Source organism: Euleptes europaea, chromosome 1, assembly GCF_029931775.1.
Source record: "Euleptes europaea isolate rEulEur1 chromosome 1, rEulEur1.hap1, whole genome shotgun sequence".
Taxonomy (NCBI): domain Eukaryota; kingdom Metazoa; phylum Chordata; class Lepidosauria; order Squamata; family Sphaerodactylidae; genus Euleptes; species Euleptes europaea.
Genome location: NC_079312.1, coordinates 170049078 through 170193256, shown reverse-complemented (window position 1 = coordinate 170193256; position 144179 = coordinate 170049078). Strand labels below are relative to the sequence as shown.

General features: G+C 46.5%; 2 protein-coding genes across 3 annotated transcripts; both read left to right on the top strand.

Annotated features, from left to right (window-relative positions):
• Positions 1–32966: 32966 nt before the first annotated feature.
• KRT18 (keratin 18) lies at positions 32967–47010 on the top strand. Its single transcript, XM_056859770.1, has 7 exons — positions 32967–33447; positions 42236–42318; positions 42489–42645; positions 42846–43010; positions 43974–44099; positions 44767–44990; positions 46893–47010. Exons 1-7 carry the CDS (start codon positions 32989–32991, stop codon positions 47008–47010), a joined length of 1332 nt encoding a protein of 443 aa, XP_056715748.1. The 5' UTR covers positions 32967–32988.
• A 21440-nt stretch (positions 47011–68450) lies between these two features.
• EIF4B (eukaryotic translation initiation factor 4B) lies at positions 68451–141399 on the top strand. 2 transcript variants are annotated; one of them, XM_056858475.1, is made up of 15 exons: positions 68451–68550; positions 88996–89130; positions 92895–93103; positions 99283–99399; positions 106200–106254; positions 108595–108735; positions 112639–112761; positions 114655–114834; positions 115969–116206; positions 119689–119798; positions 121266–121485; positions 130136–130203; positions 139033–139147; positions 140449–140521; positions 141027–141399. In XM_056858475.1, exons 1-15 carry the CDS (start codon positions 68538–68540, stop codon positions 141105–141107), a joined length of 1878 nt encoding a protein of 625 aa, XP_056714453.1. In that variant the 5' UTR covers positions 68451–68537; the 3' UTR covers positions 141108–141399. The 2 variants fall into 2 exon arrangements, with proteins under 2 accessions (XP_056714453.1, XP_056714461.1); XM_056858483.1 differs by having other exon boundaries at positions 139033–139153; positions 140458–140521.
• Positions 141400–144179: the final 2780 nt, after the last annotated feature.

Here is a 144179-nt window from a genome sequence, read left to right as displayed (position 1 = left end):
GGCAACAGGGTGATTGCAAGAGAGTAATTAAAGTTGAGCAAGGCAGCAGCCCGCACAAAAGTCTTCGTAACGAACTGGTGTCAGTTTAATGAACTACTCTCATGGTGGAAAAAACGATAAGGCATAGAAACCCAGCCAACAGATACTGCAACTGATCGAACAAGTCCTACCAGATGCTGTGAGGTACAGACTCCAACGAAACTGAACACCAAGGGTCTCGAACGTGGTACCTGTGGGCGACATGGGGCCTGCGGACACCTTTCCTGGCACCTGCAAAGTGTTCGCAGAAGATGGGAGGGGCTTCTACCTAGCAAGGCTTTTGATGGGCCATTGGCGATTGGATTGGCTGTGCAGGTTTTTAAAAGCATTGCTTTGGCGGCAGCTGCCACCGCAGCGCAAGGATCTTCGCTGTGTGGCTGAAAGTAAGCTGTGGCTTCGCCCACCATACCATGTCAGAATTCCTAAGGTGCCCAAAGGGTCAAAAAGGTTGGGGACCCCTACTGTACACAATAGGGTTGCCAACCTCCAGGTAGTAGCCAGAGATCTCCTGCTATTACAACTGATCTCCAGCCGATAAGAGATCAGTTCCCCTGGAGGAAAGGGCCGCTTTGCCAATGGGACTCTATGGCAATGAAGTCCCTCCCCTCCCCAAACCCCACCCTCCTCAGGCCCTGCCCCCAAAACCTCCCGCCGGTGGCGAAGAGGGACCTGGCAGCCCTAGTACAGACTCTTCTAGATGAAGTCCTAGAATTAACACCTACAACCAATAATGGCTGGATGAGGGCTTAATTAAATGCAGTTTAAACTAGACACAGATGAGTTTGTGTGTGTATGGATGGATAGGTAGGTAGGCAGGTAGGCAGCCCCCCCCCCAAGGCAGTTTACAGAATAAAACGACTACATAAAACAACCACGATAAAATCCTTCACATTAAAATCATAAGAACATAAGAAAGGTCCTGGTGGATCAGACCAAGGCCTATCAAGTCCAGCAGTCTGTTCACACAGTGGCCAACCAGGTGCCTCTAGGAAGCCCACAAGTAAGACGACTGCAGCAGCACCGTCCTGCCCGTGTTCCACCGCACCCAAAATAATAGGCATGCTCCTCTGATACTAGAGAGAACAGGTATGCAGCATGACCAGCATCCATTCCAACTAATAGCCATGAATACCCCTTTCCTCCATGAACATGTCCACTCCCCTCTTAAAGCCCTTCAAGCTGGCAGCCATCACCACATCCTGGGGCAGGGAGTTCCACAATTTAACTACGTGTTGTGTGAAAAAATACTTCCTTTTATCTGTTTTGAATCTCTCGCCCTCCAGCTTTAGCAGATGACCCCACGTTCTAGTATTATGGGAAAGGGAGAAAAACCTCTCCCTGTCCACTCTCTCCAAACCATGCATAATTTTATAGACCTCTATCATGTCTCCCCTTAGCCGCCTTCTTTCCAAGCTAAACAGCCCTAAGCGTCCTAACTGCTCCCCATGGGACAGTTGCTCTACCTGGAAGTTGGCAACCCTACACACAAAGCAGGCCTCACTTGCTGATCTCAGTGTCCAGGTGAGTTCATAGTGGTCTTTTAGGTACCTTTGACTCATGCAGGTTAGGGCTTTAAAGGTCAAGCTCAGCACTTTAACTTGTGCCCAGAAACAACTCTGCAGCTAGGCTTCCTAATTGCCAAGTAACACTCCAGGAATTTCCCCATGTCTCTATAGTCTTTAACATAGAGATCAGGGGAAATTCCTAGAGCGTCACCTGGAAGTGACATCACATTCTCCCCAAACTCCACCCTCCCCTGGCACTGCCCCCCAAACCTCCCAGCATTTGCCTAGGCACTGTTAGGAACCCTACTAGCAGTAAATGTAGATGGCTGTAAATATGGTCACAGCACTATGCTCGAAACAATAGAGTCAGCTGTGTGTTAAATGTTTTCAAATTCGAGATAAAACAGGTCTCTGAAAACGCAGGCAAAACAGAGGGAAAGGCAACACAGGGAGAGCGAGGTGACCTCTGAAGGTCAGAAACGGCATGCATAATCCAAACAAAGACCCAAAGTCATTGGAGGGGTGACGGCAAGTGAAACAGCCATGCATAAAAGATCTTGGAGATGGCGGGGGATCGAACCTGAGACCTTCTGCATGCCAAGCAGATCCTCTACGACTGAGCCATGGCCCCTCCCCAAACAAGGCCCAACACAGGGAAATGATTTCCCAGCAACATGATGTATGGCTGATGATCCAGAGACAGCTTGGGGAACCCAGATGCAACCCATGAATTAAAAAAAGCATCCGGCCCTCAACCATCCATCAAGCTGAGATTCTACAAATCCCATCCGGTGTTTATAGGATTGCAAGTCTGGTTGCTGAACTGATAACCTTCTAATCTGGAGCCTTTTGTGATGTCTGGTCCTGGAATGCTAGAGTGAGCTTTAGCTTCCAACCAGCCCATAAATCAGGCCCATGCATTTAAAAGCTAATCTGCAAAGGAGGGAGGAAGAAATGTCTGAGAACCAGCCCCCCTGGTGACTCTCTCCTGCTAGGAGATGTGTGAATGAGGTCCATTTCCTGCCCAGTTTTTTAAATGGGAACTTAAATTTTTTAACCACTAGGGTTGCCAACCTCCAGGTATTTAGAATTCAAAATATGGCACTTAAACAAAAATATCCAAATCAGGACAGTCACAATGCAAAACTTGCAGTTAAAGCAATGTATTAGAACATTAGAAACAAAGCCACTTCTAACGCAACAAATACAGTTAGAACAGAGTTCCAAAACAATTACTATATAATTTCTAAGGATATGCCGGCAACGCTTGGCTAGATTCAGTTCGTAATCTGTAGTGTGCTAAACTTGCCATATGGCCAATTATTGCGTCTTAAACGTAATGCTACCAATGAAAACGACTATCAGGATGCTGCCAAAGGTTTAAACAATATTTTGAATTCTAACCTCCTGTAAGCACTTATTAGCTGTTTTTGAATACAACCTCCAGGTATTAGCTGGAGATCTCCTGCTATTACAAATGCTATTACAAATGATCTCCAGTCGATAGAGATCAGTTCACCTGGAGAAAATGGCCATTTTGGCAATTGGACTCTATGGCATTGAAGTCCCTCCCCTCCCCAAACCCCGCCCTCTTCAGGCTCCACCCCAAAAACCTCCCACTGGTGGCAAAAAAGGACCTGGCAACCCTATTAACCACAAACTTCAAAATGTGTCAATGTCACAAAGGGATGTAAATCATGTGGGTTCATTTCATGCAAACCGTCAGTTCGTCCATCAGACGGACCTCATCCGGGAGTGTTTTGTTTTGTTTGCTGCAAATACAGCATCCTGGGTTGCTTTATCAAGGTGGAGATGGTGGAGATGCACCTTAACCCTTTCTTCCCCTGCTATTTTCTTGCTGGAAAACAACACCCCTGAGCAGCTTTTACTCCAACTGGAGAAAACGTATGCAATTTCCCCAGGGAGACAGACAGTTCCGGGGTGTGGGGGGGCTCCCCTGGATTTTCAGAAACATATCTTAGTCCTGGTTGCCCCCACTTACCTTTTTTATTCATTTGCAAGGTCAAGTCATTGATGCTAATGTTCCTATTGCTTGCTAAACAATTACCTAGGAGAACATGGTAAATTACCTCTTGGCAGATGATAATATGATAATCTATATGCACCTTGCCCTATGAGGAAAAGTGAAAGTATCTGGGGCATTTTGGTTCAGAAAACAGCTAGCGTGGTGGACGCTAATCTGGAGAACCGGGTTGGTTTCCCCACTCCTCCACATGAAGCCAGTTGGGGGATCTTGGGCTAGTCACAGCTCTCTTAGAGCTCTCTCAGCCCCACCTACCTCACAGGGTGTCTGTTGCGGGAAGGGGAAGGGAGGGTGATTGTACACATGAACACATGAAGCTGCCTTATACTGAATCAAACCCTTGGTCCATCAAAGACAGTATTGTCTACTCTGACCATCAGCAGCTCTCCAGGGTCTCAGGCAGAGGTCTTTCACGTCACCTATTTGCCTGGTCCCTTTAACTGGAGATGCCGGGGATTGAACCTGGGACCTTCTGTATGCCAAGCAGATGCTCTACCACTGAGCCGCAGCCCCTAAACCGGTTTGATTCTTCCTTAAGTAGTAGAGAAAGTCAGCATATGGAAACCAACTCTTCTTCTTCTTCTTCTTCTTCTTCTTCTTCTTCTTCTTCTTCTTCTTCTTCTTCTTCTTCTTCTTCTTCTTCTATGACTGAAATGTATAACGTTACAAACAGAGCAGAATGAAAGGGAGGTCTTCCACTCTTGTGCCACTACAACTTGGAATTGCCCAATGAACATGACTGGTGATGGGATCATGCTAGACAAAAGGAAATATCTGTTCACACAATTCATTTGCGGAACTCACTACCACAAGATTGAACAATGGCCACAATCTTGGATTTTTTAAAGATTAGAAACATTCATGGAGAATGGTTATCGATGACCTACGGGGAGGCCTCATTTAGCTGCCATGGCTAATAACTGGGACCTCCACATACAGAAATGGCGGACTCTAATCTGGAGAACCAGGTTCGATTCCCCGCTCCCCCGACAGAGATCAGTTCACCTGGAGAAAAAGGGCCGCTTTGGCCATTGGACTCTATGGCATTGAAGTCCCTCCACTCCCCAAACCCTGCCCTCCTCAGGCTCCGCCCCAGACCCTCCCGCTGGTGGCAAAGAGGGACCTGGCAACCCTATGTTTTAGTGAGGATCCAGAAAATGAGGGTAAAATGCGCGGAAATGTGCGGGGAGACCTCTGACGGTCGGAAAAGGCACTCATAATCGAAGCAAAGCGCCAGAGCCGTCGACGGGAGTGACCGCAGAGAAACAGCCCTGGGTAAAAAGGCCAAGCTGTGCTTTCTATGTGAAGTAGCAAGGCAATCCCGCAGTTCTCACGGTCTTATATGCAAAGAGCAAACATGATAAAACAGTATCGTTTTGGGCGCTTTCCAGTACTTGCATTGCCTAGCGGCGAGAGGTCAGTCCTATTTCTCACCCTGCCCCGAACACACCCTGGGATACTATGCATTATTCGGAGCAACTCAAGACACATGGAACCGGCAGGCTTGCCCCCTAAAAGAACGGATCCGCCGACGTTGCATTTTTAAACATTCAAGGCCCACGGGGCTGCAAAGAGACCTAGCGGGCTCAGCAAAGATGCTGACCAAGAGAAGATAGATGATACCGGCCTCCAAATATTTGGAGAGTAAACACCAAAGGAGGAGACAGAGGGGTGAGCCGTGATGGGCGAGGCAGGAGATAGAAGGAGGAGATCTGAGAGGAGGCTGTGAAATTCAGCAAGGAAGAGGGAAGTAAGCTTTCCCACAAAGAGGGAGAGAGGGGCCAGGGCGAGGCATCAAAGAGGCAGTATTGCCTGACGGTTGATAATCCAGAGGGCTGACAGTCTTATGCGTCTTATTAGTTTTCTTAGTTGTAGCCGTCGAACCTGGGTCTCCCAGATAGGGTTGCCAACCTCCAGGTAATAGCAGAAGAGCTACTGCTATTATAACTGATCTCCAGCCAATAAAGATCAGCTCACCTGGAGAAAATGGCCGCTTTGACAACTGGACTCTATGGCATTGAAGTCCCCCCCCTCCCAAAAACCCGTCCTCCTCGGGCTTCACCTCCAAAACCTCCCGCTAGTGGTGAAGAGGGACTTGGCAGCCCTACTCCCAGATACTAGTACATATGAAGCTGCCTTCTACTGAACCAAACCCTTGGTCTATCAAGGTCAGTATTGTCTACTGGGGAGGTGCTGTGGCTCAGTGGCAGAGCATCTGCTTGGCATGCAGAAGGTCCCAGGTTCAATCCCCATCATCTCCAGTTAAAAGGACTTGGCAAGTAGGTGATGTGAGAGACCTCCGCCTGAGAGCCTTAGGGTGACCGTGGGGAAACGTCCCTGCGTAAAAGGCCAGTTAACTTTTCCATTATATGACTGTCAAAGTAATTTAGCTGACATCGCTAATAAATATACAACCGTATGAACAGAACCGCCAATAAAAGCTTGGCAGAATAGGTACTGTACTTGCTAAACAGGAAGACCAGGTTTTTCCCCAGGGTATGCAATCAAGAAAGGATGGGTATCTTACATTCACATACAAGTTACAAGTTTGTATACTAATTTAAAAAAACTTTTTGTGCATAATCTATTTTTAGGTGGGTGCATCTTACATTCTGGCTCGTCTTCCTTTCAACTAAACATGGCACGTCTTTACTGATCACATTAAAAAAAGTGTAGAATTTGAAGAAGAAGAAGAAGAAGAGTTGGTTTTTATATGCCGACTTTCTCTACCACTTAAGGCAGACTCAAACTGGCTTACAATCACCTTCCCTTCCCCTCCCCACAACAGACACCCTGTGAGGTAGGGTGGGGCTGAGAGAACTCTAAGAGAGCTGTGACTGGCCCAGGGTCACCCAGCTGGCTTCCTGTGGAGGAGTGGGGAAACAAATCCAGTTCATCAGATTAGCCTCCACTGCTCATGCGGAGGAGTGGGGAATCAAACCCGGTCCTCCAGAGCAGACTCCACCGCTCCAAACCACCGCTCTTAACCACTACACCACGCTGGCTCTCGATAAGTGCCTCCCCACATTTGAAAAAAGCTACCTTTCGCTGCAGTCACTTCCCATGGCGTGGGGGAAGGCATGACTGACTGGCAGGTGGTGATTGGGTACACCTTCAAGGTGAATGCCCACATCTAGTAAGCCATAACTGATAAGATTATCGCCTCTCACATCCTCTGTTGATTCTCGCTGAGTGCTTGCCTCCTGTGATTCAGAGTAGTGATGTATGTCCATCTCATAAGAACAGGAAGGGGCTTCCCTGGAAGTCACACCTCTACCTAAACCATAATCTCAGATGTACAGGGGTTGCTGCTGGCTACTTAATAGTGAAGTGCCTGGTTGTCTTATAGAGTCCAATAAAGACAACTAGGAGGAGGTTAAAAGCAACTGTTCTTTATTCAGCTAAACACAGACCTGGGGCGAAATAACCCACAAATAAGATGCAGTTACTCACCAGAGAAACAAAGGAAGCTCAGAATTATTTATGCATTCGCATGGGGCAGGCCCATGGCTGCTGACAAGCAGATTGATACACAAAAGCACCAATGCACATTAGGTGTCTACTCCACTATAATTAACATAGCCTATAGATATTGCCCAAAGGCGTCTCTAAGCAAGTGCTAGGTCTTGTGATCTTATACCATTTATGCATGGGAGGTTTTTGCCTTGGATTTGCCCCTCTTTAGATGCACGTTTCCCCCATCCATATTCTCAAAACTCAACCATAAGTCCCCATGCAGAGCTTTGAGAATTCGGACGGGGAAAATGTGCATCTAAAGAGGGGGAAATCCAGGGCAAAACCTTCCATGAATAAATGGCCTTAGTAACTAGAAATCACATTCCTAAAGATGAAGGTAATTCAAAGACACTGTTTTCTCTACTGGTGAAAGGCCGTACCAGGCAAGCAACGTAATCTGTTGGCCTCTTATAGTTGTGGATGCCAATGTTCCCAAAGCTTCCATGTGTGTGCGTATGAATACATAGTGTTCTAAACCAGCCCTTATATCTGGGCATTACAATAGGAAAAGAACAGCAGTTCTGCTCAGGGCCGTCTTAACAGCATTATAGGCCCCCAGGCAAAGCAGTTCCCTGGGGCCCCTAACTACACAACCACTAGCAAGAATAAAACTGTAAATGGTCGATGAAATTAAAGATATATTTATTGGTGCTTTCATAACGAACCAGTCCTTTCTTACATTATACAGTATTTATTCTTTATCCAAACCCAAATTAACATTAATATTGTTCATTATCTTTAGCAAAACACATGCTAAATATGTAGGGTTGCCAACCTCCAGGTACTAGCTGGAAATCTCCTGCTATCACAACTGATCTCCAGCTGATAGAGATCAGTTCCCCTGGAGAAAATGGCTGCTTTGGCAATCGGACTCTATGGCACTGAAGTCCCTCCCCTCCCTAAAACACACCCTCCTCAGGCTCCGCCCCAAAAACCTCCCGCTGGTAGTGAAGAGGGACCTGGCAACCCTATAAATATGCAAGTCACAACATACCCAGATTAGCATGGAGCCCCTATGCTCGTGGGGGCCCTGGGGAACTGTCCAGAGTGCCCATGCGTTAAGGCCACCCAGAGTCTGCACATGCTCAAATGTAAACGTGTCCTCTTTATTGCTTCACATGCCCCAGTTTTCAGCCCCAAAGCTGGGAAAATAAGTTTTGTCCTGCCCCATCGTCCTGCACAGAGCTGCTCCAGTTGGTGAATTTCTTCCAGTACCAGCCGTTTGCATAACCCTGTCGCTCTAGTGTGATTCTGAAAAATCTGAAGAGGTGCCTTGCTATAAAAGCTCTTTATAAATCTACCTCTGGGTAGATGCGTACAACTAGGGTTGCCAACCTCCAGGTAGCCCCTGGAGATCTCCCTCTATTACAATTGATCTCCACACGACCAAGATCGGTTCCCCTGGAGAAAATGGCTGCTTTCAAGGGTGGATTCTATGGCATTATACCCTGCTGAGATTCCTCCCCTCCCCAAACCCCACCCTCCCCAGGCTCCACCCCCAAAATCTCCAGGTATTTCCCAACCTAGTGCATGCAACCCTACCTACAACCTGAGATGCAGGCTCTGATCTGGTCCCCATCGACAGGTGCAAGCAGGGGTCTGGCGAAGTTATTTCTAGTACCTGGCTTTTCTACACAAGTACAGTATTTTGTAAATGTTCCAATACAGGCCTGCAGTGTGCATGGCCGCCTGGTTCCCCCTCCCCCACAAGCCTTCTCACATGCCATTGCCTCACTTTGTTGGTGGGAGAATTCAGTTCTGTCTCTGCTTGAGGAGCTATTGCAAGCTGGAATGCTGTGTGGAATGTGGCTCTGCCAGTTTGATGAGTTGTATTGGCCAGTGCCCATGCAGTCGCTAGTAATTACGGTAAATACTGAACACTATACCTGGGTCATTTGGTGAGCTTCTAAAAAAATTCAGCTTTGAGGAGTTCTCTGGTTTGTTAGAGATTTGCAGATTGCAGCAAATCTGCTTTTGGTCTGATTTAACATAGCTACAAGTGTTCCCCATTGGGTGGAATTTTGCGGCATGCCTAGTTATTCCGCTTGGCTCAGGTATTCCTCAATTGTATGCATGATGTGCACTGTCGTTTTTTTTTAGGAATATAATTTTGATTAATACTGTTTTAGTTTGCTGCATGTTGCTTTATGCTGTTTTTATGCTCCTGACATCTTGTTACAACTTGTTGATTGTTGGTAAATTTTATACTACTGTTTTTTATTATTTTAGTGTGTTGCTTTTCCATTGTGAGGTACCCCGAGCAGGTCTTTAGAGAGGCGGGATATAAATTCTCTAAACAACAACAACAATAAATAAATATCACATTTGAAGCAAGTGCACATATTTATTTCACTGCGAGTAACACATGCCTGGAGGAGCCCCGTGGCGTAGAGTGGTAAGCAGTACTGCAGTCCAAGCTCTGCTCATGACCTGAGTTCGATCACGACGGAAGTTGGTTTTAGGTAGCCGGCTCAAGGTCGACTCAGCCTTCCATCCTTCCAAGATCAGTAAAATGAGTACCCGGCTTTAAGGGGGTAAAGGGAAAATGACTGGAGAAGGCACTGGCAAACCACCCTGTAAACAAAATCTGCCTAGTAGACGTCGGGATGTGACGTCACCCCATGGATCAGGAATGACCCTGTGCTTGCACAGGGGACCTTTACCTTAACACATGCCTGCTCTGACCTGGATGGTCCAGGTTAGCTCGATCTTATCTGATCTTGGAAGCTAAGCAGGGTTGGACCTGGTTAGTACTTGGATGGGAGACCACCAAGGAAGTCCAGGGTTGCTACCCAGAGGCAGGCAATGGCCAACCACCTCTGTTAGTCCCTTGTCTGGAAAATCCTATGGTCAACTGCAACTTGACAGCACTTTCCACCACTAACACGTGCTAAGGGATCCCCATCTTGTTAAGCGGTAGGGTTGTCAGCTCCGAGTTGGGAAATACCTGGAGATTTTGGGGGAGGAGCCTGAGAAGGGCGGGGTTTGGGGAGGGGAGGGCCTTCAATGCCATAGAGTCCAATGGCCAAAGCGGCCATTTTCTCCAGGGGAACTGATCTTTATCAGCTGGAGATCAGTTGTAATCCCAGGATATCTCCAGCTAGTACCTGGAGGTTGGCAACCCTATTAAGCGGTAATATAGATGCACTAACTTGTGTATATTTACTCACTTTAAGCCTGTCGCCAAATGCCACCTGTGACTTAATGGCACTTTCTACCTCCACTAGGGTTGCCAACCTCCAGGTAGTAAAACCAAACAAGCAAAAGAAACCAGTTCTGTAAATACAATAAGCCAGCTGGAAGGGCTGCATGGAATCTAATTTGCAAATCTCCCCCACATCCTCCAAAATCTCTCCCCGGTGGGATGGCTTTAGCAGGCTGATTTCTCCTTCCCGTCCTACTTGTTTTCTTTAACTGATGTCCAGCTCTCTGGACTATTTTCAGTCCTCTTCAGCCCAAGTTAATGCCTTTTATTTCTTTTTTTCTGTTGATTCGTTTACAAATTCCTATTTTTCTGCATGCCTGGGGAGTGTCCCACAAGTATGCAGAGGCTCCAGCATTGCCCGTGGGTGGCCCCGTTTTACTGCTTCCGTCATCTGTACAAGGGCCAGCCAGTTAGGTAGAACAATGCTTTGAAAGGGAACAGAAATATGTTTGACATTAGGGAGGGGCAAGGAGTCGTTGGATGATCCAACATTTATTCTGGCATCACACGGCCAGGCTTAGTGCTCCCAAGCAGCCGTGAACAAAGAGCAACTCTGCAGAGGTGTGCCTGACACAGACATTGTCCAAACAGAAGAGTAACCGATCTTCCCACCACATAGGAATCCCCACTCTGTGGACAAAGGCCCCATTTTCTGCCAATGGCTTCTCACCGGTTTGGGGAGGGTTTTATTATTTTACATAAACACAACTTGTATTTGCGTAAGCAAATTTGTTCTCGAGGGCTGCACCCATTGCCTCCTATCCAGGGGCAAAGGCTCTGTATAGGGTTGCCAACCTCCAGGTGGTGGCTGGAGATCTCCCACTATTACAACTGATCTCCAGGCGACAGAGATCAGTTCCCCTGGAGAAAATGGCCGCTTTGGCAATTGGACTCTATGGCATTGAAGTCCCTCCCCTCTCCAAACCCTGCCCTCCTCTGGCTCCACCCCCAAAATCGCCAAGTATTTCCTAACCTGGAAGTGGCAACCCAACCTGTTCAGCAGGGTGGAGTGTGGGGAGATAGAGGCAGATGCTTAGTCTCAGGTTGCATGTGCCCCCACTCCCTTGGTGAAAGAAAGCTCATGTTCAGAAGTGTGGGGAAAGCAATGTTAGCAGGTAGGCAGGGGAGGGTGGGTTAGGCAGAAGACTAGGTTTTGTTCCTTCTAGCAATAGAGGCTTAAGGTCCCCTCCCCTGTTATAATAAGAATGTACACACACAATTTGTGAGAGTGACTAGTGATGGCAAAGAATCAGATCATTTGATCATGAGAGGGAGGGCAGGAAGGGTTGCGTCAGTGTTTGGCTCTTGTGGCCCTTTCTTACATGCCCAGGGTAATGCTGATCACCACTTTGGGGTCAGGAAGCAATTTGGGGTCAGGAAGCTTGGCCAAGGATCCTGGAGGGTTCCCCCCCCCCCATCTTCTGGGCATGGAGTAGGGGGTCACTGGGGATGTGGGGGGGGAGGTAGTTGTGAATTTCCTGCATTGTGCAGGGGGTTGGACTAGATGACCCTAGTGGTCCCTCCCAACTAGTGGTCCCTCCCAACTCTCTGCTTGAGAGATGACTGCTGTCTAAGAATCTCAGATCTCTTGCGCGCCTTTACTGTATGGCAGCTGTGCACAAGTCTGAGAAGAGATTCTCTCTCATAGTTTTACAAATCCCTTTTACGCTTCCTCCACAGCCTTCCAGAAAGGGAGCATGTAGGGTGTATATTATGATAAATTGCTGATAAATATTGTACAAGAACCTGGAGTTTCCATTTCCACCTGTCATTGCTACTTAATAGATGTAACGCCTACATAGTAATTCCCTATTACTATGTATGGGTGTGAAAGCTGGACAGTGAAGAAAGCTGATAGGAAGAAAATAGATTCCTTTGAAATGTGGTGATGGAGGAGAGTGTCACGGATACCGTGGACTGCCTAAAAAACAAATCAGTGGGTTATAGATCAAATCAAGCCTGAACTGACCCTAGAAGCTAAAATGACTAAACTGAGGCTGTCGTGTTTTGGTCACATCATGAGACGACAAGAGTCACTGGAAAAGACAGTAATGCTAGGAAAAGTTGAGGGCAGCAGGAAAAGAGGAAGACCCAACAAGAGATGGATTGACTCAATAAAGGAAGCCACGGCCTTCAATTTGCAGGATCTGAGCAGGGCTGTCAAAGATAGGACATTTTGGAGGACTTTCATTCATAGGGTCGCCATGAGTCGGAAGCAACTTGACGGCACTTAACACACAACACACACAGATGTAACGCCTTCTCCATTAGAAACCAAGAAGTTATCAGGGAGGGATAACTAAGACAATTCCTAGGATCCACTGGATCAGGAATCAGCTTGGATGAAGAATGAGCTCAGAAGCACTTCGTAACTATGTGGTGCTTCCCTTGAAGGTTCTCCAGAAGACACAGTTGGTACAGAATACTACAGCCAGAACACTGAGTGGAGGGGGTCGTAGGGAACACACCACTCTAGCCTTGGCCCACCTATACTGCCTGCCAATTTGCTTCTGGGCTCAATTCAAGATGCTGGTATTGACCTTTGAAGCCCTACATGGCTTAGGGCCAGAATGCCTGAAGGACCGCCTACTCCCACAATGACCACTCCAGTCATATTGTGGGTAGGGTTGCCAGTTCCGGGTTGGGAAATACCTGGAGATTTTGGGGGCGGAGCCTGAGGAGGGAGAGGTTTGGGGAGGGGAGGGACCTCAATGCCATAGAGCCCAACTGCCAAAGCAGCCATTTTCTCCACGTGAACTGATCTCTATCGGCTGGAGATCAGTTACAATAGAGGAGATCTCCAGCTAGTACTTGGAGGTTGGCAACCCTACTCGCCACACATTCCACCCCAAAATCTCCAGGTATTTCCCAACCCAAAGCTGGCAGCCCCATGTCCAGGAGAACTGAGCTCTGTCATCTGGAGAACAGTGTAATTCCAGATCTCCACACCCCAACTGGAGGTTGACAACCCTAGACTGTGGAAAGCAGCTCAGGATTAGCTTGACCGTTTGCACCCTGTGGTCCAACTGGTCGGTATTGTCCCGCAGAAGACGTGCTCTCTGACAATCAAACCGACCGAGGTGTGACCGGCATGAAGCGGGTGCTGGGAAAAGAGGAGTGGGAAGTGTGCTTGCTGGACCCGCCACTCCCTTCCCTGCCGCGATAAACCAGGAATGCGGCGGGGCTCCCATCAGATAAAAACAGGGCTTTCCCGCCTTGTTAGCCCTTGCTTGCTTAACTGGTGAGCCAGCGGGATTGTACGTGTGGGCTGCAGGGCCCGTTGTGAGGGTCAGGGCTTAGCGCAGGTCAGACCGCTCAGTATTGCTGTTGCCAGAAGGGCTGCATTCCACAGGCCTGATGTGGCAACCGACAGTGGCCGAAAATATGCGTGGGTGGTGGTGGTGTTTTAATCCAAGAAAGGAAGGATCTCTCTCTCTCGCTGTCTGTCTCTCTGAAGGTGCTTGTACAACATGTGCCTATAGAGCAGTGGTTCCCAACCTTTTTTTGACCAGGGACCACTAGGACTTTTTTGTTCGGTGCAGGGACCCAAAGGTTCAAAATAAAAATTCTGAGAATTTGAAAATAAACTTTAATCATAACTGTTAGTTAAACATTAAACTTAGAATTATATTTGAATATATATATTTTATAATAGAGAACTTTTAATTGAAAATATTAATTTATTATGGGTTTATAACTTTGTTTCGCGGACCTTAATTTAGTTCTCGCGGACCCCTGGGGGTCCACGGACCCCTGGTTGGGAACCAGTACTATAGAGGGTATGATACTAATAACAATAATCAGGAGCAGTAGTAATAGAACAGGATTTGAGCTTAACAGCAGCTTGGTTCACATGGAACTAGGGTGGCCATTAGGGTGGCCAGCTCCGGGTTGGGAAATACCTGGAGATTTTGGGGGTGGAGCCTGTGGAGTGCGGGGTTTGCAGAGGGGAGGGACTTGGATGCCATAGAGTCCAATTGCCAAAGCAGCCATTTTCTCCAGGGGAACTGATCTCTGTCGTCTGGAGATCAGTTGTAATAGTGGGAGATCCCCAGGTACCACCTTGATGCTGGCAACCCTAGTGGCCGTAGGGTTGCCAACCTCTAGCCGTCTAAGCTCCTGTTTCTTCAACTGCAGCTCCATGGTATACCAAGGAGCTAAGCTGACATGGGGTCAAAGAGGACAGTGGGGAGTGATCTCGCCGATAGCTTCAGAAAGATGGCTATGCCACTCATCTATCAGTACTTCTAACGAGTTGCCGGGGGGGGGGGGCTTTGGATCCCGCAGAGCATTCTGGAAACCAATTGGATCCATGAGTCTCCAGGGCTCGCCACCATGGCTCAGTGGTAGAGCACCTGCTTGGCATACAGAAGGTCCTAGGTTCAATCCCTGGCATCTCCAGTTAAAGGGACTAGGGGAGTAGGTGATGTGAAAGACCTCTGTGCCTGAGACCCTGGAGAGCCGCTGCCAGTCTAAGTAGACAATATTGACTTTGATGGACCAAGGGTCTGATTCAGTATAAGGCAGCTTCATGTGTTCATGTGAGGAGGGACTGGGAAGCCCATCTGGGCTTTCAGGGCAAAGTGATCTGACCACGGCACTCTACCAACAGACCAATATCTACCACCATGCCAAAGATCAGATCCAGCATGTGGCGGGCTTGATGCACGGTACCCTATACAACCTGAGACAGTCCCAGAGCCGCCATGGAAGACACTAAGGCCCAAAGCCTGCGAAGGGGAGGCTGCATTGTCATAGTAATTTAAGTCCCCCAAACCATGAAGCTAACTCTGGCTAGGACGGCACTAGGGTTGTGCAAAAAATATTTTGGGTAAATTTCGGGTTCAGGTTTATTGGGCCTGGTTTTTTTCAAGTTAACACGAAATACGCCGAATATCCATACTGGTAAATTTGAGTATCCGGCTTATTTCTTCACCAAACTTCGGGGTTCATGCAAGGAGAGTCCCTTGATGCTACCCTGAAAATTTGGGAACTCTACCTCCAAAAACTCCTCTCCAGAGCTCATTTGAAAAAATTCCCATAGGGCAAAGCCTGGGGAAATTTGAAGTTGAAAAAAGCCAAATACCTATTTGGCTGATTCAGCAATTGGCTATCTGGCTTCAGCTTTATTCCTAGGTTTTGATATTCGGTCTACCCAAAACCTGAATATTGCCAAAACTGCTAATTTTGGGTTTATTTTCGATTCTGGTTTATCGATATGCACAACCCTAGACTGCACTATTAGTTACATAATTAGCATCCCTTTTAAAAATATTTTTTATTTTATAAAAAGAGGGATACAAAAGGAAAGAGGGGAAAAGGATATCCACCATACAATTAAAAGGACAAAAATATGGAAACAAATCAAACAGATTGCATTGCCATGTTTTTCAATGCCATTATACAGTCAAATAATTACTCAAGTTGTAGAAAAAATATTTGGACATTGCTAATCATATGATACGATCAGAAAATGATCGCCTTATCATGTCTATCAAGCATATATATATATATATATATATATATATATATATATATATATATATATATACACTCTTTATTTTGAGTTTAGTTTATGATGGCAACAACAACAAAAATAAAAATACAACAGCAATATGTGAAACATCATTGTACAGTCAAGATATGTTTCAACACTTGGTTCAAAAATATGTTCCATTATTATACTTTGTTCCAATATTATACGTCAGTGCTTTTAAAGGAAAAAATACCATTTAGCAGAACTTAATAAATCCAAATCATACAATAGTTTTGTGGACACCGTTTACGTCGTGATGCCCCCCTCTCCACATATTCTAGAAAAGGCAGCCATCTATTTAAAAAGTTTGTAGAATAAGATAAGTTATTCGCTACTTTGAGTTGAGAAGGTATCTTATCTGAAATTCAAAAGGTTCCACACCTTCTCATACCACTGCCCAGTAGAAGGCAATCTATCAAGCATATTTAATATCTCTGCAATCAAAGTAGTTCTCTAGATATGAAATCAGGTTAAATGTCGCTACGACTGGTTAGCATCTACTCTCTTATTTTTGTTTTTATTGACTTTAAACCTCAACATATTTATAAAATAATTTCCATAATGCTAGCATCCTTGTAAATCATTGTTGGGAGCCTCAGGATTTACTTGCTGGACATAATAAGCCCGAGAGTTTGATCCTGTCCTCAACTAAAATCTGGACAAACCCCCTGGAAATCAGCGATGTGTCTTCAGAGGTGGAAGACCACTTCCTGACAGATCAGGCCTGAAAGCATTAATCCGATCATCAGTGAGACGAATTCCTTGCTCAGCAATTAAAGGATGCCCGACAGGGCTTTGTTTATCCCCAGGGATGAAGGCCCACCTGGCTGATGGCATTACTGCAAACAGTATTAGCGGATCCCAGGGTTGATAAGAAGATTCCCCAAACAATACTGAATCAGTCTGCTTTTTTTAATCTAGGCGAACTCCTGCTGCAACTAAACAGCCTCAAAGTAGCACCTATCTACGGTTTATTGATTAATCAATCAATTTGTCGCAATGTCAGTTAACAGCGAGAAAAGTATTCAGAGGTCAGCAGTGTAAAAACTGCAGGCTGTGGCTGGTTTTTCTTAACTTCTGGTGCTTATCAGAAGGATTCCCAATGCTGGTCGAAAAGCCCTTAAGGACTGTGTCCGGCTCATAAACCGTTCCCTACATAGGAAACTGGGCGCCGAAGTTAGAATAATAGAAGGGACCACCAGGGTCATCTAGTCCGACCCCCTGCACAATGCAGGAAACTCACAACTACCTCCCCCCCACACCCCCAGTGACCCCTACTCCACGCCCAGAAGATGGCCAAGATACCCTCCTCCTTATGATCTGCCTAAGGTCACAGAATCAGCATTGCTGACAGATGGCCATCTAACCTCTTCTTAAAACCCTCCAGGGAAGGAGAGCTCACCACCTCCCGAGGAAGCCTGTTCCACTGAGGAACCGCTCTGTTAGAAAAATGTTTTTTCTTTTGCAGGAGCGGGAGCTACATGAAGAATTGTGGAAGCAGCCTCAATCTCATGGATCTCCATTGAGAAATCCTTATGCCTAGGATATAGTCCAAGATTTGTGGTTGTGGTTGTTTTGCTACCCTAGGCAAATTGCAGTTTTATACACGGGACTGTGTAATCTGCTGCACAGCATAACATTCGAAACGTTGCCGGGCATCCTATTTTCTCCTTTCCATTCTTAATTGTAACTTCTTCCCTTTCCTCCCTTGCACAAACGTGTCTGTCGCCCTCAGCATCTGATGATGGTTGGAAAGCTTCCAACTCCTGGGAGCGCAAGAGATAGCGTCGGGCCTGTGAACTGTGGAGCTGCCTCCCGGCTCCTCTTCCAAAATGTCTTTCTCCAAGGTGTACGCACAACGGAGGCAGTTGGAATTTTGGCCATCTGTAGGGTTTCCAGCTCTAAGTTGGGAAATACCTGGAGCTTTTGGGGGTGGAGCCTGAGGAGGGCGGGGTTTGGGGAGGGGAGGGACTTCAGCGCCATAGGGCCCACCTTCCAAAGCGGCGATTTTCTCCAGCCAAACTGATCTCTGTCGCCTGGGGATCAGTTGTAATAGCGGGAGATCTCCAGGCACCACCTGGAGGTTGGCAACTCTAGCCACCTGCAAGTTTGTCTCCATGGATCACCCAGTCCTGTTTCTTTCTGGATCAGAGTCAGCCGGTGACACCTGGCAGAGCAGGGGTGTGCTAACGAAGATATTTTTGGTGCCTTAAAAAGGTCCAAAGGATGGGGGAATGTCCCATGGTAAAAATGTCGTAAAAATCCATCCCACTCACACAACAGGCACCTTGTGAGGTAGGTGGGACTGAGAGTTCGGAGAGAACTGTGATTGGCCCAAGGCCACCCAGCGTGGTGGGGAACCTAATCTGGCTCTCCAGATTAGAGTTTGCCGCCCATGTGGAGGAGTGGAGAATCAAACCTGGCTCTCCAGATTAGAGTCCGCTGCTCCTCACCACTACACCGCGCTGCCTCTCGTCAATGGGTGACTTCAGTGGGGTATAATGCCATAGTCCACCTTCCAAAGCAGCATTTTCTCCAGGCGAACTGATCTCTGTCGCCTGGAGATCAGCTGAAATAGCGGGAGATCTCCAGCCACCACCTGGAGGATAGAAAATCTGCAACAGAGTCTCCAGTACAAAAGTAGCAAAAAATTCTTATTGGTGCTTACACATGTAACATCAACAATACAAGAGTGAAAGATACATATAAGAACAATCAAAGTTATATACAGTGTGTACAATCTAAGTAAGGTGCAGTCTCAATGCACCAATTGCCATGTTCTTTCAAGTAAATGTTGTATTTTCTTCAAAAAGTCCAATAGTAGGTACTATCCCAAAAGCACACTTTTTGGGAAAAGGTGGGGGATGGCCGTTTCAAATCTTTTCTTCAGCCCCAAACAGTAAACATATCCAAATAGTACCCAATAGTAAAACCTTCCACTCTGTTCTCAGTTCCCCGAGGGATACTCTAAAGTGAAGCTGACAACAGAAAGCGCTTCCTTCAATGGAACAGCGCTTTCCTGCCTCTCGCCCTCCAGCTGTAGCCCACTCCGGAAAAGCATTTGGGGCAAATCGTGGGTTTGCTGAAGGGAGGGTGAATTGTTGAAAATGGAAATTACACCTCTCCTTAAGTTAGGTTAGTCTGGATCCAACCCACTGGGTTTGCCGGCCTCTCAAGGGCCAGCGTGACGTGTTCACCGGCCCTCAGCCGGGGGCTGGTGAGCTGTGAACTCAACACATACATGCGATGTGGCAAAGGTATAGGCGCAAACAGTCACTGCTTCCCTAATTACCCCACAAAGTCTTCAGCAATCCAGCTGTTTAACTTTTGGGGAAAGGGGGCATGTTGAGCAATGGGGCATCCAATTCTATATGCCCCAACTGTCCCTATTTATTGGTTATTCTATATCAGTGATGGCGAACCTTTTAGAGACCGAGTGCCCAAACTGCAACCCAAAACCCACTTATTTATCGCAAAGTGCCAACAGGGCAATTTAACCTGAATATTGAGGTTTCCTCCCAGCTGGGGGGGGGGAGTTCAGGGAAGGGGGGGCTTTGCACGGCTCCATGCTGCCTGCGGGGAGTTCAGGAAAGGGGGGGGCTTTGTATGGCTCCACGCTGCCTGCAGGCAGCGCGGAGCCGTTCAAAGCCCCCGCTGCCCAGCTGGGCGGCGCAACTTACCCTGCGCTTGCCCACGCGTGCCATAGGTTCGCCAATACGGTTCTATATGCTCCAACTGTCCCTCTTTTCGGGTTCTTGTATCTGTTGTCCGTATGTGCCCCCCCTTTTTTTTATACCCATTAGGGATGAAGTCTTCACACTCTGTTAGCCTGGGTTTCCAGAGCTGTCATACTTCGGGGATCAGCTCTGTCCTCAAAATATTTGGAAGTTTAAATCCTTGAGAATGGATTCCGTGGTGTCCCTAGAACCCATGGGTATACGTGCATGCGCATGAATGCCACCTGCAGAGTATAGCTAGCCATTTCACACAGCAGCAGCTGCCAGCATGTAGTTTCCACGGTTGATAACATATTGTAAGACAACTGCTTCTACTTTTAACAAAAATCAATCAGCACTCTCCTATTGCAGATATATCCCACAGCAGGGATGTGATAGTTTTTGTCAAACACAATTCCACGCAGTGGGTAGAATCCAGCAATCTGCTTGTGGAAGGTGGATATTTTAAGCACGGATCGTGAGTCTTTTCTCTCCTCAGCAGTCTCTTCCAACCCCACAAAACCTGATTCTCGGGGGCTGCAAGACTTGTGGAGCTTGGGGGCTGAAGTGAGGTGAAATAAAGAGACAGTTCTTCCTCCACCGAGAGAAGAGGCAGGAAAGGTAATTTTGCCCCCTTTCCTCCCTCCTCATAGCTAGGGTTGCCAGGTCCCGCTTCGCAACCGGTAGGAGGTTTTTGGGGCAGAGCCTGAGGAGGGTGGGGTTTGGGGAGGGGAGGGACTTCAATGCCATAGAGTCCAATTGCCAAAGCGGCCATTTTCTCCAGGTGAACTGATCTCTATCGGCTGGAGATCAGTTGCAATAGCAGGAGATCTCCAGCTATTACTTGGAGGCTGGCAACCCTAATTGTAGCCCATCCATCTGCATGCCTGTTATTCCACACCGGCTCTGCAGGAATCGACTTTCCCAGGGTCAGAAATGGCTGGAGGGGGATGGGAAAACAGGGAAGATCTGCAACTGTCAACGCCTTCCTTTGCCTGATCACTGGATCCAACCCAGTGATCTCTGGTTTGAAAATGGAAGTGTTGCAAGCCTTTTTAACTGTGAAATGTTGGCGGGTAAGCAATTTGTGCTGAGTTCGAAGCTCAGAACATATGTAGGGTTGCCAATTTCCAGGTACTAGCTGGAGATCTCCCGATATTACAACTGATGTCCAGTCAATAGAGATCAGTTCACCTGGAGAAAATGGCCATTTTGGCAATTGGACGCCATGGCATTGAAGTCCCTCCCCTCCCCAAATCCCGCCCTCCTCAGGCTCCACCCCAAAAACCTCCCATTGATGTCACACAGGGACCTGGCAACCCTATTTCTGAGACCTGGGTTTACTCTGACCTCTCCAGGTTAAAAGATCCCAGATAGAAGCGATACTGATGTGTTAGATGTAGATGAAACAGGGATCTGAAACTATCAGGCAACTGTTAAAGTCTTGTGTGTATATGTGTGTGTGTGTTTGTGTTTGCTATCAAGTCACTGCCTACTTACGGCAACCCCATAGGGTTTTCAAGGCAAGAGACGTTCGGAGATAGTTTGCCGTTGCCTGCCTCTGGGTTGCTAGCCCGGTATTCCTTGATGGTCTCCCATCCAAATACTAACCAGGGCCAGCCCTGCTTAGCTTCTGAGATCTGACAAGATCGGGCTAACCTGGGGTCATCCAGGTCAGCATACAGGTAGCAGTTATGGATTCCCAGTTTTTGACAGTGTTCACCTGCAGCTGAACAGCCTGAGCATGTCCAATTGCAGAAAAAAAGACCACTGTGCATGTGCAGTTACATATTGCTTAGCCACCACTGTTATCCTCCTGTGTCTCCCGCCACCATTGTCACTTGAAAATGAAAGGCACACTGTTGAATTGGTGTCGGTCAATGAACACATGAAGCTGTCTTGTATTGAACTGGACTGCTGGTTCATCGAAGTCAGTATTGCTTATTCTGACTGGTAGTGGCTCTCCAGGGTCTTTAGGGGAGGTTTTTCCTCATCATCTACTGATCTTTTCAAGTGGAGATGCCGGGGATTGAACCTGGGACCTTCGGCATGCCAAGCAGATGCTCTTCCACTGAGCCATGGCCCCTCCCCAATAGCTGCTGTGGGCTCTGGATTTGGACCCATTCATGCATGCGCAGTAGGGTTGCCAACCTCCAGGTGATGGGATTCAAAATATACCTCGTGCCGTAACTCCAAAGGTACAAAGGACAGAGGGTCTGATTCAGTATAAGGCAGCTCCATGTGTTCAAAGGTCCCCTATTCTGCCAATCACCTCTCACTGGTTTGGAGAGGGCTTTCTTATTTTACATAAACACAATTTATATTTGCTTAAGCAAATTTGTTCTCTAGGCCTGCACCCCTCGCCTCCTCCTGTGCAGGGGCAAAGGCTCTGTAAGTAGGGTTGCCAACCTCCAGGTGGTCAGTATTCAAAATCAAACTTGAGCTGCTAAAGTCGTAATTGACAAGAAATACGCAGCCACTGTGGCATCAATTTAACCCTTGTAACATAAAAAACCAAAACACAGCTTCACAATATCAAACTATATTCACAAAGAAGTCTTCGTGTACAAGTAAGACAAAATTACAAGTGCGTCCTCATTCTTTCAAACGATGTGGCTTCAATATTGTTGTTCATTCACAATAATAATATATAATAATAGTAGCAGTCCAAACAAAGGGTCAAAAAGGTTGGGGAACCCTACTGTACACACTAGGTTTGCCTGCCTCCAGGTGACTTTTCAGTTGTGACCGGCAGGGGAAGGCTGTTGCCTCAATTTCATGTGTTCTGAAGAAGATTGTTTCAATCGAAACAGGAAGAATACCGGATCCCTGTATGAATGCAACGCCCTTGTCACAGATCAAGGGAACCAAAAACCAAGACTTAAAGCCAATTAACAATATATGGCTTAATATGAAGACCGACTTTACAAGAAATATATGGTCTCTAATCTTGGACTGTTTCACTTAGGACTCTTGTGATAGGGTCCTGGGCTGTTTATGCCAGTTGTCTATATGTAATGTGTGCATTTGTATTTTCAAACAACGATTACTATTGCATATATGTGATCTGGCTTTACTGCTGTTGATCTTCAGCTGTACTTTGTAGCAGCAGGCTAACTTGGATTTCGCTCTACCTCCAGGTGATGGCTGGAGATCTCCCAATATTACAACCGATCTCCAGCCGATAGCGATCAGATACCCTGGAGAAAACGGCCGTTTTGGCAATTGGACTCCATGGCACTGAAGTCCCGCCCCTCTCCAAACCAAGCCCTCCTCAGGCTCCACCCCCAAAATCTCCAGGTGTTTCCCAACCTGGAGCTGGCAACCCTAGTGCTCCGTCTCCCATACTCTCACAGAAATCGCAGTCTCCCTCCTTCCACAGCATGCACTAAAATTGTCAAAACTTTTACAATACTGAAAGAGATAAAGCAGGGCTTGCTCCACCTGCAGTCCAGGATTCTTGACGAGGCAAATGGCGCCCACACTGACGACTAAAATTAGGGCCAGTGCGGTGTAGTGGTTAGAGTGTCAAACTAGGATCTGAGAGACCCAGGTTCGAATCCCCACCCTGCCACAGAAGCTTGCTGGCTGACCTTAGGCCGGGCACATACTCTCAGCATAACCTACCACACAGGATTGTTGTGACGATAAAATGGAGAAGAAAATGACATGAGCCAGTTTCTGGTCCCCAGTGGGAGGAAAGGTGGGGTTTAACTTAAGTCAATCGATCAGTCAGTAAAAGGGAAAGACAAAATGTCCCAACTGGGGATAAATTTGTGGAGATGTAAACGAAGCCAGTCATTTAATGGCTGCATCCAACTGCACACCTGAGGGCAAACAGGAGGAGGAGGAGGAGGAGAGTTGGTTTTTATATTCTGATTTTCTCTACCTTTAAGGAGACCCAAACTGGCTTACAATCACCTTCCCTTCCTCTCCCCACAACAGACACTGTGTGAGGTAGATGTAGCTGAGAGAGCTCGGAGAGAATTGTGACTAGCCCAAGGTCACCCAGCAGGCTTCGTATGCAGGAGTGGGGAAACCAACCCGGTTCTCCAGATTAGAGTCCGCCGCTCGTGTGGAGGAGTGGGGGATCCAACTTGGTTCTCCAGATTAGAGTCCACCGCTCTTAACCACCGCTCTTAACCACTACACCCTGCTGGCTCTCTGATTCTGTGCTAGTAGTATATGTGCCTTCTACTTTGGTTATCATTTGTGGATGTGTTGGTCTGCATTAGAAAAGCAAGATTCATGTCCAGTAGCACGTTAGACCCCAACAAAATTTGGGGGGGGGGGGGTATAAGCTTTCAGATCTCATATAGTATATTGCATAAGACCATAGGCCTTTACAATCTAAAAACAATATAACAGCAATCAGATAATGATTGTAATGAAGACCGAATATTTCAAGGCTCCTTTGTATCCGACCAAGGGAGCTTTGACTCCCAAAAGCTTATACCCTGGAAATCGTGTACCTTTCAGGGAGGTTTAATATGCAGACAATGGAAAGCTGGAGTTTTTGGTGGCATGGAGGTAAATAGTTAGGCGTTACCAACCTCCAGGTGGTGGCTGGAGATCTCTGCTATGACAACTGATCTACAGGCGACAGAGATTGGTTCACCTGGAGAAAATGGATGCTTTGGCAAGTGGACTCTATGGCATTGAAGACCCCCCCTCCCCAAACCTCGCCCTCCTCAAATATCTCCAGGTATTTTCCAACCCAGAGCTGGCAACCCTTTAAATAGTACCACCTGATAAATAACATCCCATTAACCTTCTATTTACGGGACGGGGTGGGTTTTTTTCTTCAGGCCTGTTGGCAACACTGGCAGGGAATAGTAACAGGTTGGCAAACTTATTGTCAAGGTAGCCCCTGGCAGAACTAATGGTTGGCCAGATCACAAGGTGCACCAACAGATTAGCATCACATGAAGAACCTCGGGGGGGGGGGAGAGAGTAGTTTTAAATGCATAGCAGTGAAGCTCTGTGTACTGATACATCAAGCATGCAACATTATGCACAGGGTGACGTGGCTCAGTGGTAGAGCATCTGCGTTACATGCAAAAGCTCCCAGCTTCAGTGCCTGCCATCTCTACCTAAAAGGATCAGTAGGATTGCCAGGTCCCTCTTTGCCCCTGGCGGGAGGTTTTTGGGGCGGAGCCAGAGGAGGGCTGGGTTTGGGGAGGGGAAGGGCTTCGGTGCCATAGAGTCCAATTGCCAACACAGCCATTTTCTCCAGGTGAACTTATCTCTATCGGCTGAAGATCAGTTGTAATAGCGGGAGATCTGCCGATACCTGGGGGTTGGCAACCCTAAGGATCAGGGAACAGGCGATGCGAAAGCTGCTGCCAGCCAGAGTACACAAGACTGACCTTGATAGGTCAGTGGTATGATTCAGTATTCACAGGGGTGCCAGGTCTCCCTTAGGTAGGGTGGCCAACCTCCAGGGGGTGGCTGGAGATCTCCTGCTATTGCAGCTGATCTCCAGGCAACAGAGATTGGTTCCCCTGGAGAAAATGGCCGCTTTGGCAATTGAATTCTATGGCATTGATGTCCCTCCCCTCTCCATACCTCCTATAGGTCTCCTATGGGAAAGGTTGCCATCTCCGGGTTGGGAAATACCTGGAGATTTTGGGGATGGAGTCTGAGGAGGGCGGGGTTTGGAGAGGGGAGGGACTTCAGTGCCATAGACTCCAATTGCCAGTGCACCCATTTTCTCCAGGGGAACAGATCTTTGTCGCCTGGAGATCAGTTGTAATAGCAGGCGATCCGTAGCCACCACCTGGAGCCTGGCAACCTTAGCAGGCAACCTTGTGTATTCATGGCTGTATCAGAATTATAACTAGAGTTGCCAACCTCCAGGTACTAGCTGGAGATCTCCTGCTGTTACAATTGATCTCCAGCCGATAAGAGATCAGTTCACCTGGAGAAAATGGCCGCTTTGGCCATTGGACTCTACGGCATTGAAGTCCCTCCCCTCCCCAAACCCCGCCCTCCTCAGGCTCCGCCCCCAAAACTTCCCACCGGTAGCGAAGAGGGACCTGGCAACCCTAAGTATAAGGTTCCAACAAGTTGTCTGCGCCATAAAAGATTGGGCTCGTTCGCAAGCGGAGAATCAAGTAAATATGCAGAGTTGGCCAAGACAACTCCCTCACTGCAATCGCTGGAGCGACTCTCAACGTCTCCCCAGCCTGCAAATTCAACCTCCTTTTGGAATTTGCAGCCGGCGGGCAGGTGAAGTTTCTAGCCACAGAAACTGCCCATTCAGGTTATGCGCTGACGTGTCCTTGTGAAAGAGCCAGTGAGTCGATTCCACAAAGACAGGAAGAGTCAAAGGACCTTTTTTTTTTAAGTGAGGCCGGAAAATGCCAAACGGCTATCAAAAAGAAAACCAAGTTGTTGCCGTTGTTGTTATTTTAAAAGAATCTTTTTAAACAGGAAAAGTTTTTTTTTTGCTTCTGGCGACTCACAAGGGAAGGAATCAAAAACCCTTAGAGGGGCGGCAACTTCAGATACATTCTTAAAACCATTACAGGCGATTGGCATTCCTCAGAAGGATGGCTAGGGGTCACATCCCGGAGATCCTGTCTGTCTCTTTAACCAGTTCTGCAGGATGGAGAGAGGCTTGGGAACAGGCCCCGGGGAGAGAAGAATCCATGGCCTCACCCTTTATTGCTGTTGTTTAGGGACTAAGGAGATAGCCAGATTATCTGGGGGGCAAGTAGGCAACCCTAATGCTTTGAAAATATCCAAGGGGGGTGTTTTCGCCCTACCTCTCATTTAAAGTTGCTCTTGAGGATGAAGTGAGGCTTCTAGGGTTGCCAGCCCTGGGTTTGGAAATACCTGGAGATTTGAGGGGGGAGCCTGGGAGAGCTGGAATGAGGGAGGGGAGGGATAAGGTAAGGTATAATGCCAGGCAGTCCAGTTTCCAAAACAGCCATTTTCTCCACGAGAAGTGGAATAAATGCTTTAAATCAGTAAGTAATAGAAAAAAGCAAGAGCCCAGTAGCACCTTAAAGACTAACAAAATTTCTGGCAGGGTTATGAGCTTTCGTGAGCCCACAGCTCACTTCTTCAGATACAGCTAGAATATGAGTCCATCTATCCTTAAGTAGAGTCCAGTGAATTAGACACACAATGTCAAAAGCAAGTAAATGACATTAGCAGGCATGACTGGATTAGGGGTGATATGCAGACGGGTAGTAGGCGTGGATAAACCAGCATTGGTAATGAGACAGGAATCCCAGATCTCTGTTAAGTCCCGGAGAATGCATAGTCTTGAACTTCATTATTAGTTGTAATTCAGCAATCTCTCTTTCTAATCTCCCTTTGAAATCCCTTAGTAAGAGAACCACTACTCTTAAATCCGCTTCTGAATGTCCTGGAAGGCTAAAATGTTCCTCCACTGGTTTCTGATTGTTGCGGTTTCTGATGTCAGACTTATGTCCATTCAAACAATGCTGATTTCTCCAGGCCTACTACCCCTCTGCTCATCACGCCTAATCCAACCACGCCTGCTGATGTCATTTACTTGCTTTTGACATTGGACATTTTGACATTGTGTGTCTAATTCACTCGTCTTTACTTAAGGATAGATGGAATCACATTCTAGCTGTATCTAAAGAAGTGAGCTGTGGCTCATGAAAGCTCACCTCCTGCCAGAAATTAACAAAAGGTGCTACTGGACTCTTACTCTTTTCTACTGTTAGTGACAGACTAATGTCGCGATCTGTAAGTAAGTAAGTGATTTATGTACTCTGGAGATCAGCTGTAATTCCAGAAGATCTCCAGCTTCCACCTGGAGGTTGGCAACCCTACTAATATTCCATGTTAGTAACATGAAAATGGATGCAGTGGGTGGATTCTGCGTACAGCTGGAGTTGCTAGCATTGTGACATGCCTTCAACAATAGTTTGTTGTGCAGAGAATGCTTATGCTGATGCTGTGGAAAGCCTCACCTGCCTATTTGTACAAATCAAATGATAGTTAAAGGCACACCAGAAAACCTGTGCCTGATTTCTCCCTCGCCACTCAGTTGATAACAGCAAGCTTCCTCCCACCCCACTCCGGACAAGCCAGAAACTACCCATGTTTCACAAACAGAGGTCTACCAGGGGTTATCAGCTATGATCGCTGAATGGAACTTCCATGTACAGAGGCAGTATACCTCTGAATAAGGGAATAAACCACAAAGGAGGGCTGTTATCTTCATGCCCTGCTTGTAAGTGTCCCAAAAAAAAATCTGATTGGCCACTGTTGGATCAGAAACAAATAAGAGGAGGATATAGGGTTGCCAGCTTCAGGTTGGGAAATACCTGAAGATTTGTGGGATGGAGCCTGATGAGGGCGGGCTCTGGCGAGGGGAGAGACTTAAATGGGGTTTAATGTAAAAGAGTCCACCTCCCAAAGGAGCCATTTTCTCCAGGTGAATTGTTCTCTGTCTCCCGGAGATCAACTGAAATCCCAGGAGATCTCTAGCTACCACCTGGAGGTTGGCAACCCTAGGAGGACAAGATGAGGACTTGTCCTTCAATCACTTGAGCGAGAAGGGAAATCCTGTCCCCTCTACAGCCTCCCCACTTGAACACATGAACACATGAAGCTGCCTTATACTGAATCAGACCCTCGCTCCATCGACGTCAGTATTGTCTACTCAGACCGGCAGCGGTTCTCCAGGGTCTCAGCCAGGGGTCTTTCCCATCACCTACTTGCCCAGTCCCTTTAACTGGAGATGCCGGGGATTGAACCTGGGACCTTCTGCATGCCAAGCAGAGGCTCTACCACTGAGCCACAGCCCCTCCCCACTTCTTCCCTTCTTGCTCTGCTTAGTCCCCTGCTTCCCTGCTCCCATACCCTCCCAATCTCCCTTTTTCCTCTCATCCTTTCCAGTCTGTTGTTGCCTATTTTCCTTCCCCTTCCCCACATAATTGGCCAATTTCTCAACCCTATGGCTGATCTTTATCTTTTTTCTGTTTTACATTTTCACACAGTTGTTTTTTTAATGCAATGTTTTCAGATGTTGCTTGTTGCTTTTGGGGTGGGGTTTGAAAATATTTTTACAAACCCGGGAGTTACTCCAAGTTCACAGAATCTTATACCTACCCCCTGGTGATGGATTTTTTTTATCTGCACCGGAGAGTCACCCAGCGCTATTACATATATGATATCCATAGGTGCTATCGAAAACTGTTTTTAATATTGTTTTTAAATACGGCCTGAAGTGCTTTGGACTTTAGCGCTCTTTATCAATGCCCGTTTTGTTGGGCAATTGGCAAGATGCAACCTATAATCTTGTTCACACGGTTTCCTCATAGTCTTCTCTTATTTGCATGGTCTAGTTTAGGGCTGCCAACCGCCAGGTGGTGGCTGGAGATCTCCTGCTATTACAACTGATCTCCAGCCGATAGAGATCAGTTCCCCCGGAGAAAATCGCCGCTTTGGCCATTGGACTCTACGGCATTGAAGTCCCTCCCCTCCCCAAACCCCGCCCTCCTTAGGCTCCGCCCCCAAAACCTCCTGCTGGTGGCAAAGAGGGACCTGGCAGCCCTACACAACTCACATGTGACACAGGCTGAGCACCCTGACTCAGTCTGTGTACTTCATATTGTGTGAAGAGCATTCGACCAACACATGGCCTCAAGGGTCTTCCCATACAGTACAGCTGCCAACCTCCAGGTGGTGGCTGGAGATCTCCTGCTATTACAACTGATCTTCAGCCGATATCGATCAGTTACCCGGCTGCTTTGGCAATTGGACTCTATGGCATTGAAGTCCCAAATTCCACCCTCCTCAGGCTCCGCCCCCCAAAACCTCCTGCCGGTGGCGAAGGAGGACCTGGCAACCCTAGTCTAGTTGAATGTTTTTTTTTTAAAAAACAAGATTGCTCTGCTTTCTGTGCCTCAGCATTGCCCCACTCTGGGCAGAAATGTCCTTTGCAATGAGATAGTTAATAGCTGTCCTTTTGTCATCTGCACCTCACCATTTCTGGGAATTTCTTGACAGCTGAAATGGCAGAAAGCAGTGGCTGACCCTGTGCAAATCCTGGTTCTCATTTTCTTTCCTGTAATTTATAGAGAAAGCTTCACAATGGCACTGCAGTGTAAGTCCAGCGCATCACAGGCCAAGAGGCAAATGTGAAAAGTGTGTGGGGAGGAATACATTTGCCTTGCAAATTTAAAAAAGGGGGTTGTTCTCTCATTCTTGGTAGCCTGCTGGGCCCTGTACTACGAAATCTCTGTGGTGTCTTAACTCTGCACATTCTCAGAAGCCTCTGTGTGTGTGTGTGTGTGTGTGTGTGTGTGTGTGTGTAGTGCCGTCAAGTCGCTTCCGACTCATGGCGACCCTATGAATGAAAGTCCTCCAAAATGTCCTATCCTTGACAGCCTTGCTCAGATCTTGCAAATTGAGGGCTGTGGCTTCCTGTATTGAGTCCGTCCATCTCTTGTTGGGTCTTCCTCTTTTCCTGCTGCCCTCCGCTTTTCCTAGCATGACTTCGTCTCATGATGTGACCCAAATACGATAGCCTCCCTTTAGTCATTTCAGCTCCTCAGAAGCCTAGGCTGTGTTATTTCACTGAACCGTGGTTCTGAATACAGGATTCGTGACGGAAGTGTTTGAAGATGAAACCTAGAGACCCAGGTAGGCTGAATTTGCACATGCTAATTAAAGCCCTTTTCAGCCCTTCTCCTGCTGTTGGTGTTCATGTGTGAAAGCCCGAAAACACGGTCCTAAATGCTCTCGTACTGGGTTTCTGGATCAAGCGATGCTAGGGTTGCCAGCTCCAGGTTGGGAAATACCCAGCTATTTGGGGGGGGGGAGCCTGAGGAGGGCAGGGTTTGGAGAGGGGAGAGGACTTCAATGAGGTATAATACCATAGAGTCCACCTTCCAAAGCAGCCATTTTCTCCAGGGGAACTAATCTGTACCTGGAGATCAGTTGTAATAGAGGGAAATCTCCAGCCACCACCTGGGGGTTTGGAAATTAGCACAGGAACGATATAGTACAATGTAACAACAATTATATTGTGTTTAAACATGCAATGATAAACAAGCAAGTGGGAATACACACAAGTAGCACATTTACAAATATATACACAAATATATATTGTGCAATAATATATTGCACAAAGACTGCATCAAACGTGGACTGTATACACAAATATATACACAAATATATATTGTGCAATAATATATTGCACAAAGACTGCATCAAACGTGGACTGTATATTTTGTATATATTTGTAAATGTGCTACTTGTGTGTATTCCCACTTGCTTGTTTATCATTGCATGTTTAAACACAATATAATTGTTGTTACATTGTACCATATCGTTCCTGTGCTAATTTCCAAACCTTACGGTAGTGGCACAGAAGTGTTGTTTTTGGGTTACCGCCTGGGGGTTGGCAACCATAAGCGATGCCCACATAGGAAGCCGTTTTGCGCTTTACACCGCAAATGTGATTTTTCAGTATAAGTCTGAGAATGCGTTGGGAGCCAGACCAAAATAATGCAGCTCTGTTCTCAGTTGCAAACATTACAGTGTGTCTGCATCGAAGATGTAATGGGGGGGGGGGGGCTGGCCGTGCATCTGTGTATGAACCCGGATCTCCCGCAAACACGTCTTCTGCAATCACAGCCCCAAAAAAGCCTGCAGCTTTTTTCTAAGTGTAGTTCTGGAATTCTTAGTTGTTTGCTTAAGTAATTACTTAAAGAATGCAGGGTCCTGCAAAGTGGACACACATTACAAAGTCCAACAAGAACTCTTAGGTTATGAAATGAATGCTGACCACTGGCATTGTGATAAGACTAGGAAAGAGACAAGGAGTTCCCCCCCGGGGGGGGTTTGTTGTGACTCGGGATTAAAAATATCCATGGTGAAATGTTAAGTTTGCTAACTCCACCTTAGGAAATTTGGGGGCAGACCCTAGTGAGCTCAGTTCAGCAGGGATGTTACTCTTTATTGCTAGGGTTGCCAGCCTCCAGGTACTAGCTGGAGATCTCCTGCTATTACAACTGATCTCCAGCCGATAGAGATCAGTTCACCTGGAGAAAAATGGTTGTTTGGCCATTGGATTCTATGGCATTCAATTCCCTCCCCTCCCCAAACCCTGCCCTCCTCAGGCTCCGCCTCCAAAATATCCAGGCATTTCCCAACCCGGAGCTGACAACCCTATTCATAGCGACTTTCCAAAGATCCCATTGTCTCCAGGGGAACTGATCTCTGGAGATCAGTTGTAATTCCAAGCAAATGCCAACCTCCCACCTGGAGGTTGGCGACCCTATGAAATGAGCATCTGATACCATCAATCCGACATATGCACCCAAAATGTCTCAAAAAGACCACTTCCAGCAGTTTAATGTCTCTCTCCTTCCCTTTCTACTTGGTCTTATTGGGTGGGAGGAGGCACAGTTCCTGAGTCCAGACTTAAGTATGCCACCTTAAACCATTGAGAAAGGCGGGGTATAAGTATTTTAATAAATAAATAAAGTCATGCCAACATCAAATCAGGAGCCGGGTTTTTGGTGATGCAGTCTGAGAATCAAAGAATTGTTATCCAGGAGCTGTAAAACAAAGCTCTCCAGATGCTTCAGAGAATTCACTTTTTTAAAAAGAAGGGGGGAACACATCATAGAGTTGCCAACATAATTGCTTCTCCCCCCCCCCCCACCGATCTTTTATTAATCCTGGAGGGGTTTTTTGGCCATCTTCTGGGCATGGAGTAGGGGGTCACTGTGGGTGTGGGGGGAGATAGTAGTGAATTTCCTGCATCGTGCAGGGGGTTGGACTAGATAACCCTGGTGGTCCCTTCCAACCCTATGATTCAATTAATATTATTATACCCGACCCCGAAGAAGAATTCTGGAGAAGTCAGAAGTTTGCACTCTCTCCTGTGTCATTTTGGTTAGTCTTAATAAAAAGGCATTATACGTTTTTGTCTTTGGGATTATTCAACGGATGCATCCCCTTGCCTTTGTTTTTAGATTTCCCCCCCCCCCTCTTTCCACCAACCAGCACAGCTAACTGGAATCTTGACCCTTTGAATAAGCCATTCTTTCTTAACCTAACACAAAATCTTCCTGGCTTGCGAGAGCTAAACGCTTTTCGGTTGGCAAAACAAGAGGGGGTTGCAACAGATGCTGGCGAGCCAAAGATCTGGGCCTTGCCTTTCCTTTCCAGAGGCTCAAGCGACTGGCGTCCAGCCTGTGAAAAAAACAAAGCACCAGCCCAGGATTATCCACCAGCCCCACCTTCCCCTAAGCACACAGCGTGGAGGAGGTGGGGCAGGAGAGAAGGCTGGGCCCTTCCCTCCCGCTGTCTCTCTGCTCAGCTCCCGGCTATAAATTCCACTCTCGGCCAGGCTGAGCGTCCCCACACCTTGCAGCCTTGAGCAGACTCGGCATCCGCTCTCCAGCCTCACCTGTGCTGCCAAAATGAGCTACTCTCGCTCCTCCATCCACTCCAGCACCTTCAGGCCTGTGAGTACCACCACCACCCAGAGTGTCATCTCCTCCAAGAGGTATGCCCCTATGGCTAGTGCCGCCAGCGTCTACGCTGGAGCCGGAGGCTCGGGGTCTCGGATCTCAGTCTCCAGGTCTTCCACCCTGGGCTCCAGCTTCGGAGGTGGCGCAGGGGGCTACGGAGGTGGTGCAGGGGGCTACGGAGGGTTCGGCAGCAGCTTCTCCTTCTCGGGCTCCGGGGTGGTCCAGAATGAGAAGGAGACCATGCAGGACCTGAATGACCGCCTGGCCAGCTACCTGGACAAGGTGCGCAGCCTGGAGGCCGATAACCGGAAGCTGGAGATCCAGATCCGAGAGTACATGGAGAAGAAAGGGCCCAGCACCCGGGACTGGAGCCGCTACTTTGACATCATCGAGGAACTCAAGAATCAGGTGAGAAAAGCCCTTGGCTAGCTGCCCTGGCGCTTCACATCTATGGTGTGTGTGCAATGAAAATATGCATTTATGCCAAATAAACTCAGAATACACATATATTTATATGTTTTTTTAAAAAAGATATCCTACCTGCAAGCCACAGTTCTGATTTTTAAGCCCTTTTAATCTTTGGTGTATATATGTCCTGCCGGAGTCTATTCGCCGGTAGAGGAAAGGCGCTTCTCCATGATCGCTTCATATGTTTAACAGCGGAGATCTGACACTGGAAAAGTGGGGGTGAAAACAGTTTAACCTATAAGGATGTCCCAAGAATAATTGATAATCTGTTTGTTTATGATGCCTTTTAGAATTAGCACTCTGTGCATGCTAGGGAATCTCTCTCTGTGTGTGTGTCTCTCTCTGCCATAACTGACTTATGGCGACCCTATAGGGTTTTCAAGGCAAGAGATGTTCGGAGATAGTTTGCCATTGCCTGCCTCTGCGTAGCGACCCTGGACTTTCTTGGTGGTCTCCCATCCAAGTACTGACCAGGGCCAACCCTGCTTAGCTTCTCAGATCTGATGAGATCCGGCCAGCCTAGGCTCAGGGTGGGGCTCTCTCTAGTCTGTGCAAACCGGCATTTTAAAAAAGGGTTAAGGGGTGACCAATCCATGTTATGTCATCTTGAGATGGTATTCCGCAAGCCCCTGTATTTCAGCTTCAGCCCACTGCACGAAGTGCAAGGATGCTGACCTGCATTACAGGGCTGTTGTAAAAACACAGAAGGTATGTGAAGCACAATTTGAATCCTCACAGAGTTATAGTAATGCTGAGTATTGTACTGTTTCCCGGGGGCAGCCCGGACTTCAAGTGAACAAAGGAGGAACATGCAGAAAACTTCCAAGATAATTTACAATCTTATCAAAGTCCAATGATGTGGTATGACTGTATATGCAGAAGAAGGGAAGGCAGTGTGACTCAAGGGTAGAGCTGCCAACTCTTGTACCTTTTGACAGCACTTTGATCATTTCACAAAAATCTTCACCCGAAGGTTTCTGCACAGCAAACCTCTGTTAAAGCAATGGGGGTTCGGGGAGGGTCATTTGCCAACCTAATATGCAGAGGAGGAGCAAAAGGACAGTGGAGCTAGTAACTTTCTTTTTAAAAGGTGGGGGGAGGTTCAGCAATACATGAGGATTTATATAGCCCCCTCCCCAATATTTCCCTTGAAGTCACACTACTATAGCCAAGTAAATGGCCTTAGCACTGACCGGGATAGCCCCAGGCTAGCCTGATCTCATCAGATCTCATAAGCTAAGCAGGGTGGGCCCTGGCTAGTACTTGAACGGGAGACCCCCAAGGAATAGCAGGGTTCTGATTAAGAGGCAGGCACTGGCAAACCATTTCTGAACGCCTCTTGCCTTGAAAATCCCGTGGGGTCGGCAAAAGTCAGCTGTGACTTGATGGCTTAAAAAACCGGCCTTAACCGGCTGAGAGGTTGGCTGGTTTTTCAAAGTGCCCCTTTCACAGTGTGCAGGAATTAGAGAGGGAAACTTTTCTCAGTGGGTGGGGGGTAGGGTTGCCAACCTCCAGGTGACGGAGATCAGTTCACTTGGAGAAAACGGCCGCTTTGGAAGGTGGACTCTATGGCATTTAGGGTTGCCAGCTCTGGGTTGGAAAATACCTGGAGATTTTGGGGGTGGCACCTGAGGAGGGCGGGGTTTGGAGTGGGGGGGACTTCAATGCCATAAAGTCCAATTGCCAAAGCGGCCATTTTCTCCAGGGGAACTGATCTAGGTCGCCTGGAGATCAGTTGTAATAGCAGGAGATCTCCAGCCACCACTTGGAGGATGGCAATCCAAATGGCATTATACACCACTGAATTCCCTTCATAGTGGTTAGAGCGTCCAAGCAGAATTGGAGAGACACGATTTCACAATTGTACTCTGTGCCATGGAAGCTCGCTGGGTGATCTTGAGCCAGCGACTTTTTCTTGGCCTAACCTACCTCACAGGATTGGTGTGAAAATAAAATAGAGGCGGCGAGAACCATCTCTACTGCTCTTGCTTTGAAAAAGGGTGGGATGAAAATGAGTGAGATGTGTCTCTTCCTGGAGTCTCTCTCTAGCCGCCTTCCTTCATCCAAGGTTCAACAAGCAGCGCTTGCAAGTTAATTATCAACCAAATTGCAGTTGTGGCAATGCTCCAGTGCGTAATTTCTAAAACAAGAATTTCCAGAGCTTATACCAGTCTAGAATTTGTGGCAGGACACTCTAACCCCGGATAGATCAGGCTTGGATCACCAACTTTTCTTCCTGGTTGGGCTCTTTAATTACAGTACAGAAGACATATATATATATGGCAGCGCAAACATTACCGAACATGGAAATTCAATGGGGGGGTGAACTTTCCTCTGCAGAAATTCAACCAGTTGCACAACTGTTGAACCACAGGAGCCTTATGAGGAGAAGCACGCAGCCGTAGCGGTGCATGCTGCAGGGGCCCAGAGTAAGGTTGCCGACCTCCAGGTACTAGCTGGAGATCTCCTGCTATTACAACTGAGCTCCAGCCGACAGAAATCAGTTCACCTGGAGAAAATTGGCAATTGGGCTCTATGGCATTGACGTCCCTCCCCAAACCCCGTCCTCCTCAGGTTCCCCCCGCAAAATCTCCAGGTATTTCCCAACCCAGAGCTGGCAACCCTAGTCTAGAGTAGGATTGCCAACCTGTGGGTGGTGGCTGGAGATCTCCTGGGATTTCAACTGATCTCTAGGTGATCCGTAGAAGAAAATGGCTGCTTTGGAGGGCGGGCTCTATGGCATTGCATCCCGGTGAGGTCCCTCTCCTCCCCTAACCCCACCCTCCACCCCCCAAATATCTGAGTATTTTCCAACCCAGAGCTGGCAACCCTAGCCCAGAGGCACTCCAGTCTTTGTTATTTCCAATGGCAGCTGGGTTAGGGGCTAAGATCTGACAAGCTGTGCTTGAAAATGGAGCTTCTCCAACCAACCTGGGTTTGAGAAGCCTGCCAAGCAGAAGGGATATCACCTTCTTAATAGCTCCTGTGCTTTTGACAGTTATAATGGAGACAGAAAATCAACAGGCGAAGCTTTACCTGGTGTCCAGATTAGGGTTGCCAGGTGCCTCTTCACCACTGGCGGGAGGTTTCTGGGGCAGAGCCTGAAGAGGGCAGGGTTTGGGGAGGGGAGGGACTTCAATTCCATAGAATCCAACGGCCAAAGTGGCCATTTTCTCCAGGCGATCTGATCTCTATCGGCTGGAGATCAGTTGTAATAGCGGCAGATCTCCAGCTAGTACCTGGAGGTTGGCAACCCTAGTCCAGATGCAGCTGCTGAATTTCTACTCCCTTAGAAAAACAGGAAGCCTGCAGGGAAAATTCCCAAACCGTGGCTGGTCGCAGGGTGCAAAGGCCAGTCCTTCCCAAAAAGGGGGAGAGGGAAGGGGGCAAGTTTGTTCTGAGTCATATATAATGAATTAGCAAACAGAGCAAAAAAGAAAGTCAGGAGCACGGTTTGCACCTGGCAAGGACAGGTGTACAGGACAAAAGGCAAAGGAAGTGAGATGGAGGGTGTGGTTAGAGCAGCTAAAGAGAAAAGAAAGATTAAAAGATCTTACGGGGAAAGGACGTGGGAAGGGAGGGGTATAGTTTTCAGGAACCCTCCCCTGGAAATTTTCCTGAAATCATAACAGTCCTGTCTTCTAAGCCAGAGATGGCCAATTTCTATATTTGTCAGGACCCACTGTATTAGTTTTTAGATGCAGGCCGAGTACCAGAACACTGCAAGTTCCCTGTGGGTAACCAGGTTTGATAACAAAGCTGGATTTACCTAGCAGGGTGGGCTTCACAGGTTATGGCTCATCTGGTATTTTGAGGGGGGGGACAATATTCTTTGTGAGAAATTCTGTTCAGACAGGTGCAGGGAAGCGGCCATTGTCTCCAGGTGAACAGATCTCTATCGGCTGGAGATCAGTTGTAATAGCAGGAGATCTTCTGCTACTACCTGGAGGTTAGCAATCCTAGAACAGGCATTCCTGGTTCTTAATGATATTTGTCATAATTAAATACTGTTCTGCATAACACATTTATTATTTTTATATTCCATGCACTTACAAATGATGTGTTACCTAGTGTCTGCATGGGGGGTAGGGTTGCCAGGTCCCTCTTCACCACCAGCGGAAGGTTTTTGGGGTGGAGCCTGAGAAGGGCGGGGTTTAGGGAGGGGAGGGACTTCAATGCCATAGAGTCCAATGGCGTAGTGGCCATTTTCTCCAGGGGAACGGATCTCTATTGGCTGGAGATCAGTTGTAATAGCGGGAGATCTCCAGCTAGTACCTGGAGGTTGGCAACCCTAATGGAGGAAGGGTACAGGAGGAGGGCTCCAAAACGATATTATTTTTTTTAACCTCAGATTATCTTTCTGGCTTCAGAAATAGATTAGCGACGAATGCCATGTTCTTTCAAGTAAATGTTGTATTTTCTTCAAAAAGTCCAATAGTAGGTACGATCCCAAAAGCACACTTTTTGGGAAAAGGTGGGGGACGGCCGTTTCAAATCTTTTCTTCAGCCCCAAACAGTAAACATATCCAAATCGTACCCAATAGTCAAATCTTTCACTCTGTTCTCAGTTCCCCGAGGGATACTCTAAAGTGAAGCCAAGTAAAGAACATGGCAATTGGTGCACTGAGACTGCACCCTATTTAGATTGTACATACTGTATATAACTTTGACTGTTCTTATATGTATCTTTCACTCTTGTATTGTTGATGTCATATGTGTAAGCACCAATAAGATTTTTTGCTACTTTTGTACTGAAGACGCCGTTGCAGATTTTCTAACCATCGGTACTGGCACGGAGGTGCCTATTTTGTATTGTAACCTCCAGGTGGTGGCTGGAGATCTCCTGCTATTACAACTGACCTCCAGTCAATAGGAATCAGTTCCCCTGGAGAAAATGGCCGCTTTGGCCATTGGACTCTATGGCATTGGTCCCTCCCCTCCCCAAACCCCGCCCTCCTCAGGCTCCGCCCCCAAAATCTCCAGGTATTTCCCAACCCGCAGCTGGCAACCCTAAGTGGCACAGACATCGAGCCTTGACTCGTTTGCACTTCATGTTACGGTTGCCTGGCACACACCCAATGCTCCAGAGAGCCTCTCGCACATTTCCTGTTCTTGGTCCTGCGAGAAACAAAGGGCCTCTTTAGACATTACAAGGTTCCCGTGTTAAAAAAGGTTTTTCCCCTCACCCTCCTCGGGGCTCCTGAGCCTTTTCACTCTGACATGAGTGACAGATGTTTAAAAGAGGAGGTTTTTCCCATCCCGACACTTGTGCTGGGAAAGGTTGTACGTTTTGAACTGGAGAGACTGGGTGTTGCTGGATAGCAAAGAACATGCTTTGTATTCCAAGGTTCCACGTATCCTGCCTTCATGCTCACCACGTTGGAGTAGGTTTGCCAGGCTTGTAACTGGCTCTTCTTACCCATTTAATAGCCATTCAATCTGTAGCAATCATAGGGTTGCCAACCTCCAGGTAATGTGGAATTCAAAATGCAGCACAAGACTATTATTTCCAAATTAAAGGAATCAAACAAAAGCAACTCTTGCTATTAAAGATATATATTGGAAACATGCAACTCTAGAGCAAAGAAATGTATATCACACTTGGTCTGAGTCAGACCCCAACTCTTAGCATAAGGCTTTAAGGTACAAAGTATAAGCCAAAATGCTCAGTTCTTATTCAGTCCGTATGAATAATTGTACAAAGTGCATCAGTAACTTACTGATGCACTTTGTACAATTATACTTTGTACCTTATACTTTGTACCTTAAAGCCTTATGCTAAGAGTTGGGGTCTGACTCAGACCAATTTGCTCTAGAGTTGCATGTTTCCAATATATATCTTTAATAGCAAGAGTTGCTTTTGTTTGATTCCTTTAATTTGGAAATAATAGTCTTGTGCTGCATTTTGAATTCCACACTCCTGATTAGCACTTGCAAGCCGTTTTTTGATTACAACCTCCAGGTAATAGCTGGAGATCACCTGCTATTACAACTGATCTCCAGCCGATAGAGATGAGTTCACCAGGAGAAAATTGGACTCTATGGCATTGAAGTCCCTCCCCTCCCCAAACCCCACCCTCCTCAGGCTCCGCCCCAAAAGCCTCCCTCCAGTGGCGAAGAGGGACCTGGCAACCCTAAGCAATCATCCAGCGAGATTTTTCATGGCACTGGGATAAACATGACCCTCTCTTGCTGTCTACAGCTCAAGCTGCTGTTTAAGACACAGGAGTACCCCAATGGTAGGGTTGCCAACCTCCAGGTTGTAGCTGGAGATCTCCTGCTATTACAACTGATCTCCAGCCGATAGAGATCAGTTCACCTGGAGAAAATGGCCGCTTTGGCAATCAGACTTGATGGCCTTGAAGTCCCTCCCCAAACCGTGCCCTCCCCAGGCTCTGCCCCCAAAACCTCCCACTGGTGGCAAAGAGGGACCTGGCAACCCTACCCAATGGGGGGTTATGGTCAGCTTGCAACCCTGTTGAGACATCTCTCTTATTTGGTGGGTAAAATGAGGTTAGTTTTATGCTGCTAAGTGGGACTCTACATGTGTAACAGTGTTTTGAATGCTGAGGTATCCATGCAAAGATTTCACGTGCCAGAATTTTATATATCCTATTATTAGGATGGGTGTTTATTATTACTGACTTATTTTGTTACTTGCATCTCTCTACGTTGGTCTTGGACCGTATTAAACTAAATCTGAATCTGTATCTCTCTACAGAAAATCTATACCACCTGAGGCAAACTCCCAATCATAATATTATACAATAAAAGCAGCCACCTGAACACAAGATTTAAAAGCACAATATAAAAATGCAATGCCCGCTTAATATTTTTTTTTAATCTCACGCTTGCCTGGGGCAGAAAACACACACGTATCGCCCTCCCGATTGCTCTTTGCAACAACCCTGTGAGGTAGGACCGGCTGAAAGACAGGGGCTGGCCCAAGGTCCTCCGTGGATCACCGTGGCGGAGGAGGGATTAAAAATGCAAGCCTCCCGGAGCCAAAATCCAACGCCATTCAGCAAACTTGGCACTTTGCTTGCCGAATCATATAAATTAAGGGATTAGTGGCAGGGCTGCCAGTGACCAGAACCTGAAATTTCTGGATCCAGCCACTCCTCAGTTGGCAGTTACTGATGGGATACATAGCGAGAAGTGTGTTTTGGCACCATAGCAGGAAACAGCAGCTGCAGCCCCGCTTTCCTAAAGAGGTGTCTGTCCCTTTAAGGATCTTGGTTTCCCCGCTGTTACCTTGGGAACCTGGAAAGGTGAATTGCACCTGTGTTGGCTTAGACAAACAATGTGATACTGTGTAAACTGGCAGGAAACCAGAAAGTTCGGGTTGCACCACCCTCCACCGACTGAGCAAAAAAAGGGGAAATTAGGCAGTCCTTCTGGTTAAGGGACGCGGAGTTAGTTCTCGAATGTCGTCTTTGAGTTAAGGGCTGCTGGTCGAAGCTCAGTCCAGGGTTGCTCATGCTAAGGGAGGATTAGGGTTGCCAACCTCCAGGCACTAAAACTGCAACGGAGTCTCCAATACAAAAGTAGCAAACAAGTCTTATTAGTGCTTACACATAAATGACATCAACAGAACAGAGTGAAAAATACATATAGGAACAACCAAAGTTATATACAATATATACAGTTTGAATTAAGTGCAGTCTTTATGCACCAACTGCCATGTTCTTCCAAGTATGTATTAAGTTTTCTTCCAATGGGTACAGTCCCAAAAGAAACGCTTTTTCAAAAAGCATTTCCAAAAAGTGAAGCCAATGATCAGTTCTTTCACTCAGTTCTCAGTTCCTCGTGGAAATGTTTTGGAAATGCTTTTTTTGTTTGGGGCTGAAGAAAAGACTCGAAACGGCCGTCCCCCATCTTTTCCCAAAAAGCGTTTCTTTTGGGACTGTACCTATGATTGGACTCTTTGAAGAAAACTTAATACATACTTGGAAGAACATGGCAGTTGGTGCATAAAGACTGCTCTTAATTCAAACTGTATATATTGTATATAACTTTGGTTGTTCCTATATGTATTTTTCACTCTGTTCTGTTGATGTCATTTATGTGTAAGCACTAATAAGACTTGTTTGCTACTTTTGTATTGGAGACTTCGTTGCAGTTTTATTAACCATTTGGTATTGGCACCGAGGTGCCTATTTTGTATTGTAACCTCCAGGTACTAGCTGGAGATCTCCCGCTATTACAACTGATCTCCAGCCGATAGAGATCAGTTACCCTGGAGAAAAGGGCTGCTTTGGCAATAGGACTCTATGACATTGAAGTCCCTCCCCTCCCCAAACCCTGCCCTCCTCAAGCTCTGCCCCAAAAAACCTGCCACTGGTGGTGAAGAGGGACCTGGGAGCCCTAGTTGCCAACTTCCTTAGGGTCCCCTGCTCTTATGCCTTTAGCAGCAAAACACTCTTCGGTGTTTCTGCACCGTCTGGAAAACGTCACCTGTTGCTGTCTTGCAGACCAAGCTGCTGTTAAAGGCACAGGACTCAGGTAAACCGTTCCTTTCAGGTCAGTTGGCAACCGTACTAAGGACTAGAAAAGAGCAAGAGTCCAGTAGCACCTGAAAGACTTAACAAAATTTCTGGCAGGGTCTGAGCTTTCATGAGTCACAGCTCACTTCTTCAGATACCTGATTACTAAAGACTAGTGGAATTCCCCCCCCCCCTTGCGCTACACTCATGCCTATGCCTTGTGCTTCTCTCCCACGCTGCAGATCTTTGACAACACAGTGGACAACGCTCGCATTGTCCTGCAGATTGACAATGCCCGGTTGGCTGCCGATGACTTCCGTGTGAAGTGAGTGTGGTTTTCCTAAACCCCCCCCCCCATTTGACTTGGCTACTACAGTTCAGGGACCCATTCTCTGAGACTTTACATTAAGCTGCCAGGGACTGCAATTTGAACAAAATGCTCGGTCTGAAGCATTCCATATAAGAAGCTGGTGACTGTTCTCTCATCTCACCTAGGTACGAGGCTGAACTGGCTATCCGTCAGTCAGTGGAAAACGACATCAGTGGCCTCCGTAAGGTCATTGACGACACCAACATGAGCCGTCTGCAGCTGGAGAGCGAGATCGAATCCCTCAAGGAGGAGCTGGTCTTCATGAAGAAGAACCACCAGGATGTGAGTCTTGGAACTACCCGCACGGGGGCAATCAGGAGCCGGGAGGGTGGGAATAATGATTTGATGGGAAAGGAGCTGTTTCCTCTAACTGATGCGACGGAGGCCGCTTATGGACAGTGCCATTGGGTTGGCCAAACAGGGATGGGTGCTCGCCCTCCATAACCCACATTGGTTCATTCCATGCCTTTCGCCTCGCCTAGGAGGTCAACAACTTGCAGGGTCAGATCGCCAGCTCTGGGCTGACGGTGGAGGTGGACGCTCCCAAATCGCAGGACCTGTCCAAGATCATGACAGAAATCCGGGCGCAGTATGATGTTCTGGCTCAGAAGAACCTGGAGGATCTGGACAAATACTGGGGCCAGCAGGTAAGCGGACATACTTCTGGAACCCGCTGTGGATGAAACTCACAGACACAAAACGTAGTGATGGCCATTAACTTGGGGGTGGAAAGTGCCATTGCAGCTGACTTACGGCAAGCCCATAGGGTTTTCAAGGCAAGTGACGAATACAGGTGGTTTGCATTGCCTGCCTTTTGTGTGGTAACCCTGGTCTTCCTTGGTGGTCTCCCATCCAAGAACTAACCAGGGCCAACCCTGCTTAGCTTCTGAATGCTGATGAGATCAGTCTTGCTTGGGCTATCCAAATCAGAGCAACCATTCCTTTTCTGGCTTTGAAGAAGAAGAAGAGTTTGTTTTTATATACCGACTTTCTCTGCCACTTAAGGGAGAATCAAACCGGCTTACCTTCCCTCCCCCTCCCCACAACAGACATCCTGTGAGGGGGGTGGGGCTGAGAGAGTGTGACTAGCCCAAGCTCACCCAGCTGGCTTCATGTGCAGGAGTAGGGAAACCAACCCAGTTCACCAGATTAGCCTCTGACTCTTGTGTGGAGGAGTGGGGAATCGAACCCGGTTCTCCAGATCAGACTCCACCGCTCCAAACCACTGCTCTTAACCACTACACCACTACATTCATGGAGGAGAGGTCCATTGATGACTGTAATCCATGATGGATAAATGGAATCTCAGGCAATGTGCTTGAGTCCCAGGCGGGGGGAGATAGGTTTGGGCCCCTGGAGCCTTGCTTGTAGGTCTACCAGAGACATCTAGTTGGCCATAGGATGATGGACTTCATGGAATATTGGTCAGATCCATCGGGGCTACTATGCTCTTGAGGGCTTGTTTTCCTTGCTCCTGGAACGGAGATTGTCCTCTTTCAACCCAAATGTTCCCCAGGGTACTTCAGGGTTGTCCCGGAGACAGGAAGGCTGCGATCGCCCAAAGGGTAAGATCCCCTGGAAGTAATCCTAACGTTGTGGCTCTCCCTTAGATCACCGAGAGCACCGTCATGATCACCCAGAATACCAAAGAGATTGAAAGCGCCCGCAGTACTATCACCGACTTGCGTCGCACCGTCCAGACGTTGGAGATTGAACTGGAGTCTCTGCGCAACCTGGTACGGATTCACACATACGGGTAGCCTCTTCGGGTTCCAACGAGAACAAATCTTGAAATCCCATAGCAGTAACAGGGCTTATTCAATAGTATAGCTTCATCAGTGTCTATGATTTATGATGAAATGCTCCGTAAGGTGAAGGAAATGCACTCTGCACGTGTTAAAGGCATTCTCTTTAATATATATATATATATTAATCTACATTGGGGTGTCAAACACAAGGCCCGCGGGCCAGTTCCAGCCCCTTGAGAGCTCTTATCCAGCCTGCAAGCCAGCCTTGGCAACCCCCTCCCCCATTCTCGATCTGGGCTGGCGAGGCATAGCCCTCCCCGGCCAAGGGACCATTTATGTCATATCCGGCTCTCGTAACAATTGAAGAAGAAGAAGAAGAGTTGGCTTTTATATGCCGACTTTCTCTACCAAGGGAGACTCAAACCAGCTTACAATCACCTTCCCTTCCCCTCCCCACAACAGACACCCTGTGAGGGAGGCGGGGCTGAGAGAGCTGTGACTAACCCAAGATCACCCAGCTGGCTTCATGGGGCGGAGTGGGGAAACAGATCCTGTTCAGCAAATTAGCGTCCGCCTTCAACCACTACACCACGCTGGATCAGCCAGGCAAAGCCCCTGCTTTACAAATAATAATTTTGAATCCCCCCTTTGACAGAGAGCTGGTCTCGAGGCTAACCTGCACGAAGTGGAAGCCCGCTACGGGATGCAGATGGAGCAAATCAACGGGATACTGCTGCGGCTCGAAGCGGAGCTGGGGCAGGTGCGGAACGAAGTGCAGCGCCAGGCCGAGGACTATCAGGCCCTGCTGAACATCAAGGACAAACTGGAGGCTGAGATCGCTACCTACAGGCGCCTGCTGGAGGGCGGAGAGGAGCTGAGGTGAGCATCTTCTCCCCTTCTTTTTGATATACCTTTTCCAGAGCAGAGCTGGAGGAATGGTAGAGCACATCCTGACGCCATACAGTCTAGAGCAGGGGTCCTCAACCTTTTGGGGACCTGCGGGCATCTTCGGCATTCTGACACAGGGTGGTGGATGCAACAACAAAATGTTGGAGGTGGAGCCAAAAAACTGTTGGAGGTGGAGCCAAACACAAAATGGCTACCACAGGAGGCGGAGCCAACCACAAAATGTCAGGGAGCAAAAATTAAAGGTAAAGGTCCCCTGTGCAAGCACCGGGTCATTCCTGACCCATGGGGTGACATCACATCCCGATGTTTCCTAGGCAGACTTTTGTTTACGGGGAGGTTTGCCAGTGCCTTCCCCAGTCGTCTTCCCTTTACCCCCAGCAAGCTGGGTCCTCATTTTACTGACCTCGGAAGGATGGAAGGCTGAGTCCACCTTGAGCCGGCTACCCGAAACCGACTTCCGTCGGGATCGAACTAAGGTCATGAGCAGAGCTTGAACTTGTGCAGTTTACCACTCTGCGCAACAGGACAAGGTTATGCATAAATCTAATAGTAACTTGTCAACACCCTGACTTGGATAGCCCCAGGCTAGCCCGATCTGGTCAGATCTCAGAAGCTAAGCAGGGTTGGCCCTGGCTAGTATTTGGATGGGAGACTTGCAAAGAATACCAGGGTTGTGACGCGGAGGAAGGCAATGGCAAACCACCTCTGAACGTCTCTTGCCTTGAAAACCCTATGGGGTCGCCATAGGTCAGCTGTGACTTGATGGCAAAAAAAAACCCAACTCATCAACATGTCAGGCAGAAGCTCTGTGGCATTACTGAAATGAATTTATTTCTGATGGATCCTTGAAACTGCTTTAGGGTTGAGTTGGATACAAATGGAAGCCGCTGGGCAGTCTTAGCAGTTTCAGAATGACCCGGTACACTGTTGTATCTCGTTCTTTTTGGGTACCTCTTCTTCATAATGGATTTAGGATTATAGGATTCATAAATAGGGTGGACAGGTCCCTCTTCGCTACTGGCGGGAGGTTTTTAGGGCGGAGCCTGAGGAGGGCGGGGTTTCAAGAGGGGAGGGGACTTCAATGCCATAGAGTCCAATTGCCAAAGCGGCCATTTTCTCCAGGGGAACTGTTCTCTATCGGCTGGAGATCAGTTGTAATAGCGGGAGATCTCCAGCCACCACCTGACGTCTTATCCAGACATCTTATCCAGCTGTCCATATGTATATTGGGAAGGTATATTCCTTTGTCTTCTTAATGAAGCTACACGCACATGGAGGAATTTAAAGCTTGAAAAAAATCTCAATGAAATGGGAATTTTACCGGAAGCCCATTGCACTATATTCTCGTCCTGTGCTCCTTGTTCTATATACTCTATATGCATGATTTGTGAGCATTTTTACGCCTTTTATATTCATTAACGCCTTGCGTTTTTATTTACCTTTAAAGTTTGGACTTGTGTCCTCTTGTTCCTTGCAACTGCGGTTTTCGCTTTGAGGTTTTCCTCACAATATATTTATTATCAGCAATTCTACTGTGAATATTATTTATTTGCCTTTTGGGGTTTGTTTATACTGGTGATTTGCTTTGATTTCTAACTTCCTATTTAAGCACTTGTGGCCAATTTTTGATTACCACCTGGAGGTTGGCAACCCTGTTCATAAAACTGGACTGACTTTATAGCGCTGGGTGTGCCGCTGGTCTCGTCCTTGGTGTACAGCCTGTAAAATTGGGGCTGTTGAAGACTCTCCGAGTGGGTCTGCTAAAATGGGTTGTGATATTTTCACTGCTCCAGGATTGACTTTGGGGTGCCCAGCAACCCTTCCGTTTGTTCACTGCCTGTATTTTCCTTCTGCTTCCCCCCCGCCACCCAGCCTGAAAGACGCCTTGTTGGAAAGTACCATGCAAACCACCCAGAAAATTCGTACCACCACGGTCGTCGATGGCAAAGTGGTCTCCGAATCCACCGAAAGCAAAGTTTTGAAGCGTTGACCTCCCCTGCCGTGCATGGCAGGAAATGCCCCCCCCCCCAGCGCAGTCAGAAATGGCCTTCGCACCCTGCGTCAGAGGTCCTTGAGAGGGGCCGGGGTGGCTCTCTGATCCTTACGAATGCCGTTCAATAAAACAATTTGCTCAAATGAACCGACTCCATATTTGAGTAACTCATCCACCAGTTTTATCCAACTCTCTGTGGCCTTATATTGCTGGGCGTGGCTTTGTTATGACATGTGGCCATTTATGCAGGGACAATTTTGATGCTCGCTCAAAGCTCCTATTTTAAATCCGACCGTTAAAATGCCCATTCAAGGTCCCGATGCAAGAGGAGAAAGTCAAACAAATTCCACCACTCCCACTCGTCTGTTCCTTCGTTTGCATAGCCATTAGCAATCGTCCTTTGCATAGCTAACCCTGCTGCTGTGATTCTTTATGCTTCCTTGAGTGGATGCTTCGATGAGGGGACAGCAAAGAAAAAAGATCGTGTTAAAGGGGCTCTTAAGTAATGCGAAGCAAGTATGTGCTGGCTTCGCAGTGACTTCCGGAACGATGGCTCATCGTAAAAAATGGAAACAAATATGCAGGGCTTGTAAGCCTGGAACATGCTGCTAATTACTGAGCATAAATGGCCTCAGAGTAATGGCCTCGCTTAATTCAGGGCCTTTCAGTCTTCAAGGAACCCATTGCACATTGTATTGTGGGCCATGGAACCCACTATGTTAGGTTGCAGTAGATTCTCGAGCATTTTTTACAGGGCTCTGTCATTTCTTGCAGAGCAGCTACCTATGGGGGCCCTTCATCAATCTCAAGTGCACCCTAAAAATATGCCCAGCTCTCTCCTGTAGCTTCACAGTGCTGGGAAAGATCAACAGTGATTGGCGAGTTGTCTTTTGGGGAACCCCCTCCATAGGGTGGCCAGCTCTGGGTTGGGAAATACCTGGAGATTTTGGGAAAGGATCCTGAGGAGGGCTGGATTTGGGTAGGGGAGGAACTTCAATGCCATAGAGTCCAATGGCCAAAGCGGCCATTTTCTCCAGGGGAACTGATTTCTGTCGGCTAGAGATCAGTTGTAATAGCAGGAGATCTCCAGCTAGTACCTGGAGGTTGGCAAGCCTACCCCCAAATCTCCAGGGATTTCCCAATCCAGAGTTGGCAACCCTATGCAGTAGGGAATTTTCATCCCTGGAGATGTTTAAAACAATGTTTGACAGTTGACTGTATTTATTCAATTGCCCTTGGGACAGTAGGGCAAATAGACCCTTCAAAACCGAGATCCATCACGGTTCATAAAAGGGAGGACAGTTTTTGGTTTGCTTTGCCAAAAGGCTTCCATTAGGATTCTTGCTGACAGCAAAAACTGATGACCCAGGAGAACTGTTTTCTAAAAATGTCACTCCCTCGCCCAAAACGAGAAAAGAATGCAGGGAGCAGGCCGAAGATGGGAACTGCCCAGCACTCACGCAATGGATTCAAACCAAGTCTGCCTTAGGAATGTGACTTGGAGAGAGGCCCGAATAGGGCATGGCTGGCCAAAATAAGTCTTGCATGCTTCCACCAGAGACCCTCTCACCTTTGCTGTAGAACTATAGACAAGGGCTTAGTTGTCTGGTGCCAAACCCCATCCATCAAAAGAATCAAATACCAATGTGGACAGTGGTACTATGGGACTGGGAGCAGATCGCTAGCCGGTAAGGTTGCCAACCGCCAGGTACTAGCTGGAGATCTCCCGCTATTACAACAGATCTCCAGCCGACAGAGATCAGTTCCCCTGGAGAAAATGGCCGCCTTGGCCATTGGACTCTATGGCATTGAAGTCCCTCCCCAAACCCTGCCCTCCTCAGGCTCCGCCCCAAAAACCTCCCGTTGGTGGCGAAGAGGGACCTGGCAACCCTGCTAGCTGGTGGGAGAACACCTGTGAAAACAGGGCTCATTTCAAGGATAACTGGTGGGCATCCTTGTTTGGAAATAGGGGAGCCACTAATGGTATAGGTGTAGGGGTGTCCGATAAAGTTGGCAGTGTACCAGAAAGCTTTCGGCTGCATTGTGGCTTCTGAATAACAGGGGCACCAGCAAAACCCATGAGGTGTTAATATCCATGCCTTCTATAGGAAGAGGTGTTAGTATCCATGCCTACCAACTTGGCTCCTACCACCGAGGGACAGCTTTGAAGATCAGGACAGGCTGTGGATTAGGCTTGCCAAATACCGTAGAGTCCACCCTCCAGAGATAGGGCTGCCAACTTCCTGGTGGCACCTGGCAATCTCCCGGTATTACAACTGATCTCCAGACGACAGAGATCAGTTCACCTGGAAAAAAAGAGTGAATTACTGTAGCCAACCAGTAGAAAACCTATGCCGATACATACACAACAATATAAACAACACAACCAGCCTGATGGAAACGGGTCTAGAAACGATAATGTAACAATTTTCCTGTAAATTAGTAAACCAAAAATTTATCTACCATTCATAACAAGAGTACAAAATCATTCAATCAGTTAAGTGCATAGATAAAGCCAATGCTTTATACAAAAGGCAAACAGTTCAGAAGCTTCCACAAAGGAGTGACTCACCTGTTTCCAATGAAGCAAAAGTCCAAAAGGATGTAATGTATCAACCTCCACAGTTGTAGAGTAATTAGTCAATCTCCACAGTTGCAGAAACGGAATCACTGGACATTTCCTCGTTTCGCTTTATAATAAAAGTTTCCTCGGCCTTATCGATCTTGCTGAATGCCCTTCATTAGTCTCCATGAGTAAAGATTCAACAATCTTGTCTTACGGAGTTGAATCTCCACCCAGGTATTTCCCAACCCAGAGCTGGCAACCCTATCCAGAGCAGCAGCCATTTTCTCCTGGTGAACTGATTTCTATAGTCTGGAGATCAGTTGTAATTCTGGGAGATCTCTAGACGCCACCTCGCGCTTGGCAACCTTAGGGTGCCAACTTCAGGGCAAAGCCTGGAACTCGCCCAGAATGACCACTATGAACTATGGACTACAGTAGGCTTGCCATTTGCTTGCCTACAGCAGCACACAGGCTCATAGTCTAACAATGTTTACTAACGATGGTATTTCTACACAACTATATATTCATGAAGGAAATCTTACAAATAGTACAAATAAGTACAATAATTTACACAAATTGGATAACAGGTAAGTAGAAATAATAACGAAGAAGTGGTAAGCTTCCTTTCAATTTCTATTACAAAAACTGTTGAAGTTCTGGAACTGACTTATTCATCTGCTACCATTCAGAGGGATAGGATCGGATCGGTTATGGCTTATTGAAAGTAAGGATGAGTCATGCACACACACACAAAAGAGACAAAGTCGTTTGTCTTAGTAAAAACTAATCTTTACTAGATTAACTCAAGAGTAGGGTTCACTGGGTTCCTTTCTACATGGCTAAGTTTCCTAACCTTGCCAGAAGCTGGCAGGTACTAAGCTTACACACGAGTAGGCATTCTTGGAAAACAAGATTGCCTCTCCGTCCTTTCAGGTTGGTATCAAAACTCAGACTGGATACTGCTTTCTCTTCCAGACAAAGGATGCGAAAGCAGTAAACATGCAGATTGCTTGTGTACGTGACTAGCAGGCACAATTGCAATGGTTACTCTGCTGACCATTTGGGTAACTAACACATTACACCATTTCCTTGAACTGGTCAGCATCTATACATTCAATATTAACCCTTGACTGTCTGACATGTAACAAAGCTCGCTACTTAATGCCCAACAAAAACACCGCTAAGTTTCTTCACCAGGACGTGGTACAATTCCAAGAAGAGAGTTTCCTCGTTCGGTCATGCAATGTCCAATCGTGGGTAAGTACAGTGTCCAATCACAAACAAAACGGCACCTCTAGACTGGTGTTCGTTTCGCAATAAACTTGCTTCATCAGTTGGTCTTGTGTATCATTCATGCGAATTGCATCAAAGACCTCATTCATGCGAATTGCATCAAAACGGAATATTCATTCATGGGTACAAAGACCTCTGAAAGAAATATGAAATATATGAAATATTCTAGCCATTTATATCACATAACTCAAACATAAATTTAACATATGTTATAAGCTCACCACAACTACGACCAGTCTTTCTGAAGGCTGATAGGAACCGTTCACTTTCTATGGTTTAAATTTGTTATAGTCCATCTTTGTCAGCTGAAGTTATTTTCACGAAATGGGGATTTCTTAAAGGAAGAACGCTAAGTCGAATTCATTATTGAGACCTGTAGGGATCATCGTTTCCTGAATGAGGAAACTCTTCTTGGAATTGCACCACGTCCTGGTGAAGAAACCTAGTGGTGTTTTTGTAATAGAAATTGAAAGGAAGCTTACCACTTCTTCGTTATTATTTCTACCTACCTGTTATCCAATTTGTGTAAATTATTGTACTTTTGTACTATTTGTATGATTTCATGAATATATAGTTGTGTAGAAATACCATCGTTAGTAAATATTGTTAGACTATGAGCCTGTGTGCTGTTGTTGCTTGAACTTAGTTCTTATCAGTATAAGTTTTTGTTTGTTTAGATTTTCTTGCCTACAGCTGGTTAACCCTTGCTAGGGTTGCCAACCTCCAGGTGGTGGCTGGAGATCTCCTGCTGTTACAACTGATCTCCAGCCGATAGAGATCAGTTCCCCTGGAGAAAATGGCCGCTTTGGCAATTGGACTCTATGGCATTGAAGCCCCGCCCCAAACCCCACCCTCCTCAAAAACCTCCCGCTGGTGGCGAAGAGGGATCTGGCAACCCTAACCCCTGCCCTTGACTCCAATCCCCTGCCCTCAATAAATTTAGAAGGTGAACAACAAATGGATGAAACAGGGCCTCAGTATTGACTCTCTAGGAACTTCACCATGTCTCTGTGGTCTACACGCGCTCAGCCGAGCCCCTACCTGTGCCACCAGGGGAGGAGGTGCCAGCTTGGCCAATCAACTCACTGTGCAAGCCCCATGCCATGCAGTGACATGGAGCTACTCACACGACCATGCTCCAAGCATAGGGTTGCCAACCTCAAGGTGGTGGCTGGAGATCTAACTCTATTACAACTGATCTCCAGCTGATAAAGATCAGTTCACCTGGAGAATATGGCTGCTTTGGCAATTGGACTCTATGGCATTTAAGTCCCTCCCCCAAACCCCACCCTCCTCAGGCTCCACCCCAAAAATCTCCAGGTATTGCCCAACCCGGAGCTGGCAAGCCTATCCAAGCATGAGGAAGATGGACAGGCAGGCTAGAGGGCCCACTTTTTTTCTCCTTCTTTGGAGGGGCAGGGAGCCCCTCGCAATGGTTCTGGGACCCCATTCTCAAGTTTTGCCTGGGGGCCCAGAATCTTTAAGACTGCCCCTGAGGAGGTAGTGGTAAAGATGCCTAAGGAGTAGGGATATGTAATAAAAAAAATAACCACACTAGGCTATTATAATATCGTATGCTATATTCACAAACATTTCTCTCAAACGTGACTACATAACACAGAATGTAAAGTATTCATTCCATATAACATTCCATATAACCTAGATCTAGCAACCCTTCCCCCCTATCGCCCACCAGTGGCTGGGGGGACCTGGCAACCCTACTGGGAAGAGCAAAAAAAAATCATCTATATCCCCCTTTTTAATCCAGGAATCACTGCAAGGATGTCACAGATGGTTTCTTCCTTGATTTCTCTTCACAACAACCCTGTGTGGTAGTTTAAGCTGACAGAGAGGGACTAGCCCAAGGTCACCTAGCAAGTTTCATGACAGAATAGGGAAGAAGAAGAAGAAGAAGAAGAAGAAGAAGAAGAAGAAGAAGAAGAAGAAGAAGAAGAAGAAGAAGAAGAAGAAGAAGAAGAAGAAGTGGTTTTTATATGTCGACTTTCTCTACCACTTAAGAGATACTCAAACCGGCTTACAATCTCCTTCCCTTCTCCTCCCCACAACAGACTCCCTGTGAGGTTGAGCCCTGAGAGAGCTCTAACAGAGCTGTGACTCGCCCAAGGTCACCCAGCTGGCTTCATGTGTAGGAGTGGGGAAACCAATCCAGTTCACCAGATTAGCGTCCGCCGCTCATGTGGAGGAGTGGGGAATCAAACCTGGTTCTCCAGATCAGAGTCCACAGCTCCAACCCATGTAATTATTCCAGAGGGGCCAACTGCTACTATCCAGAGAAAGATCTGGCTACTATACGTTATCCCTCAATGGGGTTCTGTTCAGGCTACAACCAAAGATTCTTACCCATAGTCCACCTCTTTGTTTTGTTGGGACATTTTTGTAGAGAGATACCACTCTAAAGAAAAGGGTGCCAACGTTGTCAGGAATGAAATTCTCAGGAATAATTCATCAGCTATAAACGGCAGAAGATTGACTAGTGAGATAACGTTTGAATCATCTATTAGGAAATAGTGAGATACAAGCCAGGGATTAGATTTTTAGAACTGCTTTCCTTTTTTAACTTGCATGTTTTAAAGGTAAAGGTCCCCTGTGCTAGCACCGGGTCATTCCTGACCCATGGGGTGACGTCACATCCCGACGTTTCCTAGGCAGACTTTGTTTACGGGGTGGTTTGCCATCACCTTTCCCGGTCATCTTCCCTTTACCCGCAGCAAGCTGGGTACTCATTTGACCGACCTCGGAAGGACGGAAGGCTGAGTCAACCCTGAGCCGGCTACCTGAAAACAACTTCCGTCGGGATCGAACTCAGAGCTTGGGACTGCAGTATTGCAGCTTACCATGGTACATGGTACTATTTTTGATCAGTCGGGGCGGCACCTTTACCTGTTTATCTACATGTCAGGCTAGCACGATTGATTTAGTCCATAAATTTGAGTTTGGTGACTTACCATGGAGTGACCATTGTCCTCTGACACTAGTACTTAACGCTGCTGTAAATCATATGTTGGCCTCTGTTCATGACCTTGCTGCTGACATTGTCCCTGGTGGTAAGAGTTTCAATTGGTCAGAACAACTCAAAAATAAACTTATTGAAGCCCTTGCAAGCCCTGAGCTGGAGTTACAGCGCCAGACTCTATTACAACCAGATAAGGATCTTTTAGGGAGAAAACACATGGTCGCTTTGTGCGTGTTGTGTGTTAAGTGCCGTCAAGTCGCTTCCGACTCATGGCGACCCTATGAATGAAAATCCTCCAAAATATCCTATCTTTGACAGCCTTGTTCAGCTCTTGCAAATGGTCGCTTTAGACTCCTTTATTCTGTTTCAGCCAGGATTCAGCCAGGATCGAGCGCACGTTTGGCGAAACGCATGCATTAGATCCTGGCTGAATCCTGGTTGAAACAGGGAATAAAGGAGGCTAAAGCGACCATGCGTTTTCGCCCTATTTTGAATCCATAGTTAGTCAACTAAGGCCCACTCTTACTAAGGGCGAAAACGCACGGTCGCTTTAGCCTCCTTTATTCCCTGTTTCAGCCAGGATTCAGCCAGGATCGAATGCATGCGTTTCGCCAAACGTGCGCTCGATCCTGGCTGAAACGGAATAAAGGAGGCTAAAGCGACCGTGCGTTTTCGCCCCTCAGCGACCATGCGTTTTCGACCTAAGAATTCATCAGTAACAGTCACCCCCAATTCAAAGAGCGGTTGGTACTAGTGAGATAATGTTTGAATCATCTATTAGGAAACAGGTATCAGGGTTCATTTCTTTGCAACTCCAACATTCCCTGCGCATTCTGATCAAGGACAGCCACTTTCCCAGCATGAATCGCCGGTACGTAGTTCAGTTCTGTTTAACTGGATGGCCTTTGGTCGGCTTCTTTTTAGGGCTGAGGTTATAGGCCTGCATGCGGTCGAGAGCGGAGGGACTGCGCCACAAAAATGTAGGCAGAGAGCCCTGTTACAGAGAAATGTGCAAAGCGATGGCAGACTCTTGCCAAACTGGAGGCAAGGTGCCCCCAACGTCCGTCTGAACATGAGAGATGAGCCTGCAGCCGGTACAATAGCTTGCTCTGTGTCATGCAGCTGAAACTAGGAATGAATCATTCGGGAGATAACCTTGAGGACAGAAGATCAGTAACTCGGTTACCTTGGCAAAGACACACAAACAAAAGCCCCTTGTGGCTTCCATATCTTCAGACACAAACCCCAGGCTGTTTGCAGGAGGGTCACCCAATCCAAAGGGAGATAAGGGGAAGCCTGTGTTGAGAAAGGGCATCTGCCCCAGTCTGGCGCCCTTTGCCTCACCTTTACATTTCCTCTTACTCAGGGTGACACAAGAGTTGCGCACCTTTTATGTGTCTTCCACATGGCATGGAGTCAAATTCCAGAAGTGCAGCTGTGTGAGTCTGCAGCATGGAGCCAAAAGATCTCATGCATGTAGGGTTGCCAGCTCTGGGTTGGGAAATACCTGGAAATTTTGGGGAGGGAAGGGATTTCGATGTAGGGTTGCCAGCTCTGAGTTGAAAAACACATGGAGATTTTGGGGGTGGAGCCTGAGGAGGAAGGGGTTTGGAGGGAGGAGGGACTTCAATGCCATATGTATAAATTGTATACATTTAATGTGTATGCAATCGCATGCATTACGTTTTCCAGCAGCGTACTCCACGCTAGCTACTTCTAGCAACAATAGATCCAAGGAACAACATAGGATTGGCCAGCAAGTTTCAGCTGACCACGGAACAAAATGCATCTCTCAATCTCGGCGCTGAAGGATAACACTGCCGGATAAGTTGAATTCCCCCCCTTCCCCCCCGCCCGGTGTTCCAACTATTACATGATTGCAATTCTGGATGGATGTTTGTTTTACAACCTTGAACATCAGTAATACGAACTTTGATTCATGGACATTTATATGTTATAGTCCGTTTTGTGTATTCAGTATTGTATGTCTTACTGTAATAATTCATCATACATTGATATGTATAAAGTGTAATACAATTTGAAAAAGAAAATTTAGAGTGATTGGTGGCTGTGTACTGATAAATAACCTTCCTGCATAGGGATTTCCATAACCTCCTTTCAGTACACCTCTTGTTTACAGTATAACCTCCAGGTGGTGGCTGGAGATCTCCCGCTATTACAACTGATCTACAGCTGATGGAGATTAGTTCGCCTGGAGAAAATGCCTGCTTTGGCAATTGGACTCAATGGCATTGAAGTCCCTCCCGTCCCCAAACCCCGCCCTCCTCAGGCTCCGCCCCTGGAGGTTTCGGGGCCATAGCCTGGGGGAGCAGGGTTTGGGGAGGGAAGGGACTTCAATGCGATAGCGTCCAGTTGCCAAAGTGGCCATTTTTCTCCAGGTGAAGTGATCTCTATGGGCTGGGGAATAGTTGTAATAGCAGGAGATGTCCAGCCGATACCTGGAGGTTGGCAACCCTAAGGATCATACTGAAGACCTCTTCAGTCTCTGGGCCCCAAACTTGTATAACGAAGAGCACAGGGGCAAAAATGTGTCTACGTGCCAAGCAGCAAAGGAAAGCTTAAACAAAGCTATCTTTGTGATCTTTATTATCACCCCTGGCTAGAGTTTCATTTCTTCTCACAGAATCTGGGAACTCTCAGCCGGGGGTCTGCAGTGACCACCTGGGGCACTACTTAGAGATTAGAAGCTCCCCTGAGGTCAAAGTTCAAAACCCAACAAACTAACAGTAGTATAGACTGGCCTGGAAGACTCACTGCTAGTCCCAGTGGGAAAGGTGGCAAAAGCTTTTTCCCAGGATGGGCTTGGTGGTTCAGATGAGGGTTGCCCACCTCCAGGTAGTAGCTGGAGATCTCCTACTATTACATCTGATCTCCAGGCGATAGAGATCAGTTCACCTGGAGAAAATGGCTGCTTTGGCCATTGGACTCTATGGCACTGAAGTCCCTCCCCTCCCCAAACCCCGCCCTCCTCAGGCTCCGCCCCCAAAAATCTGCAGGTATTTCCCAACCCAGAGTTGGCAACCCTAGTTTGGAAGCACGTTTCTCATTGTCCCTGAAACAGAAACGGTATACCTTGACATGCTCCTTGTTTTCTTGAGCAGTGGGAAATTGCAAGGTCAGTGTTCCTAGTTGTGGTTTCCTTTGGGCATTTTAGGGCGTCTTTGTAATATTGGCTTCATCTACAAATATGCAAGTGGTACACAGGTAAAGAGGAACCCCTGCAGCTTGTCCGTTATCCCACAATAGATCCCCAAAGAAATAGATTCCTGACCCCTAATATGCTTTACTTTCAGTCAACTCACAGTGTGGGCAAAAGCATACTTATGTTGAGATTTGGGTAGGGTTGCCAACCTCCAGGTACTAGCTGGAGATCTCCTGCTATTACAACTGATCTCCAGCCGATAAAGATCTGTTCACCTGGAGAAAATGGCCGCTTTGGCAATAGGACTCTATGGCATTTAAGTCCCTTCCTTCCCCAAACCCCACCCTCCACGAGAGCCAGCATACTGTAGTGGTTAAGAACAGTGCTTTGGAGCGGTGGACTCTAATCTGGAGAACCAGGTTTGATTCCCCACTCCTCCACATGAGCGGCAGACGCTAATCTGGTGAACCAGGCTGGTTTCTCCACTCCTCCAGATGAAGCCAGCTGGGTGACCTTGGGCTAGTCACAGCTCTCTTAGAGCTGTCTCAGCCCCACCCGCCTCACATGGTGTCTGTTGTGGGGAGGGGAAGGGAAGGCAATTGTAAGCTGGTTTGATTCTTCCTGAAGTGGTAGAGAAAGTCGACATATGAAAACCAACTCTTCTTCTTCTCTTCCTCCTCAGGCTCCACCCCAAAAATCTCTAGGGATTTCCCAACCCAGAACTGGCACCCTATGTGGGGAGAGGACGGGACTGTACTTGTAAATCACTTTGAGACTCCTTAAAGTAGAGAAAAGCAGGACATAAAAAACCAATTCTTTTTCTTCTTCTGTAAAACTTCTGCCTTTCCCCACACACACACCCTTGCCTTTCACCTTAGGGGCAGACCTGATAGTTACCTGCCATAAACATGCCCTGCCAGTAGGAAAATTAACTTCCTCTTCTCAAAGATTTCTGATCTGTTGCCATTTTGTGCAAATCCATAAGTGTCAGACCCATGCTTAGTGCTAGGCATAGGGTTGCCAGGTCCCTCTCCGCCACCGGCGGGAGGTTTTTGGGGTGGAGCCTGAGGAGGGTGGGGTTTGGGGAGGGACTTTAATGCCATAGAGTCCAATGGCCAAAGCGGCCATTTCCTCCAGGTGAACGGATCTCTATCGGCTGGAGATCAGTTGTAATAGCAGGAGATCTCCAGCTAGTACCTGGGGGTTGGCAACCCTAGCTAGGCAGCGGCCTCCTAACAATGCAAATTATGCAGTATGGTCACAAAAACAGAGAGGGGGGGGGAGGAGAGATTGCAGGCTCATATCCCATGGGATGAATGGTAGATGTTTATGGGGCCGATTCAAATATTACAAAAGTTTTTGTGGCTGCAGTGAGGATTTTGAATCACGTGTGCACTGGGAGCTTGATGCTTCTGAGGCATGTTTGGGTCCAGTTTTTTTATTATTATTACAATTTTGCAGATTTATAAGTAAGGCTTGATAATGGAGATGTGTGATTGAGGAAGAGAGAGAAGAGGTGCACATTGGTTTGCTGTCCCTGGTCAAACTGGCAAAAGTCCCATTCAGGAAAGAGACTCAGCTGGGTGCTGCCCTCTAGTGCCCGGTGAAGAGTACTGCTGAGGTTGAAAATCTGCACATTGCGTTGGGTCCTAATAAAAGGTATCACATGGATTGTGTTCTTGGCTTTTTGTATTCAAGATCCAGGCATGTACACAGTTATGCAAGCACTTTTCTTATAATTTAGGCCTTTTTTCCAAATAAGGGTGTGTCGGGGAGGTTTGGGTTTCATTTAGTAGCAAAGTCATGCTGTGTGTGTGTGTGTTAAGTGCCGTCAAGTCGCTTCCGACTCATGGCGACCCTATGAATCAAAGTCCTCCAAAATGTCCTATCTTTGACAGCCCTGCTCAGATCCTGCAAATTGAAGGCCGTGGCTTCCTTTATTGAGTCAATCCATCTCTTGTTGGGTCTTCCTCTTTTCCTGCTGCCCTCAACTTTTCCTAGCGTGACTGCCTTTTCCAGTGACTGTTGTCATCTCATGACGTGACCAAAATACGACAGCCTCAGTTTAGTCATTTTAGCTTCTAGGGTCAGTTCAGGCTTGATCTATAACCCACTGATTTGTTTTTTGGGCAGTCCACGGTATCTGTAACACTCTCCTCCAACACAACATTTCAAAGGAATCTATTTTCTTCCTATCAGCTTTCTTCACTGTCCAGCTTTCACACCCATACATAGTAATAGTGAATACAATGGCATGAATTAATCTAGTCTTGGTGGCCAGTGACACATCCTTACACTTCAAGATATTTTCTAGCTTCTTCATGGCTGCCCTTCCCAGTCTCAATCTCCTTCTAATTTCTTGGCTGCAGTCTCCCTTTTGGTTGATGGTGGAGCCAAGGAATGGAAAGTCTTGAACAATTTCAATTTCCTCATTGTCAACCTTAAAGTTGTGTAATTCTCCTGTAGTCATTACTTTGTTTTCTTGATGTTCAGCTGTAATCCTGCTTTGGCACTTTCTCTTTTAACTTTTAGCAGTAGTCGTTTCAAATCTTCACTATTTTCTGCCAATAATGTAGTGTCATCAGCATATCTCAAATTATTAATGTTCCTCCCTCCAATTTTCACCCCACCTTCATCTAAATCTAATCCTGCTTTCCTAATTATATGTTCTGCATATAGATTGAAGAGATAGGGAGATAAAATACATCCTTGTCTGACACCTTTGCCAATTGGAAACCATTCCGTTTCTCCATATTCTGTTCTAACTGAGGCCTCTTGTTTATAAAATGGCTGTCGTACTTTGGACATATTATGAGAAGACAAGAGTCACTGGAAAAGACAATCATGCTAGGAAAAGTTGAAGGCAGCAGGAAAAGAGGAAGACCCAACAAGAGATGGATTGACTCTATAAAGGAAGCCACGGCCCTCAATTTGCAAAATCTGAGCAAGGCTGATAGGACACTTTGGAGGACATTGATTCATAGGGTCGCCATGAGTCGGAAGAGACTTGACGGCACTTAACACACACACACACATATAAAATCGCCTTTCCTTCCCCTCCCCACAACAGACACCCTGGGAGGTAGGTGGGACTGAGAGAGCTCTAAGAGAACTGTGACTGGCGCAAGCTGGCTTCATGCATAGGAGTGGGGAAACAAATCCAGTTCACCAGATTAGCCTCTGCCGCTCATGAGTTCGATCCTGACGGAAGTCGGTTCCAAATAGCCAGTTCAAGGCTGACTCAGCCTGCCATCCTTCCGAGGTCGGTAAAATGAGTACCCAGCTTGCTGGGGGTAAAGTGTAGACAACTGAAGAAGGCAGTGGAAAACCACCCTGTAAACATAAGCCTGCCTAGGAAATGTCGGGATGTGACATCACCCCATGGTTCAGTAATGCTTGCGCAGGGGACTACCTTTACCTTTTAATCCTGGAGAAGGATCAGCCATTTCTCAACAAAGCCAAATGCTCTGGCACCTGACCTGAGATGCCAAGTGTTCCTATGGTTCGCCCCATCTTACCACTCAATGTCAAAATGATGTTTTGACTGCAGTTTAGAATCAGAGGAGAGCTGTAGCCAGGGAGGAAGCAGGCTGTGACTGAGGCTGGCTGAGCATAGAGCCACCCGGGTAGCCTCCGAGAGAGGGGAAAGCTCAGACTCTCCCTCGGACTGTCTGAGGCTGAAGAGGCGCCTCAAGCCCCGACCCTCTCCAGGCCAGACAGATGTCCCCACTCCCCGACCAGCCCTGTAGGGGGGGTGCTTCACACCGTCAGGATGGTATTCCGGAACACTGGTATCCCACGAAAATAAAAGGGGGAGAATCGGCCTTTGATTGGATAACCCCTCAGCCAATCCTTGGGCAATGACACGGTGGTCACTCCCCTACTATCCCACATTATATGGGTGGCTCAAACGCATGGGGAGCCTCTAGCAGCTACTTGCTTCGGACTTATAGTGGGATGGACTAGCGTCATGCGTTTGACTATCGAGTCTCGGATTAACATATTAGAAAAGGGCAAGAGTCCAGTAGCACCTTACAGACTAACAAAAATATTTTCTGTTAGGGTATGAGCTTTCGCGAGCCACAGCTCACTTCTTCAGATACAGCTAGAATGTGAATCCATCTGTCTTTAAGTAGAGGAGAGTGAATTCAGACAAGCATTAGTATGTAAATGTTAACATCACGCCTGCTATTCACATTTACATACTGTTAACATTTACATACTAATGCTTGTCTGAATTCACTCTCCTCTACTTAAAGACAGATGGATTCACATTCTAGCGGTATCTGAAGATGTGAGCTGTGGCTCACGAAAGCTCATACCCTACCAGAAAATATTTTTGTTCGTCTTTAAGGTGCTACTGGACTCTTGCCCTTTTCTACTACTGCAGACAGACTAACACGGCTACCCACTGTGGATTAAAATATTGTGAGATAAGAGAGGAGCGAACCAAGAACATTCTGCCCATGCATTAATCCCCTTAGCAGTTACTAAAAAATTCCATACCAACAATCTACTATTGAGGTGGATCCTACCCCCTGTCCTACCACTCCACGAAGCAAAGTTCATTTATTTACTTCAGGGGTTCCTGAATTGGTGACCTTTTACTGTCCGCATTATTGATCTGCAGTTGATCCTTTGCCATTATCTTATCTTACCTTCGCAAAGCTCCAAGACTCTGGCCTCACCCCTTGGTCAACAGAAATCCAAATCAGCCGCAAAAGGGGCTAGACTATGTGCAAATGTCTGAAACAAAGCTATCAGATCCCGGAGCCTTATTATCCCTCAGCGTCTTAATTTCAGTACATCTCTCTTGAAGCGTTGTATGCTTCCAAAATCAATTTGGGTACTTGCAATTTATTTAAAAAGTCATTTACATTCATCAGATTTGACCGTCTGAACGGTTAAGCTGCTTATAATGTGTATAAAACTTTCCATGTATTTGTCCAGCCAGCTGAGAGCCTGCGTGGCACAGAGCATACAGTGTCAGACCTGGGAGACCCAGGTTCGAATCCCCGCTCTATCATGGAACCACTCTAAGTGACTTTGAGACTGTCATACGCTTTCAGCCTAACCTACCTCACAAGGTTGTTGTGAGAAAGTGGAGGGGGAACAAAAAAAGCCTCTTTAGGATCCCATGGGCGGGGGAAGCGGGATACAAATAAATACAATATAACTGATTCTCGGCTTCTGTTTTATGTGTGACTGCTTCCATACAGCAAGGATTCCCCATTTCCCTATCATTGCTGCCGTGAATGCAGAGGTATTAGCTCTGGCGAGTGTACACAAGACAGTATTATGAGCACTTTTCTCTGTCAGCAACCATTTTTCCTCCCTTTTTCCCCGCTAGGTCGCTGGGGGATGTTTTTCAGGCTTAAAAGAAAGGTTGCTGCTACTGCTATGTGACTTTATAAGGTTGTAACAGTCAATTGCCACAGTCGGCCAGTTCCTCTGAATCCCCAGCTTTAAGTACAAAAAAAGTAAATCGCTAGCAGCCTTTATCATTGTGAAGGGAAAGTTGTGTCTCCACAATGCAAAGGACTACAAGTGTATGTTTTTAAATGAAAGCTGGGAATTAGGAGACCATTTCAGCATATGATTATAATGAGGAGGAGGAGGAGGAGAAGGAGGAGAAGGAGAAGAAGGAGAAGAAGAGGAAAGAAAGTTGGTTTTTATATGCCAACTTTCTCTACCACTTAAGAGAGACTCAAAGTGGCATTCAATCACCTTCCCTTCCCCTCCCCACAACAGACACCCTGTGAGGTAGGTGGGGCCGAGAGAGTGTGACTAGCCCAAGGTCACCCTGCTGGCTTCGTGTGTAGGAGTGGGGAAACAAATCCAGTTCACCAGATTAGCCTCCGCCGCTCATGTGGAGGAGTGGGGGAATCAAACCCGGTTCTCCAGATCATACTCCACAGAAAGAAAGAAAGAAAGAAAGAAAGAAAGAAAGAAAGAAAGAAAGAAAGAAAGAAAGAAAGAGAGAAAGAGAGAAAGAGAGAAAGAGAGAAAGAGAGAAAGAGAGAAAGAGAGAAAGAGAGAAAGAGAGAAAGAGAGAAAGAGAGAAAGAAATTCTGTAGAGGATAGTTTAGTTGCTCCACATCTGTTCTTATGTTATGGTGCATTTACATATCGATGTAAATCCTGCAATCCTAAGGACACTTTCCTTGGAATAACCCAGGACTTACTTCTCTGTAGACCTGCTCAAGATTGCTCCCTATGAGTATCGAATTATCATTCTGAAAGGGTCATTTTTTTCTTTGAAGCTCTCCGGGATCTTTCCCCTGCTTTATCTCCCAGCCCATGACTTGCGCTTCTCCAATTCTACCGTCCTTGGCTTTCCAAAAGTATCTTGCTTTTCTTATGTGACTCATTGGCTTCATTTAATGTCACCACCACAGGACATTTTCTTCAAGACACACACCTTCAGCCACACAGGGAGGATCCTTGTGCTGTGGTGGCAGCTGCTGCCAAAGAACATTTTCAAAAAGATGCACAGCCAATCAGATCTCCAATGGCAAGTCAGAAGCCCTGCGGGGTGGGGAAACCCCTTCTAACTCTGCCCACTTTCTAAAAACACTTGGTAGGTGCCAACAAAAATATCAGTGGGTGACCACAGGGGCCACGCTGAGGCCCTGTTTTAGTCCACTTAAGGTGAACCCTGCCTAGCCAGTATGTGTGTGTCTGTGTGTGAAACATAATTTGTACACATGCACAGATCAATCATGAGTTAGATGAGATTTATTCCTAAGTAGGTGCACACCTGGATGGCCCAGGCTAGCCTGATCTCATCAGATCTCAGAAGCTAAGCAGGGTCGGCCCTGGTTAGTATTTGGATGGGAGACCACCAAGGAAGTCCAGGAAGGCTGTGCAGAGGAAGGCACTGGCAAACCACCTCTGTTAGTCTCTTGCCATGAAAACCCCAAAAAGGGGTTGCCATAAGCCGGCTGCAACTTGACGGCACTTTACACACACACAAAGTATAGGGTTGCCAACTCCAGCTTGGGAAGTTCCTGGAGGTTTGGGGGGGGGGCTAGTTTCTGGGAAAAACAGGATTTGGGGAGGGGAGGAAGTTCAGTGGGGATGTGATGCCATAAAATCCACCTTCTCAAGCTGCCATTTACTCCAGGAGTATTTTTAATTGCTCAATTTTTTTATGATTTCTATATCCGTCACTTTGGGGACCCTGATCGAGTGGGAAGCAGCATAAAATATTTTAAATTATCATATACTCAGAGTTGGAAGGGACCACCAGGGTCATCTAGTCCAACCCCCTGCACAATGCAAGAAATTCACAACTACCTGCCCCCCTCACACCCCCAGTGACTCCTACTCCATTCCCAGAAGATGGAGGGGAAAGTCCTCCAGGATGCCTGGCTAATCTGGCCTGGAGGAAAAATGCTTCCTGACCCCAAAGTGGCAATCAGCATTACCCTGGGCATGTAAGAAAGGGCCACAAGAGCCAAACACTGACACAACCCTTCCTGCCCTCCCTCTCATGATCACAGTAATTACAACTTTAAGGTGCCAAGTTTGTCTAACATTGCATTGTACTGGGCAATAGCACCAACTCTTTGTTGTTAACTTTTTGAAATGATGAGTCTTCAGAAATGGGAAATGTCCAGAAAAATAAAACACTGGAAAATTTTCTGGAGAATTTTTTCATCCCACATCTCTGGTTTTCAACAGGCATTTCCCTCTGGACCTGAACTACAGTTACTGGATGAGCGATTACATCCTAAAAATTGCAAAAGCAGGTATATAAATGCAATGTTCACCACATATCATCAACTAAGCATGCTTGCTCAGCCATCCTAAGAATAGCCTCTCAACCGGAAGATATGCTCCACTTGTCTCTATTTACCAGGCACAATTCCTACCCCTGGTAAAACAGTATCCCTAGTTCGCTTTTGGGGAGGAGGGGTAATTTGGTCTTCAGAAGAGAAATCTAGAGCGATGCAAGTGTATACATTTATCCAGATGGAGACATGTAAATACTCATACACAGATGCCAAATGCTCTGATGGATAGAAGTAGTCAATATCAAAAGTACATGAGTTAAGTAGGAAATAGCCTGTTTCCTTACTTCTGACTGTTGACCCTAAGATCTAACTCCCCCACCTGGAAACTCTGAGAAAAAGGCTAAACGTGGTGCCAGCATAGTGTAGTGGTTAAAAGCGGTGGTTTGGAGCAGTGGACTCTAATCTGGAGAACCGGGTTTGATTCCCCACTCCTCCACATGAGCGGCGGAGGCTAATCTGGTGAACTGGGTTGGTTTCCTCCACATGAAGCAAGCTGGGTGACCTTGGGCTACTCACAGTTCTCTCCAAACTCTCTCAGTCCCACCTACCTCACAAGGTGTCTGCTGCAGGGAGGGGAGGGTGATTGTAAGCTGCTTTGAGACTCCTTAAAGGTAGAGAAAATGGACACAGAAAAACCACTTCCTTCTTCTTCTAAACCCCTGAAACTTTGGTTCAGAACAGGTACTGAGACCTGGCAATCCTATGGAAAGCTATCTGTCCAGATAGTAAATGCTGCGAAACAAGCTTGCATTGCAAAAATCCCTTAAGTACAATCAGAGCCATGGTGAAATTAAACCAGCATGGTGTAGTGGTTAAGAGTGGTGGACTCTAATCTGGTGAACCGGGTTGGTTTCCCCACTCCTCCACATGAAGCCAGCTGGGTGACCTTGGGCTAGTCACAGTTCTCTCTGAACTCTCTCAGCCCCACCTACCTCACAAGGTGTCTGATGTTGGGAGAGGAAGGGAAGGAGATTGTAAGCCAGTTTGATTCTCCTTAAAAGGTAGAGAAAGTCAGCATATAAAAACCAACTCTTCTTCTTTTTCATTCTATTTGGTATTTCTATGTGTAAAACAAAAAAAAGTAATCCAACATGTTCATTTTAACATACAGAAGGCAGAGAAGAGCTGTCAGCAGCGTCTAAGCAGGGAGGGGGCCTCCCACAAAGACATTATCTGCAATAGTAGGGTATTACACATATGCTGAGAGAGAGAAAAAATAAAGCCATGTAATACCTTTGACCAGGACCAACTAAAATAACACAAAACACCATGCCGAGTCCTGATAAAAAATACTACTTGGCTTTTGTTTTTTGCTTTAGACCACAATAGGTACCTTGAATGTAGGAGAATATCACCATTTTAATCTGTGAAACATTGGAGGGTCCGGCCATATGTGAGTGAGGGCTAAGGTTGCCAAGTGATCAGGCAGTTGCCAGAAAAAGCAGAGGTGAGGCCAAGATTCCTGTCCCTCAGCTCTATACCATCAGTGAATAGGCAACTCTTTCAGCTCAACAATCAAAACTGGTGGGTGTTAACCCCTGGGCCTGCTCTGGACTGTGTCCCTGACTCATAACCATCCTGTCCACCTGAAAACATAAGAGCCTTGCTGGATCCAGACCAGCGGTCTATCTAGTCCAGCATCCTGTTTCACACAGTGGCCAACCAGTTATTATGGAGGGCCAACGACAGGGCATTGAGGCCAAGGCCTTCCCCTGATGTTACCTCCTGGCACTAGGATTCAGAGGTTTGCTGTCTCTGTAGACGGGGGTTCCCATTGCCGGACCTCTCCTCCCCTTTTAAAGCTGTCTACGCCTGTGGCCATCACTACATCCTCTGGCAGCGAATTCCACATTTCAATCGCTTTCTGTGTAGAGAAGTATTTCCTTTTGTCCATCCTGAATCTACAGCCCATCAACTTCATCTAGTATTGCCCAAGAGGGAGAAAAAAATTTCCTATGTCGCCTTTTGCCAGGATGACGCGGTACAGTCCAGCACTGGTAGAAAGGCCTATACCACTTCTTCGCCTTGGCATAGGGCTGTGCGGCCATTCTTTCTGGACAAACAAGCTCCGAACTGGATTATAACGATCCATCCCAGCCCCGTCTGCTGTTGCTCCCCAGGGTTTCAGGCATAGCAGTTAAGTTTTTTTTTTTTTTTTACTGAAGGTACCAGGCCCGGTTAGCTTTGTAGATCTGATCGAATTTAATTGAATCTGCGACCTTCTGCATACGAAGCATGCACTTGACCACTGCGGGAACAAACCTAGGCTGCCACTAGGTGTTAAGTGCCGTCAAGTCGCTTCCGACTCATGGCGACCCTATAAATCAACATCCTCCAAAAGTCAATCCATCTCTTGTTGGGTCTTCCTCTTTTCCTGCTGCCTTCAACTTTTCCTAGCACGACTGTCTTTTCCAGTGACTCTTGTCTTCTCATAATGTGACCAAAATTCGATAGACTCAGTTTAGTCATTTTAGCTTCTAGGGTCAGTTCAGGCTTGATTTGATCTATAACCCACTGATTTGTTTTTTTGGCAGTCCACAGTATCTGTCACACTCTCCTCCAACACCACATTTCAAAGGAATCTACTTTCTCCCTATCAGCTTTCTTCAATAACCCAGCTAAAACATGGGGTCATCCGCTGAAGCGTGACAGATTCAAAACAGATAAAAGGAAGTATTTTTTTTCACACAACGCATAGTTAAATTGTGGAACTCCCTGCCCCAGGATGTGGTGATGGCTGCCAACTTGGAAGGCGCTAAGAGGGGACATGTTCATGGAAGAGAGGGGTATCCATGGCTATTAGTCAAAATGGCTGCTAGTCACGATGCATACCTATTCTCTCCAGGATCAGAGGAGCATGCCTATTATATTAGGTGCTGTGAAACACAGGCAGGATGGTGCTGCTGCAGTCTTGTTTGGGGGCTTCCTAGAGGCACCTGGTTGGCCACTGTGTGAACTGACTGCCGGACTTGATGGGCCTTGATGGTCTGATCCAGCAGATGGATGGTCTGATCCAGATTGATGGTCTGATCCAGCAGAGCTTTTCTTATGTTCACACCCATACCTAGTAATAGGGAATGCGATGGCGTGAATTAACTTGATCTTGGTGGCCAGTGACACATCCTTACACTTCTGAATCTTTTCCAGCTCCTTCACGGCTGCCCTTCCCAGTCTCTTTTTTTTTTATATATATAACATTTTTTTTTATTTTCTTCATTTAACCTATCAACAGAAGCGATATCACGGTAATAATAAAAAGTAAAAAAACAAGTAATACCACTAATTTAACAATAAAATGACTTCCCCCCCCTCTCCCATCTAAAAATGAATTGGATAAACTTTTGCTAACGGAACCAATCCCAATATTATTTTAATTAACCTGTTCTCATCCTATCCTGCCCTTCCCAGTCTCAATCTCCTTCTTTTAAAAAAATAAAAATAAATAAAACACCCTTCCTTCCCCCTGCATTTCCCTTCCTCTCCGTCTGTTGGCACTACCTGCCCGCCCGCCCGCATTCCGTCTCCTCCTTCGGCCTGTGAAACGCAGAGCCAATCCCGCCCGGTTGACTCCTCTCCTCCCCCCTCCCCCTCGGCCTTCTTTTTGTGGTCTCCTCCCTCTCCCCCCCTCCTTTTCGGCCTCCTCCCCTCCCTTCGAGGCGGCGCTCCTCCGCCGCTATAATCACGTGACGGCGACATCCGGGCCTTTTGCCTTCTCTCCCTCTTTCCAACATGGCGGCCTCAGGTGAGTGCTGCTTGGCGGGGCATGGGCCTGCAAGCTCCGGGACCCTTTCCCCCCCCCCCGAGGCCGGGAGATATAGCCGGGCGGGCGGACCCGGGGCGAGGAGGGCGCCTGAGGGGGAAGGCCGCTGCTTCTTCCCGCGGGCTGCCGCCCTCCAGCCTGCCTTCTCCCCCCCCCCCGCTTATGCGGCCCGTCCCCTTCTCAGGCAGGGCGGGCGCGCGCGCGCCTCGGCTTCGAACGTTGCGGCCTCGGGCCGTTCCGAGCCGCGGGCGCGCGCCTGACCTGGTGGGTGGGGGGAGGGGGAACGGCTGGCTGGCGTGAAATGACTGGCCCAGGAGGAGGAGGAGGGGGGGCAGATGGAACCTTCCACCGCGTTCCAGTGCGCAAGCGCGGCGGCGGCGGCCGAGTGGAATGGGGGAGGGAAAAAAAGAATGGAACCCGGGGCGGCGCCCACGTGGGTGCAGCCGCCTTGCCGCGCGGCTGGCTCCCCCTCGCTCTCGACACGGGAGGGGCGTGGCCAAGGCTGGGGCGGGGTCCGCCGCGTGGGCGTCCCAAGCCCCGCCCCGGCGACCCACCCTTGGCACCACCAGCTGCTTCTGCAATATGTAGTGCGGGGCGGGGAGGGGGCGATCGGGGGTCAGGTTTTGGTGTCTCTCTCATTGGCCATTTATTCATGGAAGGTTTTGGCTTGGATTTGCCACTCTTTAGATGCACTTTTCCCCCCATCCAAATTCTCAAAACTCAACAATAAGCCCCCATGCAGAGTTCTGAGAATTCGGATGGGGGAAATGTGCATCTATACAGTGGCAAATCCAAGGCAAAACCTTCCATGAAAAAATGGCCTCTCTCATCGCCCCCACCCAGAGAAGGGGTTGGGCAAAGTGTCCTTCAACAACCGAGAAAGGGCCGTAGCTCAGTGGTGGAGCAACTGCTCAGCATGCAGAAGGTCCCAGGTTCAATCCCCGGCATCTCCAGTTAAAGGGACCAGGCAACTAGGTGCCTGCCAGAGACCATGGAGAGCCGGTCTGAGTAGACAGTACTGACTTTGGTGGACCAAAGGTCTGATTCAGTATGAGGCAGCTTCATATTTTGGGGAAGGGCCATAGCTCAGTGGTAGAGCATCTGCTCAGCATGCAGAAGGTCCCAGGCTCAATCCCCGGCATCTCCAGTTAAAGGGACCAGGCAACTAGGTGCCTGCCTGAGACCCTGGAGACCCGCTGCTGGTCTGAGTAGACAATACTGACTTTGGTGGACCAAAGGTCTGATTCAGTATGAGGCAGCTTCATACTTTGGGGAAGGGCCATAGCTCAGTGGTAGAGCATCTGCTCAGCATGCAGAAGGTCCCAGGTTCAATCCCCGGCATCTTCAGTTAAAGGGACCAACCAAGTAGTTGATGTGATAGCCTGAGACCCTGGAGACCCATTGCTGGTCTGAGAAGACAATACTGACTTTGATGGACCAAGGGTCTGATTCAGTATAAGGCAGCTTCATGTGTCCATGTGAGATCATACAGACAACAACTGCCTTTTGGTGAGGGGCTGTGGCTCAATGGTAGAGCCTGTGCTTGGCATGCAGGAGGTCCCAGGTTCAATCCCCGGCATCTCCAGTTAAAAGGGACCAGCCAAATAGGTGATGTGATAGACCTCTGCCTGAGTCCCTGGAGAGCCGCTGCCGTTCTGAGTAGACAATACTGGCTTTGATGGATCAAAGGTCTGATTCAGTATAAGGCAACTTCATGTATTCAAGTCCCTGAGTCGAATCTCACCTAGGCACTAGGAGGCCTTGGGCTAAGGTTTTGCCTCTCATTTTAAGTGCCCCCCCAAGCTTCCCTTATCTGTGATAAGGTAAAGGTAGTCCCCTGTGCAAGCATCAAGTTATTACTGACCCATAGGGTGTTGTCATATCCCCACGTTACTAGGCAGACTATGTTTACATGGTGGTTTGCCATTGCCTTCCCCAGACATCTACACTTTACCCCCAGCAAGCTGGGTAATCTTATCTTGATAAGGGTGTGAGAATATTGGCCTGCTTTGCAGGGCTGTTGAAAGGATTCCCGAGGCATTGCTGGGGAAGTGTTTAGAACCTGCAAGTGCTATAAAAGTCCTTATCCTCTTTTGGAAAATGAAGAGGCAGCTTTTTCCCTTGGTGCCCTGTACTTGTTTGTTTATTTAGATATCTGCAACTTGCTTTTCACCGCATTGGGTTGCTGCATCATCTCCCCCATACTCCCACTTTAATAGCACTGTGGGATAGGTTATGGGCAGAGAGAGCCACTTGCTCAAGGTCACCCAGCCAGCTTCTGAGGCAGAGTTGAGATTGGAACCAGGATGTCCCAAATCCCAGTCTGGGCCTCTGACTGCAATACCAAGCTGGCTTGTGTGTCATTCAGTAATAACAAATTGCTTCCAATTTGTATAGTGTTCTCCCCCCCCCTTCATCTTCCTTGGCACCTGACATTTCCAAACACCATGTCCTTGCTGTGTCACAAGTCAGCCTTTTTGTTCATAGAGAGATGTGTTAGTCTGGCTATTCTGCTACATCCTTTTCATATGAGGTGTGTGTGTGTTGGGGGGGGGGGAGTGTCATTTTGCTGTTTGCGCCTCTGTTCTACACCGTCCTCCACACACGCACACACATTCCCAACAATCTGTTCAGTCCAGCTTGCCGCTCCCCAGCAGTTTTTTTCCTCCCGGGCCACGATTTGTATCTTGTGCATCAGAAAATGCTCTCTCGCATCATTCGAGCAGCGCTGAAAACATGGTAGACTAACTCCTCATGTAGTTTAACCTTCTGGAAAGCGTATAGGCCGTTGGGCCCCAGTTGTCATGCACTGAGTATGTGCAAGCGTTTAATGTACTTGCTACATAGGATTGTGGTGGGAAATGAGACTTCTCTTATGCTGCACATGCTGACTTCCCCATTTCGATTGGCAAATGGGACAGTGACGATGGCTGACAAGCTGCCTTGAAAGACGGCTTGCCTGCGCCCCATTTCTCCTGTGTTGTACAGCCATGGGGATGTTGGATGTATTTTAGGGTGTGTTCTCAGTTTGCATGATGAAGAAACCAAACAAATCTGGCCTGAACCTTGTGTGGACAAACCATGTGCTCTAGAATGACTGCCAGGCTCCATTTTGGGCCCCTCTAGTCCTACGTGGTGTAGTGGTTAAGAATGGTGTTTTGGAGCGGTGGAGTCTGACCTGGAGAACCGGGTTTGATTCCCCACTCCTCCACATGAGCGGCAGAGGCTAATCTGGTGAACTGGATTTATTTCTCCACTCCTACACACGAAGCCAGCTGGGTGACCTTGGGCTAGTCACACTCTCTCAGCCTCACCTACTTCACAGGGTGTCTGTTGTGGGGATGGAAGGGAAGGTGATTGTAAGCCGGTTTGATTCTCCCTTAAGTGGCAGAGAAAGTCGGCATATAAAAACCAACTCTTCTTCTACCAAATTTTTATTTATAATGTACTGGTTCATTTGTAGGGCAAAGACTCAAGAATACTAGGTGTGTGTGTGTTTAAGTTATCCCTCGGATGTGTTCTGTTGCATATGACTAATGTGTTTTTCTTGTGCAAATTCTGGAAAAGCCACACTGGCAGTCTTGCTCTTGAAGAGATCTTTGGACTGACTGCGCACAGGTATCATCAGCTTCTTCTGGCTCCTAAACTAATATCGGTGCATAATGGTGCCCGATAATGCAGAAACTGGCATTGATGACCTAGAGCAGCAGTTCCCAAACTGAAGAAATTTGAAAGAAAAATATTACTGCCGTCCGGTTTAGTATATATGCGCTAGGTGAAAATTAGGGCTCCATGGCGAATTCCTCTCCTGAAAAGTGCTCCGCGACTCAAAAAGGTTGGGAACCGCTGACCTAGAACGAGACCCCCAAATCCACTGTGACTGGGAGTGGTTTGTCAGTGGACGTACTGATGAGGAAAGGGTTCACCTTATGGAGGAAGCTTGAAAACTGCCCTGTGTTGTCCCAACTTATGTATGGATGGTCTCCTGAAACTGGAAAGCTTTGCTCTTCAAGAGAGTGCTGTCGCTTTCCCCTTCTTGCAAATATGGGTTCAGCCTTTGTTCCTTTCCACCCACTGGCTGCTACCCCCAAGTTGACCCATCCCGGTATTGTGCTAATTCAGTGCACTTAAAATGTCTTCCTGACCCACTTCACTTGTGACATAGCGTATTTACTTATACTCTTCTCACATGAAGCTGCCTTATACTGAATCAGATCATCAGTCCATTAATTGTCAGCATTGTCTACTCATTGTCTGGCAGCGGTTCTCCAGGGTCTCAGGTAAAGGTCTTTCGCATCACTTACCGCAGGGGTTCCCCAACGCGCCCATAGGTGCCATGGCGCCTGCCAACACCATTCCTGGTGCCCACCAAGTGCTTTTCGAAAGTGGGTGGGGTTGGATGGGGCTTCTGCCCAGCAGGGCTTCTGATCGGCTGTTAGAGCAGATTTTGCTTTGGCGGCATCCACTAGCACGAGAATCTTCACTGAACGACTGAAAGTAAGCTAATTCACAGTGGGTAGCCGTGTTAGTCTGTCTGCAGTAGTAGAAAAGGGCAAGAGTCCAGTAGCACCTTAAAGACTAACAAAAATATTTTCTGGTAGTCTTTAAGATGCTACTGGACTCTTGCCCTTTTCTACTACTGAAAGTAAGCTGTGTGTATACAGGGAAATACTTTCAAACAATATGTTCATTTTTAAAGGCATCTCATTAAACAGAGCTTTTGCCTGAAATGTTGAAGGAATACTTTTATTCATGCCCACGCTCCCTGACATTGTATGAACACGTACTGTGTACTCAGACCGGCAGCAGCTCTCCAGGGTATCAGGTCTTTCACATCACCTACTTACCTGGTCCCTTTAACTGGAGATGGTGGGGACTGAACCTGGGACCTTCTGCATGCCAAGCAGATGCTCTGCCACTGAGCCACAGCCCCTCTCCCATGGTGGGCTCTGCCTCCGGTGGCAGCCATTTTAGGGTTGCGCCCATCGCCCTGTGTCAGAATTCCAAAGAGGCCCACAGGCTTAAAAAGATTGGAGACCCCTCTGCAATGAAGACCCAAAGTAGATTACAGCATCAGTCTCCTTGCCTGTATTTTATTTTCACAACAGCCACCCTGTGAGGTAGAGTAGGCTGAAAGAGGTTGACTGGCCCAAGGTCACCCAGTGAGCTTCCATGGCAGAGCAGGGATTCATACCCAGGTCTCCCAGATCCTAGCCCAGCATTAGAACCGTTTCACCCAGCTGGCAAACCCAAAAGGCTTTTAAGGCATATAAAAGTATAAAAGCTCGTCACATGTTGGTCTCCCTCTCCATGCTACACTGCTTGTAGTCCCATTGCTTGACTTCCTTTAGGAGAAAAGCATACAATAGGCCTTGCTCTATTGCAGTGGTTCCCAAACCTTTCGGGCCACTGCCCCCTTGGTGCCACAAATTCAACCCCAGCCATATCAAGAGCATTATTCAAAAATAGGGGTTTGCATGATGCACTAAAGAAGATAATAACAATAAAATTTCAAAACAGTAACAATTGCACCTCTGTTCAGAATCCAGTTAAAACTTTTTTTAGTTGAAATCTATTCAACAAAACTGATGAACTTGATCCAGTGGTACCAGCTCTTCAAAGTCTGGAAAAAAAATTCTGATAGTTTCCACCAGATTTGCCAGCATGGCGCCATAGCTTGATCTATTGTAAATTAACGAACAACACAATTGAAGGGGCCCACCTCTAGCGCCCCTCTGCTGCCCCCTTGCCTCTTAGTGCCCCCCTAGGTAATCCCACTGCCCCCTGTGGGGTGGTACTGCCCACTTTGGGAACTACTGCTCTGTTGTCTTTCATTCTTACAACTTTCATGTTTCTTGGTCTCTTGGGGTCATCTACACTTCTGGATACATAAATACTGCATGATGAGAAGGAGTCTAGTATTTTTAGCGTTTCTGTAGGCAAGGGAAAGTCTTTAGTAGGTTTTTAATCTGTAATACAGTGCACAGGCCTAAATAGAAGAAGAGTTGGTTTTTATGTGCCGATTTTCTCTACCACTTAAGGAAGAATCAAGCCGGCTTACAATCACCTTCCCCTCCTCACAACAGACACCCTGTGAGGTAGGTGGGGCTCAAAGGGTGTGACTAGCCCAAGGCCACCCAGCTGGCTTCATGTGTAGGAGTGGGGAAACAAATCCAGTTCTCCAAATCAGAGTCCACCGCTCCAAACCACCGCTCTTAACCACTACACCATGTTGGCTCTCTATATTATAGGAATATATATAGGAGGGGCTGTGGCTCAGTGACAGAGCATCTGCTTGGCATGCAGAAGGTCCCAGGTTCAATCCCTGGCACCTCCAGTTAAAGGGACTAGGCAAGTAGGTGATGTGAAGGACCTCTGCCTGAGACCCTGGAGAGCCGCTGCCGGTCTGAGTAGACAATACTGACTTTGATGGACCAAGGGTCTGATTCAGTAGAAGGCAGCTTCATGTGTTCAATATCCTATGTATGTATAGGAATCCTTAAGTGTGGGAAGAACATCTGTACAAAACAATGTTCGCGGTGTCTGAATGGAAGGGTGTGTCCTTGTATCCCTGTTTGTGAGGGTATTGTGGATCAATCTCTGCGGGAGGTTTGATTCTGTGCCCCCCCCTCCCCCTGCCAGTAGCTTCATCTGAAGGGTGACTTCTGGATGCCTTTGAATTGCAGCAGGCTGCACCAAACAGCAGTTGCACTAGAAAAGCTAGGGTCCAAAGTGAGAATTGTAAAGCTCTTAGTGGAGCGTCACTTCAGCACTGCAGTAAACCAGATTTTGTAACTGAGATAACCTTCTACCAGAAATGCTACGTGTAAATGCCTCAAGGACTGGCCTTTCACATGAACGCATGAAGCTGCCTTATACTGAATCAGACCTTTGGTCCATCAAGGTCAGTATTGTCTACTCAGACCGGCAGCGGCTCTCCAGGGTCTCAGGCAGGGGTCTTTCACATCACCTACCTGCCTAGTCCCTTTAACTGGAGATGCCGGGGATTGAACCTGGGACCTTCTGCATGCCGAGCACAGGCTCTACCACTGAACCACAGCCCCTCCCCTTGTGTATGTGTCTTTTTGGCCGGGAAGGTCACTCCCATTATTCCCCCCACAGTGTGGGGGCAAACCTTAACAAATGGAGCACAAGTTAGTGTGTGTAGTGGTTAGAGTGAGATCTCTTAGAGACTAAGATCTCTTGAGTTTGAATCCCTACCCTGCTATGGAAGCTTGCTGGGTGACTGTGGGCCAGTCATACTCTCAGCCTAACATACCTCGCAGGGTTGTTGTGAGGATAAAATGGAGGAGAGGAAGGTGATGTAAGCCTCTTTGGGTCCCCGTTGGGGAGAAGAACAGGGTATAAATGAAGTAAATAAATAGGAAATGGGTACGCGATGTTCCGTCTCTTTTTAATGTTTTAAAATTATATTACAATGTTTTATTGTAAAATGTAAAGAACAAGTTTATGCAAATCCCACCTAAACCTGAGTACGCTTTAAAAATAAAGTTCTGTCTCTCAGTTGGAGTTTACTGCAAAACTGACTTAGTAGCACCCACGGCTCTGAAAGATAAATATTGAAGCATGTGTGGATTTCATAGTTAAACCAGGCTGATAATTTTATTTATTGTTGGCTTCCGCCGTGGAGTTCTGAAACTCCTGTTTATAAAACTGAGCCGCTTGCGAAAGAGTTCCCTGGTGTAAAATCAGTGGGATGCGCCCTCTCTTATCTGTTACATGAGCTCGATTACTTTTGTACGCTGCCTTGAATGGTGAAAAAGATGACATGGGGTAAATGCAATGAAGAAGCAGCAGCAGAGATGAAGTCTGAGGTTGCGTTTATTTTACGTAGCCTTGTCTAAAGGACATTTCCCGTTGTATCCCTATTTCACTCCCAGAATGAGCCTGTGAATTAGGTAGAGGTGAGGAGGTGTAGTGGTTAGTGTCCGATTACAACCGGGAAGATCTGGATTCAGATCCCCTCTGTGCCATGAGGCTCATTGGATGACCTTGAGTCACTTGTGTTCTCCTAACCTACCTCACAAGGTTATTGTGATAAAAATAACAGGGTGGGGTGGGGGAAGAGGACCTTATATGAAGAAGAAGAGTTGGCTTTTATATGCCGACTTTTTCTACCACTTAAGGAAGAATCAAACCGGCTTACAATCGCCTTCCCTTCCCCATCCCACAGCAGACACCCTGTGAGGTACCGGTAGGTGGGGCTGAGAGAGCTCTAGGAGAGCCGTGACTAGCCCAAGGTCACCCAGCTGGCTTCATGCGTAGGAGTGGAAAAACTAACCTGGTTCACCGGATTAGCGTCCGCCACTCATGTGAAGGAGTGGGGAATCAAACCTGGCTCTCCAGATTAGAGTCCACCGCTCCAAACCACCGTTAACCTCCACACATTGCCACTTTGAGCTCTTTGGCGGAAGGTCAGAAGAATAATCTTACAAACCCAGGAAATTATCCAGAGCCTCACAGCTGGACAGAATTTGGCTTTCCGTGCCCCAGTCCAGTGAGGAAGCCTCTTCGGTAAACCACCCTTTGTTTTGTTCCCAGGAGTAAGCATATTGTGCTTCAGGTGGTAAAACTTGATAAACCGTTCCACAAAGCTGTGTCACAATAGGGACGTGCGTCATATTGCAGCGGCAGTTGTTAAGTGGCCGAGGAAGCTGCCTTGGTTGAGTGACGGGGTGGTGTCTGTGGTTAATGGTAGCTTTGACGTCGGATTCCTCATGACCCAGTTCCTGGAAGGGAGGAAAACAACTTGGCCAGCTTTGCTGCAGCTGGCGTAATGAAGTTGCGATATGTGATATGAGCAGGAACCGGTATTGGTGTGGGCATGTGCTATCAAGAGAGGCTGCTTTCATCCATGCGACCCCCCCTCCCTTGTATTCTTCTAGAGCTTTTGACAATGCTGGTGATGTGTAAGCTGTGCTGTGCATGATTGCAGCCGGGTGGGCTTTGTGCTGTTCGCTTGTGAGTTGTCAGCCATTTGATGCCAGCGAGGCTCGCTGGTTTTAAGTCCGGTGCCTGCTAGTTAGGACTGCGTTTGCTGTCATTGACCCCAAGTAGGAGCATGGTAGGGAAGAAAGAGAAACTGAAATGTCTAGATTGCAAAACATTTTAAATCTATTTCTGTCTTTAAAAAAAAAATTATTAAGAATTTTAAACATTACAAAAACACATACTCGTACACATGCATTCAGTCCAGATCTTCCAAGGAAATCAGTTAATAATTATGAACGAACCGGTAACTAATCAGAGATCACTCATTTTGATTGTACAATGGATTTAACCTATTAATGAACTACTGTGAATTGTGTGTGTGTGTGTATAATATGCCTACTTTTCCCACCACTTAAGGAAGACTCAAACCGGCGTACCATCTCCTTCCCCTCCCCGCAACAGACATCGAGAACACTCATTTTGATCATACAATGGATTTAACCTATTAATGAACTACTCTGAATTACACATATATATGTATATGTAATTCAGAGTAGTTCATTTATATATGATGTCTTCTCATATATATACCAACTTTCTCCACCACTTAAGGATGACTCAAACCGGCTTACAATCACCCTCCCTTCCCCTCCCCACAACGGACACCTTGTGAGGTAGGTGGGGCTGAGAGAGTGTGACTGGTCCAGGATCATCTAGCTGGCTTCATTTCAGATAAACATCCTGCTCTTTATACCAATCCTCTAAATAACCAAGACTCTAAATTCTAAAATTATAAACAATATTTAATATTATTACACTTGGTTATACTTACCATCCCTACTTTAACTCCACTGTAAATTATTTCTCAACGCTATAACTGCCTACTTTCCCCATTTATTTCTTGTTTGTCTTCATCTATCCTCTACACACGCACTACTTCAAAATCTATTTCTGTCTTTAAAAAAAAAAAAGAAGACCCAGCTTACTCTGGAAATGCAGCAAGGTTCGTTTTACACTATCACTGCAGTCAGGTGGTTGCATGGCTGATCAGTAACCTTTTTTAACCCTAACATGCCGTCGCATTACCGTGCACGTGCGCACACCTTTGCCTGTTTGAACTTTAGCCCTTCCTAAAGGGCTCACCTTACTATTTTAATCATCTGTGCTGCTTGCAAGATGACGGTAGTTCAGGGAGGTAACTGAACAACCCTGATGGCTTTTTGTTTTTTAATACTGTATACAGCTTTCCCTCAGAGCCTTGTGGCGCGGAGTGGTAAGCTGCAGTACTGCAGTCAAAAGCCCTGCTCATGACCTGAGTTCGATCCCAACGGAAGTCGGTTTCAGGTAGCCGTCTCAAGGTTGACTCAGCCTTCCATCCTTCCGAGGTCTGTAAAATGAGTTCCCAGCTTGCTGGGGGTAAAGTGTAGACCAGTGGTTCCCAGAGTGGGCAGTACCACCCCCTGGGGGGCAGTGGAATTACCTAAGGGGGCAGCAGAGGACTGCTAGAGGTGGGCTTCTTCAACTGTGTTGTTTGATAGTGTAAGGGGGCGCTGGGGTTGAATTTGTGGAACCAAGAGGGCAGCGGCCTGAAAAGTTTGGGAACCACTGGTGTAGACAACTGGGGAAGGCACTGGCAAACCGCCCCGTGAACACAGGGCACTTTCACACAGCCCAAATAATGCACTTTCAATGCACTTGGAAGGTAGATTTTACTGTGTGAACTGGCAAAATCCTCTTACAAACGATCGTTAAGGTGCACTGAAAGTGGATTGAAAGTGCATTATTTGGGCTGTGTGAAAGTGTAGTCTGCCTAGTAAACGTCGGGATGTGACGTCCCCCCATGGGTCAGTAATGACAGTGCTTTTACAGGGGACTTCCGTTACCTTTTTACAGCTTTCCCACTCAATGTATTTCCATCAGGCGTGTAGTGTCTGAGTCTGTGAATATCAGTTAAGGTTGCCAGTTTTGGATCTTCAGAAAGTACCAGCTTCTCGCGGCACTGCCGGTGGTGAGGACGAACCCAGAGGTCAACCAAACAGAATCTCACAGAAGCAGTGTTGGTAGGACCAGGGCAGAGTCCAGCAGGTTCTGGTTAGAACGTGGCAGAATGTAGAATTTGGACACCGATACTGGTTTCCCTACAGCATTTCTTTTTTACATTCTCGGCATTTAGTCCTGTGAAATGTGATGAGTAGCTTAGGCCAGAGAGCATGCAGCAAATAAGATATACTGTTAACAAGTCGTAGTATGAGGGATGAGGCTACCGCTTCAAGGATGACAGAGTGGGGGGGGATGATTCATGATATTTTTGTGAAGCTGCTAATACATACGGTGGCATTAACTGTGGCTGGTGAAAGCGTCTTTGCATTTTGTGGCCCACAAACTCATATATTTTCTCATTTGATCTTTTTTAAAAATTATTTTTATTGCATAATAGCGGATACAAAGAAAACAGGAAAAAGCACAAAAATATATATAGAATACATAACCGCTCATACAGTTTGTTACTTTATACTTTAAAAGACAGTCCAATATAATATATCAAACTGAGTTTGATAATATATCAAACTGAGAGAGCCAGTGTGGTGTAGTGGTTAAGAGCGGTGGTTTGGAGCAGTGGATTCTGATCTGGAGAACCAGGTTTGATTCTCCACTCCTCCATATGAGCTGCGGAGGCTAATCTGGTGAACCGGGTTGGTTTCCCCACTCCCCATGAAGCCAGCTGGGTGACTTTGGGCTAGTCACAGCTCTCTTAGAGCTCTCTCATCCGTACCTACCTCACAGGGTGTCTGTTGTGGGGAGGGGAAGGTGATTGTAAGCCGGTTTGATTCTTCCTTAAGTGGTAGAGAAAGTCGACATATAAAACCAACTCTTCTACCATATATACTATTATTCCAACATACTGCTATAATTGCTGCTAAACATACAATTATACTTGCCTATTAAGCTAAATATCTTCTCATATCTGTTTAACTAAATAGTTGATCTTTTGTATCTTGAAAAGCTTTCAAAGGGCCTTACGATAAAACCAACCTAATGAAAGCATAAAGACTAATGCAAACAAGATATAAAACAGAGCAGCAACCAGTCAGCTTAAAATCTGCTAAAGCTGTAGAAGTATCAATCCATCTGGGCCGTGGCTCAGTGGTAGAGCCTCTGCTTGGCATGCAGACGGTCCCAGGTTCAATCCCCGGCATCTCCAGTTAAAGGGGCTAGGCAAGTAGGTGATGTGAAAGACCCCTGCCTGAGACCTTGGAGAGCCACTGCTGGTCTGAGTAGACAATACTGACGTTGATAGACCAAGGATCTGGTTCAGTAGAAGGCAGCTTCATGTGTTCAACCCTCACGGACATAAAAGACTTCACCTGGGACTGAACTGGGAATAAGGTGTGCTCTGGTGAGATCTAGGAAGAGTGTTAACAGCGTGTCTGATTAAGTCCTTTTAGAAAGTTTCTGTACACTGGCTAAGGTTGTCCTTCACTGGGAGGGGTTTTGGCTTTTGGAGGAAGGAGTCGTGGCTTCTTCACAACACTTTGCTTGCTGTCTGTGCATGTCTCTGTCAAGGCAGTCATCTGTTAAACTTGTTTTTGTTCTGCCTTCCTATTGTAATTACTGATATCTTGTAGGAAGTTGCAGGAACCTCCGGGCTTGCCTACTGCAGGGCAGAAGCAAATTAAGCTCCTGATGCTTTGAAGCACTTAACTGAACCATTTTAACGGACGCGTGGAACGTTGAGGTTTTTGAGGTGTGCCGGGAGGACTTCCTATGTTTCTGCTGAAATAAATCCTTGTCTAATTGCACCGTTCTGGGATCTTGGAAAAGAGGTCCTAGAATTACGGGAGATGTTAGTGCATGCAAGAACTACCCGAGACTGGATAAGCTTTGTCTTCTGTTAAGCTAATATATTTATAACAGAAATATGACACTACTTTATTGTGTGGAAGCAGGGTGGTGGGAGGTTGAAAGGGGGAGGCTAAGGTTTTGTGGATAACATCAAAATAACAACTTGGGGGAGAAATCATGGCTTGCAGAAATATGTAAATGTTTCCACATTGGGGTCAGGGCTGTAATTCCTTCGCATCACCCTCGAGGTTAGGGGTCCCCAACCTTTTTTTGTATCACCCTCTAAGTGAGGAGTCCCCAACTTTTTTCTTTTTTATTAGAATTTTTATTTCAGTACGTAAACATAGACATACATAAAAAAACAAAGAAAAAACAAACTATATATATCAATATATATATATGTGTGTGTGTGTGTGTGTGTGTGTGTGTGTGTGTGTGTGTGTGTAAAGTGCCATCAAGTTGCAGCCAACTTATGGCAGTCCCTTTTGGGGGTTTTCATGGCAAGAGACTAACAGAGGTAGTTTGCCAGTGCCCTCCTCTGCACAGCAACCCTGTTATTCCTTGGTGGTCTCCCATCCAAATACTAACCAGGGCTGACCCTGGTTAGCTTCTGAGATCTGACGAGATCAGGCTAGCCTGGGCCATCCAGGTCAGGGCATTTCTCTCTCTATCTCTATCCAGCAGAGTGTTTAGTGATGGAGGTGATTTCCATTTGAAACCACCTTGGTATCCCTGTGTTATATTTCTGTTTTTAGGTTTTTCTTTTGTTGAAGACACTGAATTACCTCGCAACGTTTTACGACGGTCTTGACAGTATTAATGGGGGACATTGGTCCCTGTTTTGCCCGTTTTGAGAGTTGGTTATGTAGCCTAGATGGGAGTTTATGGGGGTTCTTATTGTTCACTTGGTTTTTTTTTTTTTTGTATTTTGTGATGTTTTGATGCAACCATTTTAAGTTAAATTAATAAAATTATTTTTAAAAAGATATATGTATACACATATACATAAGACCTGCTTTCAGTTGCAAAGAATATATCTATAACAACAAAAATATTTGCTAGCTCTCTAGTTATCTTTTATACTCTATATCTTATTGTCTTTATTGTCATCAGAAGTTATCTACTTTATTACTCTTAAATTCTTATTCTTTTAATTTTCAAATCCACATATCAAGTCATTTTTTTCTGATTTCCGTATGAAGTCCATCAGGGGATTACAGTTTTCAATGATCTTGTTTAGATTCTTTTACCTAATTAACGCAGTTAGTTTTGCTGTCTCTGCTAATTCTAGTGGCTTCATCAGCCATTCTTCTAAATTGGGTACTGCTGAGTTCTTCTATTTTTGCACATATAATAAACTTGCTGCTGAGACCATGTATAGAAGCTGTGTTCCGTATTCTTTTTCAAACTGTTTGTCCATGAGACCTAAAAGGTATATCTCTGGCTTCATTTTAAAGTTAACTTTTAAATTCTTTTGATTTTCCAAATGTGGGTCCTCGACTTTTTGGAGCCTGTGGGAACCTTTGAAATTCTGAAACAGGGTGGTGGGCACAGCCACAAAACAGCCGTCCTGGGAAGCGGAGCCAACCACACACAGGAAGCCCAAGGGAAGGGGACATGAGGAGTAATTTTTAAAAAATACACTGGGAAAGAGAAAAGGAGACAAAATTAAACCCACACAGGTAAGCAGCTTCTGCTGATGTTATTTTAGTCTTCACAGCCCGTTCGCTCTCTGATGGCCAGTCAGAAGCCCCACCTCCTTTCTAAAAACACTTGGTGGGCACCAGGAAAGGTGTTGGCAGGATGCTACGGTACCCACGGGCACCATGTTGCGGACCCCTGCTCTACGGTTCAGTCCTAAAATAGCTTCCAGCATACATTCGTGTGAAGACAGTGGGATCACAGGCCTGTAAGCCACATTTGGATATTTTTCACCCAAACTTAGACAGGCACCATACGTGGGGCACCTTTTGACAAGAAGTCTTGTTGGCGCCTTAAGGTTGAGAATATGTACCTTCAGCTATGGAGCTGAAAGTAAAGCACACTAGAGCAGCATCTGAAAGGCAGAGCCTGTGAACCAGGAATGCCCCTCCCTTCAGCTCTTGCCTCTTGCATGAACTCGCTAAGTACTTTAAGCAAGCTGCTATTTCTCCCCCAGCTGCCCTCTTCTCCCCCCTCTCTACCCCCAGCGGTATTAATGATAAATGACCCACCGTGTAAGGACGTATTGAGATAATGCACTTTGAATGCCGCAAATGCATTTATATGTACTTGCTAAGTATTAGATAAGGGAGTCTAATATTGATATAGATCAGGGGTACCACGGCACCTGTTGACACCTTTTCTGGTGCCCGCCAAGTGTTTTTAGGAAGTGGACGGGGGCCAGGTAGGGTTTTTGCCCGGCAAGTCTTCTGTTTGACTATTGCAGATTTGATTGGCTGTGCAGATTTTTTAATACATTGCTTTGGTAGCAGCTGCCACCACAACACAAGGATCTGCACTGTTGTTACTGAAGTTAAGCTGTGGCAATCATTTTGTGGCTGGCTCCGCCTCCTGCGGCAGCCATTTTGTTGCTGTGCCCACCATGCCGGGTCGGAATGCCAGATGTGCCTGCAGGCTCAAAAAGATTGGGGACCCCTGATATCGATCTTTGGAGGACCAGTCTTCATTGAGACCCCGTGTTTATTCTGACTGACAGTGGCTTTCCAGGGCCTCAGGTAAAGGTCTTTCCTAGACCTGTTCGTGATCATTGATACCAGGGTTTTAATCAATCAATAAACCTTTAATGGCATATCCAATATTACAAAGAGGAAAAAACAGTATAATTACAACTATCAGCTAAAAAAGCTAAAACAAACATAAAATCATAACACAGAGTTTCCCAAATTTTTCATTGTTAACACATCGACTAAGAAATTGGCCACCGCCACAGTGATCTCTACTGTTGTATCGTTCAATAAAATTTGACATTATATTTTATTAGGAAGATAATATTTAGAATGTATCCAAGTATTTAACCATTTCTTCCTTGCGGATGCGTATAATGAGCAATCTAGCAATATGTGCTCGATTGAGTCCAAAGAGTTGGAGCCACATTCACATTTCCGTTCATGTTTAGGAATATTTTGAAACCTTCCATATAACAACTTCGATGGGATTGATACCAGGGTTTTAAACTGAGATAGAGAGCCAGCGTGGTGTAGTGGTTAAGAGTGGTGGTTTCGAGCAGTGGACTCTGGAGAACTGGGCTTGATTCCCCCCTCCCCCAAATGAATGGCGGAGGCTAATCTGGTGAAGTGGATTGGTTTCCCCACTCCTACATGTGAAGCCATCTGGGCGACCTCGGGCTAGTCACACACTCTCAGCCTCACCTACCTCACAGGGTGTCTGTTGTGGGGAGGGGAAGGGAAGGCGATTGTAAGCTGGTTTGATTCTTTCTTAAGTGGTAGAGAAAGTCGGCATATAAAAACCAACTCTTCTTCTAAACACGCACAACATGTATTCTAACACAGCATCTTCCCTTGTCAATAAGGATATTTTTCATGTGGATTCCACTCATTGATCTGCTGGCTCCTCTCAGAATATTGTTCAGACCTGGCCACCGGGAGCAGAAAATGTGTTTGTAGAGCTCCAGAAAAAGTCCTCATGTCTAGAAAGCATAAAAATGACAAAACAAACTCCCGAGAACATTTAATTTCCATTTTGTACATTTACCTATGTTTGAAAATATATCATCATCATTCCTTCCTTGGCATAAAAGCACAATACGGAAGGATACAAAAAGGAATGTAAATATTAAAAGGTTCCCTTTATAGAAAAGTTAGAAGACAGTTTGAATAATGCTGTTTGTTGATTCTGCCATCTAGTTAACTGTTTGGCGGGCTTTTAAAACAAACTTTAAAAACTGTGCCACCGTCTCCAATATTTGGGGCAAAACGATTGTTCAATAAAGAGGACACCTTAAAAGAATCTGAGACATTCTGTCTGCTAAACGACAGGGGGCTTAATAGTTGGTAACGAGTTTCTGTATGGAAACTACAATAAAATAAGACATGAGCTACCATTTCAATACAATTGTTGTTTGAAAATATATTTTAAATCTCCTGCCAGCCTTGCCCATGAAGTCACAATGTGATGACATAGTGGGAATTATCACAATGTGGAGGCAAATAAAATTGACCCTGTAACTCTGCCGTAGGATTTACACTGTTAATAAGAGAGGGGGTGGGAGCCAATGGTTCAAAACCATGCCGTTTATCTTTGGTCAGAGACTGGCCAATTACTATGCAGGTTGCAGAAGAAAGTAAGTAGACCGAATCCAAGCCGCGGTTTCTCGGGCTCTTGGCCGTTCCATCCTGGGCCGACACCGCGTCCTTGCTGGTGTTTTGGGAAGCTGGATGTGGTCTCAGTTGAATCGGCGGACACCTTGACAAAGTATTGAGGGTGGTACTTAACGGGCTGTCCTCTCCACTGTGGGATGGGAACACTTCAAGGTTGCACCTGTGCTGATCGGTTTTGGTGGCTTGCAGTGGGGAATATCCAGTTTGCAGGCCTGCCGGAGCAATGGCCAGTGCTGCATCATCCCTTCTGAAATAAACTTTTTGGTGGGTAAAGGCACGAGGGGAGGGGGGGAGTTCATAAGAGCATACTTTACCCCTGGGAGAATGGTCAAGCTTTAAGCTGCCAGGGCGTGAAGAAGAAGAGTTGGGTTTTCTGTGCCGACTTCCTCTACCTGTTAAGGAGAATCAAACCGGCTTACAATCTCTTTCCCTTCCTCTCTCCACAACAGACACTTTATTTATTTTTATTTTATTTATTTTGTGATTTATAACCCGCCCTCCCTGGCCGAAGCTGGCTCAGAGCGAGGTAGGTAGGTGAGGCTGAGAGAGTTCGGAAAGAACTGTGACTAGTCCAAGGTCACCCAGCTGGCTCAGGAATCGGCTGTTAGAAGGGTAGATCTCATAAGGATTGCACTGTTATTCACCCCCATTAGGGAGAATCAGTGCTTTTAAAAAGCAGAAAGTACATTGCCCTTTTAAAAGCCACGCTAACGGAAACAAGGAAACACTTGGGACCCCTCTAGCACTGGAAATGATGTCTTCTAGGGAGACCATCTGTGGCCTTAATAGTATGCGATTATCCAGAAACCCTCTTTCTTGTAGAAAAAACTCACCTCTGCTTGTGACTGTGCTTTCTTGCAAGCTGCTAGCAGCAGTATCCCGGGGGGGGGGGGTAGGAAAGTAATTGTTAACTTGTGCGCTGCGGCAAAAACTTCTGTTATTTACCTGTAGCAGCTCTTCACAACAGGTGAGCAAGCTCTTCCCAGCAGTCGCCGCCTCCTCTTAACAGCCAGCCCTGGCAACACTAAAGGAGCGGTCCATTTGCTTTGGTAACTGCTCAGCTCATGGCAAACACCCTACCAGTCTGTTTATTCAATGGTCAGATAATAGGGGCAGGGTTCCAAGAATAAAGAATTAGTGCGCTGCTTGGATAAAAGCTTATCTGTGGCGCATGGGGACCGTTCTGCACCTTTTGTCGGGTGGTGGAGGTTCTTAAGCGGGGCTGGATGTGACACCCCACCCCCCCGTCAACTGAATTCAACTCATAAAGGGCTCAACCAGTGTGCAATTTCAGCTGCCAGAATCATTTATACCAAATACTGAAAATCTAATACAGTTCCTGGCATTACAGAGTGGAACATTAAACTTTCTGATTTTGCATTGATAGCCAAATTAACGCAACTGGTGAATATGAAATCAACACATGAAATTTGTGTTGAAATGGCAGGCTTTCTGTGATTACTATTCAGGTGGTAAACGGACAGTTTAACAAATAAGAAAGTAACTATTTATTATAAGAGAAAAGTGTAGTGACGTATAAGATGTTTAAATGTTTAAGGCGATTGAGAGAAGTAATGGTACTAGTGTTTTTTTTAAGTCTAGTTTATGTGGAGGCTTAAGGGGATTAAATACACCTTTTTCTTTTTAGTGAATTCTAAGACTCGGTATCTCCAGTTTCTTTGGTCACATTATGAGAAGGCAAGAGTCACTAGAAAAGACAGTCATGCTAGGAAAAGTTGAGGGCAGCAGGAAAAGAGGAAGACCCAACGAGAGATGGATTGACTCAATAAAGGAAGCCACAGCCCTCAATTTGCAAGACCTGAGCAAGGCTGTCAAAGATAGGACATTTTGGAGGACTTTGATTCATAGGGTTGCCATGAGTCGGAAGTGACTTGACAGCACTTAACACACACACACACACACACACACACACACACACTGGCTGAGAGGGAATGATTTGCCTGGTTTGGGATTATCTGAATCTCTCTCTTCCTGACCAGACCCTGCATTCTCGTTCTTATAGCCAGCTGCTTTTCTTTGTGAGGTGTTGCTGCTCGGTATGAACCCCAAGATGGAGCAGTGGTGTCCTGCATATGATATTCTATTCTAATGGCTTAATAATAATTTCCACCAGCCCCCCCTCCTTATTTTTCCCCTCGATCACATGAACACATGATGCTGCCTTATACTGAACCAGACCCTTGGTCCATCAAACTCAGTATTGTCCACTCAGACCAGCGGAAGCTCTCTAGGGTCTCAGGCGGAGGTCTTTCACGTCACCTACTTGCCTAGTCCCTTTAACTGGAGATGCCAGGGGTTGAACCTGGGATCTTCTGCATGCCAAGCAGATGCTCTACCACTGAGCCACAGCCCCTCCCCTTGAATGAGGCTTGTGGGGAGCTCTGTGAACAGTTACATGGACGGAGGGGATAGTCAGAATACTACTGCGACACTGAAATATGACGGTGTACAAAATTGTCCCTCAACCCTGGCAAGTGTTTGGATGGGTTCCTCCAAGGAATATGAGGGGCGTGAGGTGGAGGCAGGCAATGGGGAACCACCTCTGAACGTCTCTTGACTTGAAAACCCTATGGGGTCACCATAAGTCAGCTATGACTTGACGGGGGTGGGGTGGGGAATCTAAACATTACTTTCCACTTCTTTTAAAGTAGAGTTACATTGGTTGTACGTAAAAGGGGTTGGTTCACATAGACTTCTGCACTGGCTACAGGACAGGTAGGGTGGCCAACAAACTTTGGGGAAATAGTATTGGCTTTGTCCTGCCGAAAGAATGGGGAAGTACTGTGGCTCAGTGGTCGAGCATCTGCTTGGCATGCAGAATCCCCCGGGTTCAATCCCTGGCATCTCCAGTTAATGGATAAGGCATGTAGGTGATGTGAAACACCTTTCTCTGCCTGAGACCCTGGAGAGCCGCTGCCAGTCTGAGTAGACAATACCAACTTTGATGGACCAAGGGTCTGATTCAGTATAAGGTAGTATAAGGTAGCATCATGTGTTCATGTGAATGTGGAGCATGATGCTGTGATGGGAACATGGATTTTTATCCAATGCATTTTCTGTCCTAGGGGCAGTTCTTACTAGCTTTAAAGGTGAGCTGGCTCTGTCAAAATGTTACCCACAATTTTTTTGCTTGGGATGGTTGGGCTTTATAGTTTTGAAACATTAAATGGGTCAGCTATCCATTGAATGAGCGGTCGGTAGGCGTGGCACAGCTAAGCATTCGTGTTGAAGCAGCTGAACATCTTTTTTTTCTCTACCCTTCTCTTGGCAGCTAAGAAGAAGAACAAGAAGGGGAAGACCCTGACTCTGACGGACTTTCTGGCAGAGGATGGCGGTACTGCTCCTCCTACCTTTGTTCCAAAGCCAGTCAGCTGGGCAGATGAAACAGACGACCTGGAAGGAGATGGTAAGATGGCAACTCCCTTGTCCTCAACACTGTAGGGCTTGTCGTTTGACGACTAGACTCTGCATATTAGCAGGGGCAAGGGGACCATGTAACACAGGGGTGTCAAACTCATTTGAGAGCCACCGTGGTGTAGTGGTTAAGAGCGGTGGTTTGGAGCGTTGGACCCTAATCTGGAGAACCGGGTTTGATTCCCCCCTCCTCCGCATGAGCGGCAGAGGCTAATCTGGTGAACTGGATTTGTTTCCCCACTCCTACAAATGAAGCTAGTTGGGTGACCTTGGGCAAGTTACAGCTCTGTTAGAGCTTTCTCAGCCCCACCTACCTCACAGGGTGTCTGTTGTGAGGAGGGGAAGGGAAAGGTGATTATAAGCCGGTTTGAGTCTCCCTTAGGTGGTAGAGAAAGCCGGCATATAAAAACCAACTCTTCTTTGTCCTGAGGGCTGAATATGGCGTAAATATCACTTGGTTGGGCTGGGCAGGGCCATGTGTACTGTAAAATTTAATGCCAGGTACCGGGGTTACAAACTTTATACAAGACACAGGGAAAGCCAATTAATGATATTATTTTTCAACTTTATTTTTTACTTTCAAATCACACTTTTATTTGGCATAAAAAAGGTACATAATAAGGTTTTATTTTTTACTTAAAATGCAAGCATGCTTAAAACAACAATGCTGTTACAGTATTTTCTTCTATTTAACAGTCTTTGATTATTGACACCTTGGGACTGTGGGGGTGGCTGCCTCAGTTGGCGCATGCGCTTTGGGCTCGCCAACCCAGGTTGGGAGCGGGGTGGGGAGGTGGCTGCCTCAGCTGGCTCGCGGCCAGATAAGACCTCTCAAGAGGCCGGATCCAGCCCGCGGGCCGTATGTTCGACACCCCTGCTGTAACATTTAAAGTAAGAGGAAAATGCAACTTCTTACTCCATTGGTTTTTCTGAGTAAGCATCTTTAGGAAAAACTTGAGTGGGGAAAATAATTACAGTAGCAGGATCATGAAAACTTCCAGGAATCCACTGATGGTTGCTGGCCTAGATCATTAGCCAGAATTTGTACGGCGTCTTTGAACTGAGTCTGGTTTTACCTGTCATCTTGCTGAACTTCAAACATCCAAATCGCAAGATGCCGTAGTTCCGCTGTGCCCTGCATGGGTCAGGCTGCACTTGGAGTATCGTGTGCAGTTCTGGAGGCCTCACTTCAAAAAGGATGTGGACAGAGTCGAGCAGGTGTAGAGGTGAGCGATGAGGATGATCAGGGGCCTGGAGACCAAGCCCTACAAGGAAAGGCTGAGGGGCATGTTTAGTCTGGAGAAGAGGAGGCTGAGGGGGGACAGGATTGCTCTCTTTAAGTATTTGAAGGGCTGTCACTTAGAGGAGGGCAGGGAACTGTTCCTGTTGGCAGCAGAGGATAGCACTCGCAATAATGGGTTTAAATTGCTTGCAGAAAGGTACTGGCTGGATATTAGGAAAATAATTTTTACAGTAAGAGTTGTTTGACAGTGGAATCTGCTCCCTAGGGAGGTGGTGAGCTCCCCCTCCCTAGCAGTCTTTAAGCAGAGGCTGGCCAAGCACTTGTCAGGGATGCTCTAGGCTGATCCTGCACTGAGCACGGGGTTGGACTGGATGGCCTGACTAGCCCCTTCCAACTCTATGGTTCTATTCTATGATTCTATGCTCTGAGCACTTCTGTGGCTTGTTGCACTGCAGGGGTGAACCCACAGCTTCTTCCCCAGCTCCATGCATTTCCAAAACTAACTTCACAAGGATATTGTCCCTCTAGCTCTGACCTGAGGCGGGGGGAAGGCAGGGTCTCTCTCCTCCATGTGCAGCCGGGCATCAGAGAGCCCTTAGTAAAAAAAAAAAAAAAAAGAGCAGGAGCTCCCTTTGGCTTTGCACAGGGCTTTGGAGACGGTTGAAAGGCCGCAAGACATTTCTCTGCTTTCCTAGAGTCTCCTAAGACAGCGCGAAGTCAGGGAGGGCCTTTGCTTTTCCCCCAGGTGCCGGAGGACCAAAGGGCACTGGCTAGATTTTTCAAAAAGGCAGCGGCTAGTGTTCAGCGGACAAACACAGTTAACGTGTGCCCTTGGGAATTGATTTCTTTAATAAGCTTCAGGCTCTTGGTGGGCTTAAAAATGTACTGTATTCCTGATTCCATCAATTTTTCCCCAAGAAATCGCTGAAACTATCAGCTGAGCTCTGAATTTGTTTTTTAAATATGTGTTTATTTATTATCAAGAAATAACTACACATAAACATATACTCATACAAACCAAACATATAATATAACCAGCCTTCCAAGATGTGAAAGGCCTCTGCCTGAGACCCTGGAGAGCTGCTGCCGGTCTGAGTAGACAATACGGATTTTGATGGATCGAGGGTCTGATTCAGTATAAGGCAGCTTCATGTGTTCATGCTGGGTTGCAGAAATGGAGCCCCATGCGAGCATGACTTGGCAACAATGCCTGTCGTAACTCCTTAGCTTCCAGTATGCATGTATCAAGAGTCATCGTTACGGATCTTGGTATATATTTCTCAGTAATCACTTCCATTCATTAATAGGGAGTCGGCCTTGCGATGGCTTGCCGCCTTTTCTCTTGATGGCAACCTCTCCCTTTCTGCCGCTTTCCCATCTAATGGATGGCCTTCGGCCAGCCTCTATTGTATTACTTTTTTATGATCTCTTTTGTAAGGAGAAGGTGCTTAGAGGGAATCTGCTTATAAATTGGCCTAGCTGTTCAGTGGGCTATACAGCAAGGAGATGGTTCAAGAAACAGGGGACTGTCCATGCGCACAATCTTTCAATCACCTGCTTCTGCTCTGCTGCTTGCAAGTGAAATGTCGGCTATATAGCCAGTTAGCGGGGGTCAGTAAATGTGAAGTTTTGCTCCATATATAATGTGAAGCACCAAACTTTCTTCCTAGTTTCAAATAAATTATTTGACTTCGCTTTGATGTCAAAATTAACATATTTGGTGAAGAAGAAGCCAACAGATGAATTCAAGTTGAAGCGGCAACCACTTTACGATAAATACGCAGACGTTTAAAGTACCTTTATTTTAAAGCATGTAGAGAAGTAATAAGTTTAACCAGTACTTAACAATTGAAGTCGCTAGTTTTAGTTTATTTAATAAATCAATAAGATTATACTTATAGTTCTATAAATTACTTCACAAAAGTTATTTGATTATCTAACAGATATAATAGCAAGTATCAGATATGAATGTAATAGTCATATCAATTAGTACTTAACTATTTAAATATTAAATACCACCTAATGATTTTTTGGTAAGAGCCCCGTGGTGCAGAGTGGTAATCTGCAATACTGCAGTCCAAGCTCTGCTCACGACCTGAGCTCGATCCCGACGGAAGTTGGTTTCAGGTAGCCGGCTCAAGGTTGACTCAGCCTTCCATCCTTCCGAGGTGGATAAAATGAGTACCCAGGTTGCTGGGGGTAAAGGGAAGATGATGGGGGAAGGCACTGGCAAACCACCCCGTAAACAAAAGTCTGCCTAGTAAACATCGAGATGTGACATCACCCCATGGGTCAGGAATGACCCGGTGCTTGCACAGGGAACCTTTACCTTTAATGATTTTTTTTAGATAAGTTTAATGTTTGTGATGGGGGCAAAAATGTACTATTATATCGAAGCTTGGACACAGATATGTTGACACTTTTGTTAATCCCCCTATATTCTTTTTCCCTTTTCTTTTTCTCTGTATCCTCATATATAAAACATTTATTTTAAAAAAAAACTTTCGTTCTAGTTTCTACCACCTGGCATAGCAACGACGACGATGTGTACCGAGCCCCTCCGATTGACCGATCCATCCTGCCCACTGCACCTCGGGCAGCTCGGGAGCCCAATATTGACCGAAGCCGTCTCCCAAAGTCACCCCCCTACACTGCCTTTCTGGGAAACCTGCCCTATGATGTATCAGAAGAGTCTATCAAGGACTTTTTCAGAGGACTTAATGTGAGTATTGAAGGGGCGGCTTGAGGTTTTTTCCTTGGTGATCCATTCACCGTTGTGGGTATCCTGTGGAAACAGGCAGAAAGCATTTGGTTGGTGAATCCTGAGAATTGCATTGTGGAACCTTGAGTACCTCAAGCCCATGCTTCACATTCTTTTGGGGATGGGGGGGAGCATTTGTCCTCATGAATAGCAGCAGTGTCTTTTTTTAGAGAGCCAGTGTGGTGTAGTGATTAAGAGCGGTGGTTTGGAGCGGTGGACTCTGATCTGTAGAACCGGGTTTGATTCCCCACTCCTCCACATCAGCGGTGGAGGCTAATCTGGTGAACTGGATTTGTTTCCGCACTCCTACACATGAAGCCAGCTGGGTGACCTGGGGCAAGTCACATTGTCTCAGCCCCAACTATCTCACAGGGTGTCTGTTGTGGGGAAGGGAAGGTGATTGTAAGCCAGTTTGAGGCTCCCTTAAGTGGTAGAGAAAGTCAGCATATAAAAACCAACTTTTCTTCTTTAGCTGTGGAACTTTTTTGGGGGGAGGGGGATGGATAGCTGCTTCTAGGACAAGCCCCTGGAATGGTTTCCAGTTGTCTGTGGAGTTTCTGGGTCTTTTCTGCAACGTACATGGGGCTGTTGCACTGTCAGATATCTTAAAATATTGGTGTGACTCCAAAAAGCCCGCTGTAGCAGGAGAGAGGTGACCCTGGACTCTGTCTCTAGATTTAAAAACAGCTCAAAAACCAGAGGACAAACACAGCCTGCAGTGTGCCCTTTGCAAATAGCACCATGCTAAGTAAAGGATAACCTCCTGCCTTAGAAGCAAAAGGCTGCAAAACAAGAGGCACCATTTACAATTATATTCCATGAAATTGGCTCAGTAATCTTGACCGTAATTCTTGCTCTCTGCTCTTTAATGTACTTTTTCGGATTTAAAATTGAAGTTGTACCTCCAATAAGAGATCAGAATGTCCTGGAAAAAACTGGGAGGAAAAATGGGTAGGGTTCCCCACACACCCCAAGCTTTCCCTCCCATTTTTCTGATGGAAAATTTGGGGGAACTACTAAAAAAAAAAACCATACGAAATATTTTCTCTTTATTTATCTTGGATTTGCTTTCAAATTTAGAATGAGGGAAATGCTTTTAAAGACAAGGTGGGCATGCTGTAGATATGTACAGCTCTTAAATCCAAGATGCATTTCTGCGTCTAGAAGAATGCCTAATCTTCATGAGGGGAGCATGTAGGGCTGTCGTTATGTAGCGTGGTATAGTGGTTAAGAGAGGTGGTTTGGAGCAGTGGAGTCTGATCTGGAGAACCTGGTTTGATTCCCCACTTTTCCACATGAGTGGCAGAGGCTAATCTGGTTTCCCCACTCCTACACACGAAGCCAGCAGGGTGACCTTGGGCTAGTCACACTCTCTTAGCCCCGCCCACCTCACAGGGTGTCTGTTGTGGGGAGGGGAAGGGAAGGTGATTGTAAGCTGGTTTGATTCTTCCTTAAGTGGTAGAGAAAGTCGGCATATAAAAACCAACTCTTCTTCTGAAAGTTTCATTGAGAACTTTTTCTTCTTAATTGTTGCATGCCTTCTGTTGTCCTTTTGACCTGATCTCTTCCCTTGTGGTTGATCTTTTCATCTCTCAAACTGCTGTGACACACATACCCACAGATTGGATACAAGTAGCTTATTGCCCTACCTTGCTGTAGCGGAAAAAAGATCAGGAAGAGGTTGGGTAAACTCTAAAGCCAGCGTGAGTATAATGGTTAAGAGCGGTAGTTTGGAGCGGTGGACTCTGATATAGAGAACCGGGTTTGATTCCCCACTCCTCCACATGAGCGGTGGAGGCTAATCTGGTGAACTGGATTTGTTTCCCCACTCCTGCACACAAAGCCAGCTGGGTGACCTTGGGCAAGTTACAGCTCTGTTAGAGCTCTCTCAGCCTCATCTACCTCACAGGGTGTCTGTTGTGGGGGGGAGGGAAGGGAAGGTGATCGCAAGCCGGTTTGAGTCTCCCTTAAGTGGTAGAGAAAGTCAGCATATAAAAACCAACTCTTCTTCTAAAAGTTTCATTGAGAACTGAGCTCTCTCTAACCAGCCTTGCTCAAATCTTGCAAATTGAGGGTGGTGACTTCCTTTATAGAGTCAATCCATCTCTTGTTGGGTCTTCCTCTTGTCCTGCTGCCCTCAACGTTTCCTAGCATGATTGTCTTTTCCGGTGACACTTGTCTTCTCATAATGTGACCAAAGTACAACAGCCTCAGTTTAGTCATTTTAGCTTCCTGGATCAGTTCAGGCTTGATATGATCTAGAGCCCACTGATTTGTTGTGGTTTTTTTTTGGTGGTCCAGGGTATCCGTAACACTCTTCTCCAACACCACATTTCAAAGGAATCTACTTTCTACTTTCTTCTAGAACATGGGGAGGGGGGAGCAATTACCCATCCAGGATACCCTCCTCCAAGAGAGAACGCGTTAGGGGCGACCAAGCACTGTGTCTCGGCATGAGTTACTGTTGCCCTTTCTTCTGAGGGCAGGATACCCCGTTGCATCTGTATGTCCGAAATGACTGATCCCATCGCAACACGTAATGGGATGTAACAGAATTAGCCACTTTTAGTAGAAGCCAATTGGGAATAAAGCAGAGCCCATAGCAGTGGTGTAACAGGCTGCCCCCTCCATGGCTTTGGCCATCTAAGTGATGTTATTATACACCGTGGCATGCGGTTTGCAAATTACTGTTCTGGTCTCCCAACGGATTGAAAAATTGGTCGCATTTCCTCATAGCAAAATCCCTTTTGTCATTTCTGAAACGCGGCACATAGCTCTGAACTTAAAATTATGTGTGACGGGAGTGATGAAACTGCTTTCAGAGTTCGAAGAAACTTTCCCTAAATTTAGAAAAGATTCTGAAGTGTAAGGATGTGTCGCTGGCAACCAAGGTCAAGTTAATTCATGCCATCGTATTCCTTATTACTATGTATGGGTGTGAAAGCTGGACATTGAAAAAAGCTAATAGAAAGAAATTGGATTCCTTTGAAATGTGGTGTTGGAGGAAAGTATTACGGATACCGTGGACTGCCAGAAAAACAAATCAGTGGGTTTTAGATCAAATCAAGCCTGAGCTGACCCTAGAAGCTAAAATGACTAAACTGAGGCTATCGTATTTTGGTCACATTATGAGAAGACAAGACAGTCATGCTAGGAAAAGTGGAAGGCAGCAGGAAAAGAGGAAGACCCAACCAAAGATGGCTGGACTCAATAAAGGAAGCCACGGCCCTCAATTTGCAAGACCTGAGCAAGGCTGTTGATGATAAGACGTTTTGGAAGACATTGATCCATAGGGAAGCGACTTGATCCATGAGTCGGAAGTGACTTGACAGCACTTAATACACACACGCATCACTGGCGTAGGTCTACCTCGACCTTCTCAAACTACTGTGAACAGAAGAAAGAGCAAGACTCGAGTCTAGTAGCACCTTAAATACCAACAAGATTTCCAGGGTATAAGCTTTCAAGAGTCAGAGTTCCCTTTGTATTGGACAAAGAGATCCTTTGACTCTCAAAAGCTTATGCCCTGGAAATCTTGTTGGTATTTAAGGCGCTGCTGGGCTCGAGTCTTGTCCTTCTGCAGCAGACCAGCGCTTCTACCCACCTGGAACTGTGAACAGAAGAGTTTCTGTTATGCAGGTATGCTGGTTGCCGTACAGGTAGTGCAGGCTGTGAGCTGCAGACGAAGACTCGAATCTGTGGCGTCAGGAACTTCAGTTGCCTCTGAGTTCTCAGTAGGCATCTGTGCCATCAGAGGTCTTGTTTTACAATAGAGAAATGTGGTGGTTAACAGCGGTGGTTTGGAGCAGCGGACTCTAATCGGGAGAACCGGGTTTGGTTCCCTGCTCCTCCACATGAGCAGCAGACTCTAATCTGGTGGACCGGGCTGGTTTCCTCACTCCTACACACAAAACCAGCTGGGTGACCTTGGGCTAGTCACCGTTCTCCCTGAACTCTCTCAGCCCCCCCACCTAACAAATATTAACATAAGAAAAGCCATGCTGGATCAGACCAAGGCCCATCAAGTCCAGCAGTCTGTTCACACAGTGGCCAACCAGGTGCCTCTAGGAAGCCCACAAACAAGGCGACTGCAGCAGCATTGTCCTGCCTGTGTCCCACAGCACCTAATATAATGGGCATGCTCCTCTGATCCTGGAGAGAATAGATATGCATCATGACTAGTATCCATTCTAACTAATAGCCATGAATACCCCTCTCCTCCATGAACATGTCCACTCCCCTCTTAAAGCCTTCCAAGTTGGCAGCCATCACCACATCCTTGGGCACGGAGTTCCTCAATTTACCTCACAGGGTGTCTGTTGTGTGGACGGGAAGGGAATTTGACCGTAAGCCGGTTTGATTCTTCCTTAAGTGGTAGAGAAAGTTGGCATATAAAAACCATCTCTTCTTCTTCACATCCACGTCGAACCTCATACCTTAATCGTTCCTAAACGTCCTCAAAGCTCATTTCCCTGAATGAGAGTCTTGCTCGCACTATAGATCCCCCTGCTGAGAACTGGAGAGGTTTCTCTAAACGCTGAATTGGCTATTTTGCAAGGCCCTGCTGCCTTACTAGGCCTGCTCATACAGAAGGATTAACAGGAGATCATGCTTGAAGAAGCCCGGGTCTAGGGCTGGAAGGGCTGAGCATAAAATACCGCTTGATCTCCCCGTCCTGAATGTTATCTAGGTGACATCATGCTCTGCTAAACACAGGAGATTGTTCCTCTGATTGAAAACCCATTGCTTCTCTTTAGTTTTCTGTTGCCTGTTAATATTTTTTTAATGCCTTAATTCTGCCTGTTCGAGGCTGCTAGATTAAAATGCATAGGCAGGGGCGGGTAGATGGGTGCAACGTGCAATTTGTACAGCAAATGCTGTAGGCCACTCACTCCTAAATGGCCTTAAAGCTTTATTTACCTTCTGAGTGACAGTGTGCTGCTACAGCTTGGTGCCCATTCTTGGTGATACTTCATGAAGTTTTAAGATACGTGGGGAAAAGTGCTATGGCTCCCCCACCCCACCCCCGTTGGTTGCTCTTCAAGGCTTGGAAAAAGATACTGAAGCCAGTCTTGTTTCTCTAGTAGAACAATCTAGGTATTAGATCAGGTTTTCTTTAATCAAGGCAGGTAGATACCTGGGTTAGCAGCTTGGTGCGGCTCAGTAATGGGTTTTGCAGAGGGCGGAAGTAGGCCAGTGTCTTTGAAAGGTTGGAAAGGCACCATCCTTCCCTCACTCATTTTAGACCAGGATGGGTTCATTAGGAATAGACATAAGTTATTAAATTATCTTTTTAACTAGGTTTTCTTCCTTGGAATCATAGAGTTGGAAGGGACCACCATCTAGTCCAACCCCCTGCACAATGCAGGAAATTCACAACTATCTCCCCACACACACACACCCCAGTGACCCCTCTATTCCATGCCCAGAAGATGGAGAAGAAACCTTCCAGTATCCCTGGCCAGTCTGGAAAATTGTGTCCTGACCCAAAAGTGGCAATGGGCATTACCCTGGACATGTAAGAAAGGGCCACAAGAGCCAAACACTGACGCAATCCTTCTTGCCCTCCTTCTCGTGATCTGCCTAAGGTCACAGAATCAGCCTTGCTGCCAGATGGCCTCTGCTTAAAAACTTCCAAAGTAGGAGAGCCCACCACCTCCTGAGGAAGCCTGTTCCACTGAGGGATTGCTCCTTGAAATCCAAGTGGTTAAAACATGCTTTCCATCACTATTATTATGCCTGCTGATCAGTGAAACTGGCAGTTTTAATTCATGCAAGTGACATGGATATAAGGCGGGTGATTAATGGGAAGTGCAAGGGTGTGATTGTGTTCGAGCGGCATACGTCTGGCTTAATTAAGGAGTTCAAATGTAGCACCTGCGTTCATTGCTGCCTTTCTGCTTCTGGCAATTTGGAAGACTCTTGACTGTTATCGCTAGCAGGTCTGTGGGCATTATGCCAAATTTCAGTAGCTTGCAAAATCTCTTTTCCGATCTGCTGCTATGCATCTTTCCCTTTTTTTTTCTTTCTCATTGTGGGTTTCTGTCTTCACCTGTAATGTGAAGCTTGATATCTGGGGTTGCCTCACTTCTGAAGGTAGAGAGTTACCGAAAATCTTTTCTCTCCCCACTCAATTACAGATAAGTGCTGTTCGTTTGCCACGAGAGCCTACTAACCCAGAGAGGTTGAAAGGGTTTGGATATGCCGAGTTTGATGACCTGGACTCCTTGTTCAGCGCGTTGAGCCTCAACGAAGAGGTGAGTTGAAGCCTGCCAAGAAAGGTAGTCACAGTGTTCAACCTTCCTCTTGCAGCCTGGCTTCCCCATGCCTCTGGGGTTTAAAATACACTCAAAGAGGCAAATCTCAGAAAACGTCCGTCATTTGTTGGTGTACTATTGCATAGACCGTACATGATTGGGCGAGTAAATCTCTGCATGGATTATAGGGAGCTTGATTTAAAGAGGGGTGTCCAGTAACAATATCCAGTGGTTTTCTTGTGAGAGAATGTGAAACTTCCAATATGCAAAAGGGCTACTTTTCTACAAGTAACTGGGAAATATGTTGTGTGGGCTGGCTAAACCATGTTCCCTTGGCTCTGGGCATAAGAACATAAAAAATCCGTGCTCAGATCAGACTAAGGCTCATCAAGTCCAGCAATCTGTTCACACAGTGGCCAACCAGGTGCCTCTAGGAAGCCCACAAACAAGACAACTGCAGCAGCATTATCCTGCCCATGTTCCCCAGCACCTAATATAGGCATGCTCCTTTGCTCCTGGAGAGAATAGGTATGCATCATGACTAGTATTCATTTTGACTACTAGCCATAAATAGCCCTGTCCTCCATGAACGTGTCCACACACCTCTTAAAGCCTTCCAAGTTGGCAGCCATCACCACATCCTGGGGCACAGGGTTCCACAGTTTAACTATGCGTTTTGTGAAGAAATACTTCCTGTTATCTGTTTTGAATCTCTCACCCTCCAGCATCAGCAGATGACTCCTTTCTAGTATTATGAGAGAGGGAGAAAATCTTCTCCCTGTCCACTCCATACCATGCATAATTTTACAGACCTCTACCATGTCTCCCCCTAACCGCCTTCTTTCCAAGCTAAACAGCCCTAAGCTGGGGCGTTTAAGAAGCATGTTTGGGGAAATTGATTGCAGTTTTCTGTAGTTTGATTCGAGAAACCAGAGAAACACTGTAGCCTTCTTCCAGCAACTGGGCATTCTCCGCTGAGGCAAGGGCATCCTGAGCTGTGGGTTGTTTTCCTCTCCATCCGGGTAGGCAGGACTAAAATTTCTGACTTCCTGTATCCCTTGGCGGGAAAACAGCCTGAGGAAGCCAGTTTCCGTCCTGCCAATCCGGGTAGAGCAGGCAACCTCGCACAGCTCCGTGCCAAAGGCTCTATTAGGACTATTTAGAACTAGAATTATTCAGCTCCGTTGTCTTCCCACGTATTGTGAGTCTTTCCTCCCCCTTCATCCTTACCCAAGTTTTCAGCCCTCTCCTACCTTCTCGTCCCCCACCTTTGTCTTCCCTCCTCCGTGAAGGGACTTAGGGTAGGTTTTATTCAAAATGGCCAACGCCATTTTAGTAAGAGAGGATGACCTTCTCTCCGAGAAGGACTATCAAAGGGGGTTGGTACAAGCCACTCCCAAGGGCTCCGGATCTCCCAACGGCCGCTCAGGCGGACCATTAGGGAGCTTAGTAGAACTGGGAGAGACCCTGATAGCCGAAACGTCCGCTGCTCAAGTCAAGCCTAAAAAGGCGTGAAAAACAGCGCCGCCGCAACCGGGCGGTAGGAAGAGGAGGCGCGGCAGCAAGTTAGGCGCCGGGCTGAAAGCCGGGCACAAAACACCCGACTTCGCCAAAAGTCTCAACTCTAGCCCGTAGCGCACAGGATTCGTCAGAGGTGGCGGCGGCGACTGCATTCTTCCCGACGGGAACTGGTAACTTGGCGGCAATGGGAGCATTCCCGATGGGAGTTGGCAAATCACCCCCCCAACCAGGTGGTTGAGGGTGGCCATTTTATATCCTGGCAGAACACTGACAAATTGATTAATTATGCCCTACTGCGCCAGTGGCAGGCTTTCCAATCTTTTCAGGCTTGCCTTCCTCCCCCCATGGGTTTGGGCCCCTACGGGACTCCCCCCAACCCTTTGGCTTATTCTAACCAAACCAATACTTCTGCTGAGGAAGATTACGGCCCTAGCACCTCTACTAACATGAGAAATAGCGCATGGCCCACGAAAGCAGCCATGAAGGCTAAGTTCTCTGATTCCAGGGAAGCTCAAGCAGAAAACTCTAAATCTCCTAACTCTTCTGTAGAATATGAGGAGGAGGAAAAAGAGGAGGGCGAATTCGATTCGGATGACGATCCACCTCAGGAGACAGACCAACATAATAGACTGTTCTCGGGGAAGGATTATCAGGCCCTTTTGGCCAAGGCCATTCTTGCCCTTGACCTTAATGAGGAAACAGATCAGTCTGATGAACCCAAGTCCAAATGAAAAAAGGGAGTCCAGGAATGTTTTCCTAGACCAAAATCACTCACTAATTCAGTTCCATTCCCAGAGTTTTTTTTCAATGCGGTTAGAGAAGAGTGGGAACATCCAACCCCTAGTAGACAACCTCCCTCTAACATCAGGAAACTATACAATCTGGCACCTCATGCCATGGCAGTGCTCAAGGTTCCCCTGGTAGACGCCCCAGTTCTGGACCTACAGTCACATGGCTTGGTCCCAGAGGATGGAGTGGGCTCATTGAGAGACCAACTAGACAGAAAATCAGACTACCTAGCGAGAAAGGCGCATGAGGCATCGGCCATGGCTATTCAGGCCAGTGCCACTACGTCTATTTTCGCTAGGGCCTCCTACCTGTGGATAAAAAAGATTATTCAACTTGTTCCAGAGGACAGCTAGACATCACAAAGAAAAAGATCAAAAGAATTGCTATTCCTCCCAAGGTCAGTCACAGCCTTCGCTGGTGGACCAACCCATCGAACCTCCACAAGGCCACACAATACATTCACGAAGATCCTGTCCAAATTTTCACAGACGCCAGCCTCTTGGGCTGGGGGGCCACTCTAGGCAACCAGATAGCCCAAGGGCGCTGGTCACAACAGGAAACACTGCTCCACATCAACCTACTGGAGCTGAGAGCGGTAAAATTGGCTCTTTGGAAATTTACAGACATAGGAACCACCATGTCCTTATAAGAACGGACAATATTACAACAAAAGCCCATATCAACAAACAGGGCGGCTCCAAGTCCTCTTCCCTGCACAGGGAAGCGGTGGCGATATTCACTTGGGCTCAAGCCAATGTTCCATCGATCTGAGCGGAACATATCAGGGGAGCCCTCAACCTTCGGGCCGATTGGCTAAGCCGCCAGTGCGTAGACGAGGGAGAATGGAAATTAGATCAAGAAACATTTCATCAGCTTACAGAAATATTTGGTACCCCTTCCGTAGATTTGTTTGCTTCCGAGTCAAATCGCAAGGTTCCCAGATTTTATTCCAGGTACTTCCACCCAAGGGCAGAAGGCACAGACGCTCTTCTCAGTCCATGGCCCAAGGGACTGCTTTACAGATTCCCTCCAATTCCCATCCTTCCCAAAGTCCTCCGCAAAATTCATCAACACAGAGCCGACGTAATTCTAATAGCTCCTTCCTGGCCTCGGAGACCGTGGTTTGTAACCCTGAAACGCATGTCTTGCCAAGATCCTTGGCAGATTCCAGCAAGACTGACCACTCTCCGCCAGGGCACCATAATACACCCAGACCCCCAATGGTTCTGTTTGACCACCTGGCGCTTGAGAGGAGGACTCTCTTAAACCTCGGGTACTCCAATGAAGTGGTCAATACAATCATAGAAGCCCGAAGGCCATCCACCCGCTGCATATACAATGCGTCATGGAAGGCCTTCGTCTGATGGGCTAGGAGAAAGAAGTTCGATCCAATCCACCCAGGCATCCCCAGAATCTTGGGATTCCTACAAGAGGGAGTCCGGCAAAATCTCAAGGCATCTACCTTGAGACTACAGGTGGCTGCCCTTTCTACAGTGATCCCGTTTTCGGATGGATGTCCCACAGCGCAACATAGACATATTTTCGCATTTTTAAAAGGGGTCTCTCAAACTCAACCCCCCGTCATCCACAGGTTCCCTACATGGAACCTCAACCTGGTCCTGAAGGCTCTCACGGGCCTCCTCTTCGAGCCCCTCAGAACAGTATCCATGAGGTACCTTCGCATGAAGGTACTTTTCCTTACTGCAATCACCTCGGCTAGGAGGGTATCCGAACTTAGGGCTTTGTCTATTAGGAAAGGCCTCTGCGTCTCCCATAAAGACAGGGTCATGCTAACTCCCTACCCCACCTTCCAACCAAAAATAAACTCGCGTTTCCACGGGACTCAGGAAATCAACTTTCCTTCATTCTGCCCTAAACCAACTGGTCCAAAGGAGACCTCATGGCATACATTAGATTTAAGGAGGGTTATTCGTATCTTCATTGACCGCACAGCAGACATTAGGAAGTCCGACTTCATGTTCATAGGGATCTCCAACCCCTGTAAGGGACAAAGAATGTCAGCCGCTGCCATTAACTACACAATCAAAACAGGTATAGCAGAGGCGTACAGGGTAACCAGAAAGTCCGTGCCGGAGGGCATTATGGCACACTCCCTTAGAAGCACCGCCACTACGGCTGCCTTTGACAAACAGGCACCGGTGGAGGAGATATGCCGGGCCACCACCTGGTCCTCGGTTTCGACATTTGTCAGGCACTACAGGATCCATACCTGGTCCTCAGCACAAGCGGCCTTCGTCTGCAGGGTCCTGCAAAGTGTGGTTGAGTAATCTATTTTTCCCACCCTATTGGGAGCTCTTCTAAGTCCCACAGCTCAGGATGCCCTTGCTTCAGCGGAGAATATAGCCTTGGATACTCACAGTGAGGGCTTATTCTCCCCTGAGTCGAAGGGCATCCTGCCCCTCCCCTTTTTTCTTTATAACGAATCTCATAGACTCCTCAAATTAGGCGACACTTCCCAATATAAACAGGACGCAGGCAGTTCCCCATGCCAACTCTCAGTAAAGTGACCATAGTTTGCATAGGCATATATTTTAGAACACCTGGTTTTCTCTGTTGGATCACGTACATTTATAAGTTATAATCGACTTACATCTATGAGTTATAATAAAATTCTATTGCAAGTTTGTCTTGTTACTGTCAACGTAGCTAGTATAGACGGTAACTGGCTTCCTCAGGCTGTTTTCCCGCCAAGGGATACAGGAAGTCAGAAATTTTAGTCCTGCCTACCCGGATGGAGAGGAAAACAACCCACAGCTCAGGTTGCCCTTCGCCTCAGGGGAGAATAAGCCCTCACGGTGAGTATCCAAGGCTATATTTACAGATAGTGCTCTCCTTTCCTCAGCTTGTGTAACTTATTTTGGCTTGACCTTAGTTTCTTGACAAAATAGTCATGTAGTGCAAGTCTGGACAGTGCAAAAGCTGCTTTTTATGCTTGTCGGAGCACACCGAAGGTAAAACATTCCTTGCCAGTTACGCACTAGATGCATTTCAGGGTCTGAAGTGTCCTCTGTTGTAATAAATACCAACCAGTCGCATCATGAACTTCTTTGTACGTGATTTATAAAAGCTCCAAACCTTCGACAAAAGCTAGAGCAGGATCTGGATACTGTTGTGAATTGTTGGTGGTTCTGTTCGAGCTAAAGCCATCTTGGAGCCTCGAGTTCAAATCCCCACAGGGGGCTTGCTGAGTGACCTGGGGACGGTAACACAGTCACCCTGTCCTTCCTAACAGGGTTGTTGTGAGGCTAAGCGGGGAAGGGAGAACCATGTATGCCGCTTGAGCTCTTTGCAGGAAGAGTGGGTTAAAAATGTACTAAATCACATATGGTCCAGAATTAGCTTTTACTGTCACTTTGTGCCAGCCTGCAGTCAGTTTTTTGACTTTATATGCAGCACATCCATGTTTCCCTCTTCCTATATGAAAGAACAGAACAAAGATAATGGCCCAGGCATAGTTAATACTAAGAGCAAAAATGCAATTTAATTATACACCAGGGAGCTGGGAATACTTAGATCAGCTTAGCTGTAGACTTTATGCAGTAGTTTTCGCTTGAAATGGTATAACACAATTGAGCAGGTTCATATTCTTGTACCTCTGACATTAGAGAGAACCCTCAGTTGGCTTACATATGGCAATATAGTGGGATATGAATATTTTAAATAAATACTTTTAAGTACATCCCATCTATTTGTGTACAGAAGGCCTATCAGCGGGGACAGGAACATGAATCCAGCAAGTAGGATATGTGTAGGGGTTATATTGTAATAATAACTAAATCAACAGCACAATGGCCAAAAAAATATATCCCAAAATGATGTAAATTTGTACTGTATATTAATACATGTTCAAAAATATGTATTCAAAAATACTGTATATTAATATATATTTTAAAAAAACCTCAGTTGGCTTACATGGCAATACAGTGGGATATGACTATTTTAAATAAAAACTTTTAAGTACATCCCATCTATTTGTGTACGGAAGGCCTATCAGTGGGGACAGGAACATGAATCCAGCAAGTAGGATTTGTGCAGGGGATGTATTGTAATAATAACTAAATTAAACAGCGCAATTGCCAAAATAATATATCCCAAAATGATGTACATTTGTGCCGTATATTAATATATATTCAAAAATTTACATGTCCATTTTTCACAGTATTGCAATATTTTTCGTAATGAATTTCCCATAAATGAGAATGCAGGTAAGTATAATATTTCTGGGTATTGTTCTGTCACTGAAGATACAAGCAAGTATAGTAGTCCATACAGTAGTCTTTGTATAATTAATGTACTGTAATCACACAGGTCTACCTGCTAGGCTTGCTTTTTCAAGCTAGGTCCTAATTGGATACCGTGGCATCCGTTTCCTGGGAATGTAGCCACATGCGTTATTGAAAGATTACCTCAAGCTTATTGGGCCCCTTGTCTTAGGGCTTAAATGAGCTAATATTCCATTCTATGTTCAGTCTCTAGGGAACAGGAGAATACGAGTGGATGTTGCTGATCAAGCTCAGGACAAAGGTAAGAATTGCGTCTCTGTAAGTGGAGGCAAGTTTTGTTCTAAGCAAAACCCTGCGGAGTGGCTCCTTTGCTTTCAGTTCTGTGTTTGGGGCTATTTAGCGGCTTCAAGGATCGGCTTCCAGAGCAGCCGTGCAGATTCTGCCAGAGCCCTGTTTCACAAGAAATCTTCACAACAGTAAGCTGCTTGTGGAGTCTCAGTGAGAGTGCATACCTAGAATAAAAGGTATCGCTGTAATCCATTAGGTTTTATTTCCAGGGCAGGTTCTATACCTCTGTTGGGGTGGACAGGAATCCTGAGCCCTCCTCTTTGCGCCCAGTTCCTTCTAATTTGACTTCTTTTGTGGGGTAGGTTGGATTTACCAGCGGCTGGAGGCTTTGATTCTTGTGCAGGCTGTCCAGAGAAAATCAGATGCGGTTGGATGGTACAGCCTCTTGCGCAAACTTGAAGACTTGTACAAAAGCTACAGGACAGTGGTGAAAATGACTAGGATTGGGCAAGTCAGTTTCACCACTGCTCTTGGGATTGGGCATGTCAGTTTCACCACTGCTGTTGGGATTGAGCATGTCAGTTTCACTACTGTCCTTGAAGCCTTTGCTTTGGGGTCTGGAAGCAACCTCTTGCTCAAAGGCCATAAACAGTAAAATCAACAAGTTGCCTTCTTTATCCAGCAAGTCTGGAAGAACTCTTTCATGGGAATCATGACACTGACAAAGCTGTTTTAGGCACCTGGTCAGTTTAAACCCTGGGCTTGCTGCCCAGGTAGGGGGAGAGCATGTCTGTTTTTTGCCATGGCTCTTGACACGGGGGATAGATGGTGCCCAGTTCATGGTGGGCATTCCAGGGCAGGATACGACAATGGCTTCCCAGACCGGGGAGATGGGAAAACAGCTTTGGGTGGAAGGTGCAGAATGTGGAAGTAAATCATGGCGGAAGGCAGGACATTGGGGCAGGCTCAGATCGCAACCTTGTAACCAAACCTGACATAACTGGCAAGTGCTCACCTGCCTGACCTAGCTTCAGAGCTCCTCCTTCCACAACAAGGCTTGGATCCAACGCAGCACTTCCATGGGTGGAAGAACATCTGCCCGCTGTGTGCTACTCCCACACCCCAGGAGCAGCATTTCAGGAAGTGCTTGGGGCTGCAGGGTAGGGGGCGGGGAATAAAATTGTTCTTCACTGACAGAAGGCCTTCCACTCGTAGAATCACTGCGCTGGATCCAAGCCCATCACAGTACTTCTTGACCAGTTTCTTTTTCTTAAAAAAAAATTTTTATTAAGAGAAAATGAGAATATAATGATAAAAGAAAATGGAAATATAACATTACTAAAATACTCATAATCCAGATTCTTGAAAAGAAACTAAAACCGTGGGGGTAAAGGGAAGATGACTGGGGAAGGCACTGGCAAACCACCCCGTAAACAAAGTGCCTAGTAAACGTCGGGATGTGATGTCACCCCATGGGTCAGGAATGACCCGGTGCTTGCACAGGGGACTACCTTTACCTAATATAACTAAAGTACCCATAACAGTGAACCAAGCAATACTCTTATTTATCTAAAATCTGCATGATTATTACATACTACCTCTATGCGATTTACACATTGGAGTGTTTTTTCCATCCTTGAAATGTTTAAATTCCAGCGAGCGTCCAGTTCTTCTGTATTTTTGTTATTATAATACATCAACTTGATTAAAGCATAGGTTTCTTTAACCTTATCAAGCCAATTATTTAAATCAGGGGCTTGGTTGCTTTTCCAGTATCTGTCAAGATTTGTTCTAGCAACCGTTAGCAGATGGAGAAAAACATAACTCGAATGTCCTTTGGAAAATAATTTAATAAAAATTGTTTCCGGTCTTACTAGAATAACCATTTCAAGGCTTCTCTGTGACCAGTTTCTGTAAGGCCTTACATAGTGTTTCTTACCAACGTGCCCTCCACAGACCTCCGCCTTTGGCTCCACCTTCTTTTAAAGGGAATGCAATCCTGTGAAGAAGCACATCTCTTTCCAAACAGGTGGCTGTGCAGCTGCCGGAGAGCATCTTAAAACAACAGTCTGCTTGGTATAGACACATTATGCTTGTTTGGTCAATTAAGTTATTTCCTGTCTCTACTGTATTATCCTCATGATGCTTTAAGAGGACACATTCAGTCGGTGGGAAGAAAAACAAGATAGTGGGAAGCACTTAACTGGGTAGCGCTTATGAAATCTTTTTTGGTATGGTGCCTCAGCATCTCTTGACTGGGAGAATTTTTACACCCCTTTTTCTGAGGTCACTCGTGAGTCCATAAAGCCCTGGTGTGTCACTTAACTTTTGCATTGCCTTTGCTTCCCCGCAGATAGGGACGACCGCTCTTTTGGTAGAGATCGTGATCGCAACCGGGATTCGGAGAGATTCGAGACTGACTGGAGGGCTCGTCCTGCTACGGAAAGCTTTGATGACTTCCCTCCCCGCAGGGGCGAGGATAGCTTTGGAGATAGTGAGTTTGTGGCAGATTTCATCATTCAAGGCCCTAAGCTGAAAAAACTGTGTGCTGCTCTTCTTCCTTTGCTCATTTCTTATGTTTTGTTAAGACAAGAAAGGCACTTCACTCCTAACCTATCTAACATATCATAGGATTTATTTTTTTAAAAAAAAGAACATAAGAAAGGCCATGCTTGATCAGACCAAGGTCCATCAAGTCCAGCAGTGTGTTCACACAGTGGCCAACCAGGTGCCTCTAGGAAGCCCACAAACAAGACGACTGCAGCAGCATTATCCTGCCTGTGTTTCACAGCACCTAATATAATAGGCATGCACCTCTGAAATTGATGAGAATAGGTATGCATCATGACTAGTATTCATTTTGACTAGTAGCCAGTGATAGCCCCGTCCTCCATAAAAACATAAGGAAAGCCATGGTGGATCAGTTCAAGGTCCATCAAGTCCAGCAGTCTGTTCACATAGTGGCCAACCAGGGGCCTCTAGGAAGCCCACAACCAAGACAACTTCAGCAGCATTGTCCTGCCTGTGTTCCAAAGCACCTAATATAATAGGCGTGCTCCTCTGATCCTGGAGAGAATAGGTATGCGCCATGACTAGTATCCACTTTGACTAGTAACCATGATTAGCCCTCTCCTCCATGAACATGTCCACTCCCCCCCTCAATCCTTCCAAGTTGGCAGCCTTCACCACATCCTGGGGCAGGGAGTTCCACAATTTAACTATGTGTTGTGTGAAGAAATACTTTTATCTGTTTTGAATCTCTCACCCTCCAGCTTCAGCAGATGACCCCGCGTTCTGGTATTATGGGAGAGGGTGAAAAAAAACTTTTTTATGGTGCTTCAGAGCAAGCTCCCTGTACTCCCCGGGGATGTCTCTAAATCAGATATTAATCTGTGGGAAACCAATGGAATATCCCTCTGCATGTGAATTGGTTAAATCTAGAGTGTTGCACCTTAACAAATGGAGCACCCGCTGTAGAGCGGTGCTCCATCTGGGCCTCCCTGTTCCAAAGATCTTACCTGCTTATTGTAAATTTTTAATTGTCCCCAAATACAGAATACTTTTCACCAAGGCTAGATTAAATGTACTACCATTAGGGGAGTTAGCAGGCAGGTTTGAGGGATCCCTTTTTTAAAACTGTTTTGCGCTTGTAAAGCAGGTAATTTGGCCTTTTTTTAAATCAATTGTAAAAAAGTATGATCTCGCCAGAGATAAATGGATTAGAGTAGAGGTTCCCAAACTGTGCTCCGTGGAGCACTTGGTGCTCCGCGAAACATCTAGTGCTCCGTGAAGAGATTGGAAAGAAAAATACTACTGCCGTTCAATGTAGTATATAGGTGCTAGGTGAAAAAAAAATTAGCCCTGACCTGGATGGCCCAGGCTAGCCTGATCTCGTCAGATCTCAGAAGCAAAGCAGGGTCAGCCCTGGTTAGTATTTGGATGGGAGACGATCAAGGAATACCAGGGTTGCTGTGCAGAGGAAGGCACTGGCAAACCACCTCTGTTAGTCTCTTGCCATGAAAACCCCAAAAGGGGTAGCCATAAGTCGGCTGTGACTTGATGGCACTTTACACACACAGGTGAAAATTAGCGTTCTGTGATAAATTTCTCTGCTGAAAAGTGCTCCATAACTCAAACGGTTTGGGAACTTCTGGATTAGAGTATACATTCAGAAGTAGGGACCTGCCCTAAAGCAAGAGATAGTAGCAAAGGTGTTGGCTGATACTGACCCAAATGTAACCTTCGCCTGCCAAAATTTTTATCTATAGTTTTTGATTATACTTCTTTCTAACTGTATAGTCTCGATTTTGTATTTCTATATGTTTGATTATCTCTGTATTACCAAATGTATTCAATTTGTTTTGCTTGTGACCTGTCGGTCTGCGAGCATAAAGAACAGAAATAAAGGAAAAGGAATATTAGCCTGTGGGCAGCTGTTTACTGTGGAAAACGGTGCTTTTTGTTCCTGTAGTGGGAATATTGATAGAGAATCTAGTGTTTATCTTCTAACCATGCCAAGAATGCACTACAAAGTTTGGAGAGCTCATTTAATGTATATGTGTGTCTTGTGTAAGCCAGCCTTCCTGTTCTGGTTCTGGAAATCCTGTCTTTCGTAGAAGTTGGTGTTTGATTTTGGGTTAAGTCCACTCAATTGAGAGTCGTAGCAGCACAGCAGAGATTGAAAGCCTGGCCCGCCCTAATTCTCTGTTAAGCCACAGAGGGACTTACTTAATTTTGTCTGCACCTGGCTTCTTGTGTTTTCTTGTAAGTAGTGGCTTGCTATTTGAGGGAGCACATTTCCTCCACTGTTTTCCTTCTGTAACAAAGGCTTTTGAAAAAAAAAATCTGGCTGGTTAAAATGCCCTTTTCTGTTAGGAAAGGAATTACTTGTATGTTGGGTGCAGTTTAAGATGCTTCATTGAATCGTTAAAATTTTAAATATTGATTCAGTTTCTACCCCGCCTTCCAACCTCGACTGAAGCCAGGCTCAGGGCTGGGTAGAAAAACAATAAGATAAAACCATAACTACAAACCTAGAATTTTAAAATCAATTTAAATCCAGCCAATTCCAGAAGTAATATCTAAAAACAGATGGTGCACCTTTAGAAAAAAACAGGCCACATCAAACAACAGTAATGTAGCCAGGGCCCCCCTAATTCAGTCCAGAATAGCACCACAGAAGGGGGGATAGGGAGGCCAGATTTGATTAAACTGTATAGGCCTGGCAGAATATCACTGTTTTACAGGCCCTGGGGAATTACTTCCAATCCCGCAGGGCCCTCGTCTCACTGGAAGGAGAATTTCACCAGGCCCGGACCAGGGCCGAAAAAGCCCTGGCCCTAGTCGAGGACAGCCGGATAATTCAGACGCTGTGTTCAGTTCAAGGAGCGCAGACTGCTGTAGCGGCTGAGTGGATATGAACCTTAAAGCCCTTGTTATGGCTCTCTTCTCCATGGCCTTACGCCAGCCATACACTCATATTTCCCCCTTCAATACATGGATCTCCCACCAGGATAAAAGGCAAGAGGGAGAGAATCGTGTGTACTGCCCGAGCTCTTTTAAGACTGGGACACTATTTGTCTACTTTGCGGGGCTGTTGTCAGGATTGCAGCAATATGTATGTGAAGTTCTTTGAAATTCTCATCATTCATCTGTATCCGCTCATGGCTGTTGAGAAGGTGCTGTTGGTACAGTATCATCTAAATACAATAGCGCCTTTTAGTGGATTCAGATTCAGATTTATTGATACAGCATAAGCCAGTAAAACACAAGTATTGTTTATACACGAGGTAAAAAATTATAGCAGTTCAACCAAAATCATTCCTAATTAAAATTTCCAAATAATTTATGGTAGACTAAAATAGGGCAAATTATGATTTAATCTAATTGCAATTGCCCAACATTAGGCGTCGAACTTTATGTGCAGTTGCACAAAATTTGGCTGCCTGTTTTGCCATCTGGGCATTCCCTTCCCAGAGGAGACTTAATTCTCCCTTCATCTGAGCTGACTGTGATTTGGCTGAGCAGGGGAATGATTACCTTACAATGAGCTTCCTCGTAGAAGGAGCACCAGAGGGAAACATGCTCCGCCTTTTGGTTGTAGAGACTCGTCAAAGCTTGGCCTCTTTTCAAAGGCCTTGCAAGACCTGTCTTGTGGCCACGTTGGCTGCTGTGAGCCGTTTGGAGTGTGACTGAGCACACATTGAAATGCTTTCACGCGCTAACGGGTGAGACATAAAGCGTTCTTTCTTCATGTAATGTTGCCACTCAGCAGGTCACCCACAAGCTTAATGTCTGCCCACTCACCTCTCAGGATGCAACGTGCGTTTCAGAAGTACTCGTCGTTGTACTAGAGCCGTTTTTTACATGTTGTAACCTTCTTCTTTCCCCAACTTAGGATATCGGGACCGTGATCGTTACGATTCGGACCGGTACCGTGATGGTCCCCGGAGAGAGATGTCCAGTTTTGGGGGTGGCCGAGATCGTTACGATGACCGTAGTAGAGACTATGATCGAGGAGGTACTGGAGGTACTGTGCATCAGTGTCTTTTGGCATCAGTTGTCGGGTTAAACAACCTCTTGTAGGCATTTCAATCTCTATACAGTCGCTCGGGCGGAACGGTTATTATCTTAAACCTCCCCCTCCTCTAGTGGGCTTGAATAGTTCCATCTCGCGTATAGGTCATTGGCGCCCAGAAGGCATTTCCACCTTGAAAGTGACTGTAATTGGAGACGAGGTATCAGAAGTAGAGTTCAGTGAAACGCTCCCTGCGGTTTAACCAGCATGTTTTTCTTCAGCATCCCAAGAACAAACTGATTAGTGCAGTGTTCTAGAGGCAGGAGACCTTGCAAAGCCAGTCTACAAAACCATCTCTGGCATGCCGCTTTCTTGCTCGCTCATTACTCAGTTTGCAGTGCATCGTAGCCCAGATAATACTGCTGGTTGCATGTAGACCAAGGGGTCTCCAGGATGGGGCCTGGGGGTGCCATGGGGGCCTGCTGACACCTGTCCCCGGTGCCCGTCAAGTGTATTTTTTAGAAAATGGCTGTTGCACTTGCCTAGCAGGGCTTCCGACTGGCTGCTGGTGATCCAATTGGCAGATTAAAATAAGGTTGTTTCAGCAATGGCAGCCACTACAGTGCTGGTTTTATTCTCGCTGCTCTTTCCCAGTGTATTTTTTAAAACCACTCCTCTTTTCCCTTGCACTTGGGCTTCCTCTGTTGGGGTTGCTTCTGCCTCCTGTGGCAGGCATCCTGTGGTTGTGCCTGCCTGTCGTCCTCTTGTGCCTGGGGAGGCGCCGTGGCTCAGTGGTAGAGCATCTGTTTGGCATGCGGGAGGTCCCAGGTTCAATCCCCGGCATCTCCAGTTAAAGGGGCTAGGCAAGTAGGTGATGTGAAAGACCTCAGCCTGAGACCCTGGAGAGCCGCAGCTGGTCTGAGTAGACAGTACTGACTTTGATGGATCGAGGGGGTCTGATTCAGTGTAAGGCAGCTTCATGTGTGTTCATGTATTCACTCTGTGTTAGAATTCCAAACAGGCTCAAAAAGGTTGGGGACCTCCGCGATAGCCTACGTGACCTTTTGAGTTCTTCCCAGCCAGTGGTTCTGTCATTTGGGCCCTTGGTTTCTCGGTGCCCTTCTTTTCCCTCGCCTAGTTTATGGGAGTGGTGTTTGCATTCCGTCATAGAGTTCCAGCCTGTGAGCACATTTTAGCCATTTTTAATTTAAGCTTTTTGCTTTTGGTAAGGTTTTGGACGGCAAGTGGGATGCGTTTTGCTGAGAGGCCTCTTCTGGGTCAGATATAATGCCTTGCCAAGTGTACATGAAATCCCCCCTCTTACAAACCTTGTCACTGCTGTCCAGTTTTGAGAGCCAGCGTGGTGTAGCAGTTAAGAGCAGTGGCTTGGAGCAGTGGACTCTGATCTGGAGAACCCGGTTTGATTCCCCACTCCTCCACACGAGCGGCGGAGGCTAATCTGGTGAACTGGGTTAGTTTCCCCACCCCTCCACACGAAGCCAGCTGGGTGACCTTGGGCTAGTCACAGCTCTCTTGGAGCTCTCTCAACCCCACCTACCTCACAGGGTGTCTGTTGTGGGAAAGGGAAGGTGATTGTAAGCCAGTTTGATTCTTCCTTAAGCAGGAGAGAAAGTCGGCGTATAACAACCAACTCCTCTTCTTTTGTTTGGTTGTAGCTTGGTATTACTATGTTTTCTGTGCATAGGCGTGTCCACAGGGAAACATTTCATATTTGTTCCTTTCAGGACATTGTACCCTGACATCTGTTTCCTGTTTTGACTCCCCTGAATTGGGGTTCCTGCCTTGCATGCAGAGTTCCTCTTGCTGCTCTCGTGTGCAGGCACTTCTGTCCTCCTCTAGTGCAAGAGAGCCACCGTCACCTTCATTCCCTTGCAGGTTTCGACTCAAGGTCAGGCAGTGGCAGGAGAGCCTTTGGCAGTGGATACCGTCGAGACGACGATTTCAGGGGTGGCGGCGACCGCTACGAGGACCGTTACGAAAGGAGAGATGACCGGATGGATCGGTGGAGCTCGCGGGATGATTATAACAGGGAGGACAGCCGGCGAGATGATAAAGGTAGGCCTGGTTTGTACTCGGTTGCAACTTAACGGAAGAGTTGATTGGTTTTCTCCCCTTGGGATGTCCATGCTGTTATTCCAAGATTGCTCAGTTATCCCTTGTCTCTAAAGATGGAGGAAGCAGTCTTCACTTTGGCCCCAAGCTACAGTGATTTCTCTCCCCCTTCTCCCCCCCCCCCGGTTTAACTCCAAAACAATTCTGCCAACCCCATCAAACATAACCCTAGGAGAATATGTGAGGAAGTCTGGTCCTCTCCCAATGGATAGAAAATACACCACTGCAGAAGTTTTTGTCTTTAAAATTTATCAGCCCCCATTAATTGCTGCTTCTTATCCGATTCCTTAGTTTTTCCAGTATTTCCCCATTGTGGCTTAAGTGCCACTGTACCATTAAACTCTTAATCCAGGGGTGTCGAACTCATTTTTACGAGGGCCAGACATGACATGAATGTCACTTGGTCAGGCAGAGCCATGCCTCGCCAGCCCCGATCGGGGCGAGGGGCGGTGGCTGCCTTGGCTAGAGAACCCGCAGCATTCTCGCCAGCCCAGATCAGGATCGGGTTGGCTGCCTCAGCTGGCTCGTGGGCCAGATAAGAGCTTTCAAGGGGCCAGATCCGGCCTGTGGCCCTTATGCTTGACACCCCTGTGTGGTGTAGTGGTTAAGAGCGGTGGTTTGGAGTGGTGGGTTTGATTCCCCACTCCCCCACGTGAGCGGCGGACACTAATCTGGTGAACTCGGTTGGTTTCCCCACTCCAACGCATGAAGCTGGCTGCGTGACCTTGAGCTTAGAGCTCTCTCAGCCCCACCTACCTCACAGGTTGTAGCTTGGTGTCTGTTGTGGGGAGGGGAAGGCGATTGTAAGCCGGTTTGGTTCTTCCTTAAGTGGTAGAGAAAGTCGGCATATAAAAACCAACTCTTCTTCCTCTTCTTCTTCCTCCTCTTCTTCTTCCTCCTCCTCTTCTTCCTCCTCCTCTTCTTCTCCTTCCTCCTCTTCTTCCTCCTCTTCTTCCCTTACTGATAAGTTAATCATACAAAGCTTAAGTCTCTTGCTGTCAGTTTTTCCTTATCTTAAAATTATTTATTTACTTATTTTGAAAGTTTGTTATTGATTTGGGTCTCCCTTCCCCCCAGGTCCCACTCAGAGGCCTAAATTGAACCTGAAGCCCAGGAGCGCCCCGAAGGAGGAAGATACATCCGTCGCTCCCACAACCCAGTCTAGCCGTGCTGCCTCCATCTTTGGGGGCGCCAAGCCCGTGGACACGGCCGCCAGGGAGCGTGAAGTAGAAGAGAGGCTACAGAAGGAGCAAGAGAAGCTGCAGCGTCAGCTGGAGGACGACAAGCCCAGGCTGGAGCGACGGCCCCGGGAGCGGTGAGCGCCAGACGTGGATTGGAGGATGGGCATGCAGGCACTCCAGCAGAAGAATAGTTTTTGCAGGGGTGGTATATGGGGAGGTGGCGTGGCTCAGTGGCAGAGCATCTGCTTGGCATGCAGAAGGTCCCAGGTTCAATCCCCGGCATCTCCAGTTAAAGGGACTAGGCAAGTAGGTGACTTGAAAGACATCTGCCTGAGACCCTGGAGAGCCACTGCCGGTCTGAGTAGACAGTACTGACTTTGATGGACCTAGGGTCTGATTCAGTATAAGGCAGCTTCATGTGTTCAGTTATACCCCATATTTCTCCCCAATGAGGGGACCCTAAGCAACTTGCATCTTTCTCCTCTCCTCCCAGGTGCAAGCATGTCTACTGCATATATGAACACATGAAGCTGTCTTATACTGAATCAGACCCTTGGGCCATCAAGTCAGTATTGTCTACTCAGACCCGCAGTAACTCTCCAGGGTCTCAGGCAGGGGTCTTTCACATCACTTATTTGCCTGGTTCCTTTAACTGGAGATGCTGGGGATTGAACCTGGGACCTTCTGCATGCCAAACAGAGGCTCTACCACTGAGCCATCGCCCCTCCTTTTAAATATACCTTTTAAATATAAACATACAGTTTTTAAAAAAACTATTACATACAGGTAGCTTTTATTTAGTCACATAGTGAAGATCTGTGTGCTGTGTGGGCAACTGCTACCAAAACAATATTTCTTTATATATCCAGTGGCCAAATCAGAATCCCCTGTTGGGGGAAAAGCTTCACCTGGTCCCGCCCACTTCCCAAAAACACTTGAAAAGCACCAGGAAAGTTGTTGGTGAGCTCATGGTGCCCATGGGGCACCATCTTGGGGACCTCTGCTCCAGAAGTTGTTCAGTCAAGAAATGTGCCTGGCTCCCTTTCTCCTCACCTTCCAGTAACTTTAAAAGAAATGCTTTAACCCAGAGGCCATTTGGAAAGTAGGTGAAGCTGATTTGGGAGGGGCTATGGCTCAGTGGTAGAGCATCTGCTTGGCATGCAGAAGGTCCCAGGTTCAATCCCTGGCATCTCCAGTTAAAGGGACTGGGCAAGTAGGTGACGAGAAAGACCTCTACTTGAGACCCTGGAGAGCTGCTGCTGGTCTTAGACAATACTGACTTTGGTGGACCAAGGATCTGATTCAGTATAAGGCAGCTTCGTGTGTTCATGTGATTTGGGGTGTGCGTGAACTGCTGCTGTTATCAGATATTCATTGGCTCTTGCATAATGACCGCAGTATGTTTATTTCAATCGTTTCTTTTGTCTCATGAATGTGCTGATTGAGTTATCCAGATTCCTAGCTGCTTTACAGCAGAAAGGCAGGATTCTTAAAAAAAAAAAAAATTCTAACATAAATAAACTAGTCAGTTGTTGAAGACTTTGGCATCAGTAGGGTCCGAACCCCAAACAGACTTAACTAATTTCCTGTGAGTTATGACCTGCCCATCCCAAACTCCGTTATGTAACGAGAACCCTCATTAGGAGTGGGGTTGCTGGATGAAAAGTGCTGAACGGAAACTCAACGTAGACGGGCTAACAAAATCCAGGTACTCAAATTATCAAAAATGTGACATGATTCACAGATCTAATGTATAACTTGTATGGTGACAATGTATCCAATGTACATCACAACTGGGCTTAACCAACACAAAATACAAGAATCCACAAATTATGAAGACCAACAAATACACGAAGGGGGAAGCTGTAGCTCCACGCAACCCCGAAGCTCCAGCGCAGCTTGCGGTATAAGGAAGCAGTTCAAAGAAGCAGCTTGCAATTTAGAAGAAGCACTTCGGAAGACGGTTCTCTAGAGCAGTGGTCCTCAACCTTTTTCCGACCATGGCCCCCTTCTGACCTTGTTTCCTTCCTGTGGGCCCCCTGACCTACCAGTAGAAAGGTAGCTATTTAAATGTTTTGTTTGTAAATAGCCAAGGAACAAAGAAGCATAAACAGACACACAAAATGCACACATTCAGTTCTTATTGGGAAACTGAAATTTACAAAAAATACCCCACAAAAAGGGAATACAACACGCTAATAAACAACAATGTTTACATACAAGGGAGAACAAAGCCTCTACCACTGTTTTCTATTTTTTTCACTTCTCTGTTTTCCTTTTTCTTTTCTGTTTTCTTCACTTCTCACTTCCCTCTGTGGCCCCCCAGTCTCATGCCGTGGCCCCCCATTTACGCAATTTTCTCCTGTGCCCCCCTTGGAATATCCTGGGGGCCCCCGGGGGGCCATATGGCCCCAGGTTGAGAACCACTGCTCTAGAGTTACTCGGTTTCGGTATCCTTCTTCAGTTCCATTCCCCTTAATTATTCATAACCTATACATTGATCCGTAGTTCTCAAGCTTGCACCTCTCCGTTCCTACAGTGGATGCTAGTATCAGATCGAATTTATTAATGCGGACAACTGACCAATCACATGCCAACACATCCAAATTTCCAGACTCGACAGTTTTGCACCGCAGAATCACAGACTGCTCGTACAAATAATGGTGTAAGATCCAAAAAAAAGCAACCCCTGGTTAAAATTATCACGATAAAATTGTAAAATATTCTAACTATCGTTCTCGGATAAAGTTCTGCGTATTTTAATAGCAACAACGCAGAACTTGGCAGTTTGGAGCATAAGCTGAGGGTCTTCTCCTCATAGGAGCTTCTTTGCCAAAAGCTCAACTGACTCTTCAGGGAATTTACCAAGCAGGGGCAGTGGATACTAGTATACTGCAAGCTGCGCTGGAGCCGTCGGAGCTTCGGTGTTGGGTGGAGCTACGGCTTCCCCTTTCACGTATTTGTTGGTCTGTATAATTTGTGGATTCTTGTATTTAGTGTTGGTTAAACGCAGTTGTTATGTACGTTGGATACAGTGTAACCATATAAGTTGTACATTAGATCTGTGAATCATATTATATCACAGTTTTGTTAATTTGAGTACTTAGATTTTGTCAGCCCGTCTTGTTTTCTCTTCTTCAAACGTTGTTTATTTAACGTAAAATGGTCACATCAAAATATCATAAAATAAATAGAAAAAATTAAGTGAATAATAAGAACCCCCATAAACTTCCATCTAGGCTGCAAAACCCACTCTCAAAAAGGGCAAAAGGGGGGGCAATGTCCCCCACTGTCAAAACCATCGTAAAACGTTGCGAGATAGTTCAATGTGTTTGACAAAAGAAAAACCTACAGACAGAAATATAACGCACAGATACCAAAGTGATTTCAAATGGAAACCACCTCCATCACCAAACACTCTACAGCCCCCATAATCCATAGTCAAGCCCGTCTGTGTTGAGTTTCTGTTTGGCGTTGGCTTATCCACGTAGAGGTGTCTTCTTTTTTGGATGGAAAGCACTGAGTGTTAGTTCCATTTGGGGTTTAACCCTAGTCGGCTGGTTTCCCCAGTAACAGTGCAATAAAGCACGCTTGGCTCCCATTGTGTGTTTTCCAGGCACCCTAGCTGGCGTAGCGAGGAGAACCAAGAGCGATCGCGGACAGGGAGCGAGTCGTCGCAGACTGGCAGCACAACCCCGTCCGTGGGAACAGGCCCAACAGGGAGAAGTAAGCTGTCCGCAAAAGGGTCGTTTACCTACCTGCCTGGGGGTGGGAAGCCCTGCTGGTTGGCGCAGGTCCAGCTAAGTCTGTTTCATGTGGAATGGGCAGGTCTGAATGTGGATACAGTGGTGATACAGGTTGGGGCTTCTGGATCCATCTGGGCGATCTCTAGCATGCGGCTTGCAACCTGCTTGCTTGTCGGGATGTGTGTGGGCAAAGTGTCGTCAAGTCGCAGCTGGCTTGTGGTAACCCAGCTGAGAGCCATTGTGGTGTAGTGGTTGAGTGGTGGTTTGGAGGGGTGGACCCTGATCTGAAGAACCGGGTTTGATTCCCCACTCCTCCACATGAGTGGCAGACACTAATCTGGTGAATCGGGTTTGATTCCCCACTCCTCCACATGAGTGGTGGACACTAATCTGGTGAACCAGGTTGGTTTCCCCATTCGTATACATGAAGCCACCTGGATGACCTTGGCCTAGTCACTGCTGTCTTAGAGCTCTCTCAGGCCCACCTACCTCACAGGGTGTCTGTCGTGGGGAGAGGAAGGAAAGGCAATTGTAAGCCAGTTTGATTCTTCCTTAAGTGGTCGAGAAAGTCAGAATATAAAAACCAACTCTTAGTCTTTTGCCTTGAAAAGAAGAGGAAGAACAGAGGTGGTTTGTCATTGCCTTCCTCTGCATAGAGATCCTGGTATTCCTTGTAGGTCTCCCGTCCGAGTACTAACCAGGGCCAACCCTGCCTAGCTTCTGAGGTCTGACAGGATAAGGCGAGCCTGGGTCATCCAGGTCAAGGCTGGTGTTGGTAACTGCTGGTCATTAGGGATTTTAATAAACAGCTGACTGCCAGTCATGATTTAATGCAACCACCTTGACAAAAACAAATTTCTGCCTCTTGGTGGGGGAAAGCAAAACAGTTGTATTGCAATTGTTGTATTGCAATTGGACTTCTGAATGATGTGTTGTGTTCTGTTTCACGTAATAGACTGGGCACAATTTCAACTTATGGTTGTGGCTATAATGAGCGAATTCACAGGTTGGCGTAGTGGTGTAGTGGTTAAGAGCAGTGGTTTGGAGCGGTGGACTCTAATCTGGTGAACCGGGTTTGATTCCCCACTCCTCCACATGAGCAGCGGTTGCTAATCTGGCGAACCGGGTTGGCTTCCCCACTCCTCCCATGAAGCCAGCTGGGTTGCCTTGGGCTAGTCACGGTTCTCTCAGCCCCACATACTTCACAGGGTGTCTGTTGTGGGGAGGGGAAGGGAAGGCGATTGTAAGCCGGTTTGATTCTTCCTTAAGTGGTAGAGAAAGTTGGCATATAAAAGCCAACTCTTCTATATGTTGGTGCAGTTGTGTAACATTTTTGAATTACACCACTTGGCACCAAATGACTGGACAGATGGTTCAGGGGAAAAAAATGTTTTCTCAACTATATGGCCACCCTAGGAGTGTTTACTAGCAGCCTTTACCCTTCCAGCCTCACGAAGGAGGGAAAGCGAGAAATCCTTGGAGAACGAAAGTGTCAGCAAAGAGGAGGAAGGCCTGTCTCCCACCTCCAAGACTTCCCGGGAGGAGAAGCTTCCCCTGAAGGTGATGCCGGCTCCTCCGCCGAAAGAGAATGCCTGGGTGAAACGCAGCAGCAACTCCCACCCGGCACGCTCACAAAGCTCAGACTCGGATCAGCATTCCCCTACAAGGTGACTATCTCACAGGGAGGAGTGGGATGCTCTGCAGCATGTATACCCCGCCCCGTGGTTGGTGCCTGCCACCCTTGAAAGAATCTCCCAGAATCCTAGACTGCTTTTTTTTTTTTTTAATGGAAAGGGTGGGATAGATGACGATGATGACTACTACTACTTCCTCTTCTTCCTCCTCTTCCTCTTCTTTCTTCTCTTCCTCTTCTTCATCATAATAATAATAATAATAATAATAGCAGAAGGAAGGTGTAAAATTCCATTGTTAAACTGAGTCACTAGTGAGGTAGGACTACGTGTGTGAGGAAGAGGGTGTGTGACTGCTGAAATGTCAAACGCGAGTATTTGACGAAAATGTCAAGCTTAATTTTGACTATCTGACAATACTTAAGAGTGCTGACACAGCGTTTAAGTTAGTGGCTGCTGGGCTGGGGGTCCCTTGGCCTGGATACCAGGGTGAGAGTCTCACTGCTTTGTGCAGATGGAGCGGTAGATCTCTGAAAGACGACACATAATTGCGGAGGTTCTAGGCGGGCGGGCAAGCCGTATGTTACATGAAAGAGAAATTTTGTGCTAGGGCAAGCCGAATTCCGCAGCTGCACGTCTTAATTACAGACGAGCTGGATGCAGTGAACCAGAAGTTCATGCTTGCTTAATTTTCATCTTTAAAAAAATGCTTTTATTTAACAGTGTAAACAATAAAAGAACAAAGAATCCTATAACTGCTGTAAATATCCATTTCCCTCCCCTCTCCATCCCATCCCATTATGTTGCTTGTTCACATAACTGTTAAACAAACAGAATTGTTGTAACATCAACATTAAGCATATTGTGTCTTATATTTGTTTTGGTTTTTTCAAGTTTAGCAGCCCTTCTTCCAAGAAAGCAATTACAGGCTGTTGTTTTCCCCATAAACCGATCCTCTTTCTGTCTCCCTTGCTGAGTCCTGACTTCTTGCGACAGTTCGTGGAAAATTATGAGACCCCAAACTTTCTCAGTCCAGTCTTGCTCAAAGTTTCATTTTTTTGTAAAAAGTTGTGTATTGGTCTTAAGGCACTGAAAGATCATTCAAGCATTTAACCAGTTCACCAGGCCAATTCTACTAACCCAGCAGGAGATAACAGAATTGCATTATCAGGGTTTTATGTCCTAAAAAAGAGCCCCGTGGTGCAGAGTGGTAAGCTGCAGTACTGCCATCAAAAGCTCTGCTCATAACCTGAGTTTGATCCCTACAGAAGTCAGTTTCAGGTTGCCGTCTCAAGGCTGACTCAGCCTTCCATCCTTCCGAGGTCGGTAAAATGAGTTCCCAGCTTGCTGGGGGTAAAGTGTAGACGACTGGGGAAGGCAATGGCAAACCACCCCACAAACATAGTCTGCCTAGTAAACGCTGGGATGTGACATCACCCCTCGGGTCAGGAATGACCCGGTGCTTGCACAGGGGACAACCTTTACCTTTTATGTCCTAAAAAACTGAAACACACACACTGGTACCGCAATATTTAAACAGCGTACCAAGGAAAATGCAGTTCTGTGACTTCTAAAAGTTATGCAGATTAGCATAATTTTGTGCACAACTTTGCAGTGCGTGCTGTTATGCATAGTTTGGGATTTACTAGCCCTAGGAGGGCCTTCTGCAAAAGTCTGCTGCTGTGTAAGCTGATCAGAATATCTCAGGTCTGGGAGGCAATATTACTTAAGCCAAAACGTTTATACAGGTTCAGTATCCCTTATCCAGATTGCTTGAGACCAGAAGTGGTCCGTATTTCAGATCTTTTCTATATTGGAATTTTTACATATGCGTAATGAGATATCTTGGGGACGGGACCCAAGTCTAAACACAAAATTCATTTGTGTATTATATATTGCTTATACACATAGCCTGAATGTAATTTTAAACGATGTTTTAAATAATTTTGTGTACATTGAACCATCAGAAAGCAAATTGGAGTGCTGCTGAGGCCCTGTGAGCAGTGCCAGCATGCCGGCTCAAGATGTCTGGTTTTTGGATCAGTTCGGAAGTCCGGATAAGGGATTCTCAACCTGTACTGCCCTTTTCCTCACTCAGGTGTACTTGAAAAGGTGTGCCAAGGTGTGCTTGAAAAGTACCAAAGTCTTGCTGTACTTGAGCAGAAATATGTAAAGCGTAGATTAAGGTTCATCTTCTGTCTTCGGTGCAGCCCCACATGTGGGACTGCGCCTGCGCGCAGGCCTGCCACCGGAAAAAATTCAATAGCCTTAGTCCTCCACCGGGGATGCCCCTCCCTCACAGGCGGGGCCGGCCTTCGCGCCGTGCAGCCCGCATGCTACTGGGCGGGGCATCCCCTTCCCTCCTCAGTTCCTTTTTTGCCGCCGCCTGGATTGGAGCTCCTTGCCTTACCTCTCCGAGTTCGTAAGTTCTGTGGGCCGCGCCCGGCCCTTCTTCTCTTCCCCTACAAAAAAAAAAAAAAAAAAAGGATAAGAAAGAAGAAAGAAACTTAAAAATAAAATAAGTAACTAAAGGACGTTAACAAATAAAGCTGACTACGTGATGGCCTCTAAGGCCCCCTTTAAGATCTGTAAGAAGTGCCCGGCCAAGATACCGCACTCAGATCAACATGAACTCTGCTTAACTTGCTTAGGCGAAGGTCACAACGTGTCTAAATGCTCCATATGCCAAGGCTTCTCTACCCGGTCTCGCAATGCTCGCGCGCACCGGCTGAGCGCCGAATTGTGGAAAAAGGCTCTCTCGGCCCCCTCCCCTTCGACGGGTTCTAGGACCCCGGGAGACACGCAGTCGACTAGATCGGTACCGATCCCTGGTACCAGTTCGACACCGAGACCCTCGGATCCGATCTCCTCGGATCCGTCCCGGAGCCATAAGAAGCACAAACGCAAGACGAAACATCTTGACAAGCTATCTAGCTCCAGCCATCCAGTGCATAAGAGGCCTGCGGAGACACCAAGACCCCTGGCACCGGACGTCTCCATCCCGGTACCGCCCTCGGTACCGCCCTCGGCACCACCGTCGGCACCGCCCTCGGTACCACCATCGGTACCGAGGATGCCCTCGCCTCACCTGGACTCTCCGTTCCACTCCTACTCTGAAGCAGACCTGGATCCCCTCGAGGACCCTCTCTTGATTACGGATCCGGACCCGCTAGACCCAGCCTCCATGGTACCGACCCCCTCGGTACCACAACAGATTTTCCAACCAGTTCCCTCCACTTCGGGGCCCACAATCTCCCCAGAGTTGGTCAAGGACTGGATTGAATTCTGCCGCTTTAGACGGCTCTCCATCAGGGGCGAACCGGTGGTCCTTCATACACCTCAACTACCCTCTCCATTTACCCCTCTGACTCAGCGCACTCCTAGACCGGAATCCGAAATTGAGGAAACAGGGTCAAAGGATGAAAGCTCTGAGGACGTATCAGAACCCTCACCAGATGAACTGGTGGGGGACACAGATGCTATTTCACCATCTGAAGATCTCAGGCTCCGGACGGAGCAAATGATAAGGATGGCTGAAGCATTGGACATTAACATCTCCACAACGGACAATAGGCCCAAGGACAAGATCCTTAGTCGTCTCTACCCCGATACACCGGGCATTGCTGCCTTCCCCATACTGGAGGGCCTCTCAGAGATAGCTACATCTCTCTGGAAGAAACCTGCTTCCTTACCAGCTTCTTCTAAGAAGGTGGAAAACCTGTATAGGACAAAATCTGAGTCGGCTGAATTCCTCACAATTCACCCTCCGCCCTCCTCCATAGTGACCACGGAAATGCAATCTCGGCAGCGCCAGGGACCACATTCAACCCCTGCCGACAAGGAGAGTAAACGACTGGATCAGCTGGGCAGACGGACATACACCTCCTCTGCCCTGAGTTTCCGTATATCCAACTATCAAACCATCATGGGGGGGTACCAGCTTTTCTTGTGGGAAAAGGCTGCCCCTCATATCGACCTGCTTCCAGAGGAGTCTAAGAATGCCATGCGTCTTATCCAAGCAGAGGCCACTCGCTTATCTAGACAGCAGATCAATGCAGGCAAACATGCAGCAGATAGTGCAGCTAGAACGATGGCTTCAGCAATCACTCTACGTCGCCACTCCTGGCTTCGCTCTACTGCCCTTCCGTTGGACACGAGATCACTCATCGAGGATCTCCCATTTGAAGGCGATACCCTATTTGCTTCGACAACCACAGATTTCCTCACGAATCTCAAGAAGGACCGCCAGACCGCCCGTTCTCTAGGGGTGGCTCCTCCTTTTCACCAACAACAGAGGGACAAACCTCAATACCGTCAGCAATCTTTCGGCCCCTCCTTCAATAGATACCAGAGATTTCAAAGATTTCACCCGTATCCTCAACAGGATAAATTCCAACATCAGCAACCTAGACCAAAACACGGTTTCAAGCAACGCTCTCACCCTAACCCCCAAAACAAGGATCAGAGACAATCCTCACAGAAGTTCTGACTATTTCCGCAACCCTCAGAGGAGGGGCTACCGTTCCGGAATAGGTTGGCTAAGTTTTCTGGGGCCTGGCAGGCTATCTGTTCTGATACCTGGGTTCTCAGGGTTATTTCCCAGGGTTACCACCTGGAGTTTAAATCCATTCCTACTTGTTTCTCTGCCAGTTCTGCGGCAGATAACCCACTCCCAGAATTTGCACCCCAACTAGGTGAACTTCTCCTGAAGGGTGCTGTTGAAAAAGTTAACCTCCCATGTTTGGGATTCTTTTCTCGTATCTTTATGGTTGATAAGAAGGATGGGGGCTCTAGACCCATTATTGATCTTAGATTTTTGAATAAATACTTACGAGTTTCCAAGTTCAGAATGGTTTCCCTACCCTCTGTGATGGAACTTATTTCACCTCATACATGGTTCGCAGTTTTGGACCTGAAGGACGCTTACTTCCACATTTCCATCCACCCTGAACATCGACACTTCTTAATGTTTCGTTATGGGTCTGAATTTTTTCAATATTCTGTCCTCCCTTTCGGCCTTGCCACGGCCCCCAGGGTATTTACGAAATGCATGGCGGTAGTTATGTCCTTCCTCAGAGACCGGGGATGCACGATTTATCCCTACCTTGACGATTGGCTGCTCACGGCTTCTAGCCCTGAGTCTCTCTCCGTCAATTTGCAGCTGGTTCTCTCTACCTGTTCAAAGTTGGGACTGATGGTCAACTTGAAAAAGTCTAAACTAAGCCCCTCTCCCAGAGCTCAGTTTATTGGTGCTGTGTTAGATTCCACAGCAGGTCGGGCATTCCTCCCCACTGAGAGGGTGTCCTCCATTAAGAGGCTAGTCCATCTTTTTATGAGATACAGACACCAACCAGTAGTCTCTATACAGAGATTATTAGGCCTAATGGCATCGACCACTGCAGTGACCCCTCTAGCCAGGCTTAAGATGAGGGAACTGCAAAATTGGTTCATTAGGTCCTACGACTGCTCTCGCCACTCCAAGTGGTATAGACTGTCTATCCCTAGGCCTATTCTGCGATCACTACAATGGTGGCTCTCTGAGCCTAATCTTCTTAAAGGGATCCCTCTGGGGTTTTGGACTCCAAGTTTTACAGTCACCACAGACGCCTCTATGGAGGGTTGGGGTGGTCATTGCGGGAGTCACTATGTTCAAGATAGATGGTCTCCTAGTGAGTTGTCTATGCACAATAATTTTCTAGAACTGAGAGCCGTGCGTTATGTTCTTACCTCATTCTCAGATATCCTCCAGAACTCGAGAACGCTTTTACAATCGGACAACTCCTGCACAGTGTTTTATGTAAACAAACAAGGGGGCACAGGTTCCATTCCTCTCTCCAGGGAAGCCCAGAGGATCTGGGCGATAGCTGGGAGACACAACATAGACCTGCGTGCCATGCATATAGCGGGGATCCACAATACCTGGGCGGACTCCCTGAGCAGGGTTTTTACCACAAACCACGAATGGGAACTACAGGATCAGTTTATCCTCCCCATCTTCCAAGAATGGGGCACTCCTCAGATAGACCTGTTTGCGACCAGGGGCAACAAGAAAGCGGTAGAATTCTGCTCTCTCGCGGGGAACGACCCCTTGTCCCTGGGAGACGCTTTCCAGCTCATTTGGTCGAACCGCCTGTTTTACGCCTTTCCCCCATTCCCCCTGCTTGCCCGGGTTCTGGGGAAAATAGCTGCAGACAACACCGACTGCATTCTCATAGCACCCCGATGGCCGAGACAGATATGGTTCACCCTTCTTACACACCTGGCGGGGGGGAATTACAAGCCACTTCCAGACCACCCGAACCTTCTTCGCTGGGGGGAACTGGCCCACCACGACGTACAGAGACTACACCTCATGGCGTGGAGAATCCTTCCCTCTCATTAGTGGGTTGTTCACAGTCGGTTCAGGAGGTCCTTTTGCAAGCTAGAAGGCCTTCTACTCGTTATTCGTATGACAGGAAGTGGGATAGATTCTTAGCCTGGGCGAATCAAGAAAGTTTTTCTCCCTTTACCTGTCCTGTTCCTAAGATCTTGGATTATTTGTTGGAATTAACCAAGAGGGGACTGGCAGTCTCATCCATAAGGGTACATCTGGCTGCGATTTCAGCCTTCCACGATAAAGTGGAGGGTTATACAGTTTTCTCCCATCCCCTTGCAAAACGCTTTCTGAAGGGTCTTAATAATTTATTTCCTCCTACTCCTATACTAACGCCCCAATGGTCACTCTCCCTGGTCCTAGCCAAACTGATGCTAGCACCCTTTGAGCCTTTAGCTCAGGTACACCTGTCGTTTTTGTCAGCTAAAATAGCTTTCCTGGTGGCTGTGACATCAACTAGGAGAGTAGGGGAGCTGGCAGCCCTTCGTATTGATAGCCCCTTTCTCAGGGTTTATAATGAAAGGGTGGTCCTCCACCCTAGTTTTAGATTTAAACCCAAGGTGATCTCTTCCTTTCACCTAGCTCAAGATTTAGTTCTACCAGTGTTTTTCCCCAATCCTTCCTCTCAGGCAGAGAGGACACTACATACCCTCGATGTAAAAAGAGCTCTCCTTTATTACATTGACCGTACCAAACAGTTTAGAAGGTCAAAATCCCTGTTTGTATGCTATCAAGGTCCCAAGAAAGGTAAAGCCGCCTCGGCCCAATCTATAGCGAGGTGGGTGGTCACGGCGGTTAGAATAGCCTATAAACAGGCGAAGGTGACATGCCCCTTGGGCATTAGGGCGCATTCCACCAGGGCGCAGGGTTCTTCTGCTGCTCTCCATAGAAAAGTTCCTGTGGGTGACATCTGTAGAGCGGCGACGTGGTCTTCAGAAGACACCTTTGTGAAGCACTACGCTCTGGACCTGCAGGCCAGGAAGGATGCAGCAGTGGGTAGAGCAGTTCTGCAGACCCTTTTCTCCTGAGTCGACCCCACCACCTACTGGGTAAGCTTGCTAATATCCCACATGTGGGGCTGCACCGAAGACAGAAGATGAAAACAGAGTTGCACTTACCTGTAACTGCTGTTCATTGATGTCTTCGGTGCAGACACACATCCCTCCCTTCCGACCCCGCTGTCGACCTAAAAAAAAAAAAAAAGAGAGAGACACAAATTATTAAGTAGAAGGATTAAGTTATAGCTGGTACGTGTATGCCAGTCTTGGTCGGCGGCGGAGAAGGAACTGAGGAGGGAAGGGGATGCCCCGCCCAGTAGCATGCGGGCTGCACGGCGCGAAGGCCGGCCCCGCCTGTGAGGGAGGGGCATCCCCGGTGGAGGACTAAGGCTATTGAATTTTTTCCGGCGGCAGGCCTGCGCGCAGGCGCAGTCCCACATGTGTGTCTGCACCGAAGACATCAATGAACAGCAGTTACAGGTAAGTGCAACTCTGTTTTATGCTGGAGGAATCCAGTGCTCTGCTCAGGGTAGACAAGCTGCAGCAGAAGGCCCTCCTGATGGTTCTAAGTCATAGAATCATAGAGTTGGAAGGGAACACCAGGGTCATCTAGTCCAGCCCCTTGCACAATGCAGGAAATTCACAACTACTTCCACACCCCCAGTGACCCCCTACTCCATGCCCAGAAGATGGCCAGGATGCCCTCCCTCTCATGATCTGCCGAAGGTCATAGAATCAGCATTGCTGACAGATGGCCATCTAGCCTCTGCGTAAAAACCTCCAGGGAAGGAGAGCTCACCACCTCCCGAGGAATCCTGTTCCACTGAGGAACCGCTCTAACTGTTAGGAAATTCTTCCTAATGTGTAGACGGAAACTCTTTTGATTTAATTTCAACCCGTTGGTTCTGGTCCGACCTTCTGGGGCAACAGAAAACAACTTGGCACTCTCCTCTATGTGACAGCCCTTCAAGTACTTGAAGATGGTTATCGTGTCCCCTCTCAGTCTTCTCCTCTTCAGGCTAAACATACCCAGCTCCTTCAACCTTTCCTCATAGGACTTGGTCTATTAAGTGCTTGCTTCCTGTGTTAAGGCTCAGGGCTTCTCACTGGCATTGCATGTTTGGGCTTCTAGCTACAAGCCTGAAGGGTGTTTTCCTAGAGGTGAGAAACTTCCATTTGTCTCTAACATAGTATGGAGGTGGACTGCAGCCTCCTCAAGGTATATAGTGCACTCAGTTCTTTTTGAAGTCCTTTTTCTTTAAAAGCCAGTATCTAGAGTGCCAACCCCACTCTCACTGCGCATCTTCTCTTGCAGCAGCAGCCAGGCTATGCCATCCCTACAGTCAGAAGATGGAGTACCCCCCAAGAACACCCCAAGGAAAGGTAAGGCCGAGGGGGTTGGATACTTGCCTGAAACAATCCAGGAGAGGAGACTGGCCCTGGAAATCCAGGGTGTTCATGTAGTGGGGGGGAAAATCTGTGGAGTATAGAAGAGTGTGAACATAAGAAAGGCCATTCCGGATCAGACCAAGGTTCATCAAGTCCAGCAGTCTGTTCACACAGTGGCCAACCAGGTGCCTCTAGGAAGCCCCCAAACAAGATGACATGTCCTGCCTGTGTTCCACGGCACCTAAGATAATAGGTGTGTTCCTCTCATCCTGGAGAGAATAGGGATGCATCGTGACTAGAATCCATTTGGACTAGTAGCCATGGATAGCCCTATAATAAGAACATAAGAAAAGCCATGCTGGATCAGACCAAGTTAATACATTCAGCATAGATCTTCCTTTTTATTCGGATCAGACCAAGGCCCATCAAGTCCAGCAGTCTGCTCACATAGTAGCCAACCAGGTGCATCTAGGAAGCCCACAAACAAGACGACTGCAGCAGCAGCATCCTGCCTGTGTTCCACAGCACCTAATATCATAGGCATGCTCCTCTGATCCCGGCGGGAATAAGTGTGCATCATGACTAGTATCCATTTTTACTAATAGCCATGAATCACCCTCTCCACCATGAACGTGTCCACTCCCCTCTTCAAGCCTTCCAAGTTGGCAGCCGTCACCACATCCTGGGGCAGGGAGTTCCACAATTTAACTCCTTCTACGAAATGCATAGCATTTGAAGTGGTCTTTTCTTTTTTTTAAATAAAATTTTTATTGCTTTTTATAATTAAACAAAAAATAAAACAAAAATAAAATCATAATACAAAAAAACAAACAAAAGAACTTAAAAATACAAAATCACACAAAGGGCACTATTACATCCATTGTAAGTACATTATATACTATCCTTTGTAAAATATATAGTGCCCAAACCTCCACCACCCACCATAGTGCCCTCCACCCTTGAACTTCCAGAGCGGTGTTATGACAGTATTTAAAAACCTATTATTAAATGCATTTATTAAAAACACATTAATCTATAATTCATTAACTATACCTGTAAAATCCATTTTTGCCAATTTATCCCAGTATGCAGCGGCCTTTGCCCATATTTGTTTAAATTCATCCATATCTTTCCCATGTAAAGAATCTGTAAGTTAGGCCATCCGCATATACATCCATAACTTTTCTCTCCAGTCTTTAATTGAAGGTTTATTTATTTGCTTCCAGTTCTTAGCAATTGTGATTCTAGCTGCAGCAAAGCTATATTGGCATATTACTCTATCACCTTTATCTAAATTGTTTGTAGGAATACCCAATAAACAAAAGGCAGGATCTTTTTTTATTTTTTAGTTAATCAAATTATTAGTTTTAAAGGAAACTAATAATTTGATTAACTAAAAAATAAAAAAAGATCCTGCCTTTTGTTTATTGGGTATTCCTACAAACAAATCTCTTAATTTTTTTACAAAACCACCAAACATGCATAAATGTGCCCATGTTCGTTCCGCACTTCCAACAAAGACCCTCATCCTCTTTTTTCATTTTACTTAGTAATACTGTGGTTATATACCATCTGTAAAACATTTTATATAAATTTTCTCTTATTTCATTAGTAATGGTAAATTTAAATTCCTTCTTCCACAAATGTTCCAAATCTATATTATAACCTAATTCCTTCATCCATTTCACCATCACTGGTTTAATCCTTTCCTGTTCTAAATTCATTTCTATCAATAGTTTATAAATCCTTCCTATCAATCCTTTATTCCCCTTAGTTAATATAACTTCAAATTTAGATTTGGTTTGATTAAACCCTGTCCTATTAGCCTTATTAAATATATCCCTTAATTTATAATACATAAACCAATCTTTAATTTGAAGCTCTTCTCTAGTTTTTAATCTCCAGATCCCATCTTTACATTCTATCATTTCTCTATATGTATTACTATCCAGATTTAAATGCACACCCCTTCTCATGAAAGCTTCTATGGGATTAATCCAACTGGGAGTTTTGCTTTCCAAGAATCCTTTATATTTCTTCCATATTTGTAATAAACTAATCCTAATAATATGGGAATTGAATTCTTTATTTACTTTCTCCTTTTCATACCATAAATATGCGTGCCACCCAAATCTTAAATTAAATCCCTCTTAATTCCAGTAATTTCGGATTCTCTAATAAAATCCAATTTTTTATCCAGGGGAAACAAGCTGCCTGATAATACATTCTCAAATCTGGTAATCCCAACCCTCCTGTTTCTTTCAATTCCACTAAATTATTATAAGCTATCCTATGTCTTTCTTTACCCCAAAGAAAATTTAGAATCTTTCTTCCAGTTTTTAAATATCTGTGCCCCTTTCAGTATTGGTAGATTTTGAAACAAAAAAAGCATCTTAGGTAATAGCATCATTTTAATTACTGAAATTCGTCCCCACAATGATAATGGTATTTTTTCCCAACTTTTTAAATCTTTTACTATCTGTTGCCATTGATTTACATAATTATTTTGAAATAAGTTAAGATTATTATGTGATATCCATATGCCTAAATATTTGATTTTATGTTCAATAATAAATCCTGTCTTTTTAGTCAGTATTTGTTGTTGTGAAAGAGTCATATTTTTAACCAGTATCTTAGTTTTATTTTTATTAATTTTAAAACCTGAAAGCTGTCCATAAACCTCCATAATTTTATTCTATCAATTTGCTCAACCGGATCAATCAAAAAAGATCATCTGTATATGCTTTAACTTTATAATGGTTTCTCCCTATTCGTACCCCAATTACTTCATCAGTTTGTCTAAAGTTTTTTAATAACAGTTCTAATACCAAAATAAACAACAAAGGAGAAAGAGGACATCCTTGTCTTGTTCCCTTTTGAATTTCAATCTGTGATGATACCATTCCATTTATCAACAAGTTAGCAGTTTGGTAAGTATATACACTTTTTATGGCAGTTTTAAAATTCTCCCCAAAGTCCATAAATTCTAAAATCTTAATCATAAACTTCCAATTCACATTATCACACGCTTTTTCCGCATCCAAAAATACCATAGCTATCGGAGTTGTGTTGTTCTACATATTCTGAAAGGTCTATTACCACTCTTACATTCTGACTAATCAATCTTCCTGGTAAAAAACCTGCTTGATCCTCATGTATTATTTGGTTTAATACCCTTTTCAATCTAGTTGCTAAAATTGCAACAAATAATTTATAGTCATTATTTAGTAATGAAATCGGTCTGTAATTTTTAACTTCCGATATATCTGAATTCACCATAGGTATTAATACTATATTTGCTTGTTTCCAAGTTTGAGGAATAGACCCATTTAACAAACCAGAATTCATCACATCTAATAAATAAGGGATTAACTGGTCTTTAAATACCTTATAATAAAATGCGGTAAATCCATCAGGCCCAGGTGATTTACCGTATATACTCGCGCATAAGCCGACCCGTGTATAAGGCGAGGGTCGGCTTATACAACCTCTGGGTCGCACTCCCACCCGGCCTCCCGGGCCCTCCAGACCCACCCCGACCCCAGCGCCACCCTAGGGGGGGAGGGGGAAGAGCCCCTAAACCCCCTACTTACTGGAAGGCGTGCTGGAGGCGGCAGCGCGCCCCCCCCCCCCCCCCCCGCCGCGCAGGAGGCTGCACAGGCCGCTCCTGGCCCGGGAGAAGGCGCGCTGGAGGAGGCGGCAGCGGGGGGGGCCCCCGGCGCACAGGAGGCTGCGCAGGCTGCTCCTGGCCCCGGGGGAAGGCGACTGGAGGCGGCGGCAGTAAGTTCATCCCCCTCCCTCCACCTACCGTATTGACCCGCGTATAAGCCGAGCTGGGATTTTTCAGCCCTTTTTTTGGGCTGAAAAACTCGGCCTATACGCGAGTATATACGGTATTTAATTTACTTTTACCTATTGCCTCTTCTAATTCTTCCCTAGTTATTAGAGAATCCAGTAAATCTTTGTTTTCTTGAGTTATTTTTCCCCAATCTAATTTTGTAAGATATGCATCCATATCTGTCTCTGACACTAAATTCTTTCTATACAAATTTGTATAGTATTCCACAAATGTTTCTATTATCTCATCCTTATCTCTTGTTATCTTACCCTTCCTTTTAATTTGAGATATTGGTACTTTTTTTCTCTATGTTTGAGTTGCCATGCTAACTTTTTACCCGGCTTGTTAGTATGTTCAAAAAATCTTTGTTTATTAAAAATAATTTTCCGTTCAATTTCATCCGATATTAAAAATTCATACTGATGCTGCCATTTTCTAATCTTATCAAGCTGTTCCTGTTTAGATGTTTTATCCTGAAGTTTTCTAAGTTGTCGTTCTCCTTGTCTTATTTCATCCAAGATATTTTTTTTCTTTGCCTCCCTTTCCTTAAACCATCTTGTGTTTTGTTGAATTAATACTCCTTTAATCACCGCCTTACTGGCATCCCAAACAATATCTTCCCGAATACCCTTACCTATATTTTCATTAAAATAATTCTGTATGTCCACCTTCAATTTATCCACTATTTTACTATCTTTTAACAGAAATTCATTTACTATCCAAGGTTTATATTTTCTATCCCCAATTTTAATTTTTTACTGTTACCGCATTATGATCTGATAACACCTTAGGCAAAATCTCTGGATTCTCTGATCTGTTTACCAACCCTTTCGAAAGCCATAACATAGTTATCCTGGAATGTGTAAGATGTGTAGGAGAAAAATAAGTGTATCCCTTCTTATTACCATTCCCCAGTCTCCAGACATCAAACATATCCCATTGGTCTGTGAGAGCATTAAAAATTCCAGGTAATTTGCCTTCACTTTTTGCTTTTTTCCAGATCTATCAGCTTGGGTACCATTACCCCGTTAAAATCCCCCATCCATATCATTTTTTCTGTAGCATATTCAGCTAATATTATTGCTAAATTGTCATAAAACATTTTTTGGTTAGTATTAGGCGCATATATTCCGACCAATAATATCTTCTGGAACCCACTAGTTATTTCCACCAACAACATTCTTCCTTCCTTGTCTTGATAAATAATTTTCGGTTCTAATGATGAGGGTAAATATATAACTATTCCATTAGTTGTTTTTTTTTCATTACAGGATGTGAAAAGTTTACCCAACCTTGGATGTTCCAGTCTAACTATATCCTTCGGCACAATATGCGTTTCCTGTAGACAAATAATATTAGCATTAGACTTTTGCAGATGGTGAAATATTTTCTTCCTTTTGTTAGGAGAATTCAACCCATTAATGTTCCAAGATAAAACCTGTAACATATTAAAATTCAGTTAGATCCATCTTTGTAAAGCCAAAAATATCAACCATATCCCATAACCTACCCCCCTCCCTCCCCCGTAATTCCCTTTATTTTTAATTTGTCTCTGTTCAGCCTTCCTTGTCGTCTGACAGGGATTCCTCTGCCGGTTCTATTGGTAGGTCTCCGCCACCAGTTGCTTCAGGCCTTTTCTTCTTCCGTAGATTCTTTAACAGAAGGTTTTTTGGTCGGTTTAGCTGGTTTAAAGAGCTCTGCATCATATCTTCGCAAGAACTGTTCAGCCTTGTTGGTATCTGTGATCTTGAACCTTTTAGCCTTAAAAGTGAAAGAGATGCCTTGTGGAAATTCCCATCTGAATTGTATTCCACTTAGTCTTAAGCGTTCCACAATCTCCATAAAATCCTTCCTTTTTCTCAGCAACCTTGCAGGAATTTCCTTCATTAATCTCAAAGGTTCATCTTCAACTCTAAGTGGTAACTTGTAATGGCTGTTAAGAATAAGATCACGATGACTCCTTGAAAAAAGTTGAAGTAAGCAGTCCCTTGGTACTTTATTTTTAGTTGCATATGCAGAGTTAATTCTGTTAGCCGTCACAATCATCCCTTCAACAACTTCTTCCTCTTCCTCTAGAAATTCTGCCAGAAGTCCTTTCAGGTACCCCCGCAAATCTCTTCCTTCAGTTTTTTCCTTCAGCCCACTTATGCGAAGGGAAGATTCCTTGATCTTAAGTTCAAGCATTGCCATTTGGTCCTCTTGCTTCTCGTCTCTCTCCCGCGAGGCCTCTAGTGACATCTCCAAGGTGTCTACCTTTTTCTTGATCTCTTTAGTCTCCTGTGTAGTTTTGGAGAGTTTGGCTTCCACCTTGTCTTGTCTAACAGTCAGAGATGTAATTGTGTCTTGTAGAGCAGCAATTGCAACTGAATTCTGGGAAGTAGTAGCAGTATTTTGGCTCAGTTCCTGCTTCATTTCTGTGACGTCTTGATGAGACTTGGTTAACAGTTCAAAAACAGAATTAAGCGTCACTTCAGGTCTGGCTTTAGGAGTCATCTTTGCAGTGGTCCTTACGGCAACTGAACCTCAAGAGGAAAAGGCCTGTGCCTGCTCATACAGCGTCCATGGAAAGGCTACGGGAAGCCGCAAAGAGATCAAGGACTCCATCCGTACAAATGTGAAGATAAGCTACCCTGACCTGGGTCGCCCAGGCTGGCCTGATCTTTTCAGACCTTGTAAGCAGGGATGGCCTAGGGTAGTACTTGGATGGGACACCGCCAAGGAAGTCCAGGGCTGTCATGCAGAGGCAGGCAGCGGCAAACTACCTTTGTTCACCTCTTTCCTTGAAAGCCCTACGGCAGGGGTCCCCCACCTTTTTTGCCTGTGGGCACATCTGGAATTCTGACACGGCACAGCAACAAAACGGCTGCCCCAGGAGGTGGAGCCAGCCACCAGATGTTTGTCACAGTTTAACTTCAGTCACACAGTGCAGATCCTTGTGCTGTGGTGGCAGCTGCTGCCAAAGAGAGCCAGCGTGGTGTAGTGGTTAAGAGTGGTGGTTTGGACTCTGATCTGGAGAACTGGGTTTGATGCCCCACTCCTCCACATGAGCAGCTGAGGCTAATCTGGAGAACCGGGTTTGTTTCCCCACTCCTACACACGAAACCAGCTAGGTGACCTTGGGCTAGTCACAGCTCTCTTTGAGCTCTCTCAGCCTCACCTACCTTACAGGGTGTCTGTTGTGGGGAGGGGAAGGGAAGGTGATTGTAAGCCAGTTTGATTCTCCCTTAAGTGGCAGAGAAAGTCGGCATATAAAAACCAACGCTGCTGCTTCTTCAAAGTAACATTTTAAAAAAAAATCTGCTCAGCCAGTCAAATCTCCAATAGTTGCTCGAAAGGCTTGCTGGACAAAAGCCCTACCTGTCCCCACCCACTTCCTAAAAACACTTGGTGGGTGCCAGAAAAGGTTTTGGTGGGCTCCATGGCGCTTACAGGCACCATGTTGGGGACCCCTGCCCTGTGGGGTCCCCATGAATGGGTTGTGACTTGACCGCACTTTTGTACCACCAAAGACCTGCTCTTGGTTTTCCTTGCTTGCCAGAAGAGGGCAGCAAAGCTCTGGATCCTATAGTCAGCCTGCCTGGGTGCATGCAGGACTTCCGTCCGTTCTGGCAATTTATTCCAGTAATCTGCTGCGTGTTCTGTCTCGTTGACAAACCTCTACCCGTATTATAGAATCGTAGAGTTGGAAGGGGCCATCCAGTCCAACCCCCTGCTCAGTGCAGGATCAGCCTCGAGCATCCCTGACAAGTGCTTGTCCGGCCTCTGCTTAAATACTGCCAGTGAGGGGGAGCTCACCTCCTCCCTAGGTAGCTGATTCCACTGTCGAACAACTCTTACTGTAAAAAAAAGTTCCAGACGGTACCTTTCCTCCTGCAATTTAAACCCATTATTGCGAGTCCTATCTTCTGCTGCCAACAGGAACAGCTCCCTGCCCTCCTCTAAGCGACAGCCCTTCAAATACTTAAAGCGAGCAATCATGTCCTCCCCTCAGCCTCCTCTTCTCCAGACTAAACATTCCCAACTCCCTCAGCATTTCCTCATAGGGCTTGATCTCCAGACCCCGGTGTCACCGTTTGCAGCCTTAACTAGCAAGAGAGGTCTGTCTTTGTATCCTGTATAAAATTTTTAGCAAGCAGCAAGGTACAGCCTTTGGCTTTACTGCTTGGGATAATGGAAACCTTACCTCCCCTCACTTGAGCAAAGGTCAGGGGAGGATGTTGGGTTCTGTGGACGTGATGATCTTTGCAGCTTGAAGAACGAAAGTTGACGGCACAGTGCAGTCGAAAGCCATAATTTCATGAAGAAGTGAAATTACGGACAGCCAGTTATTGAGACCTGTTGAATTTCAGGGAGGGAACCTGTGGCCTTTTACGGAGGGACGTTTCCTTGTGGTCACCCCCACTGACTACTTCGGGCCTTCCTTTCGATGATGCATGCCCTTTCCGTCCGTCAGAGGTGGCCTCGCTCTCTCCGCGCGTTTTGCTTGTGTTTTCCAGATGCAGTTGTAGCCAGAATCTGGAAAATGCGGGCAAAATGTGCGGGGAGAGCGAGGCGACCTCTGACAGACGGAAAAGGCATGCCATAATCAAGAGGAAGCCCCATTGCAGTCGGCAGCGTTGACCGCGGGGAAATGTCCCTGCGACAAACACTTGTAATTAGGAAGGTGTTTTGTTAAAGTGCTCTAATTTTGAAACAAGGAAATTTATCGAATCTTTCACGTTAGTTTTTCCCCCCTGTAAAATGGGTGGAGTGGACCAGACAGAGTTTGATTTAAAGCTGCACCCCAAATTAGAGGAAAGTTTCATTGAAATGCAAGCAAGCCGCTGCAACTTAGCTTGGGCAGATTGTAAATGGCTTATTCTGAGTTGCTATTTAAAGGGAAACTGGCTCTCTTTAATAGCTTGGGGGCAGAGGTTGTTTCCCTTGCCCTTCAGCCGGTGCGGGGGTTACAGATACGGCAATGAAAGGTTTTGTTGCCTTTTCAGGAGATGAAAACAGTCCCGACGGGGAAAATGAGAGTGGTCCGAAAAGTCGAAGCGGGAGCTCTGGCCGTGGTCCCGGAGATGGAGGCAGCAAAGACCATTGGCAAGATTCAGATAGGTCTGAGTGCGCATCTCATTGTCTTGTGGAATGTCACTAGGGCACCGTTTTCCTGCACATGTGTTAGCGTTGGTGATCAGGAAGGTTATTGGGGGCAGCTAAAATGCGTGGAGGTTGGAGTACGACAATATAGAATCATAGAGTTGGAAGGGACCACCAAGGGTCATCTAGTCCAACCCCCTGCACAATGCAGGAAATTCACAACTACCTTTCCCGCACACATCCCCAGTGACCCCTACTCCATGCCCAGAAGATGGCCAAGGTGCCCTCCCTCTCATGATCTGCCTAAGGTCATAGAATCAGCATTGCTGACAGATGTCCATCTAGCCTCTGCTGAAAAACCTCCATGGAAGGAGCGCTCACCACCTCCCGAGGAAGCCTGTTCTACTGAGGAACCTATCTAACTGTCAGAAAATAAATAAATAAATCTAGGTACCTAAAGGTTGGGTGGGAAAAGATTCAATTATGTATAGAAATATATTTATTTTAAGGCATTGATATCTATATTAAAAACATTAAACATTATATTTAAAAAAGCATGTACTATATTCATGTTGTACTATGTATTGGTGTGTATTATAAGTGATGTTATTAGACCACTGATTAAGGCCAGGGGGCTGAAACGCATTTGGACTGTGGTTTTAGTTTATCAACCTGTATTAGTTGCCATTTGTGCTTTTAATATCATTTGTAATGTTACCCAGCTTTGGTTTTAGGTTGGGTCTTTCCTTCCCCCTTATGTTTTTTTGGGACAATGTAGGTAAAGGTAAAGGTCCCCTGTGTAAGCACCGGGTCATTCCTGACCCATGGGGTGACGTCACATCCTGTCGTTTACTAGGCAGACTTTGTTTACGGGGTGGTTTGCCAGTGCCTTCCCCAGTCATCTTCCCTTTACCCCCAGCAAGCTGGGTCCTCATTTTACCGACCTCGGAAGGATGGAAGGCTGAGTCAACCTTGAGCCGGCTTCCTGAAACCAATTTCCGTTGGGATCGAACTCAGGTCGTGAGCAGAGCAGTACTGCGGCTTACCACTCTGCGCCACGGGGCTCAGAGGACAATGTAAATCAACATAAAACCGCAGGAACGTCGCGCACCTTACTTCTAGAATTATCAAGCAATACGCTGTCTTGCTGTCTGTGGCATCTAGGGTTGTGGGTTGCGCAGACCAATGTGTATTCAGCTGGTATGTGGTTTGCCCTGCTTTGTGCTTTAAATATATATATAGCCCCTCCACCTCACTGTTTTGTGTATGAATCTCATGCTCTTTGTGCTCCTTTGACTCGGTAGCGCTGACTTTTCCAGGAACGAAAGCCAGAAGGATCCTGATTCGAGATCTGCATCTGAGCCAAAGATGTTCGAAGAAAACCCTGTCCCTGTAAGTGCTGGGTCTTTTTCTTCCAGGCCGTCATTGCCAAATGGGTGTGTGTGTGTGGTAAATTAGGAATAAGGTTGTGGTTGGAAATGAAATCTGGATTCGTTTCCCGGTCTTTTCTGTGAGTTCCGACTTCTCTTCAATCACGGCCGACCTCTTGGAGTAAAATGAATGAGAAGCCAGGCTTCGATTCTGTGGCGGCACCTCTGAAGTCTTCCTAGAGGAGGGCTTTTTAAACCTTTTCCGCTTGCGACCCCTTTTTGCCCGAGAAATTTTTACGTAACCCCGGGTATATAGGTATATAAAATAGATATACAAATCAAACATTTACTGAGAATAAATCATAATAAATCATAAAGAAATTTATTTTAAAACAATGACAGGGATCGAACTTGGAAACATGCAAAGCTGGCATCCTGCTGCTAAGTCAAAGCCCCTCCTCTTGTAGATTGCTGCTCTTGGTGTGAGTTCCGTTTTAACATCCCCTCCCCGACGTTTTCTCTTGCAGAAATTTAGCTACGCTAGCAAGTACGCTGCTTTGTCAGTGGATGGCGACGATGAAGCCGAGGGAGAAGAATACGCCGACTAAATCCTCCGGCCCCTCTACGCCGTCTCCTAACCGGTCGCCACCCAGGAACATTCAGAGAGCAAAACCAAACCTTTATTCAGACAAGACAGGAAAAAAAAATAAAAGCCTACAAGTCAACATCTCCTTGGAGAGACGTTTCTTAAACTTTTCTTTTAAAAACATAAGAAATCAGATAAAGTTGATAGTTTCTCTTGCATGCTGCTGCAGCCTTTAAAAGTATTGAACTAACTGGAGAAATCCCTGCAAAACAAAAAATGAAAAAAGAGGAAGTGTAGCAAGAGAGAAAAACAGCAGGCGTCTTTTTTAACAAAAAAAAGGAATAGGCCCAGTGTGTATCGTGTGTGTCTCGGGTGTGACTTCACGCAGCTTCTGATCACGTCTAAGAGCCCCGGGTTCCTTCCCTTTCAGAGTGCAGGTTAGCTTTTTTTTTTTCCTTTTTAGCAGGCCAGGTGCATGCGAGTGAGCAGAATCGGGGAACTGGGCCGCCAAGAAATGGCTCTCCGTTCCCCTCTTTTTGCAACCTGGCCGACTTCTGCAACGTTAATCTGAAACAATCACCTTGAAATCATTGTGTGCGCACTAGGGAAGGGGGGAGAGTGACCTCGTCTTCACAACCCGGAGGGAGGGAGGGAGGCAGACACCTCACGAGACAGAGGTCGCGCCCCTTCATGAGTAATCGCTGAGTTTAAATGCTAGGCTTTCACCCTCTTACCAGGAGAGGAGGTTTCCTCACATTGTCCACATTTGTGTCCAAATTCCAGCAGCCGTGTAGGGAGTACCAAAGCCGAGTGGTACAGTTTTGCTACCGAACATGCCCTTCTTTTTGGAGGCTCAGTTTTGGCCTCTGCGGCTCTGGCATGGAGGCTGGCGACAACCGCTCCTATGCAAAGAGCCGCCTTCCGCATCGTTTTGACCAAATCATGTGGAAAAGTCCCAGATGAGCCGGCTCAGAATTTGCAGTCGGTTCGACCTATCCCAAAAACCGCTTCTCTGTGCTACCGGCTCTCCGTTCAGAATCAGTTTTCGGCAGCTTCCCTACAAGGGGGCTGCTCGGTAGGAAACAACCCATTGGGCTTAAGGGGAACCCAAGAGTTTAAAAAAGCAGATTTCTGGTAGTTAGCAATCGTTTTGATTATTGGTGACTCCCCCCCCCTTCCTCCTCTGCATCTCTGATGTGTACCGCTACTGCAAATTTTAAATTGGCACCCTTTTATCCTCGTGCACTGTTAAAGCCAGCAGAGGTCTGTCTGAGCATCTTTGTTGGTGGCTTCACGGGAGCGGGTTCCTCTTCCTTCAGTTTGGCCGAGCGGATCCACAATATGGCTGAAAAATAATTTTTCAGCCTTTAAGTAAATGGGATGACTTTTAAAGCCCCCACCCCTACGTTTTTGCTGGAAGACCACCTCAATCTCTAGCATTATCACCACTCACAGGTTTCTAGAGTTCTGTCCGGTTTTCTGCCCTTGCAGTCTTGTTCTTCTCCTCCTCCTTCTTGAGGGCTGGGTAGGGATGTGGGAATTCTTTCACGGCGGCCCAGAACGAGCACGAGGTTTTTAAACAACCCGCTCTCGAAACAGGGAAGGACTCAGAGTTAACTGGCTAGAATGGACGGGTTCGCTTCACTGGGAGGGGTGTGTGTGCGCGCATATATGCGCGAAGCTCTTTCACATAGTTGGAGAGGATGTCACAGTCCCGGTCTGTTCTTGAAACAAGCCTGGCTCCACCGGATGCTAAATCCGGCATGTTGGGAAACCGTGATGGGCTGGTGTCTTTATCTCAGTAATTTTTAGCTGCCGCTTAAATTGATCCCTGAAAAGCGAAATAGTATTGGTGTGTCCAAGGGGCTGGACATAGGAGCTGTATTGGGGAGGGGGGAATTGGAGGGGGGAGGGACCTTGCTGGGAGCAGAGATGGATTTGAAATGCAACATTGCTATGATATGCAGGGGGGCGCTATATTTGAGGTCGTGAATTGCTAATTTGCATACCCCTAAAGAAAATTCTCCCCCGTTCCCCTCCTGCGTGCACGCTCTCTCTGCTATCAGAACAGGTTCATGAATGGATTGAGTTGCATTTTACACATTCTGAAGACATGTAAAATTTGTACAAAATATCTTCTATGAAAATGATTTGTAATCGGTTTGGACTTCCTGGGAGATGTCTTTTATTATGTAAAATCCCCTCCCCTGCCCCCTTGGTTTTCCCCCCCTCCAAATAAAACTAATCTTTAAAATATTACTCCAGTGCCAGCATCCTTTACGGAGGGGGTCCGATCTGTTAACAGCTGACTGAGAAACCAGTAGATTTCCTTTCCTTTCTGCAGCAAGCTCCCGCAACTGCTGATTCCTTTCAAGCTGTATTCTGGGGAATCCTGGGGTTCCTCATTAAGAAGATGAGAAGCGGCGGTCCAAGTTTATTTAAAAAATAAACTCTCTGAAGGGTAGCCCCCCACTAACAACCTTCTCTCTCCATGTATAACAAAAGGAGAATATTTGTAGCAGTAGAAAAGAGCAAAAGTCCAGTAGCACATGGTGTGTGTGTTAAGTGCCGTCAAGACGCTTCTGACTCATGGCAACCCTATGGATCAGTGTCCTCCAAAATGCCCTATCTTTGAACGCCTTGCTCAGATCTTGCAAATTGAGGGCTGTGGCTTCCTTTGTTGAGTCAATCCATCTCTTGTTGGGTCTTCCTCTTTTCCTGCTGCCCTCAGCTTTTCCTAGCATGACTTGTCTTTTCCAGTGACTCTTGTCTTCTCAGTAGCACCTTAGACTAACAAAATTTGCCAGAAATTTTGTTAGTCTTTAAGGTGCTACTGTACTCTTGCTCTTTTCTACTGCTACAAAAGGAGACTGTGTGATGTACTCCGTTACATTCTTGGTCCACAGCGCGTCACGCAAGTCGGTAATTCTTACGACATCCCTCTAAGGCAGCTCGCTGTTATCCCTCCATCAAAGATCCGGTGGGGAAGGGTGGTGGTGCCCTTTGGCCTAAGGCCGTGTCGTCGTGCGACCCGGCACTTTACAAAGCTGTGGTGGTTCCTGCGGCAGAACTGAAACCGCCAGCATCTGAGCTC

Coding starts and splice junctions, on each gene's coding strand:
- KRT18 (XM_056859770.1), top strand. CDS start 32,989: ATGAGCTACTCTCGCTCCTCCATCCACTCCAGCACCTTCAGGCCTGTG. Junction 33,448..42,235: donor TCGAGGAACTCAAGAATCAG/GTGAGAAAAGCC, acceptor CCCACGCTGCAG/ATCTTTGACAACACAGTGGA. Junction 42,646..42,845: donor TGAAGAAGAACCACCAGGAT/GTGAGTCTTGGA, acceptor CGCCTCGCCTAG/GAGGTCAACAACTTGCAGGG.
- EIF4B (XM_056858475.1), top strand. Junction 89,131..92,894: donor AGACGACCTGGAAGGAGATG/GTAAGATGGCAA, acceptor CTTTCGTTCTAG/TTTCTACCACCTGGCATAGC. Junction 93,104..99,282: donor ACTTTTTCAGAGGACTTAAT/GTGAGTATTGAA, acceptor ACTCAATTACAG/ATAAGTGCTGTTCGTTTGCC.